The sequence below is a fragment of the Canis lupus genome, chromosome 36 (assembly GCF_048164855.1).
Source record: "Canis lupus baileyi chromosome 36, mCanLup2.hap1, whole genome shotgun sequence".
NCBI lineage: Eukaryota > Metazoa > Chordata > Mammalia > Carnivora > Canidae > Canis > Canis lupus.
Genome location: NC_132873.1, coordinates 8,186,277 through 8,307,255, shown reverse-complemented (window position 1 = coordinate 8,307,255; position 120,979 = coordinate 8,186,277). Strand labels below are relative to the sequence as shown.

Genomic DNA, 120,979 nt, shown 5'->3' with positions numbered 1-120,979 from the left:
ATTCTCCATCTACAGATAACTGCCTGCAATTGGCTATTTAAGTTTGAGGCTCAGAGGGGCACCTGGGTGGCTCAGTCAGGTGTCTGCCTTCAGCTCAGGTCAGGATCCCAGGGTCCTGGGATTGAGCCCTACATTGGGCCCCTGCTCAGTGGGGGGTCTATTTCTGTCTCCCACTTGTGCTCTCTCTTTCTCACAAATAAATACATAAATACATAAATACATAAATACATAAATACATAAATACATAAATACATAAATAAATAAATAAATAAATAAATAAATAAATAAATAAATAAATAAAATCTTCCAAAAAAATGTTTGAGGCTCAGAATCAAAGTCTGGACTAGAGATATAAATTTGGGGATTTCTAGTAGATAGAAGGTATTTAAAGTTATACAAATAGAACTTATTTTCACTGAGTTAGAATGAAAATAACAAAGAAGAAAGGACGAGAAAGGTGTCTTACTCATGCCAATATTTTTCGGTTGAGATGAGGGGAGGAGCCAGTGAATTAGACTAAGCAGGAGAGGCTGAAGAAAACTAGCATGGTAGGAGTTGTGAAAAAGTGGGTTTTAGGAAGGAAAGTACTCAGTTAATATTAAACATGCTAGAAACCATCTAGCGTAGCAGATAACTTTGTAACAACTAAGACAAATAAAAAATTTAAGCTTTTTCTTCCTACTTATCCATTATTTATAATCAATATCAATGTTAAGAGCTTTCCTTGTTCATATAGACCAATAAATTACCTGTGTCATCATCATACTTTCCCACATTCATATATATTCACTCAGAGTCTGGACCCTGCAAAAATTTGAATTTCAAAATTCAAGTTCTCTGTTCTGTTCAAGTGTTCTACCCAACCAATCTGTTCCTTGTTTTAATTATACCTCCGTTCCAGAATTCTGAGCCCAATGACAGTGGGTGGCTTGGGGAGGAAGATGGCATGGCCAATTTCGCTGGCTGAAGAGGCCTGATGAGATGGGGAGAAGGCCACGATTTGTGGCACAAAAGGTGGACCATGGACACACGATTCACATGGGCTTTATATTGAAGACATCTTAATACAGAGGGATGAGCCGGGAAAGATAGGAGTGAAAGAACGGAGCTGGCTAACTTCTCTCCAACTATTCAAAGTAGGTTTTATTTTTGTGGGTTAGCTAAATCTAAACCTTAGTAAGAGAGCACAATACACTGTGAGTAAGAATCAAAGAGTATCTCCTTAGAGAAACAACAAACACAAGGGTTGCCAAAGAACAGCCAGAGAGACCATTTTAGGGAATATTTCAGCATGGAAGTTCTCTTCTCCCCACCATGGATTCAAGGAGTCTATAAAACTCCACCCAGCACAGCAGAAAAGATAAAGAAGGCATTCTCCCAGATTAATGTAAAACCTTCAGCTCTGGTGGGAATATGTGAAGTGCAAAATGGGTGGGGAGGGGGATTGGGGACTTACAGAAACGCAGCTAATGAAAACTCTGTATGTTTATGTTTAACATTTGAACAATTGGTTACAGACTGAGAATTCACGTCTGCAATGTGTCCACTGTTTGGCAGGAAAGTGATTCTTTTTCCATGGATTAGCGGGTATATGGTAGATACCAAGATGACCCAGAACAGGAGTGACTTTAGAAGGAGGTGAGCTGGGATCCCTGGATGGCTCAGTGGTTTAGTGCCTGCCTTTGGCCCAGGGCGTGATCCTGGAGACCTGGGATCGAGTCCCACGTCGGGCTCGCTGCATGGAGCCTGCTTCTCCCTCTGCCTGTGTCTCTGTCTCTGTCTGTTTCTCTCTCATGAATAAATAAATAATGTCTTAAAAAAAAAAAAAAAGAAGGAGGTGAGCTGAATAGGACAGCATAGCGGCATGGTCTTGACCACACCCTAGTGAGTTCTATCGGTACCCCAGTGAGGAGGGATGAGCACTGAACTCCAAAAACAGTGGGAAAGAGTTATAAAACAGCAAGTCACATCCTGCTATAACAATAAGTGATAAAAACATGAGTGAACGTATGGAATGTCAGAGAAGGAAGGAAAAACAGAAAGGGGACCCTAAAGTTGCAACTGATAAGCTTCAGAACAAGCTTCACCATTTTATTTTTTAAAAATTGTACACACATGCTGTTATTTTGTGCACTTTCTTCTAGTCCAAAAATGATACAGCGGTATTTCTAAATTTTGGGTAGTGCTCCCCATTTTATTTTCCTGCCCCATAGAATCTATTCCTTAAATCTTCCAGGGTCAAAGAGACCTAAAAAAACTATGGGATTGAGTATTCGACTCAAGAAAACATTAAATTTAGCACTGTAGTTAGAAGTTTAGGGGCGCCTGGGTGGATCAGTCATTTAAAGGGTCCAACTCTTGATTTCAGCTCAGGTCATGATCTCAGGATGGTGAGATTGAGCCCCACGTTAGGCTCTGTGCTCAGTGGGGAGTCTGCTTAAGATTCCCTCTCTCCCTCTGCCCCTCCCCACCACACTCCTTCTCTCTCTCTGAAATGAATAAATAAATCTTTTTTTTAAAAGAAGCTTATAAATCAGACAGCCATAGTAATTACATAGTTATGTAATTGTTGATACTGAAAACCTGGCTAAAGCCTGTCCTCTCCAAGATTTTGTAGCCAATGTTATGACTGGCAATGGACAGAGAATCCATGACCCAGCTGGTTAGGGTATCTTGTCAGAGGGCTTTATGATTAGGCTTTCACTCCAGCTCATCAGCTGATAGAATGCCAGAGGTATGAGGCCACTTCCAGGATTATTTTTTTCAGTCTTATTCCCTGAAACAGGAATCAAAAACATATATACAGGAGAATGAGGGACTCTAGGATCCAAGGCTAAAATGTAATAACCTGAGTAAATGACCCAAAGCATGAATCATCTCATTGTGTTCCTAGCTCCATAGAAAGTAAGTGGCTGCAGTTCTACATTGGAAACTACATCATTGCAGAGATGAAAACAATGTTTTGTTGGCATAAGATCATGTACTTTACAAAAGAAAGCTTTTTTCTGAGTAGAAAGTAGAGAGTGACATCAACAATTTGGACCATCTAACTACATTGCTTCAAGTTGAGCATTTTTCCCTGAAATCTTATCCAAATCCTTTTGAATTAATTTGTATTATATTAACAAATATTCTAATGATAAACCTGTCTAGTTAAACAATTAAATTCATCTGTCTATTAGGACAAATACAAACAAATAAAAAATGCTGACCTTTTTGTTAGCTACATAATTTTGTTGACATTCCTCTTGGTTATTTATTTATTTATTTATTTACTTATTTATTTATTTATAAGATTTTATTTATTTATTCCTGAGAGACACACACAGAAAGAGAGAGAGAGAGAGAGAGAGAGAGAGAGAGAAAGGCAGAGACACAGGCAGAGGGAGAAGCAGGTTCCATGCAGGGAGCCTGATGTGGGACTTGATCCCAGGACTCCAGAATCATGCCCTGGGCCAAAGGCAGGCGCTGAACCACTGAGCCACCCAGGATCCCCCTTCTCTTGGTTTTAGAAGTCTGTTTAGTAATTGATATGTTAAATGAAGTCTACACTAAACAAAGGGGAAACAAATGGAAAAATGTCTTATGAAGTGAAGTAGTGTTGGTGGTCTAGATTTCAAAGCAGATTCCTTAGTTTTTGTGTGTCTATAAAATCTGAATACAATGATCATTGACTAGCTTTACCCCTTGTCTTCTAATATGTATACATGTGAGTTTGTATGTGTGCATGTCCATAGCTCTGTATCTTTTCTTTCTCTCCTTATCTCTCCAGAGTTGAATTTCTGTGTTCTTTCTATATTTGCTGGAAGTATAAAAAAGAGAAATGCCCTAAATATATATACATATATACATACAATTCTTTTCTTAATGGCTCAAAAAGTATGTAGATGGAATATTTGGCTTTATCTTAAATGAATCATATCTTCAAAATCAACTGGTTCATAGTGAAAATGATTATGGGGTATTATTCTCATTTTTACATGTTGAATCTACTGTTCTAGAAGTTCTGGGCTGATTCCCAACTTAGTCGCTGACTCATTCAGCTGTAGTTTCCCCCACAGGATGTGAGGAGGTGGTATGTCTGGAAGCCATAAACATCCCTAAAGCATCACCCCACCTAACCCCAGGGCATAGATTGAGTTTTCTGCAACATGGGGCAAGGATTGGCCCAGTATTGATGCTATTCCTTCTGGAGCTGAAACAATAAACCATTGTAAGGATGGGCGTAATCACTTCCTTTTCAACACAGTGAGCTAGCCTGCTGCTAGATATTCTATCCTCCTGCCTGTAGTTCAGCCCATCTAATCACTCAAATACAATGAGTATATTTGTACACTTTTATGTGTAGTGGATATATTGGATATTATGCATATTGGAATTATGTACACATAGAGATTAAGAAGTTTACAGTCCTCAAAACAGGTAGAAACCTGAACTGAAGACAGTCTGTAAAAGATCAGTATTATGACTTTGTGGGATGATTGTCATGGACTGAATCATGCCCCTATACCCCGAATTCATATATTCAAGTCCTAACTCCATTACCACAGAATGCGACTGCATTTGGAGACAAGACCTTTATTTTTACTTTATTTATTTTTTTAAATTTATTTTTTATATATTTTTTTAATTGGAGTTCGATTTGCCAACATATAGTATAACACCCAGTGCTCATCCCATCAAGTGCCCCCCTCAGGGCCCATCACCCAGTCACCCCATTCCCCTACCCAGCTCCCCTTCCACTACTCCCTGTTCATTTCCCAGAGTTAGGAGTCTCTCATGCTTTGTCACCCTCTCTAATTTTTCCCACTCATTCTCTCTCCTTTCTTTTATAATCCCTTTCACTATTTTTTATATTCCCCATATGTGTGAAGCCATATAATGATTGTCTTTCTCCAACTGACTTACTTCACTCAGCATAAACTCAAAATGGATGAAAGATCTAAATGTGAAACAAGAATCCATCAAAATCCTAGTGGAGAACACAGGCAACACCCTTTCTGAACTTGGCCACGGCAACTTCTTGCAAGATGCATCTACGAAGGCAAGAGAAGCAAAAGCAAGAATGAACTATTGGGACTTAATCAAGATAAAAAGCTTCTGCACAGCAAAAGAAACAGTCAACAAAACTAAAAGACAACCTGGAGACAGGGCCTTTAAAGAGGTAATTAAGGTCATATGGGTAGGCACTAATCTGGTGTTCTTACAAGAAGAGGAAATTTGAATATGGGGGTGTAGATCCCTCTTGGGATTAGTGTTTTCATTTCCTTTGTATATATTTCCCAAAGTGGAATTACTGGATAGTAAGCTCTACTTCTGATATCTTGAGAATCCTCCATGCTGTTTTCTATAAAGGCTGTGCCAATTTACAATCTCACCAATGATGCTCTGCACCCCTATGTTTATAGCAGCATTATGTACAATAATAGCCAAGACCTGGCAACAACTAAGTGTCCACTGATGGATGAATGGATAAAGAAGTTCTGCCATAAGCGCGCGCGCACACACACACACACACACACAGTGGCACATTATTCAGCCATAAAAAGAAAATGAAGAAATCCCACCATTTGCAACAACTTGGATGGACCTTGAAGGCGTCAATGAGAAATGAAATAAGTCAGAGAGTGAAAGAAATATTTTATGATCTCACCTTATGTGGAATCAAAACCAAACCAAACTCAGAGAAAAAAGAGATCAGACTTAGGATTATCAAAACTGGAGAGATGGAGGAGGGGGAATTGGTGGAAGGTGGTCAAAAGTTACAAACTTCACTGAATAGAATAAGTACTAGGGATATAATGCGCAACATGAGGACTAGCTAACACTGCTCTGTGAGATATAGACAAGTGCTTAAGAGAGAAAATCCTATGAGTTCTTATCACAAGGATAATTTTTTCTTTTCTTTTTATTATGTACATACATAATATGTGAGAAGATGGATGTTAGCCGAACCTATTGCAATCATCTCACAATATATTTATTTATTTAGTTATTGTTTATTTATTTATTTATTTTTAAAAAGATTTTATTTATTTATTCATGAGAGACACACACAGAGAGAGAGAGAGAGAGGCAGAGACACAGGCAGAGGGGGAAGCAGGATCCACTCAGGGAGCCCGATGTGGGACTCGATCCTGGGACTCCAGGATCACGCCCTGGGCTGAAGGCAGGTGCCAAACCGCTGAGCCAACCAGGGATCCCATCTCACAATATATTTAAATAATATCATTATGCTATATACCTTAAAATTATACAGTGATGTATGTCAATTATTTCTCAATAAAACTGGAAAAAGATTATCTACTAGATGGCAAGTTTTTTGGAACAAGAGACCATGTGCTATTTATTTTTGAATCCCCACTCCCCTTCTATCACTGATGCCTACCCCTGAACGTGGTACACACAAAAAAGATCAATAAAAATGTATTGCACTGGAAAAAAAATAAGAGGAAATTTAGACACTCAGAGACACACTAGGGATGTGCTCACAGGGAAGACCCTGAAGATGGCATGAGAAAATAGCCATCTATAAGCCAATGAGACAGACCTCAGGAGAGTACCTTGATCTTAGTTTTCCAGTTTCCAGAATTGTGAGAAACTTAATTTCTGTTGTTCAAGCCACCTCTCTATAGTATTTTGTTACAGCAACACTAGCAAATACATTGGTGTGGTAGGATCAGCTCTGACGTACTAAAATTTGAGTAGAGTTTGCAACCCTAGTAGGACCTGTGGGAAATCACTTAAACTCTCTGAACACCAGTTTCCTCATTTGTAAATTGAAGATAATAATAACTATCCACCAAGGTTATCTTGAGGATCAGATGAATATATATGAAGTGTCTGACATGAAGTAAGTATGCAAGAAATATTTTGGGGAGGTTGGTATCTATTGGCAGAAAGGTATGGGGTCCTCAGTCAATTAGACTTGGGTTCAAATCCAAGCTCTGCACTTAGCTTGGTGACCTTGAGTACATCTCTTAAAATCTCTAATCCACAGAATCTTCATATAAAACACGTGGATTATATTACAATATACATAATATTATACATATTAGTGAGTCAGTATATATGTCAGTACTTGTTAGTTCTCTTTGGAGATTCTCTCAGTTCCAATTCTTTCTGATTATCAAAGTTATCAACAGTGTGTTTGCCTGGGAGAGATGAGGAATGAGAAGTCTAATTGGAAGGATGAGGCAGTGATCACAATATTTATTTTGACCCTTTACCCTTGGTCATCCCATGATGACTAAATGCCTATGGAATGGCTATGGAAGGAAGGAAACCAAACTAGGGAGTCAAAGAGAATGCTTTACCATCAGGTTGATACAATGGCTATTAACATTCTGTCACTAGAGTTACCATGTGAAATCTTGTTACCAAACTCATAATTTCTACATGGAAAAATGAGCCAAAATAGGGCTGAAATAAGTAAAAATCTACTGTTCTAAGTTATACGTACTCTCCCCAAAAAGAATAAAAATTACCACTAATTCCACCACCAAGAGATAATCATCAAAAATTTGATACAATTTTTCAGATATCTGTAACTCTGCATGTGCATATATTTCTAAGTACATACTTTTTATGCATAGTATTTGGCAACTGCCTTTTCCATCTAACACTATATTATAGACCTATTTTCATGTCATTGATTGGTGTGCTCGACATTATTTTAAAGGACTGAATGGTATTCCATTGTTAATGTACCAGAATTTTAAAACAAATCCTTTTTGTTAGTCATCGAGGTCCCATAAACTTTGTTTTTAAAAATCAAAATGTTACTTGGATGGCTGATTGATGACTCAGAGGTGTATAGTGTGAGTTGAAACAGCCTGAGTATCAAATGTGACCCTGTGGGAGTGGGGGAAGACATGATGTCTACTCTGGCTTTGGGTAAGTGGAAAGTGAAGCATTGTGCGAAATGCATTTCCACCTTAAATTTTTTGGGACAGGGAAGCTTGGGTGCCTCAGTTGTTGAGCATCTGCCTTCGGCCCAGGGTGTGATCCTGGAGCCCGGGGGTTGAGTCCTGCATCGGGCTCCCTGCATGGAGCTTGCTTCTCCCTCTGCCTATATCTCTGCCTCTCTCTCTCTCTCTCTCTCTGTGTCTCTCATGAATAAATAAATAAAATCTTTCAAGAAAATTTATTGGGACAAATAATTTCTCGGGGCCTAATAAAGTGTCACTTACCTACACAAGGATCTATATCTCACTTGGAATTATTGTATTATCAGCAACACCCAAAGGCAATGATCTTGGACTGTGGTCCAATGGAAATGAAGCAGAATTTCAAGACAACCCTTTTCAGCCTTGGCAATTGGAAAAAGAAATGACCTGTATATTGATGACCTTTCATAGATAATTATAAGGAAAATGATTATAATTACAGGTAAGTATTTTATTTGTTACTAAAATCAGAGATCTGTTTTTTAAAAAGATTTATTTATATATTTGAGAGAGCGAGTGGGCACAAGCAGGGGGAGGGGCAGAGGGAGGGGCAGAGGGAGAAAAAGAGGGAGAGAGAACTTCTTTCTTTCTTTCTTTCTTTCTTTCTTTCTTTCTTTCTTTCTTTCTTTCTTTCTTTCTTTCTTTCTTTTTTTTTGGGGGGGGGGAGGGGGAGAGAGAATTTCAAGCAAGGAATAAGATCCTGAGCCGGGAGCTGTCCACGGGACTCGAGAAGATCATGAGCTGATCATGAGCTGAGCAGAAATCAAGAGTTGGCTGCTTAACCAACTGAGCCCCCCAGGTGCCCCATAGAGATCTCTTTAAAAGATGATCTTTAGTTGTAGGTATAGTAATTAGCTATTTACGAGAGACAAGATATCCATTTCATCTCCTCTCCCTTCCTGCCTCTCTCTCTTGCTCTTATTTCTTATGCTCATAAAACAAAAGTATCTTTCATGGAATCAAATACTCAGCTAGGAAAATGTACCCTGGTTACCAGTTCAGCTCAGAAATATGCAAAAGGTAAAGTCTGTTTAGCTTCCCAGAACTTTTTTCCTTTTCCTTACTCCCAGATCTGTGAGTCACCATTTTGTGTAAAAAAGTATTCAGAGTGAAATTATTCCTTGGCAAGTCATGTTGTTAGACTAACTTTCCTATCACTCAAAGAGATGAACCTTATCTCTTTCTTTGCTGGAAAAATGTCTTGTGGAGGCACTTTATCTAATCCAGAATAATTCTTTAGGCTTCCCGGGGCTCGACTACACCCGCTCATAGTGTGCATACAGATTGTGTAAACCCTACTATTCATTTTAAGGAAAAGGCTTGCTGTTTATTTTCTTGGTTAGCTGATATTGGTCAATCCCACCAGTTCGGTTTTATAAAGTGAGACTCTGACAAGCAGTTTTATTAAGAGAACTCATTTAATATAATGATTCGTGAAGCAAAGTGCCTAGGTTAAAGTATAAAAAGTAATGAAGTGACTAGATAATATGCCATTTCACCAGGAAGTCTAAGCACAAAATACCCTAACATCTTTTGAATCCATTGAGAACATTAAAACCATCAATCTGAGAACTTAATAGATTTCCCAGGGATATGAAATATGTTTTAAAAATATATACTTCTAAATATTCCCTGTGCCTACTTACCCTTTCCCACCTACATCCTCCACTCCCTACCCCTCCAAAAAGCAATCATATTTTAAAGCCTTTAAATGTTTGCGTTGACAATCTATGACTTTAAAGTAAGAGAAGAGATTTTTAGTAGCCGCTGAACTGATAAAGGCACTCTCACGCTTGCTCCAGGATTTAACGTTTTTATTGTCATCATTAACTAGTATAGAATTGAGGGGAATTTTATTCCCTTTTTAAGTACCGCTTTTGATGTCATTTCTCTCCAGTTCTTCTAAATGATAGAATGATGACAGTTTTTATTTTCGTCTTGTCTGACTTATTCAGGAGATGTGTTTCATAGTTGCTTTGCATCATGGAGCATTTGAGCAACAAATCTCTGAAGAAACGATTTCAGTTTCATGATGCTTCCAGATGATAGGAGGGTAATAGAGCTATCCTAGGTGTCCAGAACATCTGCTAACAATGCTTCTAATTGACATGTTTGGGCAAACTTGACCTGGATGCCTCTGATGAGCTATGGCGACTAGTTGACAAGTAACAAGCAGACAAGAGAGGGTACATGGTTTTATGCCCACGTGGTCTCATGAGGAAGTGGCTGAAGGGTGGAGTGTGTATTTTGGTCAAGAGAATGTTTTAGTGATGTTTTCTTTTCCATGTTGATTATAATTCAGCCATTCCAGAAATCTAAATATATTCAAGTTTGCAAGTATTGTTGGCTTTGAAAAACCTGATCGTTTTTCCTCATATATCTAATACACGGTACAGGGGTCTTCTTTTCTATGAAAAAAAAAAAATCAAGCTTTACAACAAAAAGAGCCCTACTTGGAATGATTTATGTGTACTCAATATTAGGAATAAAGGATTCACTTGTTTTAGGTAGTAAAATAAGTTGTATTTGGGGGGGGATTATTTTTCAAAAAAGCATAATTTTCTAAGCATGTTGCCAGAGAGTTCCAGAGATAGATTACTGAGATATCACGCATTATCATTGTTTTTTCCCCACTTCTGTTAAGTGGAAACAAAATGAAAACGTAGAAACCTATGGGAGTGCTTGAGAGTTTAAAGCCAATCGCTGCTGTTCCTAAAGATGCTTTGATTTTAGGCATTGTACTGGGGATACCTCGACCTCTTCACCGACCATCTGCATGTAAGTTCCCTAGAATATTCCTACATGAGTCTACCCACACCTCGGGGCTGATGATCATACCCTCCATGTCCATACTGATTTTCAGGTAGCAGGAAGATGTGACGATGCCTCCATGTTCCAGAGACTGTCAGGTGTGCAGCTGAAGGAAAAGATCACGCATTTTAGATGACACACATGAAAGCATAGCCAACCTGAGGTCATCCACTTTGGAGACACTAACCGACTGCTTTGTTGAAAATGTGCTATAAAGCTACTGCCTGTCCGTAACTTCAAGCATATTTGGAATCTGTGAGGTTGAAAGTGCAAGTCCCCCCTTTGCTTTGATTAGCCCTGTCTTCCAAAGGTAATCGCTTTCAGAGTTTGGTATATATATATTTTTAGCTGTTTTGTGTGGCCTATGAAAAGGAGCATATATATATATATATATTTGTATATTTTTTCCAAAATGGTATTTAAAAATGCATACATTTCTATACCCTACTTTTCACCATGTTTAACAATGTATTATTGGAATTTTGTGTTGTTACACAGAGGCCTGCCTCCTTCTTTTTCACGTCTTCGTAGTCTTTCGTTTTAACACATGTTCCAAAATACGTAATTTATTCCGTCTTGACAGATATTTAAATAACGAACTGGCTAGTCTCTGTTTGCCTTTCTCACAGATTATGCTCTGTTCTTAACCTGATGTTCTCTATCCACGGAGGCTGACCCTTAACCACTGGTGGTGCTTAGCCAGTGGGTTTGGGTGTGTGGAAAAAAATCATGGTCTTATTTTCCACTCCTTCCCTCTCTGAACTGCATGTTCTGGAAGTGACTGAACTCTTCCATAAAGATCGTTCCCCATGGATGGCTCTTTTCGCCAAGCCTCTGCCCCTGTTCTGCTAACATTACCTTCCTTTGCCTAAGGGTGATGATGGCTTCATGCTGTTGCTAATCTGCTGCCTCACCATCCCTTGCTGTTCCCCCAAACCAGTCGTGGGCTAAGAAATGTTTGGTGTTTGACAATTTCTGTGGGTATAAATACTTCCACAACAACTGATTTCAAGATACCGACTTGAAATTACTGAATGCAATATTGGGAAGAATTACAATCAGCTCTTGGGAGCTGATGTGAACCAGCTACAGAACACCACCACCCTATCCACCCTGGCACTTTGCTTTTTTTTTTCTTTTTAAATTTTTTTTATTGGAGTTCAATATGCCAACATCTAGCATAACACCCAGTGCTCATCCGGCCAAGTGCCCCCCTTAGTGCCCATCACTCATTCACTCCAACCCCCCGCCCACCTCCCCTTCCACTACCCTTTGTTCATTTCCCAGAGTTAGGAGTCTCTCATGTTTTGTCACCCTCACTGATATTTTCACTCACTTTTTCTCCTTTCCCTTTATTCCCTTTCACTAATTTTTATATTCCCCAAATTAATGAGACCATATGTTTGTACTTTTCCGATTAACTTATTTCACTCAGTATAATACCCTCCAGTTCCATCCACTTCAAAGCAAATGGTGGGTATTTGTCGTTTCTAATGGCTGAGGAATATTCCATTGTATACATAGACCACATCTTCTTTACCCAGTCATCTTTTGATGGACACCGAGGCTCCTTCCACAGTTTGGCTATTGTGGACATTGCTGCTATAAACATCGGGGTGCAGGTATTCTGGCATTTCACTGCATCTGTATCTTTGGGGTAAATCCCCAACAGTACAATTGCTGGGTCGTAGGGCAGGTCTATTTTTAACTCTTTGAGGAACCTCCACACAGTTCTCCAGAGTGGCTGCACCAGTTCACATTCCCACCAACAGTGCAAGAGGGTTCCCCTTTCTCCGCATCCTCTCCAACATTTGTTGTTTCCTGTCTTGTTAATGTTCCCCATTCTCACTGGTGTGAGGCGGGATCTCATTGTGGTTTTGATTTGTATTTCCCTGATGGCAAGTGATGCAGAGCATTTTCTCATGTGCGTGTTGGCCATGTCTATGTCTTCCTCTGTGAGATTTCTGTTCATGTCTTTTGCCCATTTCAGGATTGGATTGTTTGTTTCTTTGCTGTTGAGTTTAATAAGTTCTTTATAGATCTTGGAAACTAGCCCCTTATCTGATACGTCATTTACAAATATCTTCTCCCATTCTGTAGGTTGCCTTTTAGTTTTGTTAACTGTTTCTTTTGCTGTGCAGAAGTTTTTTTTTTTTTTTAAGATTTTATTTATTTATTAATGAGAGACACAGAGAGAGAGAGAGGCAGAGACACAGGCAGAGGGAGAAGCAGGCTCCACGCAGGGAGCCCGATGTGGGACTCGATCCCGGGACTCCAGGAGGCCGGAGTCCTCCAAAGGCAGGTGCTAAACCACTGAGCCACCCAGGGATCCCCCATGTGCAGAAGTTTTTTATCTTGATGAAGTCCCAATAATTCATTTTTTGCTTTTGTTTCTCTTGCCTTCATGGATGTATCTTGCAAGAAGTTGCTGTGGCCAAGTTCATAAAGGGTGTTGCCTGTGTTCTCCTCTAGGATTTTCATGGATTCTTGTCTCACATTTAGATCTTTCATCCATTTTGAGTTTATCTTTGTGTCTGGTGTAAGAGAGTGGTTTAGTTTCATTCTTCTGCATGGGACTGTCCAATTTTCCCAGCACCATTTATTGAAGATACTGTCTTTTTTCCAGTGGATAGTCTTTCCTGCTTTGTCGAATATTAGTTGACCATAAAGTTGAGGGTACTTGAGTGACCTGAATTGATTCTGTTTCCTGCCATAATTTTGCCATAGACAATTTCCTTTTTCTGTTCTATTAAATAGCAGGGTACCTGCAAACATCCATCTGTCTATCTACCTACCAACCTGTCTATATCCAGATCCAAATATGTATATTTGAGCACATATGTAAATAATGCTGGATATTAAATTCTGAGAATTGGGCCAAAGGTGTGTCAATTCAATATTATCATGAGTTTTGCCTAATTGCTTATTGACCAAAATATTCTATCAATTTATAGTTCCTCTGACAGTTCTAAGAATGCCTCATTTGGGGCACCTGGGTGGCTTGAGGGCTAAGTATTTGATTTCACCTCAGGCCATGATCTTAGGGTCCTGGGATCAAGCCCTACATTGGGCATTCAGTGGAGGTCTGCTTGTCCCTCTGCCTTTCACCCCTACTGCCCACCAGCTGCTGGTGTGCATGAGCTCTCTCTCTCCCACTTTCTCAAATAAATAAATAAAATCTTAAAAAAAAAGAATGCTAATTCTATATAATCTCATTAACACTAGATAATTTTAATTTTTTAAATTAAAAAATCCCTTTGCTAATAGGGATGCCTGGGTGGCTCAGAGGTTGAGTGCCTGCCTTCAGTCCAGGGTGTGATTCTAAAGTCCCAGGATAGAGTCCCACATCGGGCTCCCTGTATGGAGCCTGCTTCTCCCTCTGCCTGTGTCTCTGCCTCTCTCTGTGTGTCTCTCATGAATAAATAAATAAAATCTCAAAAAAATAATAAAATAAAAATCAATCTTTGCCAGTATATTAGTATAAATGATACCTTTTTCCATTCACTTACATGTTATCAATTATTTGTGAGACTGAAAATCATTTTTAATTTTAAATTTATTAAATTTATTTTGTGAATTGGAAGACACAATAAACAGATGTCTGAATCCCCTTGGAAATTTAGTGGAGGTTTGGTGACTGCGCCACTGGCAGGAATAAAGGATAGATGGCTATTAATTTGTCTGAGAAATGACTGTGTGTTTCCCAATGCCATGGACAGAACAGTGTCCCCAACTTCAAATTCTTTTTTTGAAGCTACAACCCCAATACAATGACTGTATCTGGAGATAAAGTCTTTAGGAGGTAAACTTAAGTGAGGTCACAATGGTGGGGTCCTAATCTGATAAGGACTGCTGTCTTAAAAGTAGAGGAAGACCTCTCTCTCTCTCTCTCTCGCTGCCATGTGAGGACACAGCGAGATAGTGGCCATCTGTAAGTTAGAAAGAGAAATCTCACCAGAAACCCACCATGCTGGCACCCTGATCTCAGACTTCCAACCTCCAGAAGTGAGAGGAAATAAAATGTTGTTTAAGTCACTCAGTCTATGGTATTTTGTGGCTTGATCTAAGATACACATGGACGAGAGGTGGGCAATTCTCAAGAAATAACAGCATGGACATGTTTTAGATACTGGCCAAAAGGACTAAATGGGTGTGGTCTGCTAGATTCCTCAGGGGCTGTAGAGGAGGGACCTGACAACCCCGGGGGTGAAAGTTCCCACTAATGAGAGCTCTTGAAGGAATCCACAGATGTGGCCAGGGAAGAGTCAGCATCAAATATCTTCCAAACCTAGAGAAGCACAAAGACATCTTAACATGGTACTGGTCCATGTCTTCATCCACTGATGGGGATGAAGTATTTTACAGAGACAGTGGAAGATGGTGATAAGTTAGCTTTCTAATCATACTGCAAGAGTCCCAAGTGCTCAAATGTGACTCTTGAGCCCCGACCTTCTTGTGAATTTCAAGTCCATAATTTTGAATCCCAGGATCACTATCCGATCTATCTGCTCAATGTTTAAGGTGTGTTTGAAAATGCAAATGTACAACATTAAAATTAACTCTTGCTGTTCCTGCCATTATAGTTCTGGTCAAAGTTCAGTAAAAGAACTGCTCTTCATGCTGTTGTTCATTTCATAAACTTGGGCATTAGAGTCACCTTTCCTACTTTCTTCTCATTAATCTCTTCTCTATTCCTAACTAAGCTCTTGAATTGAAACCTAAATATATTTCACACCTATGCATTCCTCTTTAACATACCTTAGTTCTAGCCCCCACCATCTGCTGCCTACAGTTGTTATATTAATATAATCACTCTATCCTTTTGACTCTTCCTAGTTCATTCTCATACAAAGCAGCCACATCTTAAAATAATGAGTTGGTCAGATCTCCTCCTTAAAACTCTTCAGTGTTTCCACACAGTCTTGGGATAAAGATCTACATTCTGACCATGATCTCCGAGGTCCTAAGTAACCAGCATCTGCCTATATCGCCAACATCAACTTTTCTCATGCTCACCACCATCCATTATTCTTCACCCCTGTGGACTTTTTTCAATCCCTGGCTAACCTAAATTCATTTGTTTTAAAAGTTTATTTGAGAGAAAGAGAGAGATAGCCACAGAGATATATAGCTAGAGCACAAGCAGGGAGGAGAGGGAGAAGCAGGCTCCCAGATGAGCAGGGAGCCCAATGTGGGGCTCAGTCCCAGGACCCTGGGATCATGACCTGAACCGAAGGCAGATGCTTAACCAACTGAACCACCCAGGTGCCTTCCCAAGCTCATTTCTGACTAGACCTTGGAATGTCGCTCTGCCTGACACAATCTTCTCTTTCCTCTTTGGCTATCACCAAACTCCAGCTTCAATTCAATTTTTTTCCTGATTCTTCAAACCAGAGTATATCCCCCATTATGCAATCTAACAGTACTTTATGATGCTTGTTGTAACCTAAATGGATATTTATGTAATTATTTGCTAAATGTTAGTTTCTGACACTAGATTATAAGCTCCATGTGGGTAGAGATGATATTTAGTGTCCCACTATACTACCAGCACCCAGTTCAGTGCATGACTCAACAGAAGGGACTTAATAAATATTTGCTGAATAAACTGCTGAGAAAATTCTTAGGCTGGAATCATATCAGAGAAATCCAAGAGAGTGTATCCCTAAGTCAATGATGTATGATGTCCAGCCTCTGTCCTTCCTTCTGTCTCTTAACAAAACTAACTTTACTTTGAGCCTGTACATCTGCCCTGAGAGTTGGGACTCAGATATTAAAAGGGTATTCAACATAGGCATAGAACTGTTTCCAGCATTAACTTGATATGAGCAAGGGTTTCCCATCTTCATTGAAGGTCCAGTGCAGATCTTGGATCACTTTTACCAAAAAACATCAGTTAGAGGTGGTGGGAGTAAGAGGAAGAAACATAGATTTTTAACATCATTTTCAGAAAGTCTCCTAACTATAGCACGTGATTACATTAAAGTGAACTTATTTGTTTAGTGTGTACCATCCATAGCATGGTGATTTAACTTTGTGTCGAGAAAAAAATTTGCTTCCACTTTGCTTTTCAGCCCAGAAGCTTATAATAGAACCACTACAGTCCTTGCCCAAATATGGTGACATAGCACTTTAGGTTGAGGAAATTGGCTTGAATTTATAGTTTGAAATCCAGACTGATGTAACAAGACCCCAGTGAGTCAACGTGTGTGATTGTTCCAAAAGTTTGGATGAAGGCCAGTTGTTCATAGCTTGCCGTTTCCAATGACATTTCAAAACATGAATAATTTTAGACTCATCATTAAATAACAACAATAAAACAATCCATACAGCAGTAACAAACTTCAGTTATAGATGTAAAATATACATATTGCTTAAAAGAATCATAATTTCATCTCTGTTCACCTAGATTATTTTTAATGGCAAAGTCCCCATATCATAAAATCTTATAAGACAGGAATTAAAGACAAAGTGTTAACTGTTCAAAATAGGATATAGAGTCACAGAAACTGGTCAACACACTCAAAATTAGAATTTATATAGTCACCATTTATTTTTGGACTTTTTCTCGAATGCCAGGTCAATATTTATAGAACCTGGGCTGAGCTTAGTGGCAGCCAGTACCGTGTGGCATGTGGCTGTCTTAGATGGGGTTTCCAGGGTGATCTCCACTCTAACACTTGCTCTCAGCCAAAAGTCTCTATCATACCTGCAGTCTGGAATTTTATCATTAGATATGGATATCTTTAAGTTCCTTAAGGTTAGAGTACACTGCCCTCTATGAAAATGCAGACTTTGCTAGCAAGGGCCGCAACACATCAGCTTGTCATCATTCACTGCCAAGTTATCTGGAAATAAAAGATCAGTGAGTCCATTATCAATAATTTATTCTTGCTTCCTCAAGTTAAGATTTCTATTATTTTAAAGTAAATAGCATCTGTTTTACTCTACTTAATATTGAACGTTGTGGGTAATGCAAAAGGCCCTTGTAAAGTGCCCTGCTGTTTGGAAAGCATTTTGACACACACTATCTCTTGAGACAAAGCACAGGAGTCTTCTGAATGGGAGGAGGGAGGCATGTCTGGAGTAAGCTGGAATAAGAACCTTGTGGGGCAGGTGGGTGGGGGCAAGGAAGTTATGAAGAGGAAGGGACAGGGAAGATATAGGAGCCTCGCAATGGTCTTTGCCCATGTTACAGCTTTTTCCAAGAATGCTTCTGATGTTGAGTTTGCATATGCTTACCATTTTTAGAGAAATAGAATTAAAGTGATCTTGAAGAGCCAGAGGAATAATCTACATTTAGGTCTGTCCCTCTACATGATGCCACTGTGACTGACAAAAAAGTGAAAAGTTTAGTAACCAGTTAAAAGGTCTATACTCAAAAAAAAAAAAAAAAAGGTCTATACTCTCTGTATAAAATAAGACCCTTTTCCTGTTTTTAATGCTTGTATTGACAAAAGTTGTGGCTTGGTCTCACATTCAGTATATTCTCCCCTAATCAGAAAGTCTTAGTACCTAACTAATTTTCAGGAGTTGGTGTTATTTAACAGAATATATGGAAATCTCATCCAGGCACATATTAGAGACTGGCCAGCCAATCATCTTTCAGTAGGATTAGGCTCTGTTTATCAGCAACTGGTGGTGTTTTCGCTTTGAATTATTATTGTAGAAAATAAAAGGTATATATCTATATTTTGATCCAGCTATAGTTTCTCAGATTGAAACCAACAACCTAATTCTCTCAAGTTTCTTCTTACAAACTTTTATGTGATGTATCTAAAGAAGCCTTATGTAGTGTTGAAAAACGCCTGGGTGGATGTGTTACTGGGTTCTGATACACCACACCATGTCTGAACAGCTCATTACAATAGTAGATTTAAAGAAATTTTCATCATGAAGTAGGCTGACATCAGGCTCTAGAAACTTTTTAGGAAGCTCTAGAAACTTCTATTTGTGGTAATACAATTGAATGATCAATGTGATGAACAAAAGTTTATGCTATGTAACTGAAACATATCAATATCTAGATAGTTAAGATTTCCATTGTTACATTCCAATGTCAAGCTTGTAAAACTTTTAAATATAAGTATTGGCAAAGAAGTCCTTCGTTTTAGCCATTTTAATAGCACATATTATTTGCAGCCATGTAGTATACCTCTTCTACTTAAAAAGACTCATTTTATTTTATTTTTTTAAAAAGACTTATTTTAAATGCAGAATTGAGTTAATCATGATGGTGACTATTGTCTTTGGACTGGTAAACTTTCTTATTTCACTGATATTATATTTTTCCCTCAATCTCCACTCAGAAGACTCCCACTTTAGTATGTTTAGTTTATGAACCAGGATTTTTGTATACCTTTGAAAAATATACAGTATTATTTTTATTATTGAATGTTTTAAATTACACAAATGGTAGTAAATCACAGTATGTTCTACCTTTGGCACTCTCGGTGGAACTCTCAAAACACTGTGTTTTGAGACTTATCCATGTTACTGTATGTAGTTGTAACTTATGGCTTTTGATGCTGCACAACATCAAGAAGTAGTTCATAAAAAAAAAAAAAAAAAAAGAAGTAGTTCATAGCTACAGTTTTACCTAGCCATGGCCGGGGGCTGGGGGGGGGGGGGTTGGTGTTTCCTAATTCCCAGGGGTCAGCGTGGATAACTGGGTAGATAGGAAAGTCCAAATGAGGAGCAGGTTTTACAGGGAAGACACTGGTTTTGGTGTTGAGATTGAGTTGCCAATGGAACATCTAAATGATATAGAGAGGAGGCATTGGGCTGTAGGATCAAGTCTTCGGGTTATAAGAGCCTAGATCTCAAGACACGGGTTTATGCTAGCGATCACGGTTTTAGAGTCATCAGCATAAAATGTGAAATGGATGAGATTACTACTTCTCACATACAATGTGAGAAGATGCAAGGGCTGTTGACAGATCCCAAGGCCATGTTAAGTGTGGGCAGAGACAGGGACTTTCAAGGCAAGTGAGTTGTGGTGGTCACTCACAGACACAGTGCACTAGACCAGGGGGTCAGCAAATCACTCCCTGTAGGCCACATGTGGCTAGCTTCCTGTTTTTTAAAACACATTTTATTGGACCACAGCCACACTCGTCTGTTTTCATATTGTCTGTGACTGTTTTTGTGATAAAATGGCAGAGTTGTGTCATATCAACAGAGACTGTATGATCTACAAAAGAGAAAATATTTACTACCTGCCTCTTTACTGAAAACAGCCTCTCATCCCTGAACTAGACAGTGAAATTAAGGGCTAAGGCAAGTGACTCTGGGATTCTTTATATTTCTCCTTTGTACCCAAAACAGGTTGTATAATTATATGAGTATCCTGTATGCTCAATAAGCATAAATTTCATACTTCTATAACAATGCTTTGTATTCCTTCATTTCTTTTGAACGTATTGGCTTCTTAATATAAATCCACTGAAGTCAGATTTGTTCTTCTGTGGAAAACATGACTCTGCTTCTGTTTGCTTGTTCTTCACTGCATGGTATGATTAAGTTTGAAGTTTCCGCATTTTATATATTTGGGTTCCTCCGGGCACGATTACCCATGATTTTATGTAGTGTAAATGCATTGGTAAGAATGAAAGTCCTTTTCCATTCTATTTTTAAAAAATGCATCATAAAAGTGACTGAAGTGTTGGAAAGTAGATATCTGTCAATTCTCAGATAAGCAGCTGCTGTTTTTTATTTTGAGTTTAAGAGTCTATTCTCACATAGCTTATTGCTCCATATTTTCCTTTACATTATTTGGGAGAACTGTATTGACATTGTCGAACTCAGCTTTCTGAGATAGTCCTTTGAAGCTAGTCTGCATCAGGAACAAGTTGTAAATATAAGAGAATCCGAAATTTTGTTTCTATCAATGTTTTTATTTCTCCCCTTTTAATACTGAATTTTACTTAAAGAAATCACATTTTCGTCATTGAGATAAGGCATTGTCAACTTTTGTGGATATCGAATTCCAAGAAAAAAAATGTTTATTTTCTTTGCCTCAACAAGTATATGGATTTTAAAAGTGTTTAATGGATTAAAGAGCACTTGATACACAGGTGTTTGTGCAACCAGATCCTGAATTGAATTTCCAAGAATAATAAAGATGTAAAAATAGAATATATCTATATGCTATCATATAGTGGTTTTGAATCCTAGCTGCACACTGAAATCAATGAAGAGCTCTAAATTAAAAAACAAACAAAAACCCATGAACAAATGAACAACAACAACAACAACAACAAAACTGGTGCTTGAATCTCACTCCCAGGTATTTTGATTTAATTAATATGGGGTACATTCCAGGTATTGGGATTTTTCTTTAAAGCTCATCTACATAATTCTAATATGATGCCAAAATTGAGAACTGTTGCTGTATATTCGTATTTATTTTATTTTTTTTAAGATTTTATTTATTTATTCATGAGAGACACAGAGAGAGAGAGGCAGAGACACAGGCAGAGGGAGAAGCAGGCTCCATGCTGGGAACCCGATGTGGGACTCGATCCCGGGTCTCCAGGATCACGCCCTGGGCCAAAGGCAGACGCTCAACCGCTGAGCCACCCAGCCGTCCCTGTATATTTGTATTTAATAAAACGAATGGCTAGGTGATGGGAGGAACTTGAGATCATAATAGAAATGTCATTTTAAGAATTTGTTTCTTGGGAACCATTGGAAAGAAATAGACAAAGTCTTACGGGATTGGATAAGTAGAAATTATCGCTGGTTATAAAATATGGAATGTGTGGAATCTATGAATTCAGGAAAGCATCTATTTGACATCAAAATCAAAATAAGGAGAGAGATGCAGCAGAATGTTCACACTGTGCAACCTTTAAGGTCCCAAAGTGGGTGGATTGTGAGCCCCTCTCTTAGCCACCTAAGTCGTGCACCAGTTCCCATTTGCTACTTCTACAATGAGAAATGCCTAAATGTAAATGAAGCAAATTGTAATTAAGATGAGAGAGCAACACATGGCCTGGCACTGTAGTTCTTAAATTTTAGTGAACTTCAGCATCAGCATCAGCTGGTGGGCTCTTTTTTTTTTTTTTTTTGCATGTGCGATAACCTGCACCAGGACTGGGATTCAGAGAGAGACAGAAAGGAAGAGAGACAATCGCAAGCAGACTCCATGCTCAGCACAGAGCCCCACAAACGGTTTGATCTCAAGACCTGAGATCTTGACCTGAGTCAAAATCAGGAGTCTAAGGCTTAACCAACTCCACCACGCAGGCGCCCCCTCTGGTGGGATCCTTTAAACACAGATTGCCAAGCCTTACCCCAGAGCTGAGGCTTCTGTAGGACCTGGGGAGCTACTTGAGGTTTTATATTTCTTGTAAGTTCCCAGGAGCTACTGCTGCCACTGGTAGAGGGCCCATATTCTGAGAGCCTCTCGTGTAGCAAGTGCCACCAGGAACGAAGACCCGGGCAGGAAACTGGGAAACGGCTTTTTTTGGAGGTAATATGATAGTCTGTGCTTTGTATTGGCTGCAGGTAACAAAATGTTGGTTCATTGTGTTTGTGTGTGGCTGTGAGGTGCTATTTTGGGTCTGTTATCATCTCAATATTTTAAGGTTGTGTTTTTACCTTTAAATCTAAAGTCATGAGAAAAAAAGTACTAAATCATTTAGATATTGATGTAGGTTTTTCTTCTTTCATATCATTGGCACAAATCCTAGGTCCTTTTTTCTTGATCTATTAGAAAAGAGGTGTACACTTGACCCAGTCATTTTATTTCCTCCAAACTGGATTAACTTTCCAACTACAGACATCTCCTTGATTTTCAATAGCAACTACCATCTGGGACTTGGTAAATTAGCTGTGACAGCTGGTTTCCTTTAGCCTAGTCATACTGGAGAATGTGCTCATTCTAGTAAAGCTTCCTTGCCAGGTTTGACACCTGATTGAGAGACAGAGATGTTGTAATATAACTAAGGCTCTGTTCACACTTTCGGGAACATTTTATCTATGGCTGGCACTCATTCTATGCACAATGCTTCCAGAAAAAGGAGATTTCCCATTCCAAGTATTCATGGGGCTGGAAAACTAGGCCAGTCCACAGAAGATGTGTCTCCTACAAGGAAAGATCTTGCTAGAATCTTCAGGATAGTGACCTCAAGGGAGACTTTCAGAAAATCCAAATTGGCTTGACAGACAATGAACTATAAATTCTACAAATTTACACTGTTTTTGTTTTCTTAGTGCCAAGATGAATGGCAACGTTTAAGCGTACCTTAAGTACAGCAGGCATTTGAATGGATTTGACTTTGAGATTCATTTTTTGTCACCATGTTTGAAACATAAAACAATATGTTATTCTAAGATAAAGAATTCATTAAAGTGTAAAGAGTTCTCCATGTAATAGTAATCAATTGCTTCATTTAAGATTTGAGAAGAGTAAAACAAAAAATATTTTGATCTTTAAATAAAGGAGAACATGATGGATGAAAACAATCTTTTCAAAAAATGAGACATGCTCTAGAAATACAGCAGAAGGGGTAAAGGAGAATAGAAGACTGCATTAGATTTATTCTGTAAAGCCATCCTGCTGGAAATTCACTGCTAGCAAGTGGGAACAAGGTGTTATTTGACTTGGTCTGGCTATTAACCAGCCTTTTTGGGAGCACAAATTATAAGCACTATGGTTATTTTTCTGTTTTGAAACACCCCTACCTTTCATAATTCAAATTCAATAAAGGAAACACTTTCCACCTTTCTAGATGCCTAACAAAATGAGTCAACATTTTGCCCATTACAGCTACCTGATTGTGAAGTGTCTAGTTCACAATCTGACAAAAATAAACAAATGAACCAAATTAGGAAAGGAAGCTCAGAGACAAAATTAGTAGGCCATTTATATGAATCCTATGTGCCTGGAAAACAGGTGGGATTGGGCCTTCAGTCATGCTTGTAGCAATTCTGGGGAGAGCGGGCCAGCTGGGAACAAGATGATTAATTAGAGGTGTGCTTTTCACATCAAACATACACACTTGGCTCAGAACAATTTGTCCCAGGTGCTTCTTGAATGATGGGAAGAATTGCATGTCTGTCCCCAGTGACTGAGAATTCCAGAATCTCAAGCATAGCTTTTTGTTAGAACTTGTGCTGTCTTAAAGTAAAACAGACAGAAGTAACACGTGGTCAAAGCAAGTCTACAGTGCAATCAGTGTTGAGTGAAGGCTTGTCTTTCTCTGGTGGCATTTGCCTTCCATTTATAGGCACCAAATAAGATTGGGGCTCTAAATCACAGGTTTAAAATGAAAATCGTCCCTTTGAAGTGCAGTCTGCCATCAAATAAAAGAACTAGGTAACAGCGAGTTTCCAAATTTTAGCACACCTAAGATTCCTCCTGGATTATGTATTAAAAGGGTAAATTGCCAGGCCATAACCCCTAGAGATTCTGATTTGAAACCCAGGACTCTGCTTTCAGTCAGGCATTTTCAATGATCCTGATTCTATTGGTTTAGGACTAAGTCTAAAGCAAAGTTAAGAACTACTGCTTTGATGCTTCTTTTAGGAAACAGACCCTGTCCATTTACAAGTGTAGAGTTTTTCCTTGATCCATTCAACAATATTTATTAAGGACTTAAGCCTGACACTAGGCAATGGGGATACAGCGGTGAAGAAAACAACCAACCAATAATGACAGCATAGAGTCAGGCAGCTGATAGTCTTGGGCAGGGAGATAGACATTCATCTCAGCATCGTACAGATAATTGTGAAATTACACCTTTGGCAAATTCTATTAGAAGTGGTACATGGTGTTATGTGAGCAGACATATCAACATGATAGGATGCATCTCATTAACTCCTCAAGGGTAAACAAAACTAGCTCTTAAGTTTAAACTCTGGAAGGTTTTATTTCATATCTTGCTCCTAGGGAAGCTTATCTGTCAGCAAGCTACTCAGGCCCTGCTGTGTTACACGATGCTGGAAATGGCACTTATGTTCTACATGTCCATGCTGAGATAACATCTAGGGCTCTAAGCCACGGGCTGAAATCAGAAATCTTTTCTTTGAAATGAATCATGCAATCAAATGAAAGAGCCCCGTGTTAGACTCTGTGAGGCATCCAGCAAAAACTCGCACATCTCGATCTGGAAATGTAATGTTCAGGCAAAAAATGAGGCACTTTGAAATAACTGGATCATGAAGACTTCAGAAGCTATTGCTAAATCCTTCTTGCTCAGAATGCCCAAAGTTGTTGGATTTGTCTGGAATACTCAGCCCTGTGCATTCAGTAGGTTTGTCATGAGATGTCAGTTGTGAAAATAGGTAGATTGCGGACAAAAATATTTTCAATCTAAGCATGGTTGTAATAATAAAAACGCAGAAAGCCACCATTCTGGACTATTCCATTCCAAAGTTATCACCTTAATAATGGGCTACAAAAAATTGTGAAGAATTGAAAGACCTTGTGGGCTAGATAGTGTCAATTCAAGAATGTTAAGCATTTTCTTGGCACCTCTTGGATGCCAGGTCCTCTGCTAAGTGCTGAGAATGCAGTGGAAAGCGGAGCAGCAGGACAATGCTGCACAATCTAGTACCGCCATGAATTACGTGAGCCTGCAATCAGTGACAAATGCCTGATTGAACATTTCCCATGTGCCAGGCACTCTTAGGCTTTGAGCAGTGGAAGATGAATTAATAGGTTCTCAGTGTGGAGGACGTTACCTCTCACTGGGTAGGAAATCATCAGCAAAAAGAACATAGACCTTGAGACTGGAGAGAACCTGATTCAAATTCCAACTCTGTTGCTTGATAATGGGGGTGACTCTGAGAACACAATGCAGTTTTTCGGAGCCCTAGATTTCTTTGTCTATGATATCAGGTCAATACTTAGCTTCAGAGGTGCTGTAGCGTAAGCCCATATGCACCAGTCTTCCTGCGCACCGTCTGTTGGTGCCCAGGGTATCAACTCAACATTTCTTCACATCTTCAGTGAAGACTCTACTCAGACCAAACCATTTTAGTGGAGTGATTTTACTCAAAAGTTGAATGGGCAATGAAAGGAGCAGTTTACATTATACTGCATTTTATTCTTGTATTTTAAAAAATCATCTTGCTCTTCTCTTGTTCCTTGCAGGTATGGTTTATGAATCCTCTCAGCTCCTTACCATAGCTCTCAGTCTTTATTTTGAATGCAGATTTATTTAATTTTCTCGGATTTCCTCCAGGCTCACCTACTCACATCCCTCCAGCCTCATATCCCAGCATCCTTAAAGGAAAAAAAAGAGGGATTTAATATATAAGTATTTATATACAAACAACCATCTTGCCTGTCCCAGAATATTTAGAAATAATGCACACAAGACAGCAGAGCACATAGAAGATGATGGATAAATGGTCTAGAAACACTATTAGGACTTTGTCCCTCCTTGTTCTGTTATTCTATAATAATCCTGTATTTAGGAAACATTGTTTCATTTGAACAGTTCAAAGCAATCTGTAACCTTTATTATTTATTGTATAGAATAGATTACAGAAATAATTGTTTTACGGATGAAAAGATTGTAGCACAGAAATATTCAAATGCTCAAAGTCTAGTGATTAGCTGGCTCCAAGAAGAAGAATAAAGCACCAATTTGGCATCAAGGGGGCTCATGCATAGGGGAATATGTACTTCTAAATGAAAAATGAAATTTGTATTAATTTTTTCAGGTGTTTATTCTACACGATGTTAAATAGGCAGATATTTGGCTTTCTGAATTCACAGACCAGATCTTTAAACAGTTATTAAAATGATTTAATATTTTGAAAAGGCCAATTACCTTCTTACTACCTGAAAAATAAGTTTTTAAATTGATTACTACACAGAATCTACTTAACATTGTGTTTGTGAAAACTTCAGCAAAATACTTTTTATACTCTTTGTACATTCAGCATTGAATCTACTTTGAAAAACTGATTTTAGATGGCTTTCTGTAAAAGCCATCTATGATGAAGGAGAACAAACTTCTTCAATATCTTTTTTGATGTGATCTGTTTGAGTGGTTGAAAATGCACGCACTTGGTAAAGCAGATGAAAAAAAAAAAAAGAAGTTCAAGTTGAACCTTCAATCCTATGACTGTTTTTAAAGGCCCCTGATTAGCAACAAATTCTAGAATCTTATTTAATAAAAATAAGTCCTCTTTGATTTGATTCCCTTCTGGGACAGACTTTAAAATAATAAATATGCAGAGTGTGGTTTCTCTAATTTTATGAATCAGGGTTTTTCCCAAATGTATTTCCCAAAAGGTTGAAGTTATCCAACAGCCTTAGCCCCAAACAGCCTTTCCATGGAAGTTCATTTGCAGTGCTGGTTTCATGAAATCTGGCTTTGAGAAACCAACTGTCCCCTAGAACGTGTGGTGGTGTAGTCTGAGGTTACGTACTGTGTAAATAGACCCCCTGAGTTTATTGGTAGCTACCGACAAACACTGTCCTTAATTGCCTTTATTCCTCTTTGACTCACTCTTTCTCCAACTTTCCAAGGGCTAGAACCCCAATAATCCACCTTCTATAATTTTGCAACTTGTTTTAAATGTTTTATATTATTGGGAAGGTCAGATGTAGAATATTAGGTCATTATGTACTACTTTAATACATTAAATTACATTAGAACATGCGAGGATAATTTGTAGTCTACGTGAATAATTTCACATTCATGCAATAAAAGAATAATAAGATAGTAAGATTCTTCATTACAGTTCAAATGTAAGACTGTCCATTAAATTAATTACGTCAATTAATTTTTGTATGTATAGTGCTTACCATGTGCCAGAAATGATTCTGAGCACTAGCCATGTATTGACTCATTAATCCACACACCAACGAAAAAGAGGGTATTAGGATTATCTCCATTTTACAGATGAAAAAAAACAGAGACATAGAGAAGTTAAATAAATGGCAAGACTTGTTCCCAGGTGGTCTGAGTACAGGAGACTACACTCACCTCTGTGGTTATTTGGTAATTTGTAGGAAAATACAACTGGAATTTTATGCTTTAAAAAATATTTCAAAGGAATGAACATTAACAGGTGAGTCAGGCTCATTTTACTTTTCATTTCATAGTAGTGATTCCCACTGTATTAAACTTTTTCGATGTAGACAAAGTCCTTAGACTTAACTTCAAGCCAGTAGAGTATAATCCACAACCTTTTACAGGTGGGCAAAGCACAGCAAAGCAAGTTGCCTGGATGAAGCACCTCCCAACCAATGGCGCTTATTCTGTGCTGGGCCCACTGGAGCCTGGATATTGCCATGTCTCCTGATCATTGGAAAGGTATAAAAGCACTTCAGGAGAGTTTTGGGTGAGATGTATTATTAATAGCTACTTGAATTTCTTATTCTCAGAATGTCTTTTTTTGTGTGTGCCAAAAACTCAGTTCTTGAGAAACGACCAAAACAAATGTCTATATGGCTTTTATGAGAAATTTAGATAGACTACCACTTCAGGGCTTCTTGAAGTAAGCCTGAATCCATGCTTGTGTTTAGATCTTCTGAAAGTCAGGGTCATGATTCTGATGTTTCAATATAACATAGCTTGCACTAAAACCAAATTAAACTTTCAGCATGACGAAAAGGAAATCACGTCTATGTGAAACACAAGACTAGCTGAATTTTTGAACACCTAAACCATGAATTCATTAAGGCATTTAGAGTTGGCAGTGACTATGTGCTGCAGTGATCTGATGACTTTATGATCACAATTCTTGGTTATTGGATGAAACCAAAGGATAGACGACCCAAACGATAATTGTTGGGTTGGGTCCATTGAGTCAGGAGGAACTGGGATGTTGCTTCAAATGAGAAACAAAGAAAGAAAATTAGCAAGTATGGAAAACTACAACTAAGGTATATTGTTATCCACTCTGTGCTTGGAAAATGGGACTGAGGATTAAAGAACATGAAGGAGCAGTGTCTTCAGCCAGAATATGAAATTGCCTTAAGGGGATCCCTGGGTGGCTCAGCGGTTTAGCGCCTGCCTTTGGCCCAGGGCGCGATCCTGGAGTCCCGGGATCGAGTCCTGCGTCGGGCTCCCAGCATGGAGCCTGCTTCTCCCTCCTCCTGTGTCTCTGCCTCTCTCTCTATGTCTATCATAAATAAATAAATCTTAAAAAAAAAAAAGAAATTGCCTTAAATAAGACTTCTGTATCACAGCAAGATTCTAGGACAGTGCATACAGGAAGAGAGGGCCTCCGGGAAAGCACAGGTCAGAAGCCCAGAGGAATATAGAAAAACTAGAAGAGCATGCCTGAGTTCAGGGGAAGCTGGGATGGGGGGTGTTCAACACAGGCAGTCAGTTAGGAACCAGGTCATCTGTAGAATCTGAAGAAACAGGGAAAGCAAAGAGGAGAACAGAGGCAAAGCATTATGGAAAAGAAAAGGCCTTGACAAGGGAGCCAGACATGGTTTTCTTAGGGCTACAGAGAGAAAAGTGTATGATCGTTAAGCAAAAGAAATTGGTAGGGGTGAGTAGTTGGAAGTTAAGAGCCAGAGAGGGCACTGTACGGAGAGGCAGCCCCTGACACAGGTAGGGCCTGACAAAACAGTGGAGTCATAAGTCTAATGCAATGTATACATGCAATATAATACAATTGTACTAAAAAAACACAAAATAAATCCGTTTATAATTTTTTCATTTGCTAAGAAGCTGAGAAAAGGGGGAAAAAACACAAAATAAAAATACAATTGTACTATTGTATCATGTGATATATATCATTATAAAACTATATATAAAATATGAGGGCAGTATAGATTATATATTGTTAGGTGCATAATTCTGCTATACTGTAATAAAATGTGCACAAATATATACCATGCAATGGGGGCAGTATGCTGATAGTTTAACAACAGACCTCCCCCCCCTCCCAGAAACAAAGTCATCAGGACCACAGCATTTCAGAACAAGAGGCAATAAGATGTGGTGGGAAGGGTGCTGGCCTAGAGTTGTGGATACAAAGTGCAGCTTTGACTTGGTTCCATATTTATAACTTTGGCCAAGCTTCTTCTCTAGAAGTCTCAGCTTCTTCACCTATAGGATTAAACAGGTGGGACTGGATGGGCTCTCAGAAAACCTGAGAGCCCATCCAGCCCTTCCGATTCTGAGGAGGGACGAGTGTCAGGGCGATTGAATAGATGTAAGAAGTAAAGAGGCCCTGTCCCTGCCTGGCATGTAATTTTTCTACCATGTGACAGGAAAGTCTACATTCTAATCCAGCGTTTCTAAATTCTCTTAAATTGTCGAATGACCAAAGTGTACATGGAGAGGTTTCACATTGTTCCTTTGGTCTCTATTCTACAGAATGCAGCTGCCATTGATGTATATTATCAAAGTAAACTTTATTCTTCTTCTAGTTTCATCTGTTCCTTCTTTATAGAGATCCCTCAACTGCCTTCTGAAAGACCTACTTTGGCTAAGGCAAGAATACAGGGTAGTGGGGGAAGAGAGGAAGAACCACAATCTGATTTTGGTTCTGCCCATATCACCCAAATGACCAGAATGTAGTCATCACCACCCTGGCACCCCATGTGGTCAATCCGAATGACTAGTGAATAAGGGATGACTAGATGGCCCAAATGTCACATCAGCAATGTGACACCTCCTCACTGATGAGGTGAGTCCAAAGATCTGCCCTGAGTGTTTGTTATGGACTGCATTGTGTCCCCACAAAATTCATATGTTGAAGTCATAACCCCAGGTACCTCAGGATGTGACTATGTTTGAGGATAGGGCCTTTAAAGATGTAATTAAGATTAAATGAGGTCAAATGGGTGGACCCTAATCTAATATGACTGGTGTCCCTATATGAAGAGGATGTTAGGATACACACACAGAGCTAGAGGTGACCACATGAAGACAGAGAGAGAAAGCAACTACAAGCCAAGAATAAAGTCCTCAGAAACCCATCCTGCCGACATTTTGATCTGAGGCTAATGGCCTGCAGAACAGTGAGATAATACATTTCTGTTCTCTAAGCCACCCAGCCTGTGGTATTTTGTAATGGCAGCCCTTGCATGCTGCTAATAGGGCATCCAAAGTCATTCTCACCAATTCAAGTACAGAAAAGCTTTTATGTACCTGTATATCACTCATAGCACCTAGTTAATACTTTTAAGAGGTGTTTTTTATAAAAATATTTTATTTCTCGTCTAACGCCTTTAGGGAGGAAATGTAAAATATTGACATTTAACAGGATTATGCTCTAATTGTATTGTGCTTTTAAGAGTCACGTTTCCTTTGAATCTTGGAAAAGGTGATGGAAAAAATACATAAATGAACTTGCTGTTCCTGTCATTTGTGTTGGTGGAATATCACCTTGCTGATGTGTTATTGTTTAAAACATCTGGATAGACCAATTTATTTTCTTTTATGAAGAGTGTGTGTATTTAAAGCAGACCCCTTCAACTAAGCGCAGCGTGGAGGGCTGAAATCCAGGCTTTGTCCCACCAGCCAGGAGCACAGCGCCAAGTGAGGAGACGCAGTTTAACAAGGGATTACATGGCCTGGACAGGTTCCCAAGAGCAATGAAACCAAGGGGGCTAAGCCGTCTTGTCAGAGCAGTTAACTAGAGAAGAAGTGGGAGGGGCAAATGACTATTCTACTCCATTTAGTGTTCACTTCAAAATCATGTGAGGTGCTGAGTTCAAACTCCATTTTTATTTTTTATTTTATTTTTTTTTAATTTTTATTTTTATTTATTTATTTTTTCAAACTCCATTTTTTTAATTTTATTTTTTTTATTGGTGTTCAATTTACTAACATACAGAATAATACCCAGTGCCCGTCACCCATTCACTCCCACCCCCCGCCCTCCTCCCCTTCTACCACCCCTAGTTCGTTTCCCAGAGTTAGCAGTCTTTACGTTCTGTCTCCCTTTCTGATATTTCCCACACATTTCTTCTCCCTTCCCTTATTTTCCCTTTCACTATTATTTATATTCCCCAAATGAATGAGAACATATAATGTTTGTCCTTCTCCGACTGACTTACTTCACTCAGCATAATACCCTCCAGTTCCATCCACGTTGAAGCAAATGGTGGGTATTTGTCATTTCTAATAGCTGTCAAACTCCATTTTTAATAGCGGTATCGTGGCCAGGACTTGAGAGCAATACTAGGTCCAGTTTATTTGTTTGTATCCTCTCTGCTTAGAAGCTGGGGCCGTGTGTCTGTTGAATTGAATCTTCTACAAAAATGGAAAATTCCCCATTGTAATAGGTACATCTCATCGGTAGGTAGATGGAAGTGTGTGTGTGTGTAAATGTACAATATGAACATTCTAGGTATAATATTTAGAACTTCCCATAAATAATTTCTTAAGCATAAATTTTCTTCTGAGTGAAACAAGCATTACCATTATTATCTTGATCAAGAGAGAAGGAGAGAAGCAAGCAAGTCTTCCAGAATTCAGTCATGTGGTAAAGTGAACTCAGAATTTGGGAATGGTTGCTCTGAGGCCTTTATTCCAAGAGCTCACCAGGGACCCCCCTCCCTTCCAGAGAGGCTAAATGATGATGCATTTTCAACTAACTGCATTCAAGCGTCTGGAGAATTAGGGCTAAATCATTACCCTGGAATACAAATGAATGTTCTTTCACCAAAGGACACCATAAACAGATGTTCCTCCTCCCCCTTCTTTAACTATAAAACACTTTTGTTGTTGTTTTTAAAAAGGATCTGTAGTCATATTTCAAAGGAACTTTCATTCCCTTAGGGGCAAAGGGATTAATATTTATTATGTGGTACTATTTGCCATGAACCTGGCATATGTTATCTCATTTAATCCTCAAAGTAACCCTTTGAGGTAGGAACTAGTAGCTCTCATTTAAAAAAGAGGAAATAAAGACTCAGGAGGATTATAATCTTTCCCAAGACCACGGAGGGAATAAGTACAAAGCCAGATTTCAACCTGGATTACTAATTCTGCATGGACCTTGCTCCTTCTACTTCATTCACAGCTTCTCAAATTCCCTAAGGCTGATTGTTAGACTCCAGGCATAATCCATAAATATTAAATTACTTTTCTGTTTGCTTAACCCATCATGAAAAACTGGCTAGAGAGGTTTTCATCAAATCTGGAGGAAATATATGGGATGGTCTCACTTTAGAAAGTAGACTATGTGGCACTTCTGAATTTCACTATGGAGGAAACTGAGGAATACACAGGTAATGCCTTAGGACAAGTGGAGGAACAATTCTTTCAAGGACAAATAAGAGTAACATCCAACAGAATGGCATTTGATGGCCATCTAGAGGAGTGCTGCTTGATCAAGTGTGATTGAGAAGAACGCTGTGAAAAAAAAAAAAAAAAAAAGAGAAGAACGCTGTGCTAATCTGCTCAGGTGAGCCATAACAAATACAACACACTGGATGGCTTTCACAACTGAAATTCATTTTCTCAGTTCCAGTAGCTGGAAGTCCAAGATCAAGGTCTTGGCAGGTCTTGGGTTTCTTCTGAGACTTCCCTCTCTCCTTGGTTTGCAGATGGCCACCTTCTCACTATGTCCTCTTATGGTCTTACCCCTGTGTTTTCATGTCTGTATCTTAATCTCTTCTTATATTGCCATTAGTCATATTAGATCAGGATGCACTCATCTGACCCCACTTTTCCTTGATTTATACCTTTAAAGACCCTATCTTCAAACACAGTCACATTTGATGTGATAGGGATTAGGATTTCAGCAAATGGATTTGGGGGAAGGGACAGAAGATAGCCTGTAACAGAAAAAAGAAACCAAAGCCTAGTAAGAAACATTTGTCTGTCAATTAGGAGGGCATACTGTATGCCTGAAATGTCATGGATAAAAAGATTATGAAAATGGAATTATGCTAAGAAACCTAGTATCAGTTCAATATTGAAGTTTGTTACAGTTACCCTGACTGAAAAGGTAAGGGGGTGTTAAGGAATGCACTATTCAAGGGAAAGGTCCTATTGGAGCCTCAGAGCCTCCACATCTTCATCAACAAAACAACATTCGTGGTTCAGACACTATTAAAAATATACCTTTAGGATTTACATCAGTTATTTCAATGTGGTGCAATAACAGGGGAACAACATAGGTCCCTTGCATAAGGATGATTTCCTTCAGCTACTTTTTTACTCTCAAATCCCTAAAATATCCTACAAGTGTCTATTTCACCAGAAGTACATGGAAGCCAACATTCCAAATTGCTGGTGTTCCTCTCTGGTGTGTTTCAGAAACTAACAAAGAAGGATCCAGAATGAGTAGCAGCAGGGTGTGTTCATATGTGCCCCAATGTAATTAAAAGTACAGGAGAGACATTTAGATAAACCTTATTACAAATCTGAAAAAAATGAGGTTCTACATTAGCTCTGTCCAATAGAAATATAATGGGGGTCATTTTATATTATTAAAAATTTTGTAGTAGGCCACATGGAAAAAGCATAAAGGAAACAGGTTAACTTAATTTTAGTAACATTTGTTTAACCCAACATATCAAAAATATTATCATTTCATCATGTAATCAATATAAAAGTTATTAATGAGGTATTTTATGTTCTCTTACTCTGTACTTAACTAAGTCTTTGAAATCCTGTGTGTATTTTATACTTGCAATCCATACCAATTTTCACTGGAAATACGATCTTCATTTAGATTTCATTAAATTACTATTACAAAAGTAGATTCATATATCCACATTGTTCCAAACTTAACTTTAAATCATTTTAATTTATTTAATTTATTATGAATTAAGCTCATTTATTTATAATAACTTAATCAAGTGTAAGTCTGTACATTTAAATTAATTAAAATTAAATTAAAAAAATTTAGTTCCTCAGTCATGCTAGAGACATTTGAAGTTCACATTAACCACATATAGCTGGTGGCTACAATGTTTGACAGCACAGTTTTGAACACAATGGATGCAATTACATTAAAAAATAACTACAATTAAGGAAAATTATTAGACTCAACAGTATTTTTTCTTGTTCCTATTATGCTTTCATGACGGTTAATGATTTTTCTGACCCAAACAAGTCATAGGAAGAAGGCAGGGTGACCTAGTAAAATCACATAAGATGTTTGGATGACAGTCCTGTCTTTGTCCCAACTCATTGGGATGACCTTGAGAAAGTCATTTCATTCCTCATACCCTTGGCTTTCTCCTCTGTCAAAAGAAGGAGTTGGTCTAAAATCTCTTCCAGCTGTGATTTTTTGTAATCTTGAATTCACTGAGGAATCAAAGCTGACTTGTATGACAGTAATTATGAGAACAATATTTTGTTTACATTAGAAAAAACTCTTTCTCTTCTTATTCATTACACTCACAACGCACAGGATAATACTGATGTACTACACTAGATTTTGTCAAGATGTCAATAGTTATGCAACTGAAAACCAAATCATCTAGAAACTTTGCCTCCCCTGAGTCAATAAGAGATCTTATAAGAGATGTCACCTTCCTGGGGAAACCAGCTGAGTCCCAGACCCTCCCATGTCCCTTTCTGTAAGAGCTAACTAGAGACCTTGTGTCAGGCAAGGCTTTCCAAATTTTGAGATTCATTGCCCATAAGATGATGAATGATACTTTTCAACAGAATGTCTTATTTAGATGATAGCTTTTACAGTAAAATGTATTGATTAAATTAGTAGCTATTTATTTTATTATTTTTAAGATTTTATTTATTTATTAATGAGAGACACACAGAGAGAGGTAGAGACAGAGACAGAGGGAGAAGCAGGCTCCATGCAGGAAGCCTGATGTGGGACTTGATCCTGGGACCCCGGGATCACACCCTGAGCCAAAGGCAGACACAACTGCTGACCCACCCAGGAGTTCCAATATGTGACAATTTATTTGCTTGCCTCCCCTTGAGTATTTAATGTGTTAACATTTAAAAAAATCCTATACTTTTCTGACTAAAATAGCAATATCGTATGTATTTAAATGTTTTTTAATTTTTTTTTAAATATTTATTTATTTATGATAGTCACAGAGAGAGAAAGAGAGAGAGGCAGAGACACAGGCAGAGGGAGAAGCAGGCTCCATGCACTGGGAGCCCGACGTGGGATTCGATCCCGGGTCTCCAGGGTCGCGCCCTGGGCCAAAGGCAGGCGCCAAACCCCTGCGCCACCCAGGGATCCCTGTATTTAAATGTTTTGACATAGGCAGGATGATGATTTGATACAGAAGATCAAATCTTCTGTAATCTTAAAAAACATTTTCACCATTTTCAGGTATTTCTCTTCTTGTTTTCTATGTTTTTATTTTTATATTTGCTTCTTACCAAACTGGGGTCAATTGTATGTATGTGAAGTCTTTTCAGGTGTCAACGTGGCGAGGCTACCATCTCCACTGAGGCAATCAAGCACTAAGATGTGCTCTAAGTGGAAATGAAGGTTTTTAACTAATCTTGAGGACAGGAGATCATTCTGAGTTATCTGTGTGGCTTGATTTAATCAGTTAAAAGGACCTAGAAGTAGGCTTTCAAAAGAGAGAGACTGGAAGACCCAGCCTGTGAACAATAGTATCAATCCACGAGCTCCACTGTGCACCCCTTCCTGACAGCCTGCCCTGTGGATTTCAGACTTATAATCATGTCAGACAATCCTTGTAATAAATCTCTTCATATATATATATATACCTGATACTGGTTCTGCTTGTCTGGTCTCATCCTGGTTGATACAATATATACTTTTATAGTTTCTCATATCACTAAATTTTCTTCAAGACTATTTTAACATCTCCATTACAGTCCGTTATAAGGCTAAAGCCCATATCATTATTATTTGACATTTAAGTGACTTATAAACTTCCTTCATTATAAGTAACACTGAACTGCAAATACTTGTACACAAATCATTGTGTGCATAAGCACTAGGCTTGCAGCAATATTTTACTTGCAGACTTCGCTCCACCAAAACATGGGGGACATCCACTTTGTGAAAAACACCATGCTGGCAGGCTTTGGGGAGGGACACCAAAATGAACAAGCCATAAAGGACATGCACAGTTACATTGCAGGAGGAAGGAGGTGAAAAGTACTTTTAGTGAAACAGCAAGTTCAGAGGATATTCTAAAAGAAAAGAGGGTATTTTTGACTGTGGGATGAAGTCAGTCTTTATGAAAGAGGGGGCATTTCAAAAATAAGGGCATTTAAGATATTTGGAGATGGACATTTCAGATGAAGGAGGAAATAGTAGTAAAAAGACACAGAGCTAGAAGCTTATTAAAAAAACAGGAGCACACAGTATTACAATAGTGAATAAAGTTAGAAAAGTTATGCAGAGGCCAGGTGTCAGAATTTTAGATAGTGTAAGGCTAAAGGATGTGGGCTTCATTCCACAACCCATGAGCTGGTGCTGGGGATAGGCCTGGATCTTGAGTCTGTAGTGATGTCTCTTCCACCTGGGTGCACATGTGCCAACCTGGACCTTGGGCCCACAAGGCCCAATACCTGGATCCATGGGAACCAGTCTGGTGCTGGGACCTGCTCAGAGCCTGGTATTGCAGGCACCAGTCTGAGGTTGACCTGGCACAAGGTGACCCTGGAGCCTGGGATAATGAGAGTCTGCTTGTAGCTTGGATCTCAGGGTGGCCTGGTGCTGGAGTGAGCCAGAGGCCTGTAGCTGGGGTAAGTCAAAAGTATGAGTTCTCAGGAGTTGGTCTGACAGTAGGTCCAGCTGGGAGCCTGGGTTTGCAGGTAACTGCCTGGCAGCTCTAGAATTTCTGAGGTCTTCAAGGCACAGCCAAAGTGTAAGAGTTCCAGTATAATACGGATGGAATCTTGTCTGTTGGCCTTCCCTAGAAGAGAAGCTCTACTGAAGTCCAGGCTCTTTTCTGGACAAGATCCCCTCAAGGGAGATTATACTCTCCAGAACTATGGTTCTCCACCTGACAGAGCTGACATGGGGCCTGAGTCAGTAAGATATGTGTATCAGATATGCCACCAGCAGAAAACCACTGCCCTAGGATCAGCCTAGACCTGAAGTATAAACCTGTTCCAAAATAGAATGCCAGAATAGATTTCCTGGGTCCAGTTTACCCAAAGGCCCTACCTTGAAACAGCTTTGGAAACTCATTACTATTGATGTGGAATTATAGGAGTGTGGCTTGAGGTCTGGGAGTATTTAGTCTGGGGCTTTTGACACATACCTGTCTGGGGAAAAAGAACAAAGCAGACTTGTACTTGGATGCTCTGGGGTACTTTGAGTTCATATTCTTAATCTTTATATAGTTAAGATTTGGGGTATGTCTTTTTATGTTATTTGGTATATATTTTCCTTAACACCTTCCTTCTTGGGCTGAAGAATGGGTTTTTCTTTAAGTGTACTAGAAATTCATTGTTTGCAGATGACTAAGCTGTAGACTAGACACAAAAGTACAGTGTCAGAGTTGACATGAAAGATTAAGAACCTTAGAACTCAGGAGACAGGTAAAATCTGATTAATTAAGTGTGTCTACAATATGTAAGTACCTATTTGGGGACACATAATAGCTTCTTAGAGGAATGGAAGTTATATCTTGCATTGTAAACTATTATGAGCTTTTTGAACCCGGTAGAAGCATATAACTGCTCTTGCTCTGAAATAGGGCTTCTCAGCCACAAAAGGACTAACCTTTAAGACTGGGTGGTTCTTTAAAATGGGAGCTATCCTGTGCATTATAGGATACTTAGCACCACTGTAGACTTTCCCAACTGGATGCCAGCAGAACACCTGTACCTGTCATGAAAATTAAAAAATGGCTCCAGACATAGTCTAATGTCTTTTGAGAGGCAATTTCACCCCCAACTGAGAACATATTTAGGCTCTAGACCATGTTCTTTCAAACTATGGTCACTGTTTGGGTTACTTAGAGGTGTCCACACTGCAGAAATGGGTAGCTCATCAGGTATATGCTGTGTGCTGTTTTCTAAATGTCACTTGATTAAAAGGTGAATATCAAGACTTCCAGGTGTCGGTGATGTAGGAGACTATGGGCAGGCCTTGGGCTATGCAAACCCCCAGCTCATGTGTACAACTCAGAGTACACATGCAAATGTACATCCTCCTCTCCACCGTATGCCCAGCAGAGAATTGACGGTTTCATCAGATTTTCACGGGGTTTCGAGACCCAGACAAAATCTAAAACCTCTGCTTTGGCGAATCAAACAACCTAGGAGAGACTCAGAAGAAAAAAGAGAAAGCCAAGACTAGCAGAGATGGAGTGACAAATTCATCAAGACATTTTAAAGAATTGGTTCTATATATTTTAAAATTATTTTGGTGGTTAGTGGACATACAGAAAGAAGTGATGGTTAAATAACACTTTATGTCTAACTTCTTATTTTCATCTTTGCACAGAATCATACTCTTCTTTTTAAACATAGAATATAATAATACAGTTTAATCACGATTTTTGTGTAAGGCATTGTGCTGGTGTCAAAGGGTACTATAAAATTACGTATTGTCACACGATCTTTCTTTCTTTCTTTCTTTCTTTCTCTCTCTCTCTCTCTCTCTCTCTCTCTCTTTCTTTCTTTTTCTTTCTTTTTTTATTTTGATAAAATAGTGATCAGCTTATTTGTCTATTTGTTCTCATATTCATCCCCACCTTCCCCGGCCCTTCTGCGTATTTCATGGAGCTACATTTCTTAGGCTCCCTTTTCAACTGGTTTCCAGGTAGATTTGGCTAATGGTATTGGAGACCTGGTCAAGGGGAGAAGACCTTGGATGTAACTGGTTGGCAGTTCTGGCTGCTGCTGTGTCACCTCTAATGCTACAGCTCCTAGAAGACAGTTACACTCCCTGTGACCCCCCCCCCCCTTCCCGTTGCTCTGGATCCTGGCAATATGATTTCTGCCCTTTTCTCTCATTATCTCACCAGCTCTAAGTGTAGGAAGAAGGGCTTTCTGCTATTGATCATCTCTGGCTTGTCTCATAAACCTATTTGTTTTGTCAACTCTTTTGTCACCTACCTAATAAATCCCCTCTATTGAATTCCCTCTAGAGGAAATACCTGGAATGGTTTGGTTTTCCTTGGCAAATACTGAATACAATAGGACTGGATAGTACATAAATTATTTTAATGAAAGGCAGACTAAAGGAGACACAGCGAGGGACAAAGGGCCTTAGGTTTTTAAGAGGAGAAATGAGTATATCTAGATCTGGTGAGACACTCCTTGGAAAAGCTCCCTGAAAGAGCTGGTCTTTGAGCTGGTCCTGCAAGGATAATGAGGATATTGATGGTAGAACAGGAAGTGACTGGTGCAAGACAAAAAGCACAACTCTCTGCTGAGAGAACAAAATAAGAAAAGGTATACAAACAAAAACCTACAACTATTTTGTAGGAGGAGAGTCAGGAATGCTATAGGTTTACGAGACTATAAACATATGAAATGGGACCATGCTGAGGAGGATCTAAATAGCAAGGTAAAAAGAATCTACTTTCTTAGTTCAGTAAGCCCTGGATATTGGACAAAAGATGTAATCTTTGAAGTTATGTTGACATTTCTTAGTCAGCATTTGTTTTCTTGTTATTTCAATGACTATTTGTTGAGTACCTAGATTCTGGAGAACATAGTGGGGGAAAAACATAAAAAAAAAATCCCTTTCAGAACTTGTATTCTAGTGGATTTGCTTCATATCTATGAATAATTTTGATCACCCATAGCTTTGATTTAAACATAGGCTAGAAGTGGCCTTAGGAGATATTGGATGGATGCTGGTTGGGTGAGAGCTGGACAGGGAAGGAGCATTTACCATAGAGGCATCCCTCTTTTGGAAAACCACTCAGAAGCAATTACTAGTCCAGACTAGACCACTTTGTTTTAAATTACAGATATCGCCTCTGGTAGTATTCAAGGCCTCTTGCAAAAGAAAAGTTCTGACAGGAATCGGATCAAAGACAAGACTGAAATAAAATAAAAAGTTGTTCGATCAAAATAAATGCTGCTTTCTTTAATCAAAAAATGTTGGCTGCAATTTTTCTCAAGATAGCAAGTTTCTCTTCTTTCAGGAAGGCAGGTAAAAATAGTGCCAACTTGAGCCAAAACTGAAAAAGAGGCAAGTTTTATTCTTAATACCCCGAGTTCCAAATAGTGGGGATTTGCTTGCGGGTAGGTAGTTCTGTTTCCTTACTCAACTTAGAGGTGAGATAAGCTCTCACTTATCTTAGAGAAAAATCAAGGCTTTCCAACCATCTTGGAATGCATTTTATGCATTTTATGCACCTAGACTAAGCCAGGAGCACCTGTCATTGAGACTTTTCAGTGGTCCTCTCACTGATAATCCATATCTAATTAACTTCATCCCCCTTACCTGTATTTTCCCTTGCTGTGTGATCTATAATATATGTATATTCTAAAATACATATTTATATACTAATGTGTATATTTATATGTGATTACATATATACATATACATATGTCTGCATATATGCAGACATATGTATATGTATATTTAAACCCTTAAATCCGTCTGTGGCTTCTTTCCTTCCCTTCCTATGCTTCTGGCATCATCCTACACCCCCAAACCCCCATCTCTCTTTCTCAACACTTTCCCCTGATTAATATGAACTTTAGCCCTCACTTAGGGCTCTTTCCTCAGAGGAGTCCTAGAGGACATTTACCAGTTTAGGTCTCCTAGCCCATTGCACTGTCCCATAGCCCCTGTATGTCTCCATCGTGACATATATCATGCTAATAATTAGTTATTGTAGGCCATCTCCTGTTAAACCCTAGGCTCCTGACAGCTGTGATTGTGTTTGATGCAAATCTATATTTTAAGTGCCTACTAAAGTTGATGGCACATGGTAACTTCCCAGTAAAGATAGAATTAATAATTATTGTTTATTAATGAAAGGATTAGGGGTACCTGGGTGGCTCAGTGATTAAGTGCCTGCCTTAATAGGATACTTAGCACCACCTGGCTCAAGCCAGGATCTTGGGATCAAATACTGCATTGGGCTCCCTGCAGGGAGCCTGCTTCTCTTCTGCCTATGTCTCTGCCTCTCTCTGTGAAGAAATAAATAATTTTTTTTTTTTTTAAGAAAGGATTGAATCTTGTTTTTGGAATGGGCTTGTGGGTTTCCTCCCCATATCTTATACATTTCACACATTAGGATAGGTTACAAAACAAATTCAGAGGTGAGAACCTCAAAGCATTAGCCGAGAATTCTATGTCTCTGAGCATCTTTACAAGCTGATTTAGGATTCTAACTTCTCAGAGGAGTTTGTATAAACAATGCATAGTATTTTGAAAAACGAGTATGTTTCATATTCCAAACAGAAAGATATCTTTTAGACCAAACACTAATGGATTTTTCTATAATTCCTTCTTTAAATGGCTGCATGCAAGCCAAATAAAATATTGTTTGGTTAGCAAGCTAGCAATGCCAGCAGGTGGTTGTTAGCAAGACATTTCTGCTGCGTTATCATAATCTAAATTAGTGCAAGTATGCTATAAAGGCTTTCTGTGTCTGAGACTTTCTCCCATCTCACCTAAGTATCTGGAAGTTACCATCTTAGGCAACATAACAACAGTGAGTATTGCCCTTACAACTCAGCATTCTTAAGGCCTGCTTGCTCCAAGGATTCCTCAATTTTAGATTACCTCACAAAAAGCAGGTCTGATGTTTTAATAAATCAAGAATAAATTAAGGTAATAATAAGGCTCTTTCTTCGAATCACATAGCATCCAGATACTGGAGTCAGAAGAAAATATTCCAGAATAGGAGTCACTTCTGTAATGCATAAACTAGATCTAAGACATAATGTCAGTAACGTCTTTCCTCAGGGATGGGGCTGGCCAATTAGTCGTGGGGCTCAAAATTGTTTAAGAATCTCCTTCCTTCACGTATCCCAGGATGCTATCCTGTTACAGAGGGACTTTATACTCTGCGAGGCACACACAAGTGAAGACATTATTCTGCGTTGTGAAATCTTGCACAGAGGAAATTTACAGGTTGAATGTGGTCAGAGGTAGAGTTTGGGATTAAAACCCCAGGAATTTCTTTGGTTTTGATGCCAGACAGCACTCTTCCCTTCCCTCTGAGGAAATCAGCTTTGGGAAAAATCTAACAAGAAGACCAGTGTGGCATCTCACTGTGGCTTTTAGAAGGATCCTCTTAAGTGGCATTTACAAAAGTGCATTCATTTAAAGGTTACATCCTCAAGTGAACAAATCTGCATTCAGTGATTTAATAGTGAATGGAAGCTTTGGACTTTGGTCAAAGGTATCAGAGTTTGAGCTGATTAGAACACTGCCAGCTGATCAAAATCAAACTGAGTTATTTGTGATTTTCTACAATTTTCACAGAGGAAAGTTGACACTAAAAACACTCTAGAGGTTGAATTTCACAGCCATTATTGTTTTAATTATGAGTCTTCTGTCCTCTCTTCATTGAGGCTTTTTGGAATTCGCATCAAAGGAATATAAAAATGGAACATTGAAAATGTTTTGACTGAGAAGTGGATAGTTTTAAATTGTAGGACCCAGTAAGTTTACTCTTTTATTCCCTCTTATTTCCTACGTGACTCAAATGTTCAACCAAAAGTATTAAGACATACTTAAATTCAGACCAAAAATTGATCTTTCACTCTTTGTTCCTGCTTCTAATACATTTTTAATACCAGGGCTTTTTTCTTCCAGTAGCTCTACATATTTAAGGTACTTTATTACAATGTTAGTGATCAGAAACTTAATCTAAAGACATAATTAAGTCAACCCTAAGGATGGGATTTGATGACATTACAGAAATATTAGCATCAGAATGAAAGTAAGAAAACCAAACAACTAAAACTAATTGTATTACTTTTTCATTTTTCTACATGATTTAAGATGCGTGTTTTAAAGGATGAGGTAATGCATCATAGTGTCTGGTGAGCTTAAAAATATAACTATTGGGATCCCTGGGTGGCGCAGTGGTTTAGCGCCTGCCTTCGGCCCAGGGCGCGATCCTGGAGACCCGGGATCGAATTCCACGTCGGGCTCCCGGTGCATGGAGCCTGCTTCTCCCTCTGCCTGTGTCTCTGCCTCTCTCTCTCTCTGTGTGACTATCATAAATAAATAAAAATTAAAAAATATATATATATAACTATTGGGATAAAAATATAACTACTATAATTATCAAGCTTCATGATATCTTTTATTATTTTACTATAGGTTTCTAGTTTAATATTGGTTAAAACATTAATTTCAATATTGCGTATTTAATATACTAAATGTAGCTGAGTATGTCATTAGCATATACATACTAACATTTTTAATTTGCCCAGCTGTGAGACTTGACTTTAAAATTGAGGGGAAGCAAAAAGATACTCTAATTTTAATATTGCCAGATCTAAAATTTTGCCTTACACATTCTTTATGCAATTTCATGAAATTCTCCTCAAACCTGGAGAAGCACTTTATGGATTCATTGAGCATCAGCACAAACTAAAGAGTAATGAGCTCATTTTCATAGAATGAAGCTTATTATAATTCCAGCTGTTGAAAACTTGCACAGCTGGATACTGGCTGTAATACAGAGCTCTCATCTGCTAGTGAAAAAAAAAGTTCCAATTTAAACTTGTAACAAAGGCTCTTTCTATAACTTTGAGGAAACCGTTTTTCACTGAAATCCATGTGTGTGACTTAATATAAAACTAAAACATGACCAGTCCTTTTAAAAATACATTTGTACCCATTTATTTAAAAAAAAATTAAGGTTAAAAACAGCTTGACAACACAGCTTATTCTGGTTAGAATATAGGGCACGCCAGAAGGAAATAATATTTCAAAGCCAAATCCGAGATACAGAAAATTGGAGTAAATCATCCCAGATTCTGCACGAGGCAGTGAGGAGGAGGGATTTGGGGCTGCTATTTCAAGAATCTGAAGATATAAGATGTTTAGAGAATTTGAGGCAGGGAGAAGTGGGTGCTATGGCCACTATTAAAGAAATAAAAATCCATTAATTCCTGCAATAGTGTGAGGCATAGCCTTACAATTAGGTAGAGATGATGATCAGCCCACGGCTCTCATTTACTCAATTACCTGGCAGTAACTGAGCATCCATTAGTACAAGTTATATCCCATGTGTTGCTGTCACACTGCTTTCTGCATTTTCATCACAGCCTGATCCACTGCCAATGGTAATTGCTTACTCTTGAGGTCATCCTTGATTGCTCCTTCTCTTCCATACTCCATATCTGACACATCCCCAAGTCCTGACACTTGGCTCTTCATATGACTTCCACCAGCATACCCTTGTCCAAGCCACCAGTTCTTTTTTTTTTTTAAGATTTTATTTATTTATTCATGAGAGACACACACACACACCCACAGAGCCAGAGACACAGGCAGAGGGAGAAGCAGACTCCATGCAGGGAGCCTGATATAGGACTTGATCCCAGGACTCCAGGATCACACCCTGAGCCAAAGGCAGGCACTAAACTGCTGAGCCACCCAGGGATTCCCCAAGCCACCAGTTCTGATGTTCCATCAGGAATACTGTCATAGCCCTGTCTCCCTGCCCACCCTGCTGGTAGCTAATCATCTACATAGCAGTGACAGTGATGCTTCTACAAACTTAAATATAAACACCTCAATCCACTGCCCAAAACCCTCCAATGACTTCCTTAAACATAGAAGCAGAATCCAAGATCCTTATGGAGGTGTATACGGTCCTGCATACTCTGGCCCTAGCCATGTCTCGCCATTCTCCCTTTCCTGCTCAATAACCCAGTCACACTGGATTCCTTAGTGTTCTTCCAATACATCAGGCACGTTTCTACCCAGAAGCATTTACACTGCTGTTCCTTCTGCCTGGAAAGTTCTTTCTCCATATCCTCTACTTCACATGGCCATTCCTCCTGCTGTTTCTTAAACTCTTGACACGGTTGGTATCCTTTTGTGATATATTCTTCTCTTTGTTGCATCTTCACCATCCGATCCATCTTCTACCTACTACCACCAGAGTGACCTCTCTGAAGCACATATATGATCTGGTCTCCCCCATGCAGTGAGTCCTTCAGTGGCTACTACTGCCTATAAGAATGAATTATTCTCTACAGCCTTAATAATCTATTCTTTTGGTTTGCTCTGCTCCCATTTCTCAACCTCCACTTTAAAAAGAAAAAGGTTTATTTGTTTATCTATTAAGAAAGAGAGAGAGAGGGAGAGAGTGCAAACAGGGGGAGGGCAGAAGGAGAGGGAGAAGAAGGAAGCAGACTCCTGGCTGAGTACAGAGCCAGATACAGATCTCACAACTCTGAGATCCAGACCTAAGCCAAAATCAAAAGTCAGACACTGAACTGACTGGCCACCCAGACACCCCTCCACCTCCACTTTATAATCCAGCCACAACAGCCCATTCCTTCCCACTTCTACCTGTTTTCCTTATTTCAAAACTATATTCTATCTGCCAGGCTCTCATTCTTCTCCCAGGGAACTTCTACACCAGGAATTCATAGGAAGAATATACATGTGGGCAGTATTCGTGGAAGAAGAAAGACAAACCAGGTGCAGAAAGAGAAGACCTTGGATATGTGAGAGGAGGAGAGAGGGACCCTCCAGACAGGGAGATGCTTGACGACAAGTCAGAGAAGTGGCGGTGTGTCCTGCAGGCATCACTCTTTGAGATGCCCTGAGGCAACTGGAGAATGCAAAATGGAGAGATGGGAAAATGAGAATAGGGAGGTAGCATGACTGGGGGCCAGTTATAGAAGCCAGGCAGAGGCATGGGGCAGGGGCTTGAAATGGTCAGGGCTTTTCAGAATATTATAGGAATTAAAAGGTGTATGGGAAGTCTCTAACACGGTATTGGGCATAGAAGTTTCCCTCAACTTGCAGTAGTTGAAATTAGCAATAAAGATTTGAGTTTTTGATCAAGGTAACAACGAAAGCAGAGTTTTCCTACTGGAACAGGTGGCAAATGTGTGTCCCAAGACAGCCGCCTCCAAACTCAAACCCAAGGCCTGTTTATGAATTTGACGAAATTGGTTCTGAAATCTACTTTTTTTCCAAATATATCTGGTTCTAGTTTTAATTAAATAAATATACTTTCAGGATAGTCTTATGGATTTTCTTCTTTCCGGGACAGTTTTAGGTTTGCAAACATATCATGCAAATGATGATATTAAACATGATTTACAATTTGCTTGAAATACACTCATGACCCAGTGAGTGAGCTTACCTATGCCATGTGCCCTTTCACTACAGTCCAAAATAGATTAGTCCAACCTTATATCTTGTGACAGAAGAGTAAAGATGTATATTTAACTCCAAACTACTGCATTGTAAATGTCTTTAAGATTTAAATGTAAAAGGTGGTAATATTCCTTCAGTGATAAAATTTTAAGTGTAAAGAACTCAAGTCATGGCAAATACTATGTCTTAATGCATTGAAGGACATTTTCCATGAACCATGGAGTATACAGGAAGTATAATACAAGTGCTGGCGGTGTGTCTGGAATGTCTACAATAGCATCCCACTACAGCCTTCAGACTTTGGAGACCTGTAAATCCCCGGTATGTGACTTTCATTTTTTTAAAGAAGCTGACTTTACAGTGCCCTTGAGTACTATGATTTCTACATTACAAAGAGCGACCTAACCTACCAAGTGAAATTAAAATCTTTAAAAATGTTTAGTGGAGTGGGTGAGTGGTTCTCGAAAGCTGCAAAATAAAAACTTGCCCTGTGAAGAGACTACTGGGGACTTTGGAATTCCATGAAGATTTTTGTCAGCCACAGAGATGACAAATAAATGCACAGGGATGGCTCACGTCCTGAGAAAAGGTTTTTGAGGGGACAATGGAAATTTAAAGAAGCGAGACAGGTTGATATTATTTTGAACTTTTTGAAGTATATAGGCTTTCATTTAATTCCTCCTCAGCTGTCTTCTGTTGTGTTGGACAGTTGGTCATTCATATAGTATCCTTTTCTTGCTCACTCAAGTTTTATAGAAACTATGTGCAGCAGGACCGGCTACATAATTTTTGAGGCCCAGTATAATAAATATTACTGGTCTTCTTGTTCATAAGTAAGGAATTCCAGCAGGGTTGCAGCCCAGCTTTACACCAAGCAAGGGGTCTTCTAAGTACAGGGTTTTGTGAAGCTGTGCAGGTTGTGTGCACAGGAAGCTGGCTCTGATTTATAGGTAAATGGCAGTAAGAGAGGACCCAGACTCACCAGTTCACACATGAGATGCCAGAGTATATTCAGTATTTTAATTAATTAAGTATGCAATAGCACTTAACCAACACTATCTTCTGAATTCCTAAACAGCGTTCCAATTTCTTCCAGCCAATAAGCACTGTTTCTTTCAAATTATAAGAATTAATCCAACCATATTCTGGAAAAAATGTACTATTTTGCTCTTTATTACTTCTGTGCGAGGGACAACTGCCATAAATATTTTGTATTTATTGGGAACTTTTCTAGACGCTGCGATATAGCAGTGAACAAAGTAAGATCTTTGTTCTTGTTAGTATACATTCATTCTAATGAGACAGTTTCATACTTTGGCAAAGACCTCTACAGGGTTTTTTGTTTTGTTTTGTTTTTGTTTTTTAAGGAATCTGTAACTAGGAAGGCTTTTCCTTGAAATGGCTGTGCTTTTAGTTTTGATGAGCTTAATTTTGGTTAGGCAAAATAAAAACAATTTTTTGGAGAAAAAAGTGATTTAAGGCAATATGACTCAGTAAATACACTTTAATTAATTTATATCATTTATTAAGCTTAATGCATAAGGAACAAAGAACTTGGTTATCATTTCTACTTAATTGATAACTTCTTTCTTGTATCATCCTTCGGCGGTTTTCTTCCTGTGATTTATGTCCATGTGTTGAGTAAGTTTTCATCTTTTTCATTGTGTCCATTTTCCAGTGAACATATACAAAAAAACAAGAATCAGACAATAAAGGAATAAATGTGCAACACTTTTTTTTTTAGAACAGCATCAAATTTTTCTTTTCTTTTCTCTCTCCATTATTTCTCCCTTTTTATAAAATATAACCTCACTCTTTCATTTGTGATTTGGTTGGGACTATAGATTCACCCATAATTTTACATTGAAGATGCTTGCTGTGTACATAATTTTCATGAATCACAATGGCTTTGTAAGTATTTTGTTATAGAGAGAAGTTCTTTTGAGGTCAAGTGAGGTTTCTTTTCCTATCATAGATCCTCTGCTTGCAGCAGTCCTATTGAATTTAGTCAACAGAAAAGTACTAAACCTGTCAAACTAATATTTTTTATTTCAGATGCATTTAAACTCTCTTAGAAATATTGTATCTTTTCTTCTCATTATCAAACTCTATATTCTGTGTTGCTAAAAAATGAATGAGTGTGATTGGATATCAAGAACTGACAGAAATGTTACAGTTTTGTTTTTGACTCCTAAAAGTGCTTGAGGTTTTTAGGTATTTAAAAATTAGCAAACACATACATGTCTGGCTACTTACTTACATGCTCATTTCAGTAAATAATTTATTCTTAGAATTTGCAACATTTCCTATCAGACATGTGAGAAACAACCTCAATTCCTATAGCATTTGACTGTAAAATTGACTATGTGGTTTATGGCCATCTTGTTTCCTGCAAGGATAGCCCAGGAATTCATTTTTAATAAAGAACCCATTTAACTTTCCGTTTAAGAACTACAAATAGTCCCCAAAAAGCATGCTGACCACAGTCTGAAAATATGAAATGTTCTTTGGAGGGTTTTGGGTGTGGATGAGAGACACATTTTCATATTATTCAGTATGTCATCATCAAGTAATGTTTACAAACCCCAGCACCCTGGGGATGTGTGCAAGTGTTAGCAAGCAGATATTAGCAGTCAAGGAAAAATTATGACTGCTGCCTAAAAACATTTCCTCTGCCTCTCAGTTACATACAATATTGCCAGAGATCTCTTCTTTTCATTGTGTATAATTTGCCTGGTTTAGAGGACAGTTAATCCAAAGTCAAATTTGAAAATTGCTGAAAGAAATCCTTCATAAATGGCCATCCAAGAATCTTATGTCCATTTTAATGACTTTTTTTCTACTGAGAAATATCTAGCTATGAGTACTCTAAGAATACTATTTAAAATTATTCCTTATACTTGATTTAACATAATGTTATTTTCTTTGATCCAGATTCTCCATCCTACCTCTCCACACTAATTGAATCACATAGCAACTCCAAAACATATTAACTTCAAATTCTGAGAACTGACAAATCCTCTTACTTGAAACAGATGAATAAGGTGAGTCTTTTGTCTTGGTTAACTGATATTTAGAGAACAAATCTCCCCCCCTTTAGATAAAGTGTAACAGTTTTCAAACCTGGTTGAGATGTTCTTTCCAGAAAGACTAGTTAGAGCTTTTGGACTGGTTTTAAGTGGGCAAACAAAATTTTAAAGCCACTTGAGTGATACTGCTGTCTTAATAGAAGATCCGATTCATAAAAATACTTATATAAGACTCATATAAACAACCAATGAGTACTTTTACTTCCAAAAGAGTTTTGTATCTGATTGGAACTTAATAATTTCTTTTCTTGGGTTCTTATTTATAAATGAGAAAATCTCAGGAATAGCATAATTTAGCAACATATTTAAGGTTTTAAATGAGGATCATTCCATCCTGAAAAATCACCATTGCTTTCAATAGTAATATTTGTATTGATGGAGCAATTATTTAGCTTATCGATGGTAGCAACCTCCTTTTTCCCTCCAGTACTTTCTACATTAAAATATTGTGAATCTTTAGCTCTTGTAACAGAAAAGGGTGTTGGAGAAGAGAGAAATCAAACTCAAAGTAGTTGGATATACCATTGGAACAGGATAGAAAATCTAGAAATATACTTGATTGCATATGATAATTTAGTAAATTATAGTATTTAGCATATGAGGCTAAATTAGTTATTGTTGTTAATCTCTTACTGTGCTTAATTTATAAATTAAACTTCAGCATAAGGGTGCATATACAGGAAAAAACATAGTATATGTATATATATATACATATATATATATATGAACCCCATATATATATATAGGGTTCGGTACCATTTATGTGTGTTCAAGGAAAATCTTTTCCTATGTTATTGAGCTTGAGCTATCTTTGAGTCTTTTCTTTTTCCCAATATCAATTCTTACTATGCATATGGGTTTAGTGGCACAGTTGAGACTGTGGGAGGGGAATGTGCTTTTATTAAAAAAATAAAAAGTCTGCTGGAATAAGGTTTGTAAAACTGAGCCCCTTTTGAAGAGTTCATATCAGTTTACCATTGGTACAACTTCCTTTAAGCCTTACAAACTCACAAGTGTAAATACTTCTTTGATGTTATGACCCCTGTAACATCTGTTCCAATGTGTTCAGAGCAATGAATCTGAATGAATGCAGAATAGGTAAAGTCAAGTTCCCATTAAATGCACTACTTATAAGAAAATGATTAGTGGTTAGAGAAAATGTTTTTACATTTCAGGTGCTTAGAGAAAAAAAAAAGTATGAATGTAGGTTGTTGCATTTTGTGGGGGAGGGAGTTCATGGAATCCAAAACATTTCCAGATTACAAAAAAGTTCCTTTGATCCAAAATAACTGGGTTTCAAAAGTGAATTGATTCTGGTGCAAGAGTAAACATTCCAAGGAATGTGGTCATGTGCCTACTGATGCCCAAACTCTGACATCAACTTCATCTTGATATCAAAAGAATAGTAGAGTTTTCAGTGATGAATAGCACACTTACCTGTGGCTCGCTGAGAGGGCTCTGCATGTCTGATTTATTCAAAGCTACAGTTATCTAAGACTTGCCCACCTCAGGGTCAGCACTGGTGGCCTACCACCGGAAGTCTCAACTATATGGTAAGTTGGTGGCAAGGCTGAGGCCACAACTACCTGTCCATTCAGTAGAGTACGTGGGAGCCAGGCTCTTTTGCTCTTGCTTGGGAATAGGAGGTGCAATCCAGGCTCTTAAAAGCCATGCAGGCCTGCTTCATGAGCGATGGTTTCTTTCCTTATCCCTATTAATTTATGTCCATCTGCTAGTGAGTGGGGTAAAAAAAAAAAATGGCATTGGATTGGTCACCAGATATTTTTAGTTACCTGAAGGCAGAAAGCTTTCCTTTCATTATAAAATAGAGCATAGGGCAGCCTGGGTGGCTCAGGGGTTTAGCGCTGCCTTCAGCCCAGGGCGTGATCCTGGAGATCTGGGATCGAGTCCCACGTTGGGCTCCCTGCATGGAGCCTGCTTCTCCCTCTGCCAGTGTCTCTACCTCTCTCTCTCTCTCTCTCTCTCTCTGTGTCTCTCATAAATAAATAAAATCTTAAAAAAAATAAAAAATAAAATAGAGCATAGGTCAGGGTTAGAGGAGAAATATAGCTGGGTGTGAATAAGTACCTAGATTCTATAGATCATGAGTACATCAATCCTTATTAGATCAGCATGGGTCCCAGATAGCCCGACTCAGAAGTCATTATGGTGAAAGTAGAAGTCTTATCTTAGTAAACTTTTGTTTTTCTGATTCTGGCCTTTTTTCATCTCTTTGCTATGATTGGAAGGGCTTTACTATTGTGCTCAAACTTACATTTTCCTCTGCCTGACATACAGGTGGAAATCCAATTAATAAAACATAGTTTGATGGGGAAAAAAACTGATTGCATGCCTAAAAATGGAAAATAAATGTAAATGTAAGGAAAGCGGGCTTATAAAAAAAAAACTATTTAGCTCTGCTGCAAAGCACATTGGAAAATATGATGGGCTGGATTATTTAAGGAAAAATCTCCAGGCCAATTATTTAAACGGGGACAGTGGTTGACAAGATTGATTTCCGGTTAATAATGTCAGAGGTTATTCACAAGATTCAATGGATAAACTGAATATTATCTTTAAAAACCATTTAAATGCCTGATTTGCATGACAGAGATTTTGACAACCTGCACTACATTTGCTTGTTCCTTGACAGAAGAGATGCAATTTGCCATGTCCTTGGGGCAGGTAAAGAGGCCTCTGGTCTCTTTCAATTCAATATGGTGAAAAGGTTACCTGAACCACTTTAGCTAGAAGGTTCACCAAGGCCAATCTTAGGTGTAGACACAATCAGTGATTAACAATGCATGTAATTCCAGGATTGTCCATAAGGATTCATTTTGCCTTTGCTTCTTCCTTCCCAATTCCCGATGCCTGAAATCTTATCACCTGAGCTTCACCCAGTGTGGGTAAAACTTTGATTTCTGTCAAAATCAAATAAATGTTGAAAGATTAACAGTTAGAGTTGTGATGAAGCATGGATACTGGTGTTTCTCAGAGGTCTGCAGATGCAGGGGAATTCTCACTAACTGTATTCTTATTTCTGCAGACATGTAGCATTTTAGTGTTATAAAGTCAAAAGTTTTTTGCACTGGTAATTGACGTTCATTTATTTGGGAGGAAGTGAGAATTTTTTTTTTTTTTTTGAGAATGTTTTTATGTTTTTCAAGTTTAGAAAAACAGAGCTGCATGCCAGTGTCACTGGATGGTCTGGCCGTAGGTTTCACTGGGAGAGAGAGAGAAGAGGGTGTCTGGGAGAAAAACGGTGTGCAAGGATGAAATGACAGTGAAGACAGGTCCCTTCTTTTGTGCTGCCCATAGGATGGCTTTTGAGATAGAACTATGTTCTCTGACTGTTACAGACAGTTGGCCTGGAGCAAATGGAAAGCCAAGCTGGGAGTGAAACCAGGAATACATAAAGGACAAAGGGTGGGAACTGAAGGTAGGAATGGAGCCATCATGGAAGGCCTGGAAGCAGCTCCTTGGCATTGTCTTTCCTTTAAAAAAAAAAAAATCATCAATGCTGTCTCTCTTTCAGCAGGCTGTTTGTCTTGGGACTTCTGCACAGCCAGCTGAATGGAATGTGGGGCCAAGAAAATGGAGAAGCTGAATCACCAAACATTGTGTCACTCGTCCAAGATCACACAGGAAGGTAACGTAATGTCAGAGTTGACAAACCACAGAGTTGTCCTGGCTTCTTGCTCACAGCTTTGGTCCTCGGATGCTTCACTGTCCTTAGTCCATCACAAGCATGAACTCCATGACCCAGGATTATCTGATCACACCTAATAGGAAGGGTTTCACACTTTCAAATGGTCTTACTATAATTCTCCCTACCCCTCACTTCCTTCCAGATTTAGATTCTTACTCTTCTTATTTCATTGCTTTTTTTTTTCTTTGTAAAGGTGGAAATATTAGATAAGCCATCTTTGTCTTCAAACTTTAAGCAGATATCATAACTGAACAGGTATATCAGGAGCCTCTTTTTTCCTCTTCCAACACACAGGAAGGATGGCCTTCATGAAAGATCTATTGCCCCATGGCTCTTCATTTCTGCATCCAGTTGTTCTTAACTTGTAAGCCATTGACACTTTAGGCCATCTAAAGGAGCCTAAGGACTCCTTCTCCAGAGGTTTCAAAATGCTTAAAATAAAACACAAAGAATTACATGTAATCACAAAGGCAACCAATTATATTGAAGTATAATGTTCAAACCATTAAAACACCAAATTTCTGACATAGCCATTTATGTGCAGACAATACTTAAATCACAAGACATAGTGGCAAATAGAATCATTATCATAATTTCAAAATGGCAGGAGAGTAAGTGATATATGAAGATTTCTGTAATTGCTGCAGTGTGATAAAAGAGTATCTGTGATTTCTGTTACCAATGAGTCATAGGAAGAGTCACTATGGTTTGTTGCTTACATTCATAATTGAAGACAATGATAAATTTCAGTTTGAGGTTAGTGAAAATAAAGATGTCTTTTTTTTATTCAAGTTCACAGACTCTCTGAATTTTATCCAAGGACCCCAGATTGAGAACCCCTGGCCTAGAAGAGTTGATGTTATATTGTACCTGATAAATTTTCTTTTTGACTAATTATGAGAACAGGTTTGTGTATAGATGATTCAACTAAATTTTTAAATCTTTCCTCCCAAATTCTTCCCCCAAGCCCCAAATTTTAATTTTTCATTTGCAAAGGTATACCTAAGCAACCTTTGATATCATGCCAGGAAAGTGGCAAGATTGATTCCAGTTGTAACTTTATTTCCCTCCATTTTCTTGATGTGTTAAACATCAGAGAGGCTGAAATTGGTGTTGCTGCCTCAGCCAAGGTAACTAAATGGCCTCTGTCTTGGGGGCTCAATTCCCTACTTCCTCTGGCAACTCTTTAAGCCAGGGAGTGTATATAACACGCCGTTCCCACATGTTTATGTAGTATTTCTTCAAAGGACTTCTTAAAACAGATGTTGCCTTCCCATAAGGGAAGCCTCTGGATGCTTCCATAGAAAGTAGATCATGCTGTTTCTGACTGCATTTGGGGGAACAAAATCCAATTCTACTGATGTTGGTTTTTCCATTGGAATTCTTGGCTACAAGGTACATAGGTATAAACATATGCCCACCTAATTTCATTTTCAGTCTTCCCAATAATCTGTTTTAAGTATATTTACTTTACATTTCTATTCTAACCATTTCTGTTAATCCAAAAGTTGTGTCACTCATTTGCTTGTACTTTATAAGAAAGGTTCTCTTATTGGGGGATATTGTCCTGGATGCCATGCCTGCCACTGTGTGAGTCAGAGGCAAAGGAAAAAACTCCAAGGAATAAAACTAAATGGATTCTTGAATCTTATAACTAGGCAAAGTTGTTCCTAAGCAATCAATAAATTTAGAACACTTAATGAATACAATGGTTCCCATAGTTATATATCAAAAACTAAACCGTTTCACCAAAATACGTACCTCGCATATAAATTGGATGCTGTTGTTTAATTAAAAGTACTGCCCCATTTCCTTTTATCCTTGTCTCTAAGTTACTGCTGTTCTTCACTGTGGATGTGGGTGTTGCTTCCTGTAGTGTGTATTACCACAACTCTCATCTTGGTGTCTTTGTGCTGTGACTTGCATGCCGTTAACATTCAGAGACAATATGTCCTGTTGTTCCACACTACTATTAGTTGGCCAGCACTGAGAGACTTGCCAGAGCTATGCTGGTAAGTGTTTAACAACAGGCTCTCCAGGGGAAATAAAGGCCAGATTTGTAGCATTTGCCAAATTTTGTGGTGTATCCTCCCAACATGAATGATTTCAGACTGCCAAAATGACTTCAGTGAACACAGAGTCGGGAAAAGATGAGCACAGGCACAAGTGAGCCAGGGCAAACCAGCTCCAGCACCTCATTCTAGATTCACTCTTCCCTGTGGCTGAGAGCTGTATTTGTCTATATCTTTTTCTCCCCCTGTCTTTTTGTTTTGAGAGAGCTGAGGGAAGGGAAAGAGAGAGTCAGAGAGAGACAAAGAGAGAGGTGTTCTTTATCTTGAAGCTGATTTCTGGCACTGCAGTTTTGGGAACAGTTAGCATTATATGGCCTCGTCGTAGGCAAATTTATGTTCTGTTTTAATGTTGTTCATTACTGCTGATGTCACCTACTCAATGACTCCAGAAACTAAATGTGACATCTGTTAGAGATGCAAGTCTTACACTTACCTTGATCCAAGTCTCACACCAGCTTTTTGTAGACCACACATGTTCCTTTTAACTAAGGAAGCCAGAAAAAATTTCTTCTGATGAAGCAGGATCCATGGCTCTCTTTTGGTATTTATGCAAGTATTCTCTTGAAGGAAATAGTCTTGGAGCAGGAAAACTTCATCTTTATTTTTTTTAAACTTATTTTTATTTATTTATGATAGACATAGAGAGAGAGAGAGAGAGAGAGGCAGAGACACAGGCAGAGGAGAGGGAGAAGCAGGCCCCATGCCAGTAGCCCGACGTGGGACTCGATCCCGGGACTCCAGGATCGCGCCCTGGGCCAAAGGCAGGTGCGAAACTGCTGAGCCACCCAGGGATCCCCCAAAACTTCATCTTTAAAATAGTTTCAGTACACTAGGTGAAATCAAGGTGCACTGTGTCTACAGAACTTTCCCAACCTACCAAAACTGTTGAAAGGAAAGTGGTGTTGATATAGCATAGACTTACATTGGTTCCTAATGCTTACCACTTTCTTTCCTAAGGGCTCGTAAACTCTTCTAAAATTACAAAAAGGATGCTGGCCAGTGGCTTCGTTCTATTCCTTTTTTGGAAACTGGGATTGTCCGGGACTCCATGGTTGTCACTCAATCATCCTGGTTTTTTCTTATTAACAAAACACTGTCCCAGATTCTAAATTCTAATTATATACTGTATATTGAAATACAATTCACATACCATGCAATTCACCTATTTACAGTATGCAGTTCAGTGGTTTCTAATATATTCAGATTTGTGCATCCATCAGTACCATCAATTTTAGAACATTTTTACCACCCCTACAAGAAACCCCATATCTGTTAGCAGTCATTTCCCATCCTTCCCTCCTCAGTGGCCCAGGAGACCACTAATCTACTTTTGTCTATATAGATTCGGCTTTTCTGGACATTTCATGTCAACAGAATAATATAATACGTGGTCTTTTGTGACTGGTTTCTTTCATTTAGCATAATGTTTTCAAAGTTCATCCAAATAGTGTCATGTATCAGTACTTCATTCCTTTTTGCAGAATGATTCACCAAAATTTTTTTGTCAGTCTTTCATCTTCCTTGAAATTCCTTGGAATTTTTAATTTTGATGAATTAAAAAATATATATTTTCTTTTGTTGCTTGTGCTTTGTGTCATTTCTAAAAATCCATTACCCAATCCAAGATCATGAAGTGTAATTGTTTTCTTTTGACAGTTTTATAGATTTAACTCTTAAATTTAGGTTTCTGATTCATATCATATTATTATTTTTTGACATAGTATGAGGATGATCAACTACATTCTTCTCTATGTAGATGTCCAATTATCCCAGCACTATTGGTGAGGAGATTAGTCTTTCCCCATTAAATTGTCTTTGCACTCTTGCTGGAAATCAAGTGACCATTGAGTCAAATCTTGATTTAGCTAAGTGCCCCTTAAGAAACTCCCAGGTCAACACTCAGGCAACTAGCAGCAAGTCAACTTTATTACCAGTTCTCCAGATATCATTGAGGTTAATTTAAATCCATATATCACAAAGGGAGGAGTTGTATCTCCATGTCAGCCAGAAAAAAAGTTGTACCAAAGTGCCCTAGGACATTGTTCTTGACCTTGTTCTGTTTAGCATTTTATTGATGACTTGAGGGATACATGCTTATTAAACATTCAGAGTTTAATGTTATTGTCAAAGTTTATTGCCAGAGTTTAATATTAAGTCAAAGCTTAAAAGAAAATTATTCAATACTACATATAATGGAATTAAAACTCAAAGTATTGTTCATAGGCTAGACAGCTAGAGTGAAATGAACAAAATGAAGGCAAACTGAATAGGTACTCTTAGTTGCAAAAATTAATTATATATATGTATTGGGTATTGGAGACTTGCCTGGAGTCTTTAGGTAATAGAATTATAGGTCCTAGATTTGGGAGTTGATATAGTCCCACTGTAGTTTGCATTAGTTCCTCCATATATTCAGGAAGACCCTTACATCGGCCCTGAAATCTCCTGGATACTACCATGTAAAAACTTGGCAAGAAGTTTATGTAACTAATAGGATTTTAACTATTATTTCTGGGCAAGGTACGCTAAGGCCTAAGAGCTCCTGATAAGAAAAGGATATACATATATATCTGTATACATACACATGTATGCATACATATACACATGTACATAGATAAGTAGAAGAATTATACGGTTTCTAAAAATGCTTTGTCCAGTGTTTTCTTTTTGTTCAATAATTATATGGCTAAAATTTTTGGTAGCTAATAGTCCCTCTCTGTGCATTTCATTTGCTTACTTGCTGATAGATGTGTATGTTTTATATATATATATATATATATATATATACAGATTAGGGAGAAATTTTTTAACCCACAATTTTTTTAAAAAAGTAAAATACAAGCTTTTATTAGAAATTAGTGTGAGCCCTAAATTTCTACTCTAAGACTATAAAAGAAACCAAATCATTCTTTTCCTCTCTCCCTAATGCCACCATCATCCCAGGACAGTTGTATGATGTTTCTTTTTCTTTCTTTCTTTCTTTCTTTCTTTCTTTCTTTCTTTCTTTCTTTCTTTCTTTCTTTCTTTCTTTCTTTCTTTCTTTCTTCTTTCTCTTTCTTCTTTGTTTTTATGTTTCTTTAACCTGGAATAAGTCTGGGTATCCCCATTCTATCTTGCAGCCTTTTAATAATTTTGGGGATCTGAAACTTTAGTATTTGAATACCCTAAACCTTTAGTCAAAGAGTCCAGATTCAATGCACCTCTTTGTTACTAATAGGGCTTGAAGGTGAAAACAGAGCTATGAGCATCACTGCCTCATATCCTTCAGCTTAACCAGAATATATTGTTCAATTGTAAGTGCAAAGACACCAGAATGATACTAGCAAAGTAGGGAACATTTGAGGGAAGGCAAAAGAGACTGTTAGAGATACAGAAGCATATGAGATGAGGAAAGTTAGTGAAAAAAATGAAATGGTCTACTGTGGAGAAGAAAAGATTAAAGAAGATGTGATGGTTATATTACATATTAAAGCAGCTATTATGTTTTATAGAGGAATATCCCGGTTAATCTAGATTTCTTTCTAACTGTGGATATCACTACTAGGAATGAACACCATCTCTGAGCCCTCTAAAGCAAAAATTTGAAGTCTACCTACTGGAAAAGCTATGAAAGAGATGGAGGAAATGATAGGGCAAGCTCCCTTTCAAATATAAATGTCTACAATTCTCTTTGTCTATTACTGCCACAAAGCTACAAGCACTTGGCTCTAAACATAGGTTTTCTTGTTCTCAATAACTCAAGAGGCCAAAAATAGTGTTACACTCTGCTCTGCCCTAAGAGATAGAGCTGGGCATCTCTTTTCTCATCTAGCCACAGCCCATATATCACTTCTTTCCACAATGATATCAAAAAGCTTACTCATTCTCCCCAAAACCATTTTTTAAAAGTAGCAGAACATCTGGCCTTTGGTTTAGCATTACATTCATTGGAGAAAACCCATTCCATTTTTATAAAAATTAAATCATACTTTAGGGTTTTCCACCCCTGTTGCTTCTGCAGAGGTGTAGCTGGGCCTTTGCATGAGAATATGAGCCCCTAAAAACATCCATTTCTTGGCAAGTGGTAAAGGTTGGGTGGGCCAAATACCTGCTTCTTCTTGGAAGGTGTTACTGCATGAAAGCAAAATGCTACTACAGAACATCTTTTTATTTTTTCTTGATTATATCCTGGTTAATCTAGATCAACAATACCAAAAATAGTAGTAGTGCTTGTGTCAAAATATTCATATTCTGATATGACCAGTCTCATGTGTATCCTCACTGTGAATAGAAAATAAAAAAGAATATGTTCATTCTTTCTGATCCCTAGGCTTATTTAAATTTTAAACAAGGAAATCTGTGATTCTATAGTATTAGAGAATAAGTGGTGGCTATAAACACACACACACACATTTGGACAATTTTAGTAATGGTGTGGCTTTTTCATTTTTATTTTTTAAAATCTAAGATGCCAGGCTTCATAGATTGATAAGTTATAAAATAATAATTCTTACCTTTTCCTTTTCTCATGCACCCTGACCCTTCTCTCTTAAACATGCTACGCAGAATGCTAGGTACAGATTAACAACAAGAAAGAAGAAACTGTACCTATTTTTCAGTGCTATTATCATGAAAATATAACAAAATGTATTGTATATTTGATGGCAGAATCAAATATGTCCTTCAAATTATTTGGTTGAAAGGGAAGTGTCACTTTGTCACCTTTTCCTTTCACACACACACAAGCATTGAGTAAGAGACATTTTTATATTTTTCAACTGATAAAAGGAGAAAACTTGGCATGTTCTAGGCAATTAATTGCAAAGGATGTGTAAAAGTTTAGATAATAGGTTCAAATGAGTTCTTCCTTCAATCTGAAAACAGCTTCTGCAGAAATATTTATAACCCATAAGGCATGAACTAGAAAGGAGATTATGCTTTGAAATACGGGAGTATAAACATGCATCATCAGTTTATTGGTTCCTCTTAAAAAAGGAAATATTTTGGGAGTTCCTGGGTGGCTCAGTGGGTTAGGCATCTGCCTTCAGCTTGCGTCATGATCCCAGAGTCCTAGGATCAAGCACACACTTATACTATAAGTTCCTTCCGCTGAGCAGGAAGCCTGCTTCTCCTCCCTCTGTCTGCCACTCCCCCTGCTTGTGTGCTCTCTCTCTCTCTCTCTGTCAAATAAAAAAATAAAAAATAAAAAATAGGGATCCCTGGGTGGCGCAGCGGTTTAGCGCCTGCCTTTGGCCCAGGGCGCGATCCTGGAGACCCGGGGTCGAATCCCACGTCGTGCTCCCGGTGCATGGAGCCTGCTTCTCCCTCTGCCTGTGTCTCTGCCTCTCTCTCTCTCTCTCTGTGTGTGACTATCATAAATAAATAAAAATTTAAAAAAATAAATAAATAAATTAATTAAAAAAAAAAAAAAGGAAATATTTTTGAGAACTCTTAGAAGAGCAGCAGGGAAAGGTACAAAACTTGAATTCTCATCCCAGCACTGATAATGCTCAGTTCTCTGAGCTGGAACATTTTTCTTAACCTCATAGAATCCTAATTTTTTCACCTGTAAAATAGACATTCTAAATGTTACAGAGTAGGATTATTGGGAAGATTTTATACATTAATATCTGTAAAGTATTTGGCATGATTTTTAGCTAATAGAAATAAATCTTTGGCTTCAAAAATAAATTGGAATTCGATCTCTTGTTTTTTGACTTTTTTATGGTTGACTATATCATTATTAAAGGTAGCACATGCATTTGTGATTAAAAATAAAAATAATGTGTGGATTTGAGAGGGCTATATATTTGGAAGGATATGCACTTATTAATAAACACACATCATTCATTTAATAAGCAGAAAAATAGTAGCACTCAATAACTATTGAAGCCCTTCCCATGAATGTCTTTTTTTTTGTACTGAAATATAACTGACATACAGTGTTATATCAGTTTCAAGTGCACAACATAGTGATCCAACAATTCCATGCATTACGCTATGCTCACCATGACTCTAGCTACCATCTGCCATCGTACAATATTATTACAATATTATTGACTGTATTCCCTATGCTGTACTTTTCATCCCCATAACTTATTTCTTTTATAACTGGAATTTTGTACCTCTTCACCTATTTCTCCTGTCTTCCCAAACCCCTCCCCTCTGGCAAACACTAGCATGAATGTCTTTTAATAGCGCTAAATTATCACATCAAAAACTCGATGAGTTTGGACAGCGAAGTGCAAAATTTTATACCATAAACTCTACAGTCCCACTGGAGACACAGAAAGCTCACGTCCTGCTCCATATGGTGGACAGCCTTCCCCAGCAGCTCACTTGGAAAGGGTAACAACATTGGCACTTCTGCAAAGTGGCCATTAGGAAGCTTTTGCTTTGCTGACAGGGAGTGCATCTGGGTGAGTTTCAATTTTAAGTGATCCCAAGCTAGTCTATACAATCTAAAAAGCTGGTGAATGTTCAGCAGGATAAATGGGTGTAGCTTTGAAGAAAGAATGTTGGAATCAGACAGAGCTGGCTTAGGACACTGGAGGTCTTGTTCAATCTTGACGGTATTGTTTAATTTCTCTGAATTTCCATTCTTTTATCTATCAATAAATGCCAGGCTATTTGCCTAGAATAAAAAGAATATCTTCTATTTTAACACTTCCCTCTTCACACAGACTTCACATTAAGCCAGGAAGGGCTCTTCCATCAGTGTTTCTGACCTCCTGTTTTGGATCAGCTTACATATTACCTCTTCAGAGAGGCCTTCCCTGACCTGCCTTATTATTTTCTGTCTCATATCACTTGTCATAATTGAAAATCGTTTCATTTGTTTGGTTTAATTGCCATTTGCTCAGCTATCTTACTGAAATAGAGGTTCACAGAGGGACTATAGCTCTTTTGCTCACCACCATATTCTGAGGGCTCAATAAAGTGCCTGAGAGTATTCAGTAAAGGGTGTTGCACAGATAAATTAGCATTTACAGGGTTGTCGTCCAAATTTGATGATATTATTTATGACATACTATAAGTTCCTGATAAAGTAAATCTTTTTAAAGATTATCTTTAGGGGCAGAATTGGCACAAGATACATCAAGTTCAATATGCTAAAGTAGCTGTACATGGGCTATAGAAGCAAAATATGGTCAAGTCATTATCCACGTGGAGTCAGTCATTGCCGACCCACTGAGGGGCCAAGTTATCCCCTCAAGCAGACAAGAATGCCTCCTATTTAAAGTTATCCCCAGGGGCACCTGGGTGGCTCAGTTGGTTAAGCATCTGCCTTTAGCTCAGGTCGTGTCCCCGGGGTCTTGGGATTGAGGACCCTTCTGCGTATCTGGGCTTTCTGCTCCACTAGGTTCCTTGCTCAGTAGGGAGTCTGCTTCTCCCTCTCCCTCTGACCCTCCTCCCTGCTTGTGCTCTCTCTCTTGTTCAAATGAATTAACAAAAAAATCTTTGAAAAATCTAAAAGATTTCAAAAACCAAACATATCCCCAACTTTAGAGGCACCAGGAGCCATTTTTGAAGTTTTCATTTGCTAGATACCAGCCAGGACAAGATGTTACCCTCAGCATTTACTCAGCATTTTCTCACTCCACTTACAGTATTGTAAAAATTGTCATTTCAAATGTGATCATGCCTCCCTTATCCAAGTTTAAAACAGGTGGGCTTTTCCTTTCACTTTTTCTTAGGGCAAATAAAGTTGCCTCAATGGGCCTACTCTGTATTTTCAGTAAAAACTGCTATAATTTAAAACCCACTGGAAAAAGGTAGTTAAGCTGTTGAAGGATGCTTCTACTCTATTTTTCCAATTGATGATTCCACTCCAGGTCTCTCTAAATAAATCCAAGCAGATTATGGGAGAAAGGAGGGTTCTACAGATGTCTTCTTAAAATAGGAAAAAAGCCAGTAAAAACTAATGATCTAACAACAAACAGCTGCCAATTCTGTGTCACTGAGTCATCTTCTATTGGGAAGTGTTTGGATTTCATTAGGCTTTTAAGTGCCGCAGGCTGATTTATTATTTTCATTTTTATTTTCTTAGTGGGTTGTCATGAAACTTCACATCATTAATATGAAGAATAAAGTGCCAAATAAGCTATAATTTCCTAGATGAGTACAGTAATGATGATATAATAATCACTGAAGGCTCTCACATTTATTTATATCAACTGATCTCCAAGATGGCACAAAAATCATCCTTTAGAATATTTAATCACCTTCCTACATCATCTTCCAATCTCTGCTTTCATTCTGATCTCTCATAGCTTTTTTTCCTTGTGATAGTCAACCCACATCCAACACCTAAGCTCAGCCTTCTTCCTAACATGGTTCAAATCAGTACATTCCCCTTCATTTTTTGACAGGAATTTTCTGTGCAATATTTATTGTGTCATCTCTAAGGATACCATCATGAAAATCACAAGTAACTTCTGACAAGGGATTAAATAAAGTTACATGGAGAAAATAAAATAAAGCTGCTTATTTTAGGACACTGGTCAAATGGAAAGTTTAAGGTACTACTGGAGTTTTTGTATGTTTTCTCTGATTAGAAAAATTATTCTCTACTATATGCCTTCAATTAATATGTGCTACTGGTTCTCCAAACGGTCAGGCATTTATGTTCACACATGCCTACTTTCTCAGTGATGAAAGATGCTGCTAAAGTAAAATGTTTCATGGTTTGGGGGAAATCCTATGAAGTCCTTTGACCTGTGAATATAGACCCCAAAGAGAAATTGTGTTGTGCCCAGTAGTCTAACAGTCTAATTAATTGCCGTCTCATGTCTTAGGAGTTGAAACACTTAGATTATATTTTTTTTTCATTTTTGTTTCTGGTATGCAACAATATAAATACTGGGTAGATTACTTCAGAGAATATTGAAACATAAATTCATGGAAATCTCAATCCTTCATCGGCAAAAGCAATCTGATTCAAGTGAATGTCTAGGTAAGTACTTTTTTGAAACTATGACCCAAAGTAAGAAATAGATATCATAGACCTCAATACACACAAGCACACACATCATGGCTAAAGTAAAGTTTGGTGAAATCATAGCCTCATTGGATATGAGAGGTGAGTGTGCTTGTCATGTTAATGGTATCATAAAGGGTCAATGTGGTTGAAGCAGAGTGGAGGAAGGTGGTAGGAGATAAGCTCAGAGTAATGAAGGTACCCAGGTCATGGAGCATCATGTAGGTTTTCAGCTCCTATTCTAAGTGTGTAATGAAAACTTTGAGAGATTTTTAGCTGAGAAGTGACATAGTATGACTTGGTTTCAACAAGGTCATTCCAATGGCTATGTCATGAATAGGATGTAAGAGGCCAAGTGTGGAAATTGGGACACCAGCTAGGAGCCAATTTGATTATGTGGATGAGGAATGATGGTAGTGGGACTGGGGCAGTGGTGGTGAAATGGGTAAAGAAAAAGCCAAAACAGTCTGTTTCTACATATATGGTGAAGATAGAGCCACTTTGAATGATTGGATATGTGATGTGAGAAAAAGACATACAAGTCAAGGACAACCTTGCCAGTTAATCTAAGCAACTTGACAGACGAGGTGCTATTTACTGAGATTGGAAAGATAGAAGAAGAGCAGATTTAGAGGAAGAAAACAGTATAGTTTACATTTGAGCTGCCTATTGGACATCAACTAAAGATGTCTCATTGGAGGCCAAAAATATTAGTCTCAGATTCATGAGCAAGGACCTGGCTGGATGTACATTTGAGAGTGGTCAAAATATGTTGATATTTAAAGAACTAGTATTAGGAATCCCCAGTTACCAAAAGAGTCAACATGAACTAAGAAGGAAAAGATCTTAGTTTCAATTTCTCCTAAAAATAACCCTATGACAAGGACTTGAATGAACGTAATTTAACTGAAAGGTGGGATCCTGAAAATACAGATAAGGAAGTGGGAAAGGAAAACAAGGAAAGGATAAAAACCAATTAAAGGAACAAATTGTGTGTTTATAAGCTGATTTCCACCAAGGACAACTGAAGTTCAATTCCACTAAGGACCCTCTGAGGGACCCAATAGAACACCCTTCAGAATTGGCCTGCCAAGGAGGCAAGAATCTGCCATCTTTATTCAGCAATTCCCATCTTCATTCATTGAGGATGCTGGTGAGGGTTTTAAATCCCTGGATCTTCAAGGCCTCAGGAGCTAGAGAAAGTCCTTAGGCAGAGGAACAGAGAAATGAACTTGGGGACATGGGGCAGGGTATCAAAGGGTTTGGCTCCAGGTCGGAATAATGAGGCCTGTTTAGAGACTCAGAACATGAGGAGGCTCCAGCAAAGGAGATTGAGAAAGAGGGACAAGTGGTAAGAGGAAAGCTAGAAGAGTTGTGGTGGCTGAAGTCAAGGAAAACAAGTCCAGAAGGGAATGGTACTGAGTCCTGGTCAATGGATTTTGCATCACAGGATTTGAGAACCATTTCACTGCAGTGGGCCAAGATGAAGACCTAATAGGATTATATTCAAGAGAAGGGAGGAGTTGGAAACAAACAACTAGTTTGGGAAACTTATCGGAAGATTGTTGCTATAAAAAGGAGTAGGGGAAGGAGAAGGAGGCTGGAGAGGTTATAGGATGTTCTTACTGTGAAATCCACTCTAGGGTGGAATGAAAAGAAGAGATCTGATATATGTTGAGATTTCTGGCACAATGAAGAGGCAAGTATCCATTGGTTTTGCAATGCAAATAATGAAGTAGTCTACGTATAGGGTCTATGGCTATAGGCCTTGCATGCACTTTGCTGGTAACCTAGAGGATGAATAGGATCAAAATCATACTTAAAATGATTAGCCTATTAGAGGCTTTGTTTTTTAAAAAATGACATTTTAATGTGTGGTAACTGAACAATAATAGTCATCGTGCTTATAAATTGACTTGGCACAGATGAAGATTATCCTTATCCTATGCAAAATACATATTAAAAGCACATAGAGCATTTCATATCAACTTAAAAAATAAAACCATGGTGGTGTGTGCACATGGGTTTATATGGGTGTGCATATGGGTGTGTGTGAAATGATAATTTTATCAAATATGGTTAAATAAATTCCGAAAGGCATTTAGTATTATTAACCTTCTTCTTTTTCCCATGTTATTCATTGTCTGTATGCTTCTCATGTCTGTTAGTTGATTTTACAAATTAACCACCTCTGATGACTCTAGAGCTGCTTAACAATAATTTGACATATCAGAAAGAAATTCTGCTCACGAGCCCTTGATGATAAGGTAGCATTGACACGTGGGTGTTTATGCTGTAGAACAAATGGAGAGTAGTGACATTACAAATCTTACAGATTGGAACAAAATTGTTATGAGGTTGTACAAAACATAAAAGGAGAAAAAGTTGCTTAGAAAAAAAGCAAAGCCAAGACACTCTCCATTCAAAAGCTATATTCCATTAGTGTTCCTTGAAAATGGCAATTTTTTATACTGTATCTGAATGTGGAACTTTTACAATACATTTATTTCACAAATATTTAGGTTTTTATGATAGACACTACTTTCAAATGCCATTCATAGAGAATTTTCAGAAATACATAGAAGTAATGTTCAACACTAAGCATGTCTAACATTGATCTGACAAGGTGATTCAAGACTATCTTTGAAAACAGAGTCACGAAAGATGACTCAATTCACTCTGTAGTTTGAAACCCAATGGAACTAGTTATGCAGAAAAGATACAAAAACAAATTTGAAGTTGTGGTCATACCACAGATGAGTGCCTCCAGTATAATGCTGATGTTGAAAAATTAAACATTAGCCAGCATGCAGATGTTAGACATCAACACTGTGTGTCTGTGTATGTGTGTGTGCATGTGTAAAACTAGTTGGAATGATATACAGCAAATAATAGCCACTTTCAGAAAATAAATCACTGTATTAAGTTATGAGAAATAATGTAGTAATTTAAAATCCAATTCCACTTTTCTTTAAAAATATTTGGGTAGTATTGAAGGTATTTTTTTTCCTCTGGAAGGAAAATAGTCTCCTGCTAAAAGTCTGCCTTACATTTACCATTTTGTCTAGTTGTAGCTGGCCCAAGGACCGAGCAGCTGACATGAATGCCTGAGGTCAGTGGGCAGGAGTGCATATGAGGACATTGCCTTAAATGGTGGAGAGAAGCAGGACCCCTATCTTCACATTCATGTCAAGAAGGACAGCCATTGCCTAGCTCCAGGTGACTTCTTCCAAGATGGAATGCACAACATTTCCCAGTTTTTGGAGAGAAGCTCCTTTCCCCCTCTCCAATTTGAGTTTTCATGTGAAATACCTTAATTTTAAGTTATGGCTCAATTTTTAGAAGACCCTTTGCAGTTAGTCTACACAAACCATATCCAAAGAGCAGATTTCACGCACAGGCAGCCAGTTTGCAAACTCGGTTCCACTCAGACCATACACAGACAACACAGCAAGCTTTGGGCCTGATTTTACATTTTGTATTTCTTGGAACTGCCATAGCTTCTTTTTTTTTTTTTAATATGTATTTATTTATTTATTTATTTACTTACTTATTTATTTATTATTTATGATAGACAGAGAGAGAGAGAGAGAGAGAGAGAGAGAGAGGCAGAGACACAGGAGGAGGGAGAAGCAGGCTCCATGCCAGGAGCCTGATGCGGGACTCGATACCGGGACTCCAGGATCGCGCCCTGGGCCAAAGGCAGGCGCTAAAACCACTGAGCCACCCAGGGATCCCTGCCATAGCTTCTTAAATGTACAGAAGACACTCTTTGTTAGCAGGTTTAGGAAGAATAATTTAATGGTTAATTAAAAGTTGTACATGTAAAAGTCTGGGAAAGAACACAGGAAATCTTCTGGAGTGTTGGAAATGTTCTAGATCTTGGTGACCTGGGCCATGGGACCAGCGTATCCATATATAAAAAGTCATTGAGCTGCACACTTAAGATTCATACATGTCACACATCTGTCTGTATGTGTAGAGACATACACATATATCTCCCCACCAACAAACTATCAACTTTGGAACTTCAAAATAATCAGATGTAATCAGATAGCAACTTCAGTGCAGGGGTACACAGGGCAATGGCCTCCACTTTGGAGCGTGCAGCTTAGACAAGGCCAGTCTGAGCAACCCTTGTGTTATATGTAGTGGAAGAAAAGACGTCACAAAACAGAAAAGATGAAAACTAGTCTTCTCTAGATCCCCACCATCCATCCCCCCACCCCCGCCAGTATATTCCCATTCCATTCAGTGGCTGGTAGGCTCCTCCTTCCAATTTAAGTGGAAGCTCATTTCAGATAAGCTTCATTAACTTTTTCTCATGAGTCACAATGGACAAAGGATTTGACTGAAAGAAAGGTGCACTCAGGCAAGAGTTATAAATCCATTTAATGCTGGTAAAGGGTACATCTGATTCCACATATGTCTGTAAGAACTGAGGGGGATGAGCTTCCCAGGACACAGAGGAGGCTGGGTGCCCTTCTAAAACACCCTGCTGTGGTTGCTTCAGCCCCATCTGGATGGGCGTCCCGTCTGGTACATTAAGAAACCTCTTTGTGGTCCCCTTTCAGAGTAGGGGTGGGATAGAGAATTGTTGGATGCTCTGATTGCATGTTTGCTCACCAGGCACAAGCAACTGGTATCACCCCAGCACATTCCCAAGTGTGTATCTCAAGACAGGGAGGAAATTTGCCAGGTCCCAATTCGAAGCATGTCAGTGTCTTCACTGGCTCAACTTCTGGTCTCCTGGGTTCTATGATGGCAACATCAGTTTCGCCAACATTCACCAGTTCCTGTGGGGCACACAAAAATGAGTGAACCATAATCTTTGCTGTATTAGTTTGCCAAGGCTGCGGTAACAAAGTACCATAAACTGGATAGCTTAGAACAACAGAATTTTATTGTCTTGCTGTTCTGAAGTCCAGAAGTCTGAAATTCAAGGTATCAGCAGGACCAGTCTCCCTCAGGAGACACTGGGGAAGGATCTGTTGCAGGCTTCTCTCTCAGCTTCTGATAGTTTCTTGGCTTGAGGCAGCCTAATGTCAGTCTCCACATGATGTCCTCCCTGAATGCTGTCTATGTTCAGATTTCTCCCCTTTTTAAGTACTCCTGTCCTATTGGATTAGAGGTCCACCCTAATGCAGTATGACTTCATCTTACCTAATTACACCTGCAAATAAGGCCCCATTTTGAGGCAATGGGGCTTAGGACTTCAATTTATGAATTTGGGTAGGGGGACTCAAGTCAGCCCATACTTGTCCCTCCAAAGGTTTATGATCCACTTAGGGAAAGAGTTATATATGTCACTGAAGTTTGTTATAAATCACTAGTTACCAGGGTGAAGTTGTACTGGAATTTGTTTCCATAGCAAGGATTTTTCTAACAATACCTACCTACCAACTGTTGGTTTCACAATTTCTCAGCATGGTAATAAAGAAGCCCGGTTTCCAGATATATATTATATATTATATATATTATATATATATTCCAGATATAATACACGTCAGTATTATACAAATACCTCAGCCATGACAAAAGTTGAATGAAAAAACTATTATAGAGAAATGTTATGTGATTTTTAGTATGAGGCAAAAAGTCACAGGGCTCAATCATGGATTCCATATGACTAGGAAAGAGGGAAATTTGTCACAGCCAAGGGAGTAAAACCTTTAACAACTTAAACTGTGTCTACACATTATCGCAGAATGGGACTTTGGTGATGACCTGTCGATCTAATTAGTTTGGATATCCATTTGGATAATTTGAACTCCAAGTGAACAGAGCAGGTGTCTGAAAAAATTATTCAGGACATTCATCTAAATACAGGGTTCAGAGAAGGGGACCCCAGAAATGAGAAGTTAGTGGAGGTGGTTTTGACACTTTCCCGTTAGATTTTTCAGGCTGATGGTGATCATCATAGAAATGTAGATGGCAAAAAATAAAATAAAATAAAATAAAATAAAATAAAATAAAATAAAATAAAATAAAATAAAAGGTTTAGGTAAAGTTATCCTGTGAAATTCCAGGTGCAGTGGACAAGTCTCACTAGAGGGACTTTGAAGGGAACCCTGCATGTGCAGCTTGAACATTGGACGTATAACTTAACTTGCTTCAATGATTGATGGCTTTCTACTAAGATGGACTCAAGTAGCATGGCAACCAAACATTGCTTCATGTTCTCTAGACACAGCCTCTTTCCTTGAGTATATTTTGTTGCACACTTTCTCGCCACTTGCGCTCAGTGTCATAAAAATTGTGTCTGGCGGGAGGGGTGCCAGCTTGAGTTTTTCACCCCACACAAAAATCTCAAAGTTGTTTTTCAAATCATTTCTCTCTCCATACCGTTCTTTCCACTTCTATGTGCTGCTTTAAAACAAACAACCAATGTGCTGATGACAGCCCCTTGCTGAAAAGGCTTCAGTGGCTTCACGTTGCCCTTGAAGCCAAGTATAAACTCTGAAACGTGCTCTGCAAAGTCCCCCAGGATCTGGCCCCAGTTCCCCTGACTGGTCCTGAGGAATGTTTTGTCTTTTCAGTTCCCTAAATAGTCAAAGCCCTCTTTTGCCCCTGAGCATTTGCTCCCACTGTTCCCTGGGCTTCTGTATTGATTTCCTCTTCATCTCTGTCCGGTTAGCCACCTCTATTCCCCAAGTCCACATTCCGCACCCTTCTTCGTAGCATCGGGCACTTCCTCACGTGGCAGCACTTACCATTCTGCACCATAATCACCTGCTTACCGGCATGTGTTCTCGCATTTACTGTAACCTTTCCCAAAGGCTGACACTGAAGTCTTCTTGGTCAATATTATATTCTCAATGCCTGGTGGACAGAGTTGATATTAGACAGTGTTTTGAACAAACAAATAAGTAAATGAAGAAAATAAATATATGATCTGTGACATCTCTGGGAGGTAATAACTACTGACATCTATGTTAAGTATTTCAAATACCCTTTCTGTTCAAAACAAGTAAAACTAACCTATGTATTGAAGGTCAGAATAGTGGTTACCTTTGGGAGTACTGACGGGGAAGAGGAGCAACACTGCCTCTCGAGGGACAGAAAATGTTTCCTATCTTGACCTGGATGCTGGTTTCATGGGCCTTTGCATAGACAAAAATTCATTGATCTGGGCACTTAGGACCTGCCCACTTTATTGCATAAGTTAATAAAAAAGAAAGAAAAAATTTTAACTATTTTTATCTCGCCTTAATACCAAGGAAACCTTTGTCTTTCATTAGCTCAAGAAAGTCTGCGTTCTGATTTTAAAGCCAGTTTTTTAATTTTGTTAAAGACTGCAACTATTTGATAAGATTGCCCCAAGCCTCCTGGTGCAGGTATGGTGGACCAATGAAAGCCTTTTTCCTTCTACCTCTAAAGCCCAGAGCAATTCCAAACCCCCTAAGGGGCTATGGTTGGTTTTATCTGAGCATCCTATGGGAATCAGCAGCTCTCCAGGCCACCCAGCACGGGAAATCCACTCTGCCCAATTCTAACCCCATAGCACCAACCAGGTTGCCCTTCCAAAGGCTGTTTGCAAATGATATTTTGACAAACCCAGGAATCCTTTTTATTATTAGTCACCCCAGACCGAACCCACCTCCAACAGTAATGAAGATGGCCTCTAACCAATGATGGAATTCCCCAGTTCTCAGACTGACTTCTTCTGGGGACTTCCAATGAATTAAGCAGAATTCTTATGCAATTAAGCCACCATTCCAGCATTTTATCATTTAAAATTGCTTCAAGAAATTATTCTATACTTCTAAAGGTATGGGCTTAATTTTCCTCTTGTAAAATGAATGCAATTTGTAAGCCTGTTTATGGAATTCGTGAGTTACCTTCATTTATTGTTACATTTGCTCTTCAGACAACTTTTAACATTTTGAGCTTTATTCATTCTGATGCATATTTGAGACCAATTATAACATTTCTAAATTACCTTTATTCTTACCTATCTGCCCCATCATACCTATACCTATCTGTATTTGCTGTACTTGCCTTGGATACCACAAATCCTGTCCTCGTCTGCAGCCACTTGGAGGATTAAACAGGCAATGCAAATTGCCTGCAGATGGTCTCTGCAGATTGGTCTGCATCATCATTCTGACTTTGTCGAACCCTGCAGTTATTCAGTGTGGAATAATGATCAAAATCGATTGCAAACGTGTAGTTGTCTTTGAGGGATATTTATTATTGTTATGAGATGGTGCACAAACTACTGGTGCACTATTTATGAAGGCGGGAACATGCTTCTCTCCAAAGATTTTATCTTTTAAAGGGCACATAAAATTTCAGACTTGCTTTTCAGCTCCATAAATACACATATGGTTGCATAGAGTTAACACAGATCATCCATCTTGAGTTTCTTTTGGTTCAAGCAACCATGGAACTAAATCTCATATAACCTATGTAAGCCTGGGTACTTAAATCAACTTTAATGGAGAAAAAAAATAGGTCAACTGCTTGATAATTCAGGACAAGAAAAAAATTGTAACTTAGATTTTCACAATATATTCAACAAAGTTGAAAAACCCTCAGAAAATGGAGCTTTGGGGCACCTGGGTGGCTCAGTCCGTTAAGCATCTGCCTTCAGCTCAGGTCATGATCCTGGGGTCCTGGGATGGAGCCCCACATTAAGCTCCCAGCTCAGTGGGGAGTCTGCTTCTCCCTCCCCCTGCTCTTGCTCTCTCTCTCTCTCTCTCTCTCTCTCTCTCCCCTCTCCCTTCAAATAAATAAATAAAATCTTTTTTTTTTTTTTTTTTAAGTGATGTGCAGTTCTTCAGCGCTCTGTGTATTAAATCTACTAAATGTTTTTCAGGAGTGTCTATAGTCACATTTGAAGCCGGGTTAATGAAGGTTCTTACTTTTAACCTTTGAAAACCAAAACATAACAGAATAGTGAGATCTATTTATGTGAGCACACGCACGCACACACACACACACACATAATACAGAGTCAGTAATGGATAATGTAGATGCATGAGAAATTACTCCAGAACTTAATGGTTTAATGGCTGAAAATAATAATATTTATGTTGCTCGAAGGCCTGCAATTTGGGCAGGGTTTGACAAAGAAAGGGACTACAAGGATGCCTATGGAAACAGGAAAAAAGCATGACTTAAAGGTATTACAATTTAACAGCATTTTTGCCATAACAATTTCCTCCTTTTCCATCGCTCTGTCCCCCCCATCCCCACCCCGTCTAGCTCGTAGTCCAGTTCTGTGCTCATATGCCTGGAGAAGCACGACTGGGCAGGAACCAGAAAGAACTAGCAGAGTCTCTAGCTTTTGTGTTTGCGATCACTTGAACCCTTTAAGTTGCTCCTCTGCCAGATGCCTGGGATGCAAACATCTGACAGAGGGATTTCCTCTGAGGAAAAAACATTAAGAAGAAAGAATCCTTCTCCCAGACACCAGTTAGGGTCCTGTGAGGAAATCCTAAATCTCACAGGTATTTTAATTTTGGAAGTTGGTTCTCCAGGCGCCAGGGAACTGAGACAGCAAAGGCATGCTCCGAAGTGGGGGACCCACGTGGCAGATTCTGGGCGCTGGAGGGTGGGGGGGGGGCGAGGTCCCAGGCACCTGCTGCTGGAGGACAAATCGGCAGCCCTGGGCAACCCCGACAGGACTGGCCACAAACAGGAGGAAAGCCACTTCTCCCTTCCTCCTGCCTTCCATTCCCTCTGCTGCTGCCAACTGGCAGGCCCAGCAGAAAGGCAGCCAGCAAAGAAGTCTGGGAATTATAGCTTCCAGAGTCCCAGTCCCAGCATAACAGGGCAGAGTGTAAAAGGGAGGTGAGTTTGGAGCTGGGAGGCAACAGGTAAATAACCAGCATCTTCCCATACCTGAAAAAAGGTACCACTGGATTGAGGAGGAAAGAAATCAGGAGTGGGTAAGAGCTAGATTTGGGTGGGTCCTGGGATTTTGTTTCTAGGTGGATGGGTAAAAAATTGGAGAAAGAGCAGGGACAGGAAATTTCTTAGCAAGGCATATACAGATCATTACTTGAGGTCCGAGTGCTCACCTCCCATCCCTTGAGGTCACATTATCACGGACCCCTGTCAACTCAGGTACATCCTAGAAAGAAGAGCATTGTCTCAAGTTGATGGAGATTAAATTTTGATTTGCAGACAGAGCAAAGACGTGCTATAGAAATGAGTTTGTGCCTTAGAAAAATGAGGACAGTTGATATTTCAAGTATGTCTGAGTTGGTGGACTAAGGGTCATACCCTCTATAGTATATTTTTGATCACGTAAGAACTGCAGACGCAGGAGACACGTTGGAAGGTTAGCACCAATTATGTCTGCAATTACGATTTCTAGGGTCTAGCATTATGACCGTTTTTTCCTTCTTATCCTTCATTATTTCCTGGTTTTCCATAATAAACCTATAACACTCTTAGAATCCAAATTGTTTTTTAAAAACTTGTTGATGGAAATGTTATATTGTGGTTTACTACTATATCATGCCTCGAATATATTTCTGAATTGGCCTGATGAGAAGTCCAAAGTCTCCTTTTTATTCTTCTATTTTGTGTTGAGCAGACTAGAAACTAGCAGGTCCTAGGACTTCCCCACCTCAATGTATCCTCCTAAACCTCCAGCACCTTCTGAAGAAAAGAAGAAAAAAAAGGGGGGGGGGAGTGTAGTCTTCATTTCCTATTTCATTTTGACAAGAAAATAATAATTCCAATGATTTCCTAGTTCGAAATTTTCATAAATATTTCTTCCACCCGTTGGCACCAGAGTCTGGCTCTATTACAGTAGCATATGATGGATCTTGAAAATGTGGCAGAAACGATTTGCCGAAAACCTTGGCAAACATGTTCCAAAAGTTCAGACAGTGTCCTGTTTTTGTCAGCAAAACATGGGCAATGGGACAAAGTCTGGGAGATAAACATTACTGAAGAAAAGGAAAAAAGAAAGGTCAGGCACTTTACTTTCCACGCAGTGCTTGTCACCGTAACACTTAGAATGTAGAAGACCTTTTGTATTAAAAAGAAAAAGAAAAGGAAGACTCCATTGGTTTAACTTTTGTAAGAGCCCTGACTCCCAGGACAATGATCTGGGAATTTAAAATTTGCATCTGCCTTTAGGCACTGTCTTGAAATCTGCTGTGAATTCCCTGTGTTATTAGTTCTGGCGATAGCCAGAGATAGCGAGATGCCCCAGATGCCTGAGGAAAGACAGTGGCCTGTGATTGGCATCAGCCTGAGTTCTAAGCAGACCACAGTGACCAAAATAGTTCTGTTGACCCTTGATGGATGCACAGCATGAGCAAAAAAAAAAAAAACTTTATTTTTTTTTTTAAAGATTGTATTTATAGAGAGAGCATGAGCAGGAAGGGACAAAGGGAGAAGGAGAGAGAGAATCCCAAATAGGCTCCACGTTCAGCACAGAACCTGAAGTGGGGCTCGATCTCATGACCCCGAGATCCTGACCTGAGCTGAAATCAGGAGTTGGACGCTCAACCAATCGAGCCACCCAGGCTTCCCAAATCTTTGTTGTTTTAAGTCACTAAGATTTGGGGGTTGTTTATTGTAGCATGGCCTCCTCTACTGAATATTGCAATATCCATCTGCAAAAGCATTTTAAAGAATCTGTATTTGGGGGCATCTGGGTGGCTCAGTCAGTGAAGTGTCTGCCTTCTGCTCAGGTCATGATCCCAGGATCCCGGGATGGAGCCCACGTCAGGGTCCCTGCTCAGCGGGGAGTCTGCTTCTCCCTCTGCCTCTGTCTCACCCCCAGCTTGTGCTCTCTCTCTCTCTCACTCTCTCTTCACCTGAAATAAATAAAATCTTAAGCAGAAATTTTGATATTTTGAGAACTTCCAAAAGTTTATATCATAGTATAGCAGGCTTCCATTTAGCACAGACGCTTCACCTCTGCTGTGCCTTTTGGAAAATACGTGTAAGTCTTGTGTTCTTATATATTCCTTTTCTCCTAAAGTTATTTCTTGAAATCCATTTGTTGAATGCTTAATGTACATTCTCATGAATATAACTGATAGATTTCTGCTTTTTCAGCCATTACATTTTAAAATGTGAGAGTGTATGCAATAAATCTAAGCAAATTTTTCACTTCAATGTTTAGGTAATTTATCTGGCCACCACATAATAACTAGAAGATTATACTCTTCTTTCCTTTAATAAATCCCACAAGGAACAGAACCAGGAACAGGAAATTAGCGTTTGAAAAATCAGCCATTGTGTGGCTGTGAAAAGAAAGCTCTCCAAAGATAAGACCATTGTGGCTGTGCATTAATGAAAATATATTAACTATTTTCTTTACGTCAATCTTTCCTCAAAATCTTGTTAAGGCGTTCCAGGCTACAAATAGTCTCCCTTCTTCAAACTTGATAGTGAGCTGGGTTTTTTTGTTTTTTTGTCTCCTTTTTTTGTAATCATCCCATTTTTTCAGGTGCTCCCATCAGTGGGGTGAATTTAAGAATTGTTTTTGTTGGGTGTGGACCTTTTGGAGAGAACTGGCAAGCCAGGTGGCTTTGAAGCTGCTGTTTTTCCATCAGCTGGGAGCAGTAACCTAATCCCAGCACCCTGACCACATCTGACCTAAGTGAACACAGCTTGCCTCTATCACAGGATAAGATTGGAGGCGAGCGGGGCTGCAGGTCCCCAGCTGAGTAAAAGGGAAGGCGGGGAAAGATAAGGGCCGTGGTTTCAAATATCCTTAATGGGAATTCTGCACAGTGATTTTTCATCGGGGCTGGGTGCTGTCAGGACTTTGATTACAGCCTCTTCTTCACTGGGAATCCTTTTTTTTGGGTCCCTCTAGTGTTTGGACTTTGGCCAGGCTGGGGTTTTTTGTGTGTTTTCCAGGTAACTCTGGTCTGTCTCCGTACAGCCTGGGGTGACTCATGCGTCTGTAACTGATAGATCACTGTCTGATTTTTTTTTTTTTTTCAGAATTCTAAATTTTCCTCACAGATCCATGCCCCAAAAGGCCAAGATGAGGGTTATTATTATTATTTTTTTAATTTTGTTTTTTTGGCTGTTGTCTTGCTGACTTGGAAAGCCTAAAACATGTCAGCCACAAAACCGGGCATTTTCATCAGTATTTTTATTGGTTTGGTTTGGTTTGGTTTGATTTTTTTTTTTTTTTTAAAGATTTCATTCATTTATTCACGAGAGACACATTTTGTTTTGCTGATGCCTCCTGAAAGTGAATCAACAGGTTAACAAAGAGGAGGCTGTCAGAGAAGGGACATTTGTTAGTGGTTTCCTGGTCTATGAGTCTGAAGGACCTGTCACGTCGAGCCTCGGAATGATTTTAATTAGCTGCATGACTGAAACGTCCTGTCAGCGTGGCACCTTAACCCTGGCCCTCCGACGAGTGAGTGGTCAGGAAGGGGAGAAGTGCAGAGGTGGCGAGGCCAGCTGCAGACACAGACCACACTGCCCGCCTTCACCCGCACTGCTCACAAAAAGGTAATTCAACGAGGCACATCTCCCAATTCTTTGCTCTGTGAAAGCTGCTGAGAATATTAATGAAGCTCAGCCTAATTTTTGCCTATACCTCCTGAAAAGGGAGAGCGAGGAGCAACAGACCAGGTTTTCTGCCAACAACAAAGGAGGTTCCTTTGGGAATTTCAAGTTAAGGCAAGTAGCCTTGTCCTGGCAGGGCCTCAGACCAGCTCTGGCCTGGCTTGAGTCCCCTTCACAGTAATGGAGCCCAGCAGGTTGTGCAATGGGGCTGAGAACACATGGTCAAAGAGGCCCAGAATCTTCGTGGGATGCTCACGAACCACACTCTGTACCACACACCAGTCTGGTTGATGGTACCGCCATTTCTTCAGCAACAGAGGGATCTTCCAGTTGGGAGTCTTGGGTGTGACCCGGTGCTTAGCCAAAAAGGAGGAGGCTGCTGAAAATGTAGCAGGGAAGCACCTTCTTCATGTTCTAACCAAAGAAGTCCCCTCCAAGGGAAAGTCATGAGCTAATCTGGGCACCAGGTTCTGGTTACCATTCAGGAGAGAGGCTGAGTGTGAGAGACGGGCTGTGAAAGCAAATGAGAAAAAGACCACAACTTTCCAATCTGAGGAGACCAAGCTGAGAAAAGATGTGCTGGAGGTCCCTAAGACAACACGTGAAGGTAGCATGAATGAACAAAGACGGTGGCTCTCTGTTGGAGGTTGTCAGGTATTTTCCCCGCCACAAAAACTCCCCTCAAGCCGAGGGTCTGCTCGCTGTTTCACAAACACGACTGCCCTGTCTTGTTACTATGCTCACATGACTTGTGTCATTGCCCTCACATATGTCTCTAGACCTGCTGCCTGGTCTAAACCCCACTTACTAAAACAGGCCAACCTAAACCACCCCAGCCGGAGGTACAATTCCCACATCCTTTACGGTCTTCCCATATGTGTGACAAGCTGCTGTCAGGTGAAGTCTCTTACCTTGTTGTCTTGAATTATCAAACACTATTTTTTATTACTTAACTTTTTACATGTTCCTACACAAACGTGCAATTAATGATTTTTTAAATGAAAACATAAGCTGTCATAGCTTTCCAAACCAGTCATAGCACATGGTTTGCATGAATTAGGTGGCTGCCTATAACAAAACCTCAGGAAAAAGGTTTAATAAGATGATTTTCTCACTTAAGCTATAGAAGTTTGGAGGTAGGGAGAGAGTCTGGGATCATTAAAGACAGACTCCTTCATCTGCTCCACTGTCTTGGTGGATGGCTTCTGTCTGGTGGGTTACTTAATGAGGCAAGATGGCTGCCCAAGGTTTAGCTATTTTGTCTGCAGTCATTGTCTGGAAGGAGGAGGAGGAGGAAGAGAGGAACAAACATCCTCCCAGCTGAATCAGCAATTAAAAAAAAAAGATTTAATTAATTAATTAATTTTTATTTTTATTTATTTATTCATGAGAGATACAGAGAGAGAGGCAGGGATAGAGGTAGAGGGAGAAGCAGGCTCTGGGGAGCATGGGGAGCCCGATGCAGGACTCAATCCCAGCACCCCGGGATCACAACCTGAGCCAAAGGCATATGCTCAACTGCTGAGCCACCCAAGTGCCCTATTTTATTTATTTTAGAGAGAGACAGAGCATGAGCACAAGGGACAGAGAGAGAGAGAAAGAATCTCAAGCTGACTCCACACTGAGTGCAGAGCCCAAAGCTGGCTCTATCTCACGATCCTAAGATCATGACCTGAGCTGAAACCAAGAGTCTGATACTTAACAGACTGTACCTCCCAGGCATCCCAAGTCAGCAACTTCTAAAGATAGCTTCTCAGGATAATTTTCTTATATCTCACTGGCCAATATATTATCACCTATCTATTCTTGGCAACAAGAGAGGTTGGAAAACTTAGCCTTTTACCTGGCATCATTGCCATCACACATACAACTCTAGTTTTTTTTTTTTTTTTTTTTTTTTACCCTTGTATTTTTTTTTTTATTGGTGTTCAATTTACTAACATACAGAATAACACCCAGTGCCCGTCGCCCATTCACTCCCACCCCCCGCCCTCCTCCCCTTCTACCACCCCTAGTTCGTTTCCCAGAGTTAGCAGTCTTTACGTTCTGTCTCCCTTTCTGATATTTCCCACACATTTCTTCTCCCTTCCCTTATTTTCCCTTTCACTATTATTTATATCCCCCAAATGAATGAGAACATATAATGTTTGTCCTTCTCCGACTGACTTACTTCACTCAGCATAATACCCTCCAGTTCCATCCACGTTGAAGCAAATGGTGGGTATTTGTCATTTCTAATAGCTGAGTAATATTCCATTGTATACATAAACCACATCTTCTTTATCCATTCATCTTTCGTTGGACACCGAGGCTCCTTCCACAGTTTGGCTATCGTGGCCATTGCTGCTAGAAACATCGGGGTGCAGGTGTCCCGGCGTTTCATTGCATTTGTATCTTTGGGGTAAATCCCCAACAGTGCAATTGCTGGGTCGTAGGGCAGGTATACTTTTAACTGTTTGAGGAACCTCCACACAGTTTTCCAGAGTGGCTGCACCAGTTCACATTCCCACCAACAGTGTAAGAGGGTTCCCTTTTCTCCGCATCCTCTCCAACATTTGTTGTTTCCTGCCTTGTTAATTTTCCCCATTCTCACTGGCGTGAGGTGGTATCTCATTGTAGTTTTGATTTGTATTTCCCTGATGGCAAGTGATGCAGAGCATTTTCTCATATGCATGTTGGCCATGTCTATGTCTTCCTCTGTGAGATTTCTGTTCATGTCTTTTGCCCATTTCATGATTGGATTGTTTGTTTCTTTGGTGTTGAGTTTAATAAGTTCTTTATAGATCTTGGAAACTAGCCCTTTATCTGATATGTCATTTGCAAATATCTTCTCCCATTCTGTAGGTTGTCTTTGAGTTTTGTTGACTGTATTCTTTGCTGTGCAAAAGCTTCTTATCTTGATGAAGTCCCAGTAGTTCATTTTTGCTTTTGTTTCTTTTGCCTTCGTGGATGTATCTTGCAAGAAGTTACTATGGCCGAGTTCAAAAAGGGTGTTGCCTGTGTTCTTCTCTAGGATTTTGATGGAATCTTGTCTCACATTTAGATCTTTCATCCATTTTGAGTTTATCTTTGTGTATGGTGAAAGAGAGTGGCTTGATGCAAAGGAAGAAAGATATTGGTGTTATAGCTGTCTCCACCACATGATCTGACAAATAATTTGGTGGTACATGAAGGATGCATACCAAAAAACTGGAAACTCTAGGAAATTCTAATGAGTTATGGAGAAGTAATGAACTGATGGCTGAGACTAAATTTCACCTGCCCAACACAATGTATTCAGCCAACATAATGTTTATATTTTGTTAAACCAACACTTCAAATTGAGAGAATGTACATAAATTCCAGTACAGAATGAATAAAGACCTCTTCAGAGTGACTGTAATTATCCCTCAAAGCCCCCCCAATGTGCCTCATGTGGGTTCACAAACCAGTCTAACAACACAGTTGTGACCACCCAGTTTCCCCCATGTTCTAATCCCTCTTGTCTACTGACCACAAAGTCTCCTCACATCTGCCTCTCCAAGGAGCCTATGAGGAGATGATTCCAAGGCAGTCAGTTTGTGGGTGCTAGAAGGCTCTTTAAGATATCACTCACCATGGAAAAAAATTGTGGCCTCCACCCAACTTTGTTTCCCAGTTTATCACTCCCCCCCTGGAATAGCACTGGCCACAGCTTCTTGAAGTCCTGCCTGTGTTTCTGACCTCCACTCCACCCATACTCCCAAGTATCTAATTAAAGGGGTACATCACTTTTTGGCTCCCAGATATCCTAACTGCCAGTACACCGATTCGGTATAAAATGCCAGAAAGAGATCAGTTGCTATGTCCTCCTCCCCGTGCCCTACTTCCTTTCTCCCCTCATATTGTGCCTCCAAACCAATTCTTCCCTCCTTCACTTATAAATGAAGTGGGCACATTGGTGAATGAAAACAGATAATGGATGTGGTCTCAGGGGGAGGCTGCACAAAGTCATACCAGAACCCCTCCTCAGCAAACTCACTTGTCCCATTACTCAGTGAATCCTCATCAAAACTGCAGGAAGCCTGGGTACAGAGAATCCACTTGAGTGAAGAAACAGAATCACTGACTGCAGTATTTATTTTACAGAAAGGCAGAGACAGAAGAAATTAAAAGGCAGAGAGGGCCCTTAGATTGCCTGTTCAGGGGGGCCTCCACTGAACCATAGTCCCCTAAGCATGAGCAAGATGCATTCCAGAAAAGCTCAGAAAAAAAAAATCAAACATGAAGAACCTACTACAACCATGAGACCAAGTATGGAACAAAAGTTTTTTTTGCTTCCTAAGAGCTCATATAAGCCCAGAGAGCTGTTTAATTTAATAATGCAAAGAAGATATGATAACTTTCACTTTTCCTGTTCCTTCCAGACATCTGATAAGCTGGGATTAATTTTTATGTTCAGCTATGTGAGACCAAAGCAACTTCTCATGGTTACCATGGGATACCTTCTAAATATGTGCCTGATGTGATTTCCCCAAATTGTTATGCAATGAAAATGACATAGCTTCTAAGTATGGTGTTTTCTCAATTGCATGCCCAGAGAAATGTGGTATTTCCCCCAAGGATTGTATTATATTGGGCTTGGCTATATGTCAGTAGATTTCAGTAATGGAGAGTTAAAGCCTTTCTAGCTACAAGGCAACAACAATCAGAGACTGATTAATTTGGGGTTAATAATCTGAGGGATAGCAACCTATTTTTCTTAACAAGAGAAATTTGCTTTCTAATGGAAAGCATAAGAAATTTTTCTGCCTGGAAGACAGTTATATGTGCCGGATGTGCTCATCATACTTTGCATAGCCGTTGATTATTGAACTTTTATGTAGTGATTATTTGTTCGGTTGTCTCTCTTCCCTACTAAACATGATCCCTTTGAGGGCATGGAGTGTGTCGTTTGTTTTTATGTCCCCAGCATCTGATGCATTGGAGGCACCCCATAAATGGTGGTTAATGGATTAATGGATGATGCAATATAGTGGTCTACATATGTTAGTGGTACTTTGGAAAAGACGCCTTGGAAGAAAGACAATGTCCAGGAATAAAATTTGTTCTGAATAAGTCTTTGCTACGTCCACAATGTTTTTTCCATGATGAGAATGTAACAAAGATTTAACTGGATCTTCCCTTCCCCACCCATGTACAAAAACCCAGAAAACAGATTTAGGATTGAGAACAGTGAGACAGAATCCGAATGATCCATTAAATCAGTCTGGCTATCCTGTTACCCAGGATAAGGTAATTATATTTGCAGAAGAAAAGATTCATCACATTGTATTTCCCATTTCTTTTTGTACCATTTCCTGCTCTTTCCTCAGCCACCTCCTTGCATTGTTGTAGTGTCCTTTCAAAGATAGTGATTACTGTGATATTGATAGAAAGTGATGTGGAAATGGTATGAAAGAGGAACTAATTCTGAACAACAAGTTGTTCAGCCCTGTGTGTGAAAAATTTCGGTAGATACTTTTTTTTTTTTTTTTTTAGAGAGGGAGCAGGGGAGGGGTAAAGGGAGAGAGAATCTTAAGCAGGTTTCACGTCCAGTGCAGAGCCCAACTTGGGACTTGATCTTACAACCCTGAGATCATGACCTGAGCCAAAATCAAAAGTCAGATACTTAACTGACCGAGTCACCCAAATGCTCCAAGTAGATACTTTTTAAAAGCGTTATTCAGGGGCACCTGGGTGGCTCAGTCGGTTAAGTGTCTGCCTTTGGCTCCAGTCATGACCTCAGGGCCTGCTTCTCCCTCTCCCTCTGCTGCTCCCCCTGCTTATGCTCTCTCACTCTCTCCGCCAAATAAATACATAAAATCTTTTTAAAAATTAAAAAATAAAAGCATTATTCATTTGTCATCCCTCCTTAATGCTTGCCTGTGATCATGGCCTGCAGCCATAACCAAGATTTCCTGCTCACCTGACAACAGTTCACCCTAGTTGCTTGGCAAAAGGACTCAGCAGGATACAGGTAGGGGTACAACCTGATAGGCTCTATACCATCAGATAGTGCTAGGTTCAAATACTGATCTGTCACTCTATGGCTTTGAACAAGCTACTTAGTCTTTTAGCCCTTTAGTTTTTCTGTCTGTAAAACGGGAATAATAACATCTACTTTGTTAAATTGTCATGGAATTAAGTAAGATGACATACATAAAGTGCCACGGAAGGAACACATGCTTTATAAACAGTGCAAAGTAATTCTAATTTTGATTAACTTCCTTCCTCTCCCACTAGTAACAAGAGCTGAAAGATGGAGAGGAAGAAGGGAACATTATCCTGCTTAGTCTTTTTGTCCCCCTATTCTATATCTCTCTTGATACAGGAGCTCCAAAATCTCAGGCAGGATGCACGAGGGATAGAGAAAATGAAAATGCATTCTTAAGAGTAGCAACAACACCTGTCCCAGAACATTAGTTTTCATCCAGATTAAAAGATTACAAATGACCTATGTATGTTCTTATAACGTAATTTAATTATGTCCTAAAAATTTCCTGGGTAAAAGTACTAATTTCAAGCTTTGGAAGTGTGTTCCTAGGCCACGTGTACTTAAGGGAAAGAGTGGGTAGGGGAGGAGGCAGGGAAGAGAGAACTTGGGTTCCAAAGGTTAGGTCAGTTTTAATCCTTAAATTGATAACTATTGCTTGTTTGGTCACAGCATTTGCTCTATCCTACTAACAATTTATTTGAGTTCATGGCATTACTTGTGGAGTGGCAGGATTTCCAGAGAAGTTCAGACACGAGCCTTTACCTTAAGATGTCTAGAATCTAGTGAAAGACACAAGAGAAACATAAATGAAGTCAATATGGATGCCCCTCAACTAGCATATATCCAAAATTGTGCGGGGCTTGCATGGTGTGTTATTAGGACCTCCAGTTCAGCATTACTTAGGAAAATAAAATGTGCAGAGGAAATTTCTTTGGCCACAGAGTGAGTCCTGTCATATACATTTGCTAGATCCAGCTGTATTTCCTAAACGCTGAACATATTGTTCTGGCTGTTTATATTCTTGGCATCCAGCAGTGCTACGCATTCCCAAGTGCCAAGAACACACAGCACAGCAGTAGCTTTCCCTAAAAGGCCTGTAAAGCTATGACTAGTTTATTCTCCCAAAGATCCAAGGTACTTGTTAAAGCACAAGATCTGCTTCAACTGACATGGCTCTGAGTTAAATGTGTCTCAACACGTTCTTGGGGAGACCGAGTTCCTTTGACTAACAGCCTCCATATTTGTCAAGACTACTGTAGGCCAAAGGTTAGCAGCAGTGTCTGGCAGCACAAAGCCACATCTAAAACGTTAAAATAAGAGGCCAGTGAGCCCAGTTCCTGCTACAGCTTCCTCCCTTTGCTACTCAGAGTCTGAGTCCATGCTGCCACAAGTAGAAGTTTATAGACCCCACTGGATGTGTAGCAACAAAGCTAAAGCCTCAGTGATTCTTTCACTGCAGAGAGGGATACCCAAGCCCACTTTGAAACAACTTTTAGGGAATGTTATGAAGTTTTCAAAACATTTGTTTCTATTTACTCTATTTTTAAAATACAAAAATAAGATTTTTAGGCAGTTCAGCTCAAGACATTTAAAATCTCCTAGAGAGCAGAAACATTGGAAAGTGCATGCTAAGATTGGATGCCATGGGATTGCAGTGGAGGGACATTAACTCAGGTTGAGAAAGGAAGGATAGCAATGTTGAAACAAAGGGGCCTGACCATTCCCTCCAGGAATCCCAAATAACTCCAAAATCTGAGGAACTGGACACACACCATCCAGATTGCTTCATTGAACACCTTCCCTTTGAGCCATTGCCAAGATGGGAGGATCAGTAGGTAGGTTTTCTAGAGGACTTGAGGCCTAAATTAAGGTATATAATGTAAACTGAACAAATGAAAACATTTTTGGAAAGGCTAGAATGAAGATTGCCCTTGAGGCTGAATGCTTCTGAGGTCTCAGATCTATGTGTGTTTAATATACTAGTTATCAAAGCATATGATACTTCAAAACGCACTCCTGTCCTATCTCTGACTCTGACCTAAAGAGGAAATGAAATGATTTGTAAGGATGTAAGATCAGGAAAAAAATGGAATCTGTCCCAGCAAAGGTCTCTAAAATGTTGATACCTTTGAGTATAGAATTTTAACTTAAAGAAATTTATCATAAGTAAATATTAAGAGAATATTTAGTTACAAGGCTATCCACTACTCCCTTCTTTTTGTCTAAAAATAAAAAACTGAAACCCATCTAAATATTTGTCCAACAAATACATTGTATCGTACATTCATATAATGTAGTAATTTATCTCCATTAAAAGGTGACATTACAGAAGAAAAATATGGAAAGATGTTAATGACATATTATTGTGTGAAAAAAAAAGCAAGCTAAAAGAGCATATGCTGTTAAGAGGGTAAAAAGATAAAATACCCAAAATATCACATATTGGATAAGACCTCACAAAGCTCAACAATCAGAAAACAACCCCATTAAAGACAAGTGTGGGTGGGAATGTGGAGAAATTAGAACCTTTGCACACTGAAAAAATAATTTTACTATGGAAAGAATAGACAATCTGAGCCACAGTATCAAGGTCACCATGGACAGTGATGAGTCATATTGACTGTATATGCCCTTGATATGAAGTGGTGAGGATAGCCATTTTACTTCTACAGTTCTCTTTTCCCCAAATCCATAACTTTAGGAGAAAAACCTCAGACAAATCATAAGGAAAGGACATTATACAAAACACCTGAAAACTGTACTCCTCAAAATTATCAAGGTCATCAAGAATGCAGAAGTCTACAAAATAGTTACATTCTGAGGAGCCTAAGGAAAATGACAACTAAATGTAATGTAGTATAACAGAAAAAGAATATTAGGTAAAACTAAAGAAGTATGAATAAATCATAGGCTTCAGTTAGTAATTGCATATTAGTATTGGTATCAATAATAACACTGTGTCAGTATTGGTTCATTAGCTATGTGGCATTAGTATCATATTAATGTAATAGGAAAACTGGTATGCGTTATATATAAATCTGTATTATCTTCACAACTCCCTCAATTTTTCTGTAAATCTAAAACCATCATAAAAGTTTATTAATTAAAGAGTATATGCAAAAAAAATAAAGGGTATATGCTATGATTTTCCTAAATTTGTATATATGTAGATTCATAGCTAGATATACACATGTATACATAGAAAAAGGATGAAAGGCTAGATATCAAAACGTTAACATTGCTTATTGCTAATGGTGAGAGTATTTTTTTCTTATTTTGCTCATCTATATACTTAACTTTAGGATACAAAAAGAAAAAGGAAAATCGTAAGCCATCCTTTGGGCCGGAACATTTCCCTAACCTAATACAAAAAAATTATATCTAATATTTATAATTTCTAAAAATATTAAAAAGGCACAATTCTGTCCAGGGGAAATGTAAAAATTACTTTTTGATTCAGAACTTTCTTCTCAGTATATTCCTTGATAGTAGTACCTAAGGATAAAGGTAAAAATGAATAATTATTTCTGAATTAAGAATTTAATGAACACAGTCAAGAAAGAGTCTCAAATTAACCTTCAAGAGGAATCCCAATTCCCCATTTTAATCCATTCATTTCCCTCATTCTAATTTCTTATGTAATTTAAAATGTTTAAAACCTCTAGAGAGGCTGGCTGAGGCTCCAAGAAGCTGCTGTTAGATGTCCCATGAGTTCAATTCCAAGCACACCTGTTAGAACACCTCTCATATTGTGGAATAGAAGATAATGGTCTCAAGCAATATTGGTGCTGATGATGTCATTACCACCTTCTCCAGTGAGAAGCAATTAGCTACTTTAAACAGAAATGTATTCTTTCATTTCCATGATGGCTTGGCCTATTCTGCTTTAAATTACTAGATCCTTCTTTGCCTGAGTTTATTTGGTGTAAGCTACCTGTGGTTTTGGTTTGTTTTTTGTTTTGTTTTGTTTTAATATGGTTCATTTCACTTACTCATTCTATAAATACTCATGGAGAGCTTACCATTTGTCAGTTACCGTGTTAATAATTGGGAAATATGAGAGCATGAATAGTAATAAATAGCCCCATTTTAAGAAGATTCTAGGAAAGAGGCGAGGTCACAGTGAAATAGATAAATTGCTATACTTACAAGATAGAATAAATGCTACTGAAAAAGTTCAGAGAAGGTAAAATGAGCATTCACAGCAGGAGAGACTACATCCAGGTAGAAGGGCACAGAAGGTGATTTGCAAAAAAGGAGGACTGAGAATTGAGTCCTGGTTAACATTCAGGGGAGCTGGGATGGAGAGGCCGTTTATTCTCCTTTCTTCATGTTTCCACGTGGAGGAACTCCAGCTACAGGAACACTCCTGCTCTCTGTCCTCACTCATTAGTCCTCCCACGAGAATTAAATAGTGAGTTTAAGAGCAGAAACTGAGCATGCTCGACTTAGCCTCTCCTGATTTCCCTTTGGCTAGAGCCCATCTAGATGAGTCTTACATTCTGGTCTATTTTCTGCCATGCAGTGAGAGATCCTTAAAGCATCTTTCTTCAAGTATCTTTGTCAATGCTGAAAGTGATCATTTAATCTCTGCCTGACCCCTGAGTCTATCAGAGAAGAGGAGGAGTGGTGTTGCTATTAATTCACAAGAATTCTGACTGTAGCTTTGGACATGTTGAGTTAGAAGAAGAGAGGGGGCAAGATAAGCAGAGGCACAGATACAAAGTTTGAAAGAACACTAAGTATGTCAAATTGGCAGCAGTTGAGCATCAATAATGGGGAGAAGTAGAAGATAAAGTAAAAAAGGAAGGTTAATGCTATGAACTGAATGTGTTCCCCCAAAATTCAAATATTGAGACCCTAATTCCCAAAGTGGTGTTATTTGGAGATGGGGTCACTAGGAAGTAATTGGGTCATGAGAGTGAAGCCCTTATGATGAGATTTGTGCCCTTAGAAAAGGAGACAGAAGAGAACTTGCCTCCCCCCTCACTATTTCTGCCACGTGAGGATACAGAGAGAAGGTAGCTGTCTGCGAGGCAGGAAGCAGAGTCTCATAAGAACAAATCACATTGTCAACCTGATCTCAGACTTCTAGCCTCCAGAATTGTGAGAAATAAGTACTTGTTGTTTAAGCCACCCAGTCTCTGGTATATTTGTTGCAGCAGCCTGACAACGGTCTTAAAAGCCAGATGTGGAATTTTGAATTCATTCATAGTTTATAGAGAGGTTCTGGTTTTATCCAATTGGCTGAGTATCTTATATTTACCTAACCTTTCCAAAGATAACAATTATAAACTCTGATCAAAAAATGGAAAACAACTGTTTAAAAACACTGGACAGTAATCAAAAACAGGCAGAAACTGGAAGTGATTTGATCCTTGATGAAAAAGGACCCACACTAATTGAGATCCATCCGGGGTTTTCCCACTGGAGGAAGCCCCCAGCCCCATCAAGCTGGAAGCAAAACCATAATCTTATTATAGGAATCAGAAGATAAGAGAGTTTGGGACTACTAGAGTGGCTAGAAATGAAGGAGTGAAATCCTAGAGAGAAAGAAGTTATAAGAGGGAACCTCAAAAACTGCATATAAACTTCTATTAATCTTTGACTAATCCTTGACTTAATCCTGACTGCTGAACTGTTCACATGAGAAGTGAGACTCCAAGGAACTCAGCAAAGAAAAACTACCTAAAATGATGAAAGAAATAAGAAAAGATTATAGCAGCTGCCCAATGTAGGAGAGTCAGAGTTTAAAATTAGAGAAGCCTAGTAAAAATTTCAACCCATCAATAATTTCCAGAAGAGCAATGCCTTAGGAGTAAAGACTATGTTCCAGGACTTAGGGGTAAATCAACACTTGTTCAAGATGATATGCCAATAATTTAATTCCTGAGTGGAACAAAATTCAACACTTTCCAGAGGAAAATGACAGAATTAACATTCTCTACAATGTTTCAATCACTATGTTCAATATATAATAAAAAATATTAGGCAAAAATAAACCAAAAACAAAGTGATCTGGAGTCAAAAGGAAAATTAGTTAAAAGTCACAGATGATGCAGATTTTGAAATTAGATGAGAAGGATATCAAAATGACTGTGAAAAATATGCTAAGGAAGGGGGACCTACATGAAAAATTAAATATAATTGGTGAAGAGATTAGGAGATATTAAAGCCATAGGAAAGGACAAAATGAACAAAAATGAATAATACAATATCTTAATTAAAAAACTTCATTAGACATGATTGGCAGCTGAGTGAACACAACAGAAGAAGAGAACACTAAAGTTGAAGACAGGTCAACAAGATCATTCAATCTGAAACACAGAGAGGAAAAACTTGCAAAATAATGAAGGAAGCTTCAGCAATCTGTGGGGACAGTACCCAGTGATCTAAAAATCATATAATTTGTGTCCAAGAAAGAACTAAAGTTGTGGAGGGATAGAAATAGGGAAGAACAATTTGAATAAACATATGACAAAGTTTTTCCAAATTTGATTCAAAAACAGCAACCCACAGATCCAGAAAGCTCAGTGAACTAAAGCAGAACATACAACTAAGCCCAACAAAGTTAAGGAAAAAATATCTTAACTGAGAGGAGAAAAAAAGGACACACGACATACCTGGGAACAAAGATAAAAATATTAGCTGACTTTTCATCAAAAAATAATGGCTATCAGAAGACAAAAAAAGTTATCTTTTAAGTCTATTATCAGTGAAATATCTTTCCAAAATTAAGTTTAAATAAAAACATTCTTGGATGAACAAAAACTGAGACAACTTGTCACAAGCAAGCCAACACTACAGGATATGCTAAAAGAAAATATTCAGATTAAAGAAGAATGACACGAGGTAGAAATTTGGATCTGCAGAAAGGAATGAAGACACTAAAGATAGTTAAAAATATAGATGTATATATAAAAGATTTCTCTCTTTTTTTTTTAAGATTTTATTTATTTATTCTTGAGAGATACACAGAGAGAGAGAGAGAGAGAGAGGCAGAGACACAGGTAGAGGGAGAAGCAGGCTCCATGCAGGGAGCCTGACGTGGGACTCGATCCCGGGTCTCCAGGATCACACCCTGGGCTGAAGGCGGCGCTAAACCGCTGAGCCACCCGGGCTGCCCAAGATTTCTCTTTTTAAATTTAATTTCTGAAATGTCAATTAAATATTTAAAGAAAATGATGATATATTTATAGGTTTATAGTATTTGTAGAAGTCAAATATATGTCAAGAATAGCGCATAAAGATAAAGAGGAAGTGTAAATGGACTCATAGTCAATGGAGACCATGACAAAACTTCAAACAGGGAAGTAGGCAGAGGATTGACACAATTCAAACCATGCCTTTGGAAGAATCATCCAGCTTCAGGATGTGGAGCCAATAGGAAGGAGCAGCGTACGAGATGTAGTAAGGCGGACTTGTATTCCAGTAGGACTTGGAAACTGATTGAAAGTGGTGCAGAGATAATAAGAGTGAAGTGAAATAGCACCTCCATTCTTGGAATGGAAAGAGGAGTTGATGGTATCACAAAAAGAAACAGAGAACCTTGTAGGAAGAACTGCCATAGGAAGAAAACAATGCATTTACTTGTGACCTTACCAAGTCCGAGGTGTCAGTGAGACCACACAGATGGAGACAGATGATAAGCAATTCAAAATGCAAGTCTTCCTTCTTATAAAATGCCAGTCCTGAAGAATGTATGGCCTTTATGTGACTTGTTTTCATCTTATGCTACATGATTTATTGTAAACTTTTTACTATATCCAAACTATAAGTAAGCCAGAGAAATAAATATAAAACCATGGCAGTGGGAGATTGGCAGGATGGTCTGCCTAGAAGATTTTTGGCTCAGGCTCCCATCCCGAGCAAACGTCCAAGGCCAACAACCAGCAGACTCTGAGCTTCAGCCCTGCTTTGCTCTGCAGACTGGCATGCTAGTGTCTGACCACTCTTTAGCTGCTGCCCATATTACACTTGCTTCCCCTTCTTTACATGCCTGGATTTATTTTTGGATTATCTGTATCCACTACTGACTGAATCCAGAAAAATGATAAGATTAATAGCAAAAACCAAGAAGCCAACCTTTCTTCACTTGCCTATCTCCCTCTCCCTCCAGTTCTCAAACTGAGGGATCCAGGGACAGGTACCACTGGATCGGGTATACTGGAGTATACAGGTATATAGGTATATTGGAATGGTTTGTGCTACCTCCTACTCAAGTTCTCATTCATTAACCATTTTTTCTAACTTTACTGGAATCGATCCCACTCTAAACCAAATTATGAAGTAGGAACATATTTTTGTCTCTCCCAGGCTCCGTTCCACAAGCCTTACCCATATGTTGGAACCTATAACCAAAAATGACCAGCGCCATCGTACTGCCCTCTGACTGCCCAGTGTCCTGCCCTGGTGCCCTCCACATTCTCTACTCTCCATGCTTTCTCCCCCTCCTGGATTCTCACTTCTGAAAACTCCAGGTTCTGTAGTGTTATCAACTTCTGTAAGGAGTGAGAGGAAAAACAGGCTGATGGACCTAACTCAAATAATAGTGCCATTACTGGAATCGTAGCCTCATCTAGAGTACCGGAATTTTTCTAAAGCTCTCATGTATTTAAGTGATTCTCTAGGCCCTGTGACAAAGGGGTAAGAAAAAGTCCACATTTTATTATATTCTGTAATATTATAATCCTAAAAAATTAGTGCTATGTTGTTCATCAGAGGATATTCTGTTTCATGAAATATTATTTAGCATTCCAGGATAAAACCCAAATATGAAACAATGAAATAGTAGTATCCTTATTCTACATATGGAAAAACTTCCAGAAAGGTCTACTTACCTTCACCGTTCTCTTGTATCCTAACTTTCCTCTCATGGGAGAAGCACTATTGATAAGTATGTGGAGGTTCACATTTTCTCCATCTGTTTCACATACTTATGCCATTTTAATAAATTGGCTGTCTTATTTCTTTTTTCCCCCCTGTATTCAGGACAATTTTTACCCTATTTTCACTCTTTTTGACCACTAATAAATAATGCAAGTCAAAAGGGCCTACACTTTTTCCCCTAGTCTGGTCCAGTTTAAGATTTAAGTCTATGTAATTCTGAAAGAATTAAAAGTTTGAAGAACACTGTCTGGGTCATTTCCTTACCCTGAGAGTAACTCTTCATTATGTAGATTGTTTCTGACCATTGGAATGTCTCTGCCCTCCTCCCTGTTCACCAAAATCCCTTCCATTCCACAAAACCCATGTCCATCCTCACTCACCCTTCCAGGAAGCCAATACCAACATCCTCTTCCTCATCTTTCATAGAACTTACTGCCAATATCACACACTCTATACTCCACATTCCAGCATTCTCCAGTTGCTCCACATGTGTGACTACTGCTTCTGCAATGAGATAGCAAGTTTCAGAGATCAGAGCATTGCCCTATAAATCTTAACACATCATATGATTCAAGGGACACCATAAAAACTAAGTGACATGAAGGGCTGAGTTCTTTACATTAACAATGAGACCCACTGGAGAGCACGGAATGCTCCCGGTGATGGGAGGGAGGTTAAGGTATGTCTCTTTTCTCTTTGCTTATAGATTTCTGATTCATTTTCTAAAATGCAAACCCTAAAATATACAATGAGAATAAAGTGTGACAGAATCAGTGAACACAACATTTATGATATCAAACCCCAAATCTAATAAATGAAGGAGTTCCTTAATCTCTCATTTAATATACATTTCCTGAACATTTCCCGTGTTCAGGTACATTTTGCTGGGTGGAAGAGGACACAGTCCTCGGGCTCCAAGAATGCAAATCAGACACTAACGAATATGTGATCAAGAAATGACTAGACTCAGGTGTTTTCAGAAATGAAGAGAATAGTAAACAAAAGAAAAAGTTAGAGAAAGCTAATGAGGCTAACCCACTTCCTCTTAATCACTTTTATCATCAGTTCATATTTAAATCAGTGGCCAAAGTGTACAAGAGCATCAAGTTCACCACAGTGGATTTAAGTATACATAACAGAACACAGAAAACATGTACTTTTGTGTGTTTAAATAAGAAAAATCAGAATTTAGATTATTATTTACTGGATGACTGGATGGCACTGGTGAACAGGGAAATGGTGCCTATTCATGGTATCGTTTGAACATCGGTATGACACACTGAGAGAAAAAGTAATTGCATAAATCCAAGATAGTTCTCGTGACTGAAAAGCACATTATGCCGTCTTTATCTTTGAGCTGATTTACTTTATATGTTTCTCTGAAACAGAGTCATAACAGGCCAATGGAAACAAAAATGAAATAGAGCATGTTATTCTGCCTTTTGTTCCTTTGGGAATAAGCTCAAATCTTCACATATCGATGAAAGCTGTCTGGCCCTGTTGCTGCTTGAATGTTCACATGAATGTGTTGATGGGGTCTGCAATGTCTGTTCATGGGCTGAAACCAGATAGAAAGTAGGTGACACTAATCACAAAATTCTAGGTGGGGAACAAAATGCTAGCAGTATAATGACTGACTATCCCACTTCCATATGTTTATTTTAGTAAAAAACCTTGGAGAGGAGTAAAACCCCATAACCATTGAGTTTTTAACCTACAGTACAAGAATATACACAGTTCTATAATGTAGGCTCCATGCAGGGAGCCTGATATGGGACTCGATCCCAGGACTCCAGGATCATGCCCTGAGCTGAAGGCAGACGTTTAACTGCTGAGTCACCCAGGTGTCCCTCTTTATAATACTTTTCACCTAATATTTTATAATAAATTTTATTTTTTATTATCTGCCTCTTCTTACCAGAATATGAGCACTATGAGGGGCAAGGGCTATGTCTGTTCACTACTGTACCTTCAGATCTTAGAGATTCTTAATAAATATTTGCTGGATGAATAAATAAAAATGCAGGAAATGATATGCTGTGCACCCTGAATTACCAGCTGAAGAACCCAGCTATTAATATAATGAGGGAAGCAATCAAAGTTGGAACCTTGCCTGAGTAGAGAATTTTTGCCACTACCGAAAAGTTGCCAATTGTTTCCTTGATGGGCTATGAACATGGAGTAGCCAGATGATCTCATTTTTCATGAGAAGTCAAAAATCTGAATTTTTAGATGAAGTTTCTGATTGTTTCATCGTGTGGTTTAAGTTTTCAAAACTTGTCATACTCAACAAACATGAGGTCAGTCTGTGCCTCTGCTTTAGGTGGAGAGACTGGCGGTGTGTGTCTTGAGGTTGACAAAGGTTGAGTTAAATGGAGAAAGAGAAGAGAGACAGGAAAGAATGGCATCCCCACATCCACTTCCTCATCACCTAGATCGCAATTTGGAGGGATCTCTGCTCCATCTTCACCTCCCGCTCCTGTCCCTCTTTACCCGGGAGTTTAGAAAACTACTACTTTATTTCTGATTTATAACACCAGTTTCACGTATTTATTGTCAAGTCCTGTGAACAGTAAAGAGGGATCCATCCTGCACTCACTGATGCCATGGTGTGAATACATAACAATATCTAAATAAATAAGAAGCCATGGGGAAAGTTCTCCAAGGTCAAATTATTTGTTTGTTTGTTTGTTTGTTTGTTTTAAAGATTTTATTTATTTATCCATGAGAGACACAGGTAGAGGGGGAAGCAGGCTCCTGGTGGGGAGCCTGATGTAGGACTCGATCCCGGGTCCCCGGGATGATGCCTTGGGCTGAAGGCAGACACTCAAACGCTGAGCCTCCCAGGCGTCCCCAAGGTCAAAATATTTAGAATAAAGAACTGCTGCGATTAAACTGGCAATGGCAAAATCAAAGACCTAATATCTACTTCATATAATAGATGAGGTTTAAACCGGGAATTCTTTTCAGTAACCAACAATTTGACCTGATTACATAATGAATGTTTCTTTTTCTTTGTCCTAAAGTTGAACTTTGTATATTGAGGGGCTGCCAAGCACATTTTCACTGTAAAGAAATGTTGTTTTCAGTTGTATCACCCAAGAGGCTTAATTTCAGATGAAAGTGTTAAAAAATCAAATTTCTGTATTTCTTTGGATCTAGCATTGGGTGGTTTAGCAAGCAGTGTCAATTCTATTTTTCTTTTCCAAAGGGATTTATTGTTGAGCAAGATCAATCAAACTCTAGGTATAATTGTTCATTTCAGTGGCCCTAAGCCCACACTTGGGAGTTTTCCAGCTGTAGAATCAATGAAAAATACCCTGAACTCTCCAGTCAGGGACACAGTATTGGATTCCTGGCAGTTTGCTTTTCTAAGGAAACAACTGAATTAAAAATAGGCCTGCCCCTCCTCCCTTACAGGTAATTCTACCATCATGCATCTGACATCTAAATACCCCCATATGCTATTTTTCCTATAAAGAGCTGCCATTTCAGATCTCTGTTGGTATGTCTGTCAGATACTGGCTTTAATTCTAGGAGGACTGGGGAAATAAGAAATATTCAAAACTGAGGTACCTGGGTAGCTCATTTGGTTGGCCATCTGAATTGGCTCAGTTCATGATCTCAGGGTTTGGGTTTGGGCTCAGTTCATGATCTCAGGGTCATGAGACAGAGCCCCCACTTGAGGCTCCATGCTGGGTGTGGAGCCTGCTTGGGATTCTTTCTCTTTCTCTGCTTCTGCCCTTCCCCTGCTCTCTCTTTTAAAAAAGAAGGAAGGAAGGAAAGAAGAAAGAAGAAAGAAAGAAGAAAGAAAGAAAGAAAGAAAGAAAGAAAGAAAGAAAGAAAGAAAGAAGAAAGAAAGAAAAAGAAAGAAAGAAAGAAAGAAAGAAAGAAAGAAGAGAAAGAAAGGAGAGAAAGGAGAGAAGTAAAGAGAAGAAAGAAAGAAAGAAAGAAAGAAAGAAAGAAAGAAAGAAAAAGAAAGAAAGAACCTTTAATCCCCATTTCCCTCCTCAGTCTCATCCTCCAATTGAAATTTTCACAAGATAAAGACTAGTGAACTTCTGACATACTTGAAATTGGCCTTCTCACTAGGCTGCCCTACACATCACTGAATACCATGAGTTTGAGTATTGCCTTGAAATAAATAAGGTCTCTATTCCATGGTTTTTAAAACAAAATAACCAAGAATGAGATGGAAAATCTTGTTCTTACAGAGGTAAATGAAAATATGAAAATCTCAGGAGATAGTGTATGAGGAAAATAAAATTACTTTCATAGAATTTTGGAAAACATTCATTTATGCTTGTAAATATTTACTTGATTCTGAAAATATTTATACCATGACCTCTCCAAAAGAGTTCCCTTTGAAGTGGTCACTTATTTTGCACATAAAAACACAATTTCAGTCAACATAACATCTTAAGATTATGCTTTGGTGTTTCCTTTTGCACACACGCAAATACAGCCTAGCAAACAGGCCAGACATCTGGCTAGGTGACCAAATCTTAAATATCCCCTAGACTAGTTCTAGATTAAACAGTCCTAGAAGACCACGAGAAAGCAGGCACAAAACTCCTGAGCAGGAAGAAGGTAGTGGGGCTGGCATGAGAAGAGAAAGAACTGGTAATATGAGAAAAGCTTACAAATCAAAATGCTCAAATACACAAAGAACTAAAATACTGAGAAGGACAAGCCAACAAAATCAACTACTGGGGGATTAATTCAAGCCAGGTAGGATTAAAATAGTGGGGAAAGGAGAGAAAGATCTGAAAATGAGTGTGCTTAGATTCTTCAAAATGATAAATTATTAGCAAAAATTATAAAACTATAAGAAATCATGAAACAAAACAGGCAGAAATAGGACAATAATAGGTGGATGAGAAAAAGAGCCAATTAGAAATCTTGAAAATGAAAAGCATAGTTATTAGGATTTAAAACAACCCAGTAGACAAGACAATAGGTCTAAACATGGGTAAAGAGTTTGTGAGTTGGAAGGCTGTCCTGAGGAATTCACCAGGAATGAAGCATGAAAGAATAAGATGAGAATTATGAACCACAACACAGAGTATGACTTCTCACAGAAATTCTACAGGAAGAGAGTACAGGAAATAGCAGAGAGCCCTACGAGAAGATATGAGATGGGACTGTACCTAAACTCATGCATCCTCAGATTCAAAATGCATGTTATAGGGCAGCCCCGGGGGGCTCAGCGGTTTAGTGCCTGCCTTCGGCCCAGGGTGTGATCCTGGAGTCCCGGGATTGAGTCCCACGACAGACTCCCTGCATAGAGCCTGCTTCTCCCTCTGCCTGTGTCTCTGCCTCTCTTTCTCTCTCTCTCTCTCTCTCTCTCTCTGGGAATAAATAAATAAAATCTTAAAAAGAAAAAAACCAAAACAACAAAAAATAATGCATGTTATATACCAGGATAAGTATTGCTGATTCTATACCTAGACAGAAAAGTTGAACTTAAAAGTATTCCAAAAAAGTATTCAAAATAAAAAACATATATATTTAAAGCTATCACAAAGGGGGAAAAAAAACAGATTATTTACAAAGGAAAACTAATTTAACTGACAAACAGCAGGCTTCTAGAAAGCAACATTAAAGCCCAAAAGTATAGATACTAAAAGCAAAAGAGTAGAAACTAATTCAAACATTGAAATAGACTCCATAGTTTCCAAACAGCAGATTTAAAAAATAATAGTAATGATAAAGAAAATAATTTATGAGCAATCCAGCAGGAGAGAGGAAAGCAAACAAAACAACAGAACAATATATTAAATCAATTGCATTTCCATATGTTAGGAACAAACAATCAGAAATTGAAGTTTAAAAATAATCCTATTTATATTAGCATCAAAAATATAAACTACTTAGAGAGAAGTCTAACAAGATGTGCAAGATCTACACCATGACAACTAAAACACATTACTGCGAGAAATTAAAGATCTAAATGAGTAGAGATGTGATCAAGGATTAAGAGACTCAGTATTTTTATGATATTAATCCTCTCCACATTGATGTACTGATTCAACAAAATTCCATTCAAAATCCCAGTGGGGCAGCACTTCACCAAATTTGAACAGATACTTCACCAAATATAATATATGGATGGCAGATAACATGGCAAGATGCTTGACATCATGAGTATTAGGAAAATGCATTTTAAAACCACAATGAAGTGCTACTACATGCCTATTAGAAAAGCTAAACTTAGAAAGGCTGACCAAACCAAGTGTTAGCAAGGGAGTGAAGTAACTGGAACTTCCATACACTTGGTGGGGATATAAATGATAAAACCATTTTGGAAAAAAAAAAAAAAACCATTTTGGAAAACATTTTGGAAGTTTCTTAAAAATCTGAAAACAAAACAAAACAAAACAAAACAAAAACAAACAAACAAACAAAAAAACAACCTGTCGTATAATCCAGGCATTCTAATTCTAGGTATTCATCTGAAAGGGAAAAAAATGTCCACAAAAAGACCACTACATACCTATTAGAATGGTTCAAATCCAAATCACTGACAACACCAATGTGGTGACAATGTGGAGCAACAAGAACTCTCATTTGTTGCTGGTGGGAATGCAAAATGGTACAGCCACTTTGGAAGAAAGTCTAGCAGTTTAAAAAAATTAAACATACTCTTATATATGATCCAACAATCACTCCTTGGTATTTACCAAAATGACTTGAAAACCCACAAGTTTTCAAAAAGTCCATACAAAAGTCTGCACGTGATGTTTATAGATGCTTTATTCATAATTGTCAAAACTTGGAAGCAACCGAGATGTCCTTCAGTAGGCAAAAGGGGTTAAGTGAACTGCAAAACATCCAAACAATGGAGTATTATGCATCACTAAAAACAAATGAGCTACCAAGCCATAAAAAGACATGGAGGAGGGGTGTCTGAGTGGCTCCGTTGGCTGAATATCCAACTCTTGATCTCAGCTTGGGTCTTGATCTCAGGTTCATGATTTTGGGCTCTATATTGGGCTCCACACTGGGTGGAGCCTACTTTTAAAAAAGGCAAAAAGACATAGAGATAACTTCATTGCATATTACTAGGTGAAAGAAACCATCTGAAAAAGCTACCTACTGTTTGATTCCAACTATATGACACAGAGATAGTACAAAGGTCAATGGTGACCCAGGGCTTGGGGAGAGACGATTGTTAGGGCTGTAAGTCTATTGTGTTTGGTGCTATAATGGTGGGTATATGTCATCATTTGTTTATCAAAACCCATAGAATGTACAACACCAAGAGTGAACCCGTGCTTAAGCTATCGATTTGGGGTGAAAATACTGTTATGTTGCAAGTTCACCAATTATAACAAATGTTATTCTGGGAACTCTGTGCTTTCTGTCCAATTTTGCTGTTATCTAAAACCCACAAAGTCTGTTAAAAAAAAAAAAAAAGGACCTGTACACAATCGTTCTTACCAGATTTATTTGTAATAGTCAAAAACTCAGAATAACCCAAGTGTCCATCAACAAGTAAATGAATAAACAAATTGTGCTGTATCTGTGTAATGAGATACTACTCCATAATAAAAAGGATTATTGATATATAAAGGACATGAAGAGCTTCAGAATAATTATGCTCATTGAAATGTGCTAGACAAAAAAGGTATATATTGTATGATTCCATTTATATTCTAATATGACAGAGAGCAGATCAGTGGCTGCTTGGAATGGTGGGATGGGACAGGACGGAAGGATTGCCAAGGAGCCTTAAGTAACATTAGGGGTAGGTTTGTTATCTTGATTGTGATGACAGTTTCACAGATGCATAGACATAGATGATCTATAGATCAATAGATAGGTCATAGATGATAGACGATAGATGTCAGAACCTATCAAATTGTGCACTTTAAATATGTGCAGTTTATTATGTCAGGCATACCACAATAAAGCTGTTTTAAGGTGGGTTTTTTTTTTCCAAAAAGGAAATAAATACTAAAGAAAATCAAGAATATCTGAAGGCGATTTTTTGGAAAACGAATTAACTAAACACACTTTTGGCAAGATCAATCAAGAAAAATCAAAGAAAGAACAAATAAACTCTAACATTTAAATTGGAGATTTGGAAAAATATCACAATTTTATGCCAATAATAAGAAAACTTAGATGAGAAGAATCAGTTTTAGAAAATCATCAACTATCAAATTGAGTTAAGGGAAGGAGAAAATAAGAATAAAGCAGTATGTTTACTAACTGTACTGTGGTGTTCATTTTACAATCTATACATGTATCAAATCATCAAAATTGAACACCTTAAACTCACATGTTATATGTCAATATCTCGATAAAGCTGAAAAAAATTAAAAAAATAAAAAGCTAAAAAGAATAAAGCAATAACTATTGGTTATGGATTGAATTGTATTATCCCACCACCACCACCACCACCAAGCTGATTAAACTCTGGCATCTGAGCTGTCTTGCCAGAATGGAGGATCCATCACAAGTTAACATTAAGTACCTTGTGTCTTGTATCTCGGGGACACGAAGACCCAGTGATTTCAGACCATTCTCAGACTCAGTGAGGTAGGACCTCTCTTGTAAGGGTCAATAAAAGGATAAAGACCTTATGTGAATCTCATTTCTGGTATAATTTGGTTTCTGTTATAGAACCAAAGCACAAAGGTCAGAAATATTACATCGGTCTTTATGGACATTTTTAAAATATGTAAATGGTAAACATGAAAGGTGTGCATTGTTACCAAAGACACTAATTTATAACCTATTATGGTTAAATATAACCACAATTACCTTTAATATAAGAAGGTAATAAGGAAGTATTAAACAGCGCTTATGCATGAGACGAGGAAGGTATCTCTGCATCTCAGGCTGATATCCATGACCTTAGCACACTCCATGTTGGTTCTCCTTAAATGCTCTTATAGGCCTCCTCTACTACGCCAAACACTCATCCAAGCTGGCCTAAACAGTGGGTGAGAAATGCCAAATTCATGCCTCACTTGATCTATCTGTTGTGTTATCTTGTAAGTTCCTTGGAAACAGCAAGCATTTCATTATTTTAACAAGGGAATAGAACTGACCTGTCCTAAGTGACTTCAGTCTAGGCTCCATTTGACGATCCATGAAGATGATGTAACCAGAAGCAGCTCATTAATCTCATCCTGAGTTTTAAATTCCAAGTCACAGTAAATCAGATTTAAATGAGTTTCCACTGAACAAAGCTAGAGGATGATTTTTTATGATGTATAGAACATTTTATTACTTCAGTGTTTGTTGCAGTGGGTTACAGAAAACTCACCTTAAAAAAAAAAAGGATTGCTTGAGCTCTGAATTACTCTTAGATGGACCACAGTTGAGTTTCAAAGTTAGTTAAAAAAAATTGAATCTCCCCCAATGCATAGATACAGCCTACTAGTTAAAGAAAGGTATTTGTATATAGTGCTATATTCAAGCAAATTGAAAGTCAGAGCCTTAAAACTTTAGACCAGTGCTGTTCACATAATTTTTGCAATGATGAAAGTGTTCTAGTATCTATGATGTCCAATACAGTAGCAATTGACACTTGAAATGTAGCTAGTGTGACTGAAGAACTGAGCTTTTAAAATATTTTTTAAGGGTACCTGGGGTGGCTCAGTCAATTAAGTATCTGTCTTCAGCTCCAGTCATGATCCCAGGGTCCTGTGATCGAATCCCACATCAGGTTCCCTGCTCAGTAGGGAGTCCATTTCTCCCTCTCTCTCTACCCCTCCCTCCTGCTCATGTTCTCTTTCTCTCTCTCAAATAAATAAATAAAAACAAAATATTATTTAGTTTTTAATTTATTCCAATTTTAATAGCTATATTGGCTAGTAGCTGCCATAATAGAGCAGCATGGGGCCATGCATTGTGCCAAGTGAAATAAATTAAGTCTGAGTCATCATTTTATTATTGATAGTAGTAATGTAACTGAGAATGAAAACATCACAGCAGCATTTACAGAGAATTTCACCATTGCCAATGACCTCTTCAGACAACACTCTGAAGTCTAAGGGATGAGTATTATCAACTCCCATTACATGTGAGGAAACTGATGCTCTCTGACATATTACATGATTTAAGTGAGCTGTGACTCAAACTACTTTCCACTAAACTGCAAGAGAAACATGAAAGAATAGCTTACCAGCAGGCTTATCTAAAATGAACCTTGATAAACTAAGGGTATGGGGAGAGACAGACAGAGAAAGAGGGAGAAAATAAATCCACACAGACAACACTAGACATTTTTGCAAGTAAAGAGGTGGGTCAAGTTTTGCTCAAGCATGTTCCAGTATTACTGTCAAAGACCAGCTTCAGGAGTTTCTGACATGGGCAGGGCCCAACCAAAGACCCATGCATTTTTTTTCCTTCTGTCAGGGCTCTGCTAGCCATAGATTATTTTTTTCTGCTTTTCCCTCTCTCTCCTTACCATGTTTGTGGCAGTTATTTTCTCTCTGTTTCATGCTATCTCAAGTCAGAAAATTTCTATATTAAAATGGTAATTCTTATATAACAATCTAATAAAGCATTGGTAAGAGCAACAGATTTTCTTTGTCTTTGGAAAATGCACTGGAACTTGTAAGAAGAAAAATCCATCTTCCTTTAAAAATTAGCATAATGAAATATATTAAATTGAATATGTATGGTGGATAATAGCTTAGAGAAAAATGAATTGCACATTCTAGTGTCTAGTCAGTTTGCAGACATATTAATGAAGGCCCTATAAACCTGTTTTTGTGATAAGCCTGTGCTGCAGGCACTCTGCTAGCGAGATGGGACCTATGTCACCGAAAAAGACCCCAGTACTGCTGAACAGCTTATATTTTATACATTTACATTGGAAAGGCAAACGTTTAAATTGGCCCATCTAAAACCTAAGCCTGTGGTTTCGTGGATTCTAGATAATTGAAAACAGGACTTCGGTGCACTAAATCCACCTCTTCTGGGCTCTTTGCCATAACACGCTCCAATCTGAAAACACTTGTTTTAAAAGAAGCCTCTTATACAAAGCAGGAGAAGAAGAGAGATGGAGAAGAAGAAAAATTATTGTCAATATATTATAGCAAACATACTTGTCACTTGCTAAAATATAGTTTGCTCAGGTTGCTCCTCTGCTAATATCATTATAGCTATCCAAATAATAGTTAAGGTTCCTGAATCTCCCATCCTGCCTTTACAAACCATAGACGAAGAAAGCCACCTGAGCCTGGCCACTAACTGCCCGTGTCCACCAGTGACCACAGATTCATAGATCCAGGGAACTTGGCTGGAAGAACCTTCCATGTCGGCAAGCTTTGTATTTAACTCAGATGGCTGCCATGGACCTCCAACATTATAAAGGTATTTAGATAGTGAGAAGAGTAGAACATATTTCCTAGGCAGAGAGATTTTTAAAAAGAATTCTTACGGGGTCCTGACAGTTTTGACTAGAAGTATAGGCAAAACAAAACTACAAGAAATATATAAATATTATGCATGCTGTTTTGGAGGTAGAGATAAATATCAATTGAAAAAAAATCCCTTTTCTATTTTAATAAAATATTTCAAGTTTGTTATTTGCTTTATTGATTTTTATGGATGCCCTTTTAATGAAAAATATAGAAATTTTAATATTCTAATCTTTTGCAAAGTTTGAGTCTTTTTAATGAGAGATAAGAAAGAGAGAGAAAGACAGACAATTGTAGTTATTTTTGGAATTCTTTCAATACCTTTCCCCAAATCCTTTGCCCACCCTCCTTCTCCAGCAATTATTTTCGTGAAATGGGTATTCTTCAATTGATATTCCAAATGTTTTACTAAATATGCACATAGCCATAAAATAAATAGCATTGTCATGTTTTAAACTTGACATCATATTGCAATGAACCTTCTGCAACTAAATTTTTATTGTTTAATTTTATGCTATATACCAACCTTGATGAAATAACTCCAGTTCATTCTTTTTAATTGCCCAATAGCCTTCCATTGTATGAGCACACCATAATTTATTGATTCATTCTCCTGTGGATGGGCATTTGATTTTTTTTTTTTTGTTACTGCTAACATTCTCACAATGAACATTCTTGCACATATTTCCTTGTATACATTGAAAGAGGTTTCCTCCTACAGCCTAGATTTACTAAGTTTTGGGATATTCACATTTTCAGCTTGGCCAGATCGAGATACTGCCAAATGCTTTCCAAAATGGTTATCTGAGGTTTTCTATGTTTGTTTCCTTATCATTCAATGTCAACATATCAGTGACCCTATATGAGCTCCCTAAGGAGGGACTGGGTCTGTCTTTTCACCATGGTATCCTGAGTTCCAAGATCAGTGCTTGTTCATCCCAGATGCTCAATTGATGTTTATCAAATCAGTGAATGAATGAATGAATGAATGAACAGATTTATTGAGACGCTTACTCTATCACTTGGAAGTTGATTACAAGGGAAATTAAGTTTGTTAACAGATCTGTGATTCAGACATGCCCATCAAACAAAACAAATAGCTGGAACTTCCTACTTCTAATTTTAGTCTTTGGGCCATAAGTTGCCTTCTTCTCCTCTTAAACATTTCTCTATAAAATCTTATTGGGGAAGTGAAAGTATGGAAATTTTCTCAGATGGACATACCCTAGTAGGATGTTTCTCATATTTACTTGATGATAAGAATCCTGCAGAAGACTGTTAAAAATGCAGATCCCTGGATCTAATCTCAAAATCTGAGTCTCCAGAAGAGAATCTTGAGAACAATCTGCAGGAGATTTTATGATCAGGTGAGTTAGGGAAACAAAATCTTAGTAAATGGGGTCAATTGGAAGGAGAAAGAACTAAATAGTGTCTGAAATGTCAACATGAGACACTGCCTGTTATTAGCTGTATTTAAAATATTAGCAGAACAGCTAGTGGACAGCAGAACTGCCTCCTATATTTAAACTGAGTCTCACAGTCTCTCCTCTGCATCTACCTAACATGGTCATCAGGGTCTCAGGGAATTTGGGGGGTGACTCATAACCCTGTGTTTATGAATTAGTCATAGCAACACAACTGGAGGAAGAGAGACTGCCTGATGACTCTCAGAAGGCCATCCCTCACTGCTTCTAAGAACCAGTCTCAACTCTGCTCATCTCACCTCCATGTCACAAGTCTATGAAGAAGGCAAAGTGAGGAATACAAGTCTGAGCCATTCATCCAAAGGAAAAGGGACATTGTGAAACACAAGAAGAGACAGGCCATTTGTGTTTATAAAGAAACATGGCCTCGGACTATTCTATCATTCTCCCAGTGCAGAAGCCTTTTTGTCACATGGAGGTCATGTGGGATATATTTAATATCACCTACCAAACAGTGACATAGACATCAAGGTTCTAAACGGCTTTTAGGCTATCATACCTATTCAAGGGAAGAGGGATTTTCTACCTCTATGGTGCATTTGTCTTCCACTGAAGTTTGTGGTAAAGTTGGTTCATGGACATGATTTTTGTAGTTCAGCTTTCAAACGTGTATTCCAAGTAATTTTCCGGAACCTTTCCAGTAGAAGACATTTCATTAAAACTTACAGAAAGGCAACTGGGGGTGGGGGGGAGAGACCTATAATTTAATCAAATGAAAACCCTCTCCATTAAAAAATTTGGCATACATCTTATGTGCTCATGTGTTTTGGGTAATTTTAGTCATTTCATCTTTTTTTCCCCCTCTATTTTGGCAACCAAGTTGAATTTGGCTGATTGGGATGAGAAGGGAAGGGGCACATTAGAGACTTTGTGGGATTTTACAACCCTGGCCAAAATCAGCACATATTTATTAAAGGGTGGGCATGAATCTTCCCATCTGTTAGTTTTGTCAGAGTGCTGACAATAACATTCTGATTTCCAACTTGAATATATGTATTTTTAAATTTCTTTTCTCCATTTACTCTGACCAGAGGACTGTCTTAATGCTCAAAGATAGACAAAAAATGGTGCTTTAGTTTTCTAATTCAGCATAAGCAAGTAACCACCCAAAATTTCAGGCTTACAGGTATTTCTGCCAGTTTGAAAAATATGCGTAAAACCTGCCTAATGCTATCACCTCCTAGAATTGATTTCTAGGGCTCCTCAAAACCCTGTTGCAGGAGAAACCTAGCCTGCTACAGATAGACACCTCTGGATTCCAGGCAGTGGAAAGAAGAGACACTTGCATCTGTTGCCTGCTTCCTGTCACATGGAAAATGCTCAACTTCACTTTCTGGGAATAATAGGGTGGGCCAGAGATTCACTTTGCTTTGTTTCAGGGATGCATTAATTAACCCCCTTCATCTCCTCATCCCAGCTCTACTCCCTCCCTTTCCTCACCCATCTCCATCTTAGCCTTGCTGACGCTGGACTGTCTGCAGGTCTCAGGTGTCTCTTAAAGTGGGCTGAGCTTCCCTCTTACACACTCTGGTAGGAGCCTAGAATTCTCCTTCACAGAGTTTTGCATGGTTCTACTTGTTTAATATATGGTGCCTGTAATTGTTATTTCATGTTGGTGGTAGACAGCACTCTGAGATAGCTCCCAAGATTCCCTCACCTAAGGTGCAAGTCTTATATAATTGCCTCCCATTGAGTGTGGACAAGAGCTGTGAATAGGAGAGGACATCACCCCACTGATGATGCACTATCATATGGTAAAGATGAGGGAACTTTGCAGATGTAATTAAGGTCCCTAATCAGCTGGCTTTCCTTTAATTAAAGCGCACTTATCCTAGTTTGGCTGAACTAAAGGATGAGCCCTTTAGAAGAACACTGAGGTGTTCCCTGAACTCTCTCCTGCTGGCCTTAAAAAAAGCAAGCTACATGAGTTTCACAGCTGCAAGGAACTGATTCCTGCCAACAACCACGGAGCTTGGAGAAGAGCTCAGAGTCTCCAGTGAGATAGCAGTTCTGGCCAATACCTTGATTGCAGCCCCAAGAAACCCTGAGCAAAGGACCAGCTATGCCCTGCCCAGACTTCAGATCTACAGAAGTGCAAGATAATAAATGAGTGCTGGTTTAGCCAGTTTGTGGTAATTTGTTTTACAAGAACAGAAAACAAATCCAGTATCTCAGAGTCAGTGTCTCTTATTCACTGTGTGCCCAGTGGCTACCACAGGGTCTGTCGTTGGAAAGCTTGCTAAGTATTTACTCAAAGACAGACTGACCTGAATGAATGGACCAGTTCAGTAGATTATGAGCTGCCAGGCACACATCAAACTTTAAAGAGAAATTTCACAAGGATAAAATATAAATCAACTGCTCCAGTAAGCTGACTGATCACCTTGTAAGTCGTTTCTCTACCTGATGAAAGGGGCCAAGTGGGAACAGAGATGAGGGCCTTTAATAAATCTCCCTCATATTTGTGTCTGTTCTTAGGTCAGTCTGATGAATTTAAAATTTTTCTCCAAAACCTCCTTGCATTGACTGAACCTTTTGAAAAGTAGCTTACCAGCCCTCGTACCCCACCTCCCCTGACACCACCCCCTTCATCTCTAGGAGACCACCTGCTCTGCCACTTTGGACTCAGCTGCAGGTCTGGACCATGGATCCTGGGCAAGTTACCCAAGCAAAGCCCAGCAGAGCTCCAGAGCAGCCTCGTGACTCAATAAGAAGCAGTGTTTCTCCCTGAATCAGCCCAAGCCTGGCCACATCTGAAGGAAGGCAGGGCCGAGAGCTCAGCCACACCCTGGCTGCGTGTGGACACAAAGATCTTGCACCGTCTCAGATGAGACGACACGTCTGCTGATTCACTTGCACCTGGGGTTTCCTGGCTGGACATCTGGAAAGGGCCTCTTTTGCTAGCTCAAGTTTTATTTATCTAAAGCAATCTTTTAAAAATCATTTTAGATTTCTTCAAAGTGTCTGGACGTGGTATGGAATGTGGTTTATTTTTGTCCACATTGCAACAGACTCTATGTCTTAACTTGCTGAAATTTGGGGTTGGCCATCAGTATGCAGGCTGACACTAACTTTTACTGAGTAGCAATGCACAGCTGTTCAGGAAAACAGGAGAAATGAAAGGCCACTGCACACTAGTGTGCCAGGTAATGTTCATGCTCAGGTAACCTGAATATACCTCTCTGGGAGCTACACAAATCCATATGCGTGAGAAATTGGTTACCAGAGAGATCAGAGCATGCACTCAAGTGAAGGGTTTGGAATGGGATTTGAGATCATAAGAAAACAAAATTCATCTGCTGTGCTTAGCAGTTTACAAAAAGTTTCATGTGCATTAGGTCATATACCCTCACAACACACAATGAGTTAAAGGGCACATGAAATCTTAGCACCTTATTTTCCATGAGACAAGAGAAGAGGTCAAGAGAAACCCCAGGATGATGTGGAAAGAGAACTGGATTGCTGCTTGAGATGTGTTGAAAACATTAGCCTTACAAGCTGCTGATTATTCACCTGGAAAGCACGGTGATGGATTCCTTCCCAAAAAAGTTATTGGGAAGATAATAAGAATGCGAATATAGACTGACTCAGAATAAAACGCGCTGTTAATTTTCTTGAATCTATGGCTCAGAGATGCTTAGGAATTTGTCAAGGGCAGGTAGCTAGTAAAGGAAGGAGCTGGGACCTGAATCAGGTCTTTACTCCCCAAATATTTGAGGACCCCTAGAAGTTGACCCATTAAATGCTTTAAAAAAATAATAAGATCCACCCTGGCATGCATGTTCCCATTGGACTGTAATACATTTTTAGTTTGCTGTTTCTTTGTTACCATCTGCCCTCTCTCTAGTCCCTCCCCTGTTCAGCTGATCTTAAAACCCTTTCCCCAGAAATTTCTTTCCAGATGTTCAAGAGACATGGTAAAACAAAAAAGCAAGTTCAAAATGCATATTGAATACGAATACCGTTCTCATGAAAGAAAAAATGAATTACATATAAAAAAAGATACAGGATATCAACACACTAAGAATGATCGTCTTTGAATGGTGGGATCAGAAGCAGCTTTTATTCCAATTTTTGCCTTTTTAGAGTTTACAAGCTTTCTACAATAAATATGCATTGCCTTAGTAATAAAGGAAAAATTTCCCATTCTCTTTAAATATCTCTAAAATCTCCCTGGAACAAACTCAGATCTTTTGTATCTGGGTTATAAATTACCAACTGCTATGTCCTTGACATCTACAATCTCCCCATCTCCTCCCTCCCACCCCTATAAAATCTGCTTCAGTTTCATTTTTCTACATTAATCCACAGGCTCCAAGAGCCTAAAGTTTTCTAAAGGGCTCAAGTCATGGAAACAGCTGTCAGCTCTTCCACTAAATGTGTCAGATCCTTCCCACAATTGAATAATTCAGATGCCCACCTCTGAATACAAGAAGCCCCAACTTGCAAGCATAATTCCTAATTAAGCCTCTCAATATTTTCCAGTTTGCTTATGCTAATGTCTGCTTACAAATTGTACATCGTGATCTTTTTACCTCTTAGACTGCAAACTCCCTGAAGGCGGGAATTGATTATTTCCATCCTCTATAAATTTTGAGAAGACCACATGTTTCTCTCTGAGCATCTCAGTGTGTTTATAGACTGTGAGTAAATTACGTCTTGGCAAATTAGCAGATTGAAGTGTTGAATTTACACCCATGCAGACTTGTAAATTTAACCACTCTTAACTTTTAATAAAAGTTTTAATTTTTTTCCCTTTTCAAAATTCGGGGTGGTATTTCTCACTGAGGACTTCTTGAAGCCAAATTTAACATTTATAGCTCCAACTGTTTTTGGAAGTCAGGCAACCAGGCAGCCAAGTGCCTTAGAAAGAAGAGTGTCCCAGATTTGCTTTTTCTGTGCTATGTTTATTCCCCACAAACGCAGTTGAAAGATGTTTCTCTCTGAGATTTTAAGAGATCATCTATCCTGTGTACTGAAACTTCACACTTGGAAAGGAGTCTATTGTAGAGGAAAAGGAAGGTTTAATATGAAAAATTCTGGTTAACTCACTGTGGTCACTTTAGCTGCTTCTGATGATGCCTCCTCTATGGAACAATGCACAAGGAAGGGTAAAGCCATTGAGACAGGGGAGAAAACAGCTGATGCCTATCGTGTCTGCAAATTTTACAGAGTCAGCAATGACCTCTTCCTAGAGTGAACACTGAGTCATGCATCTCGAGAGGCCCCTAGCCAGAGCTTCCGACATAGAGAAACAATGGGCAGTCCACCCACCTGCACTGAAGATGTATTCCAGCTTGTGGTAGGGGACTATATGAGTAACTGTTCAAGTAGGAGGAAAGTTGGCCTTCCTGAGACCAAGCAGAGTAGGTAGGTAGTTACAAAGGAGGCATGTTTTAAGGAAACAAAGACCCATCCACCCACATCAGTCCTTTGGATTACAAAATATCGGCCTCAAACGGCCTTTTAAAAGAGGGTCCTGAAAACACACCAAGGCATAAGTGTCCTTTGAAATCTTAGCATCAAGCATCATGATACATATTAGTCTTCAGTCATTCTTGAGGACTTTGAGAGAACATATAGAGCAAATAATTTCCGGTGGAAGTTAGAAGAGTAGGATGAGATGAAGGTCAGGCTCAAGAGAAAGCATCAAAGAAAAGGAGATCTTGTAAGTGGAGACAGTAAGAAAGCCTGGAAAATATGATGCCAAACTGGAAAATACAAAGACAAGCCCTACCTGTCAGTGTTGTTTGAGTCAGTCCCAGATAGGAGCTCAGTCAACGAAAACTATGAAAGAAGGAAAGTGCATCTGGAGATACTAGAAGGGATTTTAACTTTGGAAAAAGTGAATTGCCTTGCTCTAGACCTGTTTAATCCATTTTGGTGTGTGTGTGTGTGTGTGTGTGTGTGTGTGTGTGTGTGATGACGATGATGATGATGATTGGAAGCAACTTCTTCCTTTTTTTTTTTTAAAGATTTTATTTGTTCATTCACAAGAGACACACAGAGAGAGGCAGAGACATAGGCAGAGGGAGAAGCAGGCTCCCTGCAAGGAGCCTGATGTGGGACTCGATCCCAGGACCCTGGGATCACATCCTGAGCAGAAGGCAGACACTCAATGATTGAGCCAACCATGTGCCCCAACTTCTCCCTAACCTTACCATGAATTTTACATTATCACCATTTTATACTGGAGAAGAGGATCCTCTGCCCACATATTTCCATTCTTAAAATTCATTTAAGTATTTAAATTCTATAGTAAAATTTGTATTAAAATGTTTATGGATAGATAGGTGGTCTGACTGTCTAGCTGTAGGTCATTAACCTCGTGATGATATTCTGAATGTTTCACATTATACTAGAGTCATGTGTACCTTACAAAGTCCATAAGTTTTTTGGGTTTTTCTTGAATTTTTTTTTCAGAAAACATTTTGTTTTTATACAGAACTTAATGATAGTTTTCTTTTTAAAAAATTAGTTATTACAGAAAACACATTGGAAAACTGTATGAAAACTGAATGTGACAGCTCTTTGCTCACTTTTACTCAAGTGTCTTCCTCTTTCAGGCACTAAGTTTTGCCTCATCAATTAGCTGTATAAACTGTGATGACAAAATTCTTTTTGGAACAGTTTTTGTATTTATTTATTTATTTATTTATTTATTTATTTATTTATTTATTTATTTTTTCACTAGCACCTTGCTTCAGAACCTCACAAAATGACTCATCTAAATAGGCTTGGTCCTCTGGCTCAAAGGAAAAAGCTAAGAGAGTGGCAAATATATCACACTCAGGAGAGAATGGGAAATTAGCTTTATGCGTATTATTGGAAGGAGATATTGAAGACTTGTGACCGAGTACTAGGAAATGCTCAAGTCCCAGAAAAACATCGCTCTGTCATTCGTCTTCATGCTGCTATGAAATTTGGAATTTTCTCAGTTTCTACGTGGGGGTTGGAAGGTATTACTATAAGGCACACAAAATTAACTAATGATAGTCATTCAATTTTAATATTTTTTAAAAATGGAAATCACAAATTACTTGATAAAGAAAATGAGGCCTTAATTTCATTTTGACATAATTTTGTATTTTGTCTGTCCAGTCAAATAGAGTGCAATTAACAGGATTCCCTTTCAAATTACCCATAAGTCCACCATCTAAAACCAAGCAGCAATGAAATCTTTCAATATGACATATATGAGTTTTATATGGATTTAATGGACATATTTTTTGTAAAGAAAGATTGTATGATTTCAACAAGGTCTACAGTTCATAGAACTAATGGTGTTCTGTCCTTTCTAGCCTTCTAGAAACCTCTCATGGTTAGTACCATCTCAATTACAATATCTCCATCTGTCTTAACCAAAAAAAATTTTTTTAAAAATTAACTCTCTAGGTGTAGTATTTCCATAACTCCAGACTTAACCAGATGATCTAGACAAAGTATATAATAAAATATCATGCAGTTTCCTTTTTATTGATTTTGATGAGAAGACTGTTCTTAACTTGTCAATTTCTACTGTGGATTGGGTTGTCTTAGTCTATCAAAGTACAGTTCATTTCCATTTTCTACCTGTTCAGCATTTCCTCACGAAACACTTCACTGCACAGTAATAATGACTATTGTCTATTGACTAAATGTGACATTTCCAGCATGTCAAACAGCCAACCCTTGATTATTTTGGCTATCAGGGAAAGAGAAAGTATAGATATACCGAATCTGCTGATCATCCTAAATTAGATTTTTGCTGAGATTTTTAACATTCCTTCCAAACCCGATGACATCCAACCAAACCTGATGACAAATGTGAAAACAGACCTTTTATTTTTTTTAGGCTTTTCTTCTCTTCTTTTCTTTGAAGATTCACTGTAGACAAACAGCTAAATGACAAAAGCATGTAATCTTCTAGATTAGACAAACAAGCAACCACAAACATCATCATGTTTGCTTTATTCATTAGCATAATTCTATTAAATAATAACTAAAGATTACCATTGCTTCAGATGGATGCCTGTGAGCTAAATAATTTTCTCCAATTCCAACACGAATTCTCTCCAATATTTTCCTTGGATTATAAATAGGAAAGCAGTTTGGTCTTTCAGTTTATAGAAAAATGTGTTAGGGAGGCTATCCATAGTGTCTCTGTGGATTGGTTTACACACTATTCACTAGGTCAAGAGTCAAGAGGATCCTCTGCCCACATATTTCCATTCTTAAAATTCATTTAAGTATTTAAGATCACTCTTTCTGCCTATTTGTAACTTACAATAAAAGCAGCAACATGGAACTAGCATTTTTAGTTCTCTATCTTCTAATTCCATAAATACTGAATTATTTAAGTCTCCCATTTATGTGTCCACCTATCCATGAAAAATGAAGAGATGAGTAGTCCCTCAGATTTTAAGTAAGTGTCTCATATATCCTCCTTTCCTTCTGTCTTCTCTTCCTAAGCATTACTCTTCCTCTCTTTCATGTCTCCAGAAGACCAAACCACAAAGCGATCCCTTTATGATTGAACCCCAAACATTCTTCAAAGTTGACCTTTCCTTCATCCTATTCTCCTGGGATTCTGTTAACTAAGTAAGGCAATCTGACAACCTATTGTTTTCTAGAATGACACTGGTTTAATAAATTACTCCTCATGGAAGATGTATTTGCATTCCCACGAAAATTTTCATTACCTTAAATCAACATTTTCTACACCATGTTTTTGAAGATGAAGAAAGGCATTCTCAAGAGTTTCTAACACCTTGGAATACTGATAGTGGAGATATTCGGAGGTGGGGGGCTAGGAGAGTCCTGACATAGTTGGTGGAAATCCTAACTGTGCCACTTTCCTTTCACCCGCTAAGATGTGAAGGGTCCCTCAGTGAAGTGGGGCATAATTGGAAGCATTTGCTATTTTCACTGTCATAACATTTCTTCTTCATCCTAACTTTTTATTCTCATCTGCATTAAGTCCCTTCTACCATCTCTCACTTCTGAATCCTTTCGTAATTCAATTACTAAAGTTTCCAGAAGAAAACAAAACTGTTGGGAAATAAAACCTCTCTGGTTTTTGAGTAGTGGGGGAGCAGAAGAAAACCAACTATTCCCAATGATTTAAAAGACATAGTAATTTCCAGGAAAATAATTGTGTGTATAAGCAGTTAGAACAGAGAGAAACAAAACAGTTACTTGAGGAAGGCAAAAAGAAAGAGGAGCATTTCAAGAGGTTTTGAGGTTTTTAAAAAGATTTTATTTATTTATTTGAGAGAGAGACAGAGCATGAGCAGGTGGGAGGAAGCAGAAGGAGAAGGAGAAAAAGGTTCTCTGCTGAGCAGGAAGCCTGATGCGGGACTCGATTCCAGGATCCTGAGATCATGACCTTAGCCGAAGGCAGATGCTTCACCAACTGAGCAAACCAGGAGCCCTGCATTTCAAGAGTTTTAAAGGCTAATTTTCTAGGACTGTCATTTAATATCACAGTTGCTAAGGGCAGTCTGACCCACTAGCATTGGGAAGAGATGTTCATCCCCCAAAGATGTAAAAGATAAAAGACAAGACCTATTGTGGATGTGTGAACTCGTGATGGTGATATTCCTCAGCCTGCACATTATCTATTTGCCAGAGATTCAAGATTTGCTGGAGCTGTCCTTCTGATAAATCTCAACAGTCCAGAGAGATGTGGTCCAACGTTCATAGATGATTGTATTCATAGGCCCTGAAGAGAAACAGAAGGGCATTCATTTCCATAGCAGAGACCCACATTCACCCACAAGTGACATTTTTTTAGAAATTAAATGTGAAATTGAGAAATTCTACATTGTGCAGGAAATCACCATCAATTCCAGTGACTAGTTGCAGAGAAACATAAAGAGTGTTTCGAACAGACTGTTCTCCTCTCTAATAGCATTCCTGTCAGAGATGTAATGCTGATATCAGGCAGGTTACTTTTGCATTATACTTTAAAATCACATCTGGTAACTTAATCTCTTGGAATATGTAAAGCCCTTTCTGGTAAGTGACTTTCCAAGTCAAAGCTTCAGAAGGATATGAAAAAACAATGCAAAATCAAGGAAATTCTCTTGTTTTCACACCCCGAAAGTGTTTTCCCCAACTGTTGTCCCCTGACACTATTCCTCCAAAGCACCAGATGTGCAAAGGTGTAAATGAAGGCCTTTCCATGGTGGTGAAGAATTCAAGGAGATGTGTGATGGGTCAAGAAGCCTATCTCTGCCATTGTCACAAGCCAGTGGGTGGAAATGCTTCCAGCACTTCTTTAGGGGCCATGTGGGAACTTGATCAGATATCTGACCAATGTCCAGGGCACACCCACAGTGAGGCGGCTCAGGAACTCCACTGCCTCTAGGCTCTCTCTGTACTTGGCACACACAGCATCCTCAGAGGAGGAAACCCAGCTGTTTTTACACATGATATGATCCCAGGGAGACCTGGCTTTGGAAGAGAAGCCCGGAGAGAAGAGTCAATGACTCCCAGTGACACCAAGATTTCCCAGAGCACTCCTTTCATTCAATGCTAATGAAACCTGGTCTCTATGCAATTTCCTCCTAGAAGACAAGTGATACTATAAGCTGTTTTGACGCTGCCTGTACAAAGAGAAAAAGTTGAAGGAGAGGAAAAGGCATTGACTATGATGTCTTTTTTTGTGGATTTTTCTCTAAACACTGACAGGTTACACCAACAATTGCTAACATAAGCAGGGGACACGTCAGATAAATGCTTTAACGGGGCAGCAAAATCTAACCGAGAATTTGTCAGAAAATGTTAAGAGGGCCTGAAACAAATTATTTGTTACTCCGGAACCCTGTACAAGTCAGCCACGATAGAATAATAGAGTTAGGTCACGAAGGCAGAAGTGAAAAATTAGGAAGCATTTTTTTTCGCCAGTTGGTTAATACAAAGCAGAAATGATAGACTTCTCTTTTCTAGGATAGAAATGCACACAAGCTCAATTCAAGGGCAGAAATAGACCCAGTATTGAGAATTCCTAGATCTGGTTAAGGCTTCTTTCCTTCTGGGGCCCAGGAGGTGGGGTGAGGGCAGGGTGCATATACAAGAGAGAGAAAAGAAAGCTATCCAAGCTGTGCAGAGCTGCAGGGTCTGGGAAGAGCTGAATAAGCAGGCCAGATGGGAACATGGTGAGACCTTACAAACCATGACTCTAAAGGAATAAATTTTAGCCTCATTCTATTCTCTTAGGCAGGAGTAAATATGGGATAAAAGAAAGAGAGAGCCTAAGAAAGAAAAAAAAAATAGATCGTTTGACACAAAAGGGAGAATGAATTCAGGTTCCCTGCTGGACAGTTGAATCTGATGGCTCCAGATTGGCCTACTGGAATACTTTACTACCAACCCCTGGTTGCTGTCACCAAAACACAGAAGTCCCACTTCCCTTCCATCTGTCATGAGCTTCTGCCTCTGGTGTCCCTCCTCCATTCTGACCCTCCACCCTTCTTAAGAACTTTGGAGACCAGAAGCCTGCTTGCCTTCTTAGTAGGGCCAGTTCCCTTTCCACATCTGGACATTGGTCTCTTGTATCACTCAGAGCTTTGGCTGTGGTCTGGAATATGTAGAGAGCAGACGTTACCAGAATAACCACCTCATGTGCCTGGCTTCCCAAGACTATGCTTCCTATGGTTGGAAGCTTATTACTTACTCATTGTGGATTTGGAAAAAAAGACTGATCCACCCCAATTCATTCACAGGGCCCATCAAAGGAACCAGTTAACTTTCTCTAACTTTCCTCTCCAGACTCTTATGCAAGAGGGGTCCTTCCCCTCTCCTACTCTAAGAAGGTCTTTTTATTCCTGACACGTGGGATGGTAACCTTGTTTTAGAGATTCTCTGCTTCAAGACTTCCTAAATCCGTCTCTTATAGTCATTTTACTTTCAGACTTTTTATGCTTGCATCTCACAGCAAACCTTCATGAGAAAACCAAATGGGAATGCTTTCCAGAACAAAATGAATGGAGCTATTAAAATAAGATAAATGAGGCTACATTGAACTGCAAAATTTGGCTTTAGAGACTCTGTTATCTCCACCTTAACACTACCTATCAACGCTGAAGCTCAAATCCTAGCCTTAATTATTATATAAACATGGCTACACCCAAGCACCTTGGGTCAAAATCTATTCTGCTTGTTGGCAATGCAAAGGGATGACAAATCACTCTAAATTTGTTCTAAGATATTCTATAGGGACTTGGGATTGATTAACAACTGTATTTTCAATGTTACCACAAACTAGTTTTTGAAAATAGTAAAGCTTTTGTTTCTGGAAAATAGTCACTTTAAAAAATGCTGAGTGCATTAGGGGAGTTTTGAAGACTCATCTCCCCCCAGGACTCACATTATCTGAAAAGTAATAAGTCTCTGCAACTACCATTTGTTCAGTCATTGTTTCTGAAAGTTTGGTAACAAGGGAGGTATTCTTGGGTAAATACCCAGAATGGCCCAGTCTTTGAGTTATTAATGTTGGTGATGAACTGCTAACAGTAGGACTTGTCTAGGCTCACCTATCAATTACTAAAATCATGGAATGATGTAATGAGGCCCAACCTCAGCTATAGGTTCAACTTCTACTACTAATATGACATGATGATCAAGTCACCTTATGGATTTGGTTTATTTATCAATAAGATGCAGAAAAAAATTCTCCCCACTTTCTTACTCTACAAAGGCAATGTGCAGTTGATAATGCATATATTCCTATAACTACCCTAAATAATCAATGAACAAACATGATTTTTGCCATTATGTCTGTATCATCTAACACATCAAAAGATCTGATAGCCACTCTTAAGACTTTCCCCAGACTTTTCAGTTCCCTCCACACCCATTCTTGCGTGTTTGAGAGTTGCCTGTTTGACCACTTTCTGTTCTGTCATTGATATCAGTCAACTCTGCCTCCCTCTTCCACTTGCTAAATTATATCAGCTCCCCAGTGTTTTCTCAACCACTCAAATGAACTTAAGGAATTTGTCACCTAGACCAATGCTTCTCAAACTTTAACACACAGAAGAATGTATGGGAGATCTTAGTCAAAATGATTCCTAGGCCCAACTCCCAGAGTTTCTAATTCAATAGGTCTGAGTAAGGCGCCTGAGAATTTACACAGCTAACAAGTTCCTAGGTGGTGCTGGACATTGCTAGTGACTTTGAGTAGCACTGGTATAAATAAGGTGTTCTTTAGTACTCAGGAAACTATTGAAGAATTAGAGAGGAGCTTAGAGAATTAGGGGAAGGGGTAGATAATTACAAGTTAGTGTTAAATACTTACAACCAAGAGCTAAAGAGATAAATAGTCATACATGGAGGTTCATGTGATAATTGGACAGATAGTTGACGTTCTGCTGTGCATTTCCCAGTGCACAGATTATAATACAGATTAGCAGATAGGACTGATTATATAATTTGAACACTCATAGAAGTCCTGACCATTGTTCTGTCATTTTACTTGACTGGTGACCCTTGAATGTCCAAGAATATCACAATGAATTGATTTTTTTTCCAGATACTTGTGTCCTAAAAAAGTAGACCAGAAAATAAAGATTCAGAAAAACTTTCAAGATATAGTGAAACTTTCAAGATATATAGATTCAATAAAACTTTCAAGATATAGTATCCATGATTCAGAAATAAAAGCCTTAAACACATTTTTAAACAAAGATTTGAAGAAACCATTATTAACCATCCTCCTTAAGGTAAAAGTGAATATTAATGAGATATATAGAAAAACAGAAGCTCACAGCAGAAAGATAGAAATGTTTTAAAAAGAATTAAATGAAAATTTTAGAATGGAAGAAACATAACATCTGAATTAAACAATTCACCAGAATAGGCTCAATAGTATGATGGAGATGATAAAGGAGTCAGAAAATTTACAGATAAATCAATATAAATTATTCAATTTGTCCAAATTATCCAAGAACAGACAAAAAAAAAAACACTAAAAAATAAACAGCCTCAGTAATCATTAGGAAAATATTTGACATTTGTGTCACTTGGAGTCCCAATTAACAAAGAGAATGATACTGATGCTGCAAAAGTATTGAATAAATAATGCCTAAAGTTTCCCAAATATGGTAGAAGGAATACATTTACAGAATCAAGAAGTCCAGCAAATCCCAAACAGGATAAATTCATAACAAGTCATGCCTAGAGACATCAAATTCAAACTTTTGAAAGCCAAAGATAAAGAAAAAAATGTGAAAGTAGCCAGAGGGGAGAAAAATGATGCATTACTTATGGGGAAAACTATTGGAAAGATGGCTTATTTCTCATATCTAGACACTTTGGAGGCCAGAAGAGAATACGACATCTTTATAGTGTTGAAAGAAAAGAAATGTCAACCCTGAAGATATCCTCAGGAATGAGGGCAAAGTAAAGACCTTAGATGAAAGAAAACTAAGAATTCATCAGCAGCAGACATGTTAAAAAAAAAAAAATGCTAAAGGAAGTTTTCCAGGCTAAAGAGAAGTGATAACAAAGAGAAGCTTGGAACTTTAGGAATGAGATAAAAACATCTCAAATGGTAAATATCTTGGGGAAATATCTTGGGAATTTATATGGTTGCAAGGCTACTACATTTTACTTGAGATGGTAAACTATTAATTTTAAATAAACTTTAGTTAGGTATATATATTGCAATTTTTATCAACAACTAAAAATTAATATAAAGTGATATTATCAAAAGGCTGATTGATAAATTGTAATGGAATACTAAAAATATTAAAAATAAAACTGTAATAAAAAAAAATCAGGAAGAGGGAAACAGTGGAAAAAAAACCAGAGGGAACAAACAGAAAACAACCATAGGGTAGACTTAAATTCAACTGTATCTATAATAAGTAAATGACTCTAACACCAATTAAAAGACACAAATTGTCTGATGGGATTTTTTTAAAAAGACTGAACATTATCCCATCTATTAGAAACACATTTTAAATATAATCATCCAAATAAGTGAAAAGTAAAATGATGGAATAGGAT

The 120,979-nt window shown here is 38.6% G+C and overlaps 1 long non-coding RNA gene across 4 annotated transcripts; it reads left to right on the top strand.

Annotated features, from left to right (window-relative positions):
* The first annotated feature begins 926 nt into the window (after positions 1-926).
* Positions 927-68,210, top strand: LOC140625557 (uncharacterized). Of its 4 annotated transcripts, none has more exons than XR_012024907.1 (10): positions 927-1,136; positions 4,918-5,164; positions 8,237-8,391; positions 10,594-10,731; positions 10,817-11,070; positions 49,833-49,942; positions 53,526-53,636; positions 64,120-64,269; positions 64,618-64,703; positions 67,796-68,210. It is a non-coding gene; the product is annotated as an uncharacterized lncRNA (long non-coding RNA). The 4 variants fall into 4 exon arrangements; XR_012024910.1 differs by having other exon boundaries at positions 53,523-53,636; XR_012024909.1 differs by lacking the exon at positions 64,120-64,269.
* Positions 68,211-120,979: the final 52,769 nt, after the last annotated feature.